At 53.7% G+C, this 139,414-nt stretch overlaps 6 protein-coding genes and 1 long non-coding RNA gene across 15 annotated transcripts in view; 4 read left to right on the plus strand and 3 right to left on the minus strand.

The window, feature by feature from the left end:
• Positions 1-995: 995 nt before the first annotated feature.
• Positions 996-18,816, plus strand: TMEM72 (transmembrane protein 72). 3 transcript variants are annotated; one of them, XM_073353088.2, is made up of 5 exons: positions 996-1,274; positions 13,980-14,046; positions 14,348-14,419; positions 15,263-15,402; positions 15,708-18,816. In XM_073353088.2, exons 1-5 carry the CDS (start codon positions 1,205-1,207, stop codon positions 16,184-16,186), a joined length of 828 nt encoding a protein of 275 aa, XP_073209189.1. In that variant the 5' UTR covers positions 996-1,204; the 3' UTR covers positions 16,187-18,816. The 3 variants fall into 3 exon arrangements, with proteins under 3 accessions (XP_073209189.1, XP_073209188.1, XP_073209190.1); XM_073353087.2 differs by lacking the exons at positions 13,980-14,046; positions 14,348-14,419; positions 15,263-15,402; positions 15,708-18,816 and adding an exon at positions 2,177-10,520 and having other exon boundaries at positions 1,196-1,274; XM_073353089.2 differs by lacking the exons at positions 996-1,274; positions 13,980-14,046; positions 15,263-15,402.
• A 39,552-nt stretch (positions 18,817-58,368) lies between these two features.
• DEPP1 (DEPP autophagy regulator 1) lies at positions 58,369-64,308 on the minus strand. 3 transcript variants are annotated; one of them, XM_073353095.2, is made up of 2 exons: positions 64,058-64,308; positions 58,369-59,085 (listed from the first exon to the last, which is right to left on the minus strand). In XM_073353095.2, the coding sequence occupies exons 1-2, from the start codon at positions 64,135-64,137 to the stop codon at positions 58,401-58,403; spliced, it is 765 nt and encodes a 254-aa protein (XP_073209196.1). In that variant the 5' UTR covers positions 64,138-64,308; the 3' UTR covers positions 58,369-58,400. The 3 variants fall into 3 exon arrangements, with proteins under 3 accessions (XP_073209196.1, XP_073209198.1, XP_073209197.1); XM_073353097.2 differs by lacking the exon at positions 64,058-64,308 and adding an exon at positions 59,217-60,779; XM_073353096.2 differs by lacking the exon at positions 64,058-64,308 and adding an exon at positions 60,551-60,770.
• Positions 64,309-66,072: 1,764 nt separating this feature from the next.
• Positions 66,073-94,174, plus strand: PAOX (polyamine oxidase). Of its 4 annotated transcripts, none has more exons than XM_073353093.2 (8): positions 66,073-66,170; positions 72,885-73,450; positions 82,361-82,850; positions 84,057-84,256; positions 90,619-90,874; positions 91,960-92,072; positions 92,821-92,978; positions 93,933-94,174. In XM_073353093.2, the coding sequence occupies exons 3-8, from the start codon at positions 82,378-82,380 to the stop codon at positions 94,080-94,082; spliced, it is 1,350 nt and encodes a 449-aa protein (XP_073209194.1). In that variant the 5' UTR covers positions 66,073-66,170; positions 72,885-73,450; positions 82,361-82,377; the 3' UTR covers positions 94,083-94,174. The 4 variants fall into 4 exon arrangements, with proteins under 4 accessions (XP_073209194.1, XP_073209195.1, XP_073209192.1 ...); XM_073353094.1 differs by having other exon boundaries at positions 73,371-73,450; XM_073353091.1 differs by lacking the exons at positions 66,073-66,170; positions 72,885-73,450 and adding an exon at positions 81,021-81,039.
• Positions 94,175-98,112: 3,938 nt separating this feature from the next.
• On the minus strand, positions 98,113-100,106 carry LOC140914668 (uncharacterized). The gene is made up of 2 exons (XR_012159935.2): positions 98,863-100,106; positions 98,113-98,626 (listed from the first exon to the last, which is right to left on the minus strand). It is a non-coding gene; the product is annotated as an uncharacterized LOC140914668 (long non-coding RNA).
• Positions 98,994-111,210, plus strand: MTG1 (mitochondrial ribosome associated GTPase 1). Its single transcript, XM_073353098.1, has 11 exons — positions 98,994-99,391; positions 99,970-100,034; positions 101,256-101,360; positions 103,068-103,148; positions 104,190-104,246; positions 104,970-105,060; positions 105,666-105,727; positions 106,768-106,864; positions 107,591-107,672; positions 109,565-109,677; positions 110,314-111,210. Exons 1-11 carry the CDS (start codon positions 99,091-99,093, stop codon positions 110,409-110,411), a joined length of 1,152 nt encoding a protein of 383 aa, XP_073209199.1. The 5' UTR covers positions 98,994-99,090; the 3' UTR covers positions 110,412-111,210.
• A 3,705-nt stretch (positions 111,211-114,915) lies between these two features.
• On the minus strand, positions 114,916-120,428 carry SPRN (shadow of prion protein). The gene is made up of 2 exons (XM_073353099.2): positions 120,235-120,428; positions 114,916-116,034 (listed from the first exon to the last, which is right to left on the minus strand). The coding sequence occupies exon 2, from the start codon at positions 116,012-116,014 to the stop codon at positions 115,595-115,597; it is 420 nt and encodes a 139-aa protein (XP_073209200.1). The 5' UTR covers positions 116,015-116,034; positions 120,235-120,428; the 3' UTR covers positions 114,916-115,594.
• A 5,048-nt stretch (positions 120,429-125,476) lies between these two features.
• The window catches only part of ECHS1 (enoyl-CoA hydratase, short chain 1), a 15,154-nt gene continuing 1,216 nt past the window's right edge, over positions 125,477-139,414 (plus strand). The window contains exons 1-6 of one of the 2 annotated variants that reach the window (XM_073353101.1): positions 125,477-125,601; positions 132,889-133,148; positions 134,667-134,867; positions 135,517-135,616; positions 136,796-136,900; positions 138,834-138,953. In XM_073353101.1, the coding sequence (XP_073209202.1) occupies positions 125,514-125,601; positions 132,889-133,148; positions 134,667-134,867; positions 135,517-135,616; positions 136,796-136,900; positions 138,834-138,953 (874 nt within the window). In that variant the 5' untranslated portion in view covers positions 125,477-125,513. The remainder of the gene's footprint in view (positions 125,602-132,888; positions 133,149-134,666; positions 134,868-135,516; positions 135,617-136,795; positions 136,901-138,833; positions 138,954-139,414) is intronic. The other variant, XM_073353102.1, reaches the window with a different exon arrangement.

Here is a 139,414-nt window from a genome sequence, read left to right on the forward strand (position 1 = left end):
TGCCCCTTCAGACAGGCCTGTCTCTCCTGGAGTGTGTGCAGCGCCGGGTGCAGCAGGGCCCTGAGCTCAGCAGAAGCCTCTAGGTGCTGCGGCAATGCATGACCCTAGCTCATACAGTCTGTGCCCAATGAGCCCCGTGCTTTCCTCCCACACAGCACTTGGTGGGGAACCAACGGGCTGGCTGACAGGAGCGGGAACATGCCCAGCATGCTGCTTCTGCGGTGGCCTTTGCGCTTGGCCTGTTGGCAGCAGAGACGTGAAATGCCCCTGGAATAGACGCGTTGCTCCAGACATCAAACCACAGAGCCGCCTCTTGGGTGACATCCAGCCTCCCTGTGCAGATGCCAGAGGTGACAAGGTGGCCCCCAGGGCATGGTGTAAATGCTGGCGGGGGACTCTGCTCCCAAGAAAGGAACTGGGAGCTCCATGTTTGTTTCTTGGTGAAACCAGAGCCATAGGGCTGTCCTCAGTGCCAGCCTGGCACATGTGCCCTGTACGCTCCATTTCCCTGCCCCGTGGCCAGGCTGGCTCTGCAGGGCCAACACAATCCAAATAAATTTGAGTACCCGCCCTGACCCTGTGTGTGCTTCTCCACCCTGAGTGGTGCTGGGTGCTCCCCCGGGTGTTCCAAGCTGGGTGCTTGGTGCCCAGAGAAATCCTCAGCCAGCAGCCTGACAGCACGGATCAGGTGGGGTTTGGGTCTGCGGGATGCCCTCAATCCTTGAGGAACTGCCAGCAACAGGCTGCTGTCAAGCGGAGACCAAATCCCCACATTCCCCCTCCTCCCAAGTGGTTAATCTGAGCTGCCAGAGCTGTGGTGCAGTAAGGCCTTTCTGTGACATTTAATCAGATTGCTCTGCCCCAGCCGGGAGCAGGAGGAAAGGCCCCGTGCCCCCTGCTGCCTGTCCCACCGGCTCCAGGGCCGCTCCTCTGGGCAATCATTAATCGCAGCCCTCCAAACAATGCAGGAAACAAACAAACAGCCAGGAGAAGGCCAGCACTTCCCAGCCCCTCGGGGAGCTGGAGCAGGCAGTGCCGACCGGTTCCCTGTGGTGGCAGCTTGTTCCACTGCCAGCACCTGACCCAGGCGGGGCCTTTGCCTTGGGAAGGTTGGGTGGGGCGGCAGAAGGAGCTGGCCAGGGAGGCATGTAGGCTGGGGAAGGAATTCCAGCCGGTGGCTCAAAGGCTTTCATCTCCTGGAGCCATGAAGCACCGGGCCTTTTGGACTGCACTGGAATACACCTGCCGACTGCTGGGCATCTCCACGGCAGCAGGTAAGAGGCAGCGTCGCCCTTTGTGCTCGAGGGAGTCGACAGCTGGTGCAAAGTAATAGGTGGTGCATGGGCATCCGGACACCTGGGTTCTATTCCTGGCTGTGACTGTGCCACCCTCCCTTCCTCCATCTGCCCATTGGGGATGATGAGCCTTGGGGCCTAGAAAGCGAAACGTGAGATGTTGTTACTCCCCATTGCTAAGTGTCAATGGGTGCGTCCTCTGGCAGGTGGGGCTGTTGGATGGGGCTCAGCAATGCCTGGAAGCTGGAGGCCACAGGGACTGCTGCTGGGAAGGAAGGTTAGTTTCCCATGGTATGGGCTGGGGCAGCAGAGTAACCTGGATCCATGGAGGGAAGGTCCTCATGCTCAGTGGAAGGGGCTGCTCCAAACTCTGAGCAAAGCCAGGGGAAAAGCTTGGGAAAAGCTGTCTTGTCCCAAGCGGGATGAAGAGAAGAGCCCCAGCGCTGGTGAACATGCTGCTGCAGCATTGCTCCTCTGCCTTCCTACTAAGCTGTCAGAGAGCAGATTCAGGGAGCTGTTTGCTCTTTCCTTGCAATGCAAACATCATAGACTCCCCCACCTGTTTACATGGCTCCCTCTGCCAAATGACCAAGGCTGAAGGACCAAATTTTGGTTGGAGGAGGTTGCCTTTGGCTGTGGGTGACATACCAGGTGAGAGCTGAAAAGGGAATATTTGAGCTGGCATCTCCATGGCTGAATGTGCAGAAGATCTCCCCCTGCAAACCACAATGGTGTAGAATAGCCATCGGAGGTAAAAATTGCTGCATTGAAGGGGAGAGTCAAGTGCAGAGGGCGGGGACGGGAGCAACAAATTCTATTCATGGCACTGGCACCAATTTGCTGGGGCCTTGGGCAAGCCACTTAATCACTTTGTGCCTCAGTGTCCCCATCTATAAAGCAGGGACAATGACACCTACCCCTGGGAGCTGAAGGTGATTGCTTCTGTAATTCTTGGCTGGGTGATGTAGCTGTGCAGAATCTCATTCGAGCCGGCAAGTGGGTCCTGTTGGCAGATCCTGCTTCATTCCAGATGCTAGTTTGCCGGAGTAGGGCATTGCAAACCCACGTCTCTCAGCATTTCCCAGGTGAGCAGCAGCAGGCTCTGGGAGACACCTCACACTGCCATGGGGCAACAGGGGGCAAGAGACAAAGAGGTCAGCTCAACTAAGCTGACCCCGAGCACAATCCTGGGGCTGAACACATGGACAGACGGCACACAGCTAGAGCGCTGGCTGCTGGCTCTGGAATGTACTCCCTGCAGCTAACTGCACTGGCCAGGCACCGATAGAAAGGGCAATGCTGCAGGGCAAACAGACTGGAGAGATTCTCCCCTCTGGGGCTCTTACAGACTGGCACATAGGAGCACAGCGGGGTGAGCCTGTGCATGAGACAAGCTGGATCACAGCTATGCAGACCTCGATCACACACACATACAGAGTAAGGCTCACACTCTCCCCTAAGGCTCCAGTGATAATAGTGGATGCTTGCCCAGGAGACAGCCCGACCCCAGTGCCATGTGCCAACAGAGGATAAAGAGCTGAAATCATAAGTAGGTTACAATGTTGAGACGTCTTCCTGGAGTGTAATCTCTCTCTCTCTCTCTCTCTCTCTCATGGCGATGGTGTTTACATTGCAGTATCTTGTGCTGTCTTCCCTAGCTCCTCTGGAAATTAGCAAAAGTCAGCACCCCTGCAATGTGGACACTGCCTTGGACGGCGCTACAGAGCCCTGTACTTTTCCATCTCTCCACTCTGGGCTCTGCACAGTGTCACCTGCCTTCCCCAAAAGACCCCAGCGAGGGGTCTCCATGTTTCATATCTCCCTATGTTGTCTGAGGCTGTCGCTGGAGGGAGGGAGCAGCCAGCTCAGTATGGTGTTCGCTGCCCAATGAGGTACAGGTGGTTTTGCATCCATTATTTTAATGCTAAAAGGGTTAGGAAATGGAGACCACAGGGAAAAGAGTCCCCAGAGCTCAGAGCCATCCGAACAGACTTGCCAAAGGAAGAGGCTAATGGATCAGCCTCGCTCATAGATTCTGGATGGTGTTGGGGGATTCCATAGATTGGCCCTCCATAGAGTCAGTTGGAGAGGCAAAAAATATCCCCCTCCCCACCACCCCAAGCTCTGAGCGCGCTGACTCCCCATGATTGGTGGAGCCATATTAGTCACTGATCAGGCAGCCCCGTGACTGGTGAAACCATGTTGTTAGTTGATCGTCAGTGATCAGGCAGCCCCGAGATTGGTGCATCCATGTTGTTCGTTGCTGGTTAGTGATCAGGCAGCCCCGTCATTGGTGGAGCCATGTGGTTTGTTGATGGTCAGTGATCAGGCAGCCCCGTGATTGGTGAAGTTGTGTTGTTTGTTGATGGTCAGTGATCAGGCAGCCCCATGGTTGGTGGAGCCATGTGGTTTGTTGATGGTCAGTAATTGTGATTGGTGGGAATGGTTGGGAAACCCGAAAGTTTCACAGAGTTTAGCACAGATGACTCTTCTGCTGAAAATCCGTACTGGGAGGAGGATTGTTAGTTGTTCCAAATTCTCCTGTTTAAACTGTTTAATTCATAATTTTGTGCCTGTGCCTTAGGCATGGCTCAGACCACAGACAGCAAATAGCCCAAGCAAACAGGCCACCAGGCTGATGATCCTTGGTCCAAACTGTTCAGGCCACACTTCTGAATCATCAGGAGAGGAGCAGAAATCAGGAGGCAATCCTGCACCATTCACTTGCTGGAAGAAAGATTGAATAAAGAAGAAGATGACCAGTCCTGCTCCCAAGCATGGCCTGCTGGCTGGCTTTGAATTCCCCCACACTCAATTCTGTCTGCGTTTGTAGTGATGATCATCCAGGGGCCTGCACAGCCCCAGGGCAGCAAACCCCTGCGCTTTGTGCTCAGATTCCCAGAGCATGTCAGCATTGGTGCAAGGGGCCGGAGAACAGCACAGAGACAGAAGTCTTGTACGCATTCACAGAGCCAGCAGGGCAGCCCCCCAGCTCCGAGCTGGAGAGACCAACTCTAAGGAGCACGACAGGAGTTCACTCCTTGACAGTTCAGCTGGGGCAGCTGATCAGCAGGCCAGCTCATGCCAGTTATGATACAGTGTCCCCAGGAACTGGCCTAGGACCCGACACATTGTACAAAGGCATCAGAATAGCCAATGGCGCTCCTGACCTGCTCTGGAGTCAAGCCAGTGTCTTCAGTTCCCATGGTGATGGTCTATGGTGGGCACATTAGCCGTCGGGAGGCAGTTCTCCTGTACCCAGAGCTAATGACTCGGAGCTGAGATGAAATGGGTGCAACAGATGTGCCTGAGTCCATAGGGACGGAAACCACAGATGATACCAGGCATTGCCAAAGATCCCCAAGCAAAGAGCCCATTTGCATTGCATGCCCTTCTGTGCTCCCACCAGCAGGGGTCACTGTAAACCCACGCCTGTGAACCAGCACTTGGTGGGAGGGACACACACCCAGCTGTGTCTTGGTGGCTGTGACCATAGGGATAGCTGTGCTTACTCATGCCAGATTTTGTGAATGTTGCCACGTCAGCCATCTTGATTACTCCCTTTCCCACTGAGTCAGTCCCTGGGAGTTTTGCCGTGGGGTCAGGAGTTCACCCTGTGCCTCCATGAATCCCCCCACAGGCAAGTCCCAGAGGGTGAGTTACTGACCAGTGACACCCCGGGACAGTCAGCCCAAAGAGGCGCAGGATGCTACTGGAAGCAGCTCTTCCAGGCTCAAAGCCTCCCGCTCAAGCCACCGAGCATCCTGCCCCATGCAGTCACCAGACAGATCCTCTGCATTGGTTTCTCGGGCATGGTCATCCTCCATCTTGGCGCCATGTAGACCCACACAGGTGCACTCACAAAGTAAGCTCTGGCTCCACTAGTATGTGGGCCGATCAGGGCCTGGGGGGCACCAGGAAACCCTCCCGAACACCCTGCTGTGCCAGGATCCACCTGTCGATTTATACAGTGAAAGGGCTTCGCTGTGAAACTCCAGCCTCATCCCCTGTCCACCCTTGTGGTGTGAGTGTGGCACCCCTGAGATCCCAAGTAAAGCCCCGGTCTGGCAGAGCAGATGTGAACCCACAGGACCTTGTAGGTACTTACAGACTGCAATTAACTCACCCCTTAGCCTTCTCTTTGTTAAGCTAAATAGACTCAGATCGCTCAGTCTATCACTATAAAGCAGGTTTTCTAAGCCTTTAATCATTCTCGTGGTTCGTCTCTAAACCCTCTCCAATTTATCAACATCCTTTTTGAACCATGGGCATCAGAACTGGACACAGTATTCCAGCAGTGGTGACACCAGTGCCAAATACTTGAGAATCCCCTATTTATGGAGCTGAGGATCATATTAGCCCTTTTGGCCACAGCATCACACTGGGAGCTCATGTTCAGCTGATTATCTACCATGGCTCCCAGATCTTTTTCAGAGTCACTGCTTCCCAGGATAGAGCCCCCCAGCCTGTAAGTAAGGCCTACGTTCTTTGTTCCCATGTGGTCATGTTTACATTCAGCTGTATTAAAACAAATATTGTTGCTTCCACCCAATTTACCAAGCTACCCAGATTGCTAGGTGATGTGTCCTCTTGATTATTTGCCACGCCCCCAATTTTGAGATATCTGCAAACTTTGTCAGTGATGATTTTGTTTTCTTCCAAGTCACTGATAAAAATTTTAAATAACAAAGGGCCAAGAACTGATCTCTGTGGGATCCCAATGGAAACACACCCACTCCATGATTCCCTGTTTATGATCACATTTTGAGACCTATCAGTTAGCCAGTTTTTAATCCATGTAATGTGTTCCCTGTTAATTTTATATTGTTCTAGTTTTTTAATCAAAATGTCATGTGGTACCAAGTCAAATGCCTTTCTGAAGTCTATGTATATTATGTCAACACTATTACCTTTATTACCCAAACTTGTAATTTCACCAAAAAAAGATATCCAGTTAGTTTGACAGGATCTATTTTTCATAAACCTGTGTTGATTGGCATTAATTACATTACCCTCCTTTAATTCTTTATTGAGTGCCATATCAGCCACTCCATTATCTTGCCTGGGATCGATGTCTCCTGGAACTTCCCCAGGATATGTCTACACTACGAAATTAGGTCGAATTTATAGAAGTCGGTTTTTTAGAAATCATTTTTAAATAGTCGATTGTGTGTGTCCCCACACAAAATGCCCTAAGGGCATTAAGTGCATTAACTCGGCGGAGTGCTTCCACAGTACTGAGGCTAGTGTCGACTTCCGGAGTGCTGCACTGTGGGTAGCTATCCCACAGTTCCCGCAGTCTCCACTGCCCATTGGAATTCTGTGTTGAGATCCCAATGCCTGATGGGGCTAAAAACATTGTTGCGGGTGGTTCTGGGTACATGTCATCAGGCCCTCCTTCCCTCCCTCCCTCCCTCTGTGAAAGCAATGTCAGACAATCTTTTCGCGCCTTTTTTCCTCAGTTACCTGTACAGACGCCATACCACGGCAAGCATGGAGCCCGCTCAGATCACTTTGGCAATTAGGAGCACATTAAACACCACACGCATTATCCAGCAGTATATGCAGCACCAGAACCTGGCAAAGTGAAATCGGGCGAGTAGGCGACGTCAGCACGGTGACAAGAATGATGAGGACAGGGACACAAATTTCTCTCAAAGCACGGGCCCTGGCAATGTGGGCATCATGGTGCTAATGGGGCAGGTTCATGCCATGGAACGCCAATTCTGAGCTCGGGAAACAAGCACAGACTAGTGGGACCACACAGTGTTGCAGGTCTGAGACAATTCCCAGTGGCTGTGAAACTTTCGCATGCGTAAGGGCACTTTCATGGAACTTTGTGACTTGCTGTCCCCTGCCCTGAAGCACATGAATACCAAGATGAGAGCAGCCCTCACAGTTGAGAAGCGAGTGGCAATAGCCCTGTGGAAGCTTGCAACGCCAGATAGCTACCAGTCAGTCGGGAATCAATTTGGAGTGGGCAAATCTACTGTGGGGGCTGCTGTGATGCAAGTAGCCAACGCAATCAAAGATCTGCTGATATCAAGGGTAGTGACCCTGGGAAATGTGCAGGTCATAGTGGATGGCTTTGCTGCAATGGGATTCCCTAACTGTGGTGGGGCCATAGACAGAACCCATATCCCTATCTTGGCACCGGAGCAGCAAGCCAGCGAGTACATAAACCGCAAGGGGTACTTTTCAATAGTGCTGCAAGCACTGGTGGATCACAAGGGACATTTCACCAATATCAACGTGGGATGGCCGGGAAAGGTACATGACGCTCACATCTTCAGGAACTCTGGTCTGTTTCAAAAGCTGCAAGAAGGGACTTTATTCCCAGACCAGAAAATAACCATTGGGGATGATGAAATGCCTATAGTTATCCTTGGGGACCCAGCCTACCCCTTAATGCCATGGCTCATGAAGCCGTACACAGGCAGCCTGGACAATAGTCAGGAGCTGTTCAACTACAGGCTGAGCAAGTGCAGAATGGTGGTAGAATGTGCATTTGGATGTTTAAAAGAGCGCTGGCGCAGTTTACTGACTTGGTTAGAGCTCAGCGAAACCAATATTCCCAGTGTTATTACTGCTTGCTGTGAGCTCCATAATATCTGTGAGAGTAAGGGGGAGACGTTTATGGCGGGGTGGAAGGTTGAGGCAAATCGCCTGGCCGCTGGTTACGCACAGCCTGACACCAGGGCGGTTAGAAGAGCACAGGAGGGCATGCTGCGCATCAGAGAAGCTTTTAAGACAAGTTTCATGACTGGACAGGCTACGGTGTGAAAGGTCTGTTTGTTTTTCCATGATGAACCCCCCCCCCGCCCCTTGGTTCACTCTGTTTCACTGTAAGCTAAGCACCCTCCCCTCCTCCCTTCGATCACCACTTGCAGAGGCAATAAAGTCATTGTTGCTTCACATTCATGCATTCTTTATTCATTCATCACACAAATAGGGGGATAACTGCCAACGTAGCCTGGGAGGGGTGGTGGAGTAGAGAAGCACTGGGAGGGGTGGTGGAGGAGGGAAGGACAAGGACACACAGTACTTTAAAAGTTTAAAACTTATTGAATGCCAGCCTTTTGTTGCTTGGGCAATCCTCTGCGGTGGAGTTGCTGGGTGGCTGGAGGCCCCCCCACCACGTTCTTGGGCATCTGGGTGTGGAGGCTATGGAACTTGGGGAGGAGGGTGGTTGGTTACACAGGGGCTGTAGCGGCGGTCTGTGCTCCTGCTGCCTTTCCTGCAGCTCAACCATACGCTGGAGCGCATTAGTTTGATCCTCCAGCAGCCTCAGCATTGAATCCTGCCTCCTCTCATCATGCTGCCACCACCTTTCAGCTTCAGCCCTCTCTTCAGCCCACCACCTCTCCTCCCGGTCATTTTGTGCTTTCCTGCACTCTGACATTGTCTGTCTCCATGCAGTCATCTGTGCTCTGTCAGTGTGGGAGGACAGCATGAGCTCAGAGAACATTTTATCACGAATGCGTTTTTTTCGCCTTCTAATCTTCACTAGCCTCTGGGAAGGAGAAGATCCTGTGATCCTTGAAACACATGCAGCTGGTGAAGAAAAAAAAAGGGACAGCGGTATTTAAAAAGACACATTTTATAGAACAATGGGTACACTCTTTCATGATAAACCTTGCTGTTAACATTACATACACAGCACATGTGCTTTCATTCCAAGGTCGCATTTTGCCTCCCCCCACCACGTGGCTAGCCCCTCACCCCTCCCCGTCGCTAACAGCGGGGAACATTTCTGTTCAGCCACAGGCAAATAGCCCAGCAGGAACGGGCACCTCTGCATGTCCCCTTAAGAAAAGCACCCTATTTCAACCAGGTGACCATGAATGATATCACTCTCCTGAGGATAACACAGAGAGATAAAGAACGGATGTTGTTTGAATGCCAGCAAACATACACTGCAATGCTTTGTTCTACAATGATTCCCGAGTATGTGCTACTGGCCTGGTGTGGTAAAGTGTCCTACCATGGTGGACGGAATAAGGCTGCCCTCCCCAGAAACCTTTTGCAAAGGCTTTGGGAGTACATCCAGGAGAGCCGCAAATGCCAGGGCAAATTAATCATTAAACATGCTTGCTTTTAAACCATGTATAGTATTTTAAACGGTACACTCACCAGAGGTCCCTTATCCACCTGGCGGGTCTGGAAGGCAGCCTTGGGTGGGTTCGGGGGGTACTGGCTCCAGGTCCAGGGTGAGAAACAGTTCCTGGCTGTCGGGAAAACTGGTTTCTCCACTTGCTTGCTGTGACCTATCTACAACTTCATCATCATCATCTTCCTCGTCCCCAAAACCTGCCTCTGTGTTGCCTCCATCTCCATTGAAGGAGTCAAAAAACACAGCTGGGGCACTGGTGGCTGAACCCCCTAAAATGGCATGCAGCTCATCATAGAAGCGGCATGTTTGGGGCTCTGACCCGGAGTGGCCGTTTGCCTCTCTGGTTTTCTGGTAGGCTTGCCTCAGCTCCTTAAGTTTCATGCGGCACTGCTTCTGGTCCCTGTTATGGCCTCTGTCCTTCATTCCCTGGGAGATTTTGACAAAAATTTTGGCATTTCGAAAACTGGAAGGAGTTCTGATAGCACATATTCCTCTCCCCATACAGCGATCAGATCCTGTACCTCCTGTTCAGTCCATGCTGGAGCTCTTTTGCGATTCTGGGACTCCATCATGGTCACCTCTGCTGATGAGCTCTGGCCAGCGTGGCAAGCTGCAGGTGACCATGCAAACAGGAAATTGAAATTCAAAAGTTTGCAGGCCTTTTCCTGTCTACCTGGCCAGTGTATCTGAGTTGAGAGTGCTGTCCAGAGCGGTCACAATAGAGCACTCTGGGATAGCTCCCAGAGGCCAATACCGTCTAATTACGTCCCCAGTCAAGGCCGATTTAAGCGCTAATCCCCTTGTCGGGGTAGGAGTAAGGAAATCGATTTTAAGAACCCTTTAAGTTAAAAAAAAGGGCTTCATCGTGTGGACGGGTGCAGGGTTAAATCAATTTAACGCCACTAAATTTGACCTCAACTCCTAGTGTAGACCAGGGCCCAGTGCTCCAAGACTTATTGAAAATCAACATTAACAGTCCAGCAATCTCCTGAGCCCGCTCTTTTAAAACTCTTGGATGCAAGTTATCTGGACTTGCTGATTTAAAATATCTAACTTCAGTAGTTTCTGTTTAACATCCTCCAGAAATACTAGTGAAATGGAAAGATGGTTATCCTCACCATATGATAAGACAGTTTCAACTGTTTTTTCTCCAAATACAGAAGAGAAATATTTATTGAATACTTCTGCTTTTTCTGAATTATTATTGAAAATTCTAGGATTTCCATCTAGCAGTGGATCGACACCATTGTCAATATTATTTTTGTTCCTAATATATATTTAAAACTTCTTATTGTCCTTAACTGTGCTGGCCATTTATGTCTTCTTGTGTCCCTTTGCTGCCCATATCAGTTTTCTACAATTCCTAACTTCTGATTTATATTCATTATTAACGATTTCCCCTTTCTTCCATTTAGAAGTATAACAGGCTTGTGTGCACTGCTCCCCACTGCAGGAAGGAACCCAGAACTGAACACCTGTGTGTCTTACTCACTGTTGACAGTGATTCTCCTTTAGCCGGAGTGGAAGGGATGTCTGATTTTGGAGCAGGAGGATTTAGGTTCTAGCCACGTTTGTATCTGGAACCTAGCTGTGCTCTCAGCACAAAGCTCATTGACTTAGCTGGGACCCACACAGTGTGCGGTTGTGTTGTGCGTTACACACCTAGGGAGTTATGCCACAGGCTTGGGAGACACTTCTGTTTTCACATCACACATCAGCCTTTGTGAGGATCAGAGCCCCCTGCAGCCCCTTCCCCCCATTCGCCATCCCAGGAGCACACTCATCCTGCCCTTCCCTTCAGGGGTTAACGAGGCAGGCTGGAGCTTTCCTGGGAGTTCAGCTCCCGGGCCCCAGTTGCAAGCCAAGGAAGGGTCTCAATGCGCTCAGGCCCTTAATCCACCTTAGTGCATAATCCCCTGCCTGGCTGTGTGGGCCGAGAGGCCGCACCGTGTAGCACGGAGCGACAGCTCATTCCAGGCTGCTAAGCCGCCTGCCCATCTTTGTGCTTTCTGTTGTTTAGTAAGTGGCATTATCGCCATGGCTACAGCCACTATTAACATAGCTGGCATGGTTGGCATGCTTTCTCCTGCCGCTACTGATCCTCCGCCCCAAGGTAGCCAGGGCTGGGCTTGTTAGGGACAGGAGGCCGAGGCCAGTGAGATAGGCCCTTCCAGTAAGGACAAGCACTGAACAGCAGGGGAGGAGGCCAAGAAGGCTGGCTAGGTGGTTAGGACCAGGAAGGCGAGGAGGCTAAAAGGAGCTGGATAGACTGAGGTGGGATCTTCTGAGGCTGTCAGTGTTGACCTGGTGGGAACAAAGTCAATGGGTCTTGGCTTGACCCCCTGCCCCCACGAATGGAAAATGTTTATCCCTTTCTATCCTTGTGTGCAGAGGGAGGGAGAGACCTCCTGGCACAGCTCTGTGACAATGTCTTGGCAGGCACAATGGGAAGGCAAACAAACCGCTCTGCCTCCCGTGCAGCCACAGCACAGGCCACTGACAAGCCAGCATCCGGGGACCTGCGAGCCAGCCCCTCCCCTGGCCTGAAGCACCGCAGTGCCCGGCTTCGCCCTCCACTCCTGGGCAGCAGAGCAGCCTCAGGGAAGGGCTTGTCCCTGGGGAGCCTGCTCCCTCTGTGAGTCCCCCAAAGGCCAGGGCTGGCCAGGATCAGAGCCAGACACCGATATTTAATGCCTCTTTGGTTGAGCTGTGAAGGAGGCTGCTAACCTAGCTGTGTGGACAGGGGCCAAGCACTGTCACACCCAGGACAGGTCATTTCAAATGGCTAGTGTGCACTATAGCAATGTCTGGAGATACCAGCCAGGGATCGGCTGCCCACCATGCCCGGCACTGCACACACACCACCAAGGAAAGCACTGGTCCTGCCTCACACAGCCAGTGCCCTCGGCACTGCCTCCTGCAATGATTTGCAAACGTGTGTTAGGTGGTTATGTCTGGCTGCTCCCGCTTTAAACACAGTCAGACAGAGAGATCTCACTAATGTAGTACCCCAAGGCCAAGGTGGCTACTTAGGCCTGCTCCCTGCTCTGGCCAGGTGTTGTAGGCTGAGCGGTGCGTGGGACTGGGCTGCTGGCTAGGCCGGGCAGCTTGTCCCCAGGCTGCCCAGCAGAGACAGGCCCAGCTGCAAACTCCAGCTCTTGCTCCAGAGCCACACTTCAGGCCTGGCCCTGCTGGTGCCTGGGACTCAAGGCACATGAAGGGCCCGAGGAGGGTCAACTCACTCACAAGCCTCATGGCCAACCCACAGCAGCCAAAACCTCCCTTGGCCCTGCCCCGCCCCCAAGGCGCACCCTCAGGATAGGGTTGCCATGTGTCCGGTTTTCAACTGGGACACCCTGTCAAACAGGGACTCTGGCGGCTCTGGTCAGCACCGCTGACTGGGCCATTAAAAGTCCAGTCAGCAGCACAGCAGGGCTAAGGAAGGCTCCCTGTGGCTCCCAGAAGCAGCAGCATGTTCCCACTCCGGCTTCTATGTGTAGGGGCAGCTGGGGGCTCCGCACGCTGCCCCCGCACCAAGCATCGGCTCTGCAGCTCCCCTGACCCCCTACTGCACCCCAACCTCCTGCCCCAGCCTTGATCCCCCTCCCATCCTCCAAACCCCTTGATCCCAGCCCAGAGCACCCTCCTCCACCCCAAACCCCTCATCCCGAGCCCCACCCCAGAGCCCGCACCCTCTGCTGGAGCCCTCACACACACCCCTGTGCCCCAACCTCCTGCCTCAGCCAAGAGCCCCCTCCTGCCCCCCAAATCCCTCATCCCTGTTCCACACCAAAGCCCACACCCCCAGCCGGAGCCCTCACCCACCCTCAGCCCAACCCCCTGCCCCAGCCCGGAGGCCCCTTCTGCACCCTGAACCTTTCACTTCTGGCCCCACATCAGAGCCCTCACCCCCTCACTCCCTCCCACACCCCCAACCTCCTGCCTCAGCCTGGAGCCCCCTCCCATACTCTGAACCTCTCGGCTCCATCCCCCAGCCTGGAGCCCCCTCCTGCACCCCAAACCCCTATCCCTGGCCCCACCCCAGAGCCCATACCCTCAGCCGGAACCCTCAACCCCTCCCGCAACCGCCTGGACCACTTGGAGCAGGGGATAGTAGCCCCAGCCAGGGTGACAATCCCCCCCCCATGCAGGTACCCACTATGCCGTGGGGTGCATGCACACAGCTGGGAAAGGGCCAACAGTGAGACCGCGTTTCTGGGGCTGGTGATCCTTTGCCATGATGCACGTGAGGCCGTTCCCAGTGAACGGTGCCACAGAGACTCCAATGCTCATTGAGCACCAGGGAGTCCCAATGCCCTATGCAAAGTGGGGGGAGCAGCAGCACTACCCCATTAGGGAAACTGAGGCATAGAGTGGTTCAGTGATTAGCCTAAGGTCTGCGGCAGAGCCAAGGACAGACCCCAGCCCTCTTGTCTCCAACCCTCTGCTCCAACCACTGGACACTCTGCTTTCGCTCCCCACTCCCACCCACCCAAGGGCCATGTGAAGAGCAGGCAGGACGGTGCTGGGGTGGGCATTGCCATGACTCCAGTGCTGCCTTCTCTCTGCAGTGCTGGTTGGAGTGGGAGCGGAGACCCTGCAGCGCGGGCAGTTCCAGAGCCTGGCTGTCTACCTGCTGTGAGTATCGCTGCGGTTACCATGGGGAGTGGCCCTCTCCTGGCTTCACCGTGTAGGAGTCTGGGACCCTGTGAGACATGGGGCAGCTCAGCCCTGCAAGCTCAACGCAGCGCTGCCTGCCCCCGTGGAGCTGGCCAGGGGCCGCAACACGCCGTGACCTCCCCTGTGCAACGGCTGAGCAAGGGGAGCTGAGGCTCTGGAGCCCAGCTGGCCAGCACTAGGTAGAGCCCCCGAGCCCCACGCTGGCCCCACCACCCCCATGGCTGTGGCCAGGCCCGGTCCTCATGGTCCCCCACTTCAGTTTCTCAGGGGCAGCGGTTTCCATCTGCGAAGTCTCCTTCTTCGTCAGCCTGCTCCTGGGCATGTGTATCAGGTGAGTACTCCCTGCCCATGCCCCGTGTGTCCTGCCCATGCCCACACCCTGTGTGCCTGCCCACACCCCTATACACTCCGCCCACCCCACACCCCTTGCACCCTGTCCGTGCCCTCTGCTCACCCTATACCCAATCCCCATGTGCCTTGCCCATGCCCCCTGTGCACCCTGCCCACCCCACACCTACACCCTCGTGTGCCCCGCCCATGCCCCCCAACCATATCCCCTGTGGACTCCACCCACCTCACATCCCCACCTCCGGGTGTCCTGCCCATGCCCTCTGGGTACCCCACACCCATACACCCCTTATGAGCTGTGCCCACACAGCCCTCATGCACCCTCCCATATATCCCACCCACACTTCCATGCATCCTGCCCACACCCCTCCCCCTCCTTGCCCTTGTCCCTCACCCACACTCAGCTGAGGGCACAGGGCTGACCAGGTGGGGCTGCAGACCCACCTCCAAGGGAGCCTGCCCCCTGCTGCCCCCTGCTGGCAGCACCAAACCCTGCTTGCTAGCTATGCTGCTGCCCCCAGGGCCTGCATGTGTCACTCACACTTCCTGGCCTCTGCCTCAGGGACTGGGCACCCATGGTTGTGTCCCCGGGCTTGGGGAAGGGGTGAGAATGCTCGGAGCTCAGGCCTGTGCCCCCTGCACTCCATGGACTCTATGGACCACTCAAGCCTTAGCCAGCCCCATGTCCAGGCCTGGCCTGGTGCTCTGAGTTCTGGGGCCGGTGGGCACCAGAGGGGCATTCAGACCCAACCCTGGCAGCCATGTGGCTCTGGTGCTGGTGACCAGCTCTCCCTGCCCAAGCCCACGCCTGCCCCTCTCTCCCCAGCTACCAGCCGGGCTCCCTGGCACACACCTTCTGGAAGCGAACCACACAGCCAGCAAGCTTCCAGAAATTCCTGGGCTATGTGCTGCTCTCGGTAGCCTGCTTCCTGCATCCCGTCCTGGTCTGGCACGTCACCATCCCTGGTGAGGAGCGCGCTGGGGCCATGTACAGCATGGGGGGCAGGGGAATGGGGTAAGCAGGTGGTTGCCAGGCTGGGGTGGAATGGCCCAGCTCTCATGGGACAGGATGCCAGGCTGGAAGCCATGGCCCGGCTGTGATGGGACCGGGGTGCCAGGCAGGGGGGGCCATGGCCTGGCTGTGATGCGACTGGGATGCCAGAGAGGGGACCATGGCCCAGCTGTGATGTAAGGGAGGGGCCATGGCCCAGTTTTCCTGGTGAACCCTCCCCCGCTCTTTGCCATGTCTCGTCTCCGGTGCCTTTTCCCAGGCTCCATGCTGGTGCTGACTGGCTTAGCCTACTTCCTGCTGAGCAAGCGGAAGAAGAGCCCGGTGCTCCGGGAGGCGCGGGGGCCACTGGAGCAGTATGTGGACCCCTGTGCCACGGCTGCAACCTCCACAGGCTGTGGTGACACTGAGCAGACCTTCACCTTTCCCGGGGGGCGCCGAGAGCAGCGTGCCTCCCTGCTCGGCCAAATGAAGAGCATCCTGAAGGGCAGTGAGGACAAGAGTGCGGGCTGGCTGGCTGAGCCTGCCCCGACCCCGCCCACCCCTGCTCCGCCCACCCCGGCCCCGGGCAAGCAGGTGCACTTCCAGGAGAAGCTGGTGAGGATCATCCCCTCTGTCAGCGAGAGCCCGGATGAAGCGGAGAGTGAGGCTGAGGAGACCACGTCCGACACAGCCCCAATCCTCGGGCCCATAGAGACCCCGCTCCTTGTCACGCCCCTCAGTGCCACAGGTCTGTTCTGAGCGCTCACCCACCTTGTCCGCAGCCTGGGGTGAGTGGCAGCAGCCTGGAGCTCCCCACCTGCTGGCCCAGGGCCTGGCCTTAGGGCTCAGACATGATCCCCCTGCAGCCTAGGTGCCACGGGCAGAGCTGACCCATCTGGAGCAGGGCAGCCCCCGCCAGGTGGGGTCCTGGTGCCCGAGAGCCCAGCCAACCCCCCACAACCAACACTTGCTGCTGCTGACTGGAAGGCGGGGCTGGCGGGTGCTGTGCCAGCTCCTGGGGCTGGCTGCAGCACTGGCATTCAGGGAGCTGTCCTGGCTACTCACCTGCTGGGGCTGGACCAACCTCTGGGCAAAGCCCTTCGGTTCCCATCTTTATCTGGTAGAACGGTTCCTGGGACTTTATCAATGTGTGTTCCAAACCCTGCAAACAGGGCAAACAAATCCACTTCCTAGTTTTCTGGGTAAATATCAGGGTTAATTCTGCGGTGGGAGCGGGGGATGGAGAAAGAGCACAAAATCAAGCCCAGTTAGAGTGGTGAAGTGACAGCCCTTCCATGCTGTGGTTTAGGTCGTGAGCTGTACATCAGCTGTGTCTGTCTGTCTGTCTTTCACTCCATTGCCTTCCTTTAACAGACAGCCTCACATTCACACTGCTCTTAACTTACTATCAACAGAGAGGCGTCTGCTAGTGGGATGGGTTGGATTTTCTTAACCTAATCACTATTTTCATGTACTTGAGCGGTCCAAAATTCAGATGAAAATCAGTTAAAACCAAATAATAGCTTTGGTGAAACCCTGGGCACCCCCCCCACCCCCCGCCACACACACACACGCATACTCGCCATGGGATCCTGGCAGGCTCTGGCCATGTGTCAGTACCCCCTGGGCACCTGCCAGCCCCGCTCCGGCCCCACCCCCGTGGGATCCATGCAGGCTCTGCCCCCATAGACTGAACCAGGCTCTGCTCAGCGTATTTCCAGGACAGCGAAGCCTTCGCTCTCAGACATTTTCCAGCCGCTACATGGACATCTGCTCAGTGCTAGGCAGTCGGTACCAGCAGAGTGTCAGCATCCGCCCTGGCCCCCCACCCTGCTGCTGTGTGACTAGCCCTGGGCCATGCTCCCCAGCCAGCTGGATCTAACCCCCAGCCCCATGGGCCTTTGGCTTTCTCACAGCAGCATCGCTGGTAAGCCACAGGGAATGGAGCCAACCTAGGGCCATCAGATGCCATCTCCCACTGCTCCCCCCAGGGGCAGCTGTGGGGTCATGCGGGAACAAGGGACACAGCACTCCCACCAGCCTGCTGTTTGTAGGAGAGAGCTGGTTGCCTTAGTCCCTGCAGCCATCCCCCCTCCTCCTGTGTCCTAGAGCATGGCCCTGGGACAGAGTGGGGTGGGTCCATCTTCCAGCGCCAAGGTCTGCCCTGCCCTGCACAGCCCAGGGGAGCAGCACCTCCAGGGATAGGAACTGGGGACTGACGACCAGGGTCCAGCCTGGGTTTGGTCACAGAGATCCCCTTGGGACTGTCACCTGATGTGCTGAAATTACCTCTGAGCCCATTTTCCCTGCCAGCTTGGGACTCCAGAACCCTGCCTTGTTGAGCCAAACATGCAAGCCTGCTGCAACATGGACCCAGGATCTGGGCCATGCCCCCAAAGCTGAAAACTTTAACTAAAAACAGTTCAGCAGGTTATTTGTTTCCAGCACCCAGACACCCAGCTCCCAATGGGATCCAAACCCCAAATAGATCCATTTTACTCTGTATAAAGTTTATACAGAGTAAATTCGTAAATTGTCTGCCCTCTATAGCACTGATAGAGAGAGGTGCACAGCTATTTGCTCCCCCAGATATTAATCACTTACTCTGGGTTTATTAATAAACAAAAGTGATTTTACTAAGTATAAAAAGTAGGATTTAAGTGGTTTCAAGTAATAACAGCCAAAACAAAGTAAGTCACAAAGCAAAATAAAACAAAACATGCAAGTCTAAGCCTAATACATTAAGAAACTGAATACAGGTAAACCTCACCCTCTGAGTTGTTCCAATAAGCTTCTTTCACAGACTAGACTGATTCCTAGTCTGGGCCCAAGCCTTTCCCCTGGTACAGTCTTTGTTAGATCCAGCAGACATCTCAGGTGGTAAGCAGGGGTTTTCTCATGACTGACAGTCGCTTACTGGTGGGCTGCTTTAAAGTCGATGCCCAAATGCGGGGAAGTGCAGGCGGCTGTCGACCTCTCTCCAGTGAACTGGAGCAGTGCAGAGTCAAAGCAATGAAAGCCCGTATCCATATGAATGTGCAGAGGATGGAAGAGCCATGGGTCGGCTTGCCTCTGGGATGGAACAGCGAAGTTTGGGAAATACAAGAAGAAGCAAAAAGCATCCAGCGCCAAGGGATCACAGGGTGCACCACCCTGCGAGCCTGTGAAGGTCAGGTCCCCTTGTCCCCAGGGCTGGAGATGCCAGTACCTTGATGTGAGTAAGAAAACAGCTTCATCAAAGAGTGTAACTGGCTCCAATGATGTTTTTGTCACCAGAAAGTGGGTGGAGTTTGGTTTGGTGGTGACCAGCCCTGGCGCGTCTCCCAGCTTGGTATCACTCACATCTCTGCTCTTTGTGAATAAACTTTGCCTTGGTTTCCCTCCCACCAGCCCAGTGCAGTTACATTGGAGTACTTGGGAGTCCTTCAGCTAACCCGCTAGGCTGGGGTATTCATGCACCATCTATCCCAGCGTGTCAGCTATGTTCCCTGAGGGAAAGCTCCTCGCTGCCCCGCCCCTCAGGCGGTCGCTGACACCAGATGGTGGGTGTGGGAGGCTGCCTTGGGACTGGCACGAAGGGGCTGGAGAGCAGAGGGGCCTGGCCCCCCAGACTGGGGGTCCTGGATCTGAGCCCCTCCCGACCAGGGCATGGCTGTGCCAGGCTGACCCCTTCGCTGGCTCCTGCAGGGATGCTGTGGGGGGCTGGAACAGTGGATCACAGACCAGCTTGGGGGATGGGCTCCATGGGCTCCACCTTCTCTGCAGAACTGGTCCATTTGAGAGGGATGTATGGCCCTCAGCTATTGTTTTATCCTTCCTGCCTGGTTCTGCCACAGCCCTCTTGTGGTGGGGCTGGAGCCATTTGGGCAGGCGAGGAGACAGCTGGTACACAGAAGAAATACTGACGGAGAGAGAAGGTTTAATGGACCTTTATTATCTGGTGGGGGGGGAGGAGGAACAAGCTGTCACCCGTGGCTGGCCAGGGTGGCAGTCACTTGCTCACCTCGCACTGCCAGCAGCTGGTTTCTCTTCCCTGGCAGCCGGGTGATTTGGGGCCAGGGTAAGTGAGTGACACAGGGAGCTCCTTATTCTGCCAAGAGAGCCCTCTTACATGCCTCCAGCCTCATGCTGAGCGAGCCCAGACCAGGGCTTCCCTCCGACCCCCAACCCGACGCCAGCCCAGAGCACAGGAAGGACACCCAAGGGAAAGGCTAGCTGGGCCAGATAAAGGGAACCAGCCATGTGGAGAGACAGCTTCCCACCCGCAGCCCTTAGGAGAAGGGGTAGTTACACCTAATGGCTCCAGAAACGGCCTGGCTACAGGAATACAGAAAGGTGGGGATGCAAAGCACTGGAAACAAGCCAGATGCTGGGAGCTACAGAAGGAAGGTCCCTGAGCAGCCTGTGTGCAAAGCCATGAAAATGCGAGCAGAGGGTGCCCCATCACACTCATTCTGGCTGGGCTTGGTCTCCATATAAATGCCCAATCTGGCTTTGACTCATGCTATGTTTTTGGCCACAACAAAATCCTGTGGCAGTGAGTCCCACAGGCTAACTACCCACTGTGTGAAGAACCGTTAGTTCAGAATTTCCCACCTTTCAGAGCCTTTAAGTATCCCCTTGTTCTGGTGTGAAGAGATAGTGAGAACAGACACCCTGATCTCCCTTCTGGGTCCCACCGATTATTTGATACGCTTTTATCACATCCTTCTCCTTGGACTCCTTTCTTGGGTAACAATCCCAGTCTTTCAATCTGGCTCCACAGGGGGGTTTTCCAGGCCCTGATCATCCTCGCTGCCCTTCCCTGGTCCCTCCCAGCCCCGTCCACCAAGTTCCAGAGGAGGTTGAACCACTGCATTAATCAGGAGTTTCCCAAGCAAGGGGGCTTGGATCCTGTGTGCTGTGCAGTGGCATGGCAAGGCCACAAGGTGGCACAGTGTCTCTTGCATTGTGGGTTTGCAGGGTAGTTGCTGCAAACGGGAAATTTCAGTCCAATTCATCCCCCTCCCTGGCTGTGGCCAGCAATGGAACCGGTGTCTGCTAAGTTCTCCACTGTGTATCTCGGGGGTGTGGTCCAAGCCAGGAGACTGCAATCCCCGAACGCTCTCACCCAGCCATGGCTCCACTTCTCTGTAAGGTGGATTCCTGCCACCCAGCTGCTCGCCCACTGGCTCTCCAGGTGCCAACTCCTGGGGCACCACCCATAACCCCGAGCAGCTCCAGGTAGGCATGGACCCTACCTGCCTGCTCCCCCAGGGGCCTGCACTCAGGAAGTTTGCAGTGATGACAGACTCCAAAACCCAGTGTGATTTATTTGCCCAAATGGTGAACAGAGCTTAGAGAGGTAGGTTTAAAAACAACAGAGACCCATTCGTCTAGTGTCTTCCCTGTGCTGGGCACTCCCCTCCAGCCCTGTTCTCTCTGGGCACCAAGTTACCCCTGCAGTGCCTGGCTCTCCATCCATCAGTCTCTGGGTCAGTCTCGCTGCCCCCGGACTCTGTGTCTGTCAGCTCCCAGCTGAGCCAACCAGTGCCCCCTCCGTCTGCCATTAACAGCTCTCTCTCCTCAGCGCTGGCCGCACAGCCCTGGCGCCGGCTCAAGGCAGCAGGACCCCTGTGGGCAGGGATGTTTCCCACTGAGAATCAAGCAGCTTCATCAATGTTGTCCTTGGCAGAGGTTTCAAACCACCCAGCCAAACCACCTTCTCTGCAGAACTGGTCCATTTGAGAGGGATGTATGGCCCTCAGCTATTGTTTTATCCTTCCTGCCTGGTTCTGCCGCAGCCCTCTTGTGGTGGGGCTGGAGCCATTTGGGCAGGCGCGGAGACAGCTGGTACACAGAAGAAATACTGACGGAGAGAGAAGGTTTAATGGACCTTTATTATCTGGTGGGGGGGGAGGAGGAACAAGCTGTCAAGCTTCACAGAGCTCTCTCCTCACGTCTGGGGAAGGAAACCAAGGTGGGACAGACTGTGCCTCATAAGGGCTTTACATTGTAAGACACCACTCTCCACACCTGGAGAAGAGCTGAGTGTAGCTAAAAAGCTTGTCTCTCTCATGCTTCATCTTGTGTGGCCACAGCTAGTCCCCGTGCAGGGGGAGCCGTGGGAGGCCTGCCCCTGGAGCCCAGAGCCTGGCCTTGCCTGTGCATCGTGCTCACTGCTTTGGCCTGGTCCTGCGTCGCTGCCCTCTTGTCATGCAGTGGTGCTGCTTCCTGTGGTCCTTCAAGTTTCTGTAAGAGAAGGAGGCTCCTTCAGAGCAGGACCGAGGGCCTCTCAGCCACTGGGACCCAGAGGGACAAGCCAAAAGAGCCAGGCTCTGCTCTCTGTACACTGGCGGCAGCTTGCAGTGACCCCCCCGGGGCGGCTGTGAAGCCAGCATCGCAATATGGCCCAGTGCTGCCGCTGCACACAGCAAAGGGCCAGTCTGAGGAGCAGGTGCTGGCAGTTGCCAGCTGGGGTCAGGGCCCACTGCTCCGAGCACTGACCTCTTCCAGCAGTGCAGCAGATTCTTCCCTTGCCTCTTGGATGAGTCGAGGCACGTTTCTCTCTGGGCTCCCCAGAGCCTCACAGTTAATCTGGAAGACAAGCAGATACGTTTGGTCCCCTGCAGTGCCCGGTACCCTGGCGGTGCCCCCGGGGCCTGTGCTGGAGCTGGGGTCTTGCTGTCAGGCAGACGAGTATCATGGGCCTGATTCTGATCTGGAGAGTCACTCCAGATTTACACTGGGTAAACAAGAACACGTTTTAAGACAAAGTTCAGTGCCTGTCCCTGCAACAGCCAAGGCGTGAATGAAACGAGCCAAGAGAGTGGCAATGTAAATAGCTTGGCTAGTGGAGAGAAGGAGGGGTTTTCCCCTGGGCCTGTAGTACAAAGGAAAAGCTGTTTACCTTCCTGTCTACAGTGTTGGCCTTTTCTAAAGAAGTGCTTGGAGTGGCTTTTGCCCTATGAATGACAGAGTAGGGAGTATTAACCTGGTAATGTTGCATGGGAGTTTTACTAGTTTACTGTCTTTGGCTAACACGGGTCATGCCTTAGTTTCCCTTGGGTACTACACCAGTACAATCAGATACGTGACTGGGAGTGGGGCAGAGGAAGCCCCACTCCCGCCCCCCCCCCCCAGCCTCCACATGGATATGTTAGTCACACCCGTCCAGGTGAAACTTCCCTGAAGCCTGGTGCTGAGACCCAGGGAGCCTACTCACAGTCTCCCCTCCCTGGGAAAGCAGAGGGGCTGGGCCCTGTGATAGCTGGGTGTGGGGCGACATAGGCAGGGAAGGAGGACGGCCAGATGCTTTTGCCCTGGGCGGGGGGTGTAGAGGCCCCAGAGAAGGGTAAAGCAGCTGGAAGGCTGCTGCTGGTAACAGAGGGTGGCCATGGCTATGGCGGGTTCTCTCAACCAAGGGAGCCTGAATCACAGCCCACCAGGGGCAGGGAGGGGGTAAGTGAGGACTCTGGCTGGCATAGCAGCCAGACGCTACTCACATGATCTCATGGCGGTGGCAGTGGGCTCCCTTCTCAATGATCTGGAAATCCCTTATGATTCTGGTCAACCTTCTCTTGGAACTTCAAGCACGTGCACCTCGTAGGCACATGGACTGCCTGGGCCTGCCGGGCTGCATGGGAAAAGATACAGCTAAGAGTCCACGGGTGAACGCCCGCTGCAGTCCCGCACACAGGGAGCCGGCATGGCTTCTGCTGCTTACCTGTTCGGTGCCCAGGGCACAGGCAGAAGAGGAGCATGCCTACGAAGGCGGCCTGGGGGATGGAGGACATGCTAGCTCTGGGGAGTGCCACAAGCAGTAGCACGCCAGGAGCCAGGCTCTATAAAGGCAGCGGCAGTTAGGGGGCGTTCCCGTGCCCAACCCAGCAGCAACGGGTTAGTATCAGCTGCTTCCCTGCAGGGTTCTGCTTTCCAGGGAAATGAGGGCGAGGTGCTGCAAAGCCAGAATGACTGGGCAGCTCCCCCTTGTCCTCTGACTTGCAGTTTGAACGGAGCCCTAACCAAGCAGTTTAGTGCCCAGGGAGAGCAAGAATATTTGCGCCCCCCTGGAGGTGGAATGTGGAGGGGCACATGGAGTCATGTCCACACCCCCCGCACACCCCTGATTTCTGTGGCACACACTTCCCTAGGGGACACGCCCCACAGTTTAAAAATCATCACCCTCTACCAGGAGCCGGCGGACCGGAAGCTGCGGGGAGCCACCAGGCCCACTCCTGGCTCTTCACGCTGTGGAAACTGGGGCGCTGGCTGGCTGGCTGCCTGGCAGCCCTCCCTGTCCTGCTCCCAGAGCCAGGCTGACTCTGCAGTGCCAGGCACACCCCAGGCAGGGTGGGCAGCACAACTCCAAGCTATGCCCCTGACACACTCTTACCTCTGCCTCGAAGGAGCCCAGCGCCGGCTGCCACTGCCCCCTGGAGCTGGCCCCTGCTGCGGAGCTCGGCTGCCCTGACATGCGCCCCGAGGTGTTCCCAGCAATACTCAACCCCTTAGGCATGTGCCTCTCAGCAGCCTCGTCACACCTCTCACACTGCCCAGGAACCTCCCAACACTCCCTGTATACAGCGGAACGACCCCTTGCACCCGTTGACTGCCCTGCCCCAGGCTGCCGTGAGTACAGTGCCCAGCCCAGATGCTGGGAGCAGGCGGCTGCTGCTGGCAGGGCACTCTGAGTGACCCCTAGGGTTACCATATGTCAAGTTCCCACATAGAGGACACTGCCCGGGGAGGGGGTGCTGGGGGGGTACAGTTGGAGGGTGCTGACGGGGCTATTTGGGGAGCGCTGGATGGGGTATTGGGGGGTGCTGGATGGAGTGTGTGTGTGTTCTGGGAGGGGTATCTGGGGGTGCTGGCAGAGGTATTTGGGGGATGCTGGTGGGAGTATTTGGGTGGTGTTGGAGAAAGTATTGGGGTGCTGGAGGGGGTATTTGGGGGCACTATAGGGGGGTGTGTGTACTGGGAGGGGGCATTTGGGGGTGCTAGAGGGGTGTGTGTGTACTGAGGGGATATTTGGGGGGCACTGGAGGGGGGTGTACTGGGAGGGGCTACCTGGGGGAGTTGGTGGAGGTATTTGGGGGGTGCTGGCAGGATTATTTCGGTGGCACTGGAGGAGGTATTGCGGGGTTCTGGAGCGGGTACCTGCAGCCTCACACTGGAGAGGGGGCAGTGTCACTCCCTGTCAGGGGTGAGCGTGATGCTGGGTGGGATGGGATGCCTAGCCTGTCGGCGTGGCTGGCAGTGTGAGGCAGGGTTGCTGACAGGCTGGGGTGAGGGGTGTCTCTGGGGATGTCTCCCAGTGGCTTTGCTCCACCAAGGCTCTCCAGCAGAGCAGGGGCCCCTCCACCAAAGAGTCCGACTCCTGATTCACTGCCTGGCTGATGCCAGCTCCACTCTCCCTATGATGCTTTCCTGGGGGAAAGGATCCACTGCTGTGCCTCAGATCTTTCTGTACGATATGGCATGAATGCCACTGGCCTAGCTCCCTTCTCCTCCATGGCATGAGGCCCAATCTGTTCAGTAAACAATGCCAGCGCCCCTTCAGTCTACCAAAAGCACATTCTGTACCTGTTGAGCCAGTAGTTGAATTGTTCCTTGGTGCTGTCAGGCTGGCCGGTGTACAGCTTCATGGGCCTGGGGAGCAGGGAGCAGGCTGGGTCCCCCAGGATCACTACTTACATTTCAGTATCACCAGGGGTAATGTGCTGGTCAGGAAAGTACATCCCTGCTTGCAGCTTTCTGAACAGGCCTGTGTTCTTAAAGATGTGAGCGGCATGCACCTTCCCTGACCAGCCCACATTGATGGCAGTGAAGCATCCCTAGTGATCCACCAATGCTTGTATAAGCACAGAAAAGTAGTCCTTTCTGCTGAGGTACTCTGTGGCAGGGTGGGCTAGTGCCAAAATGCATGCCAGCTATCACCCCGTTGCAGTAATGGGGTCTACAAACCTCATACTGAGTAGATGCAGAAGTGGGAGGGGAGGCTGATCACACCCCTGTGCAGCTGCCACAACTGCCAGTCATGGAGGCAGGCACCCACAGCTCCAGCCAATAAGGGAAACAAGGCCTGCTATAAAAGGAGAGGGCTCAGAGGAGGAAAGGGGGCAGAAAGGCCTGGGACAGTGAAAGGGCAACCTCTCTGCACCAGGCTGCCTCCAGAAACAAGGCCCAAAGGGACCAAAGCAGACTCCAGGGCCTAATTAGAGGCCAGGGGGCTAAGAACTGTCCTGATCGGGGGCTAAGCAAAGAAAGCCAGATAGGGAACAGTAGAGACCCCATGTGAGACTACATCAGAGACTGCTGACAGAAGCCCATTGCTGCAAATCCATCCACTATGTCCTGCACGTTGCTGAGAGACACAGTCCTGCATAGCTGGAGATGATTAATCGCCCCACCCACTTCTATCACAATGGCCCCTGCAGTGGATTTCCCGACTCCAAATGGATTCCCGCTCACTGTTTCCACAGCGCAAGTTTCCACAGTGCGATTGCCGCTCGCTTCTCCACTGTCAGCGCAGCTCTAATTCTGGGAGATACCTGGAGGAGCAGCCAGGGCAACACACAGACCCCTGTACCTCCCCCTCCTGCAGGTCCCGGCCACTTTCCGGAGCGGTGGCAGGGCAGGCAGGCAGGGAGCCTGCCCTGCTCCCGGTGCGTGCCGGTCCGGACCTGCCCTCCAAACCCCTCCTGCAGCCCAACCTCCTGCCCTGAGCCCCCTGACAAACCTCACACCCCTTCTGCACCCTGACCCCCTGCCCTGAGCCCCCTGATGCACCCTGCACCCCTCCTGCACACCAACCCCATGCCCTGAGTCCACTGATGCACCCTGCACCACTCCTGCACCCCCTGGGGGCAGGGAGGGGGCGGAGTTGGGGTGGGGATTTCAGGGAAGGGGTTGGAATGGGGGCAGGGAAGGGGTGGGAAGAGGCAGGGCAGGGACAGGGCCTCACGGAAGGGGTGGAGTGGAGGTGGGGACGGGGCAGCGGTGAGGGAGGTCAGTGGTGCGGCCCTCAGTACTAGCCCTCATGTGGCCCTTGTGGCCAATGGCCGATGCATCTATACACAATTCAAACAGTTTGTCAAAATCAGGTCTAGGTAGAACAGGCTTTTTTGACAAGATTTTCTTTACCTTATCAAATCCTTCCTGGCATGCTTTCATCCAAATGACTTTCTTTGGCTGGGTCTTTTTACATAAATCTGTGATTGCAGATACAGTGTCACTGAACCCACACACACAAACCTTCTATAATAGATTTCCAGACCTAGGAATGATTGGCCCTGTTTTTTGGTTTGGGATACAGGCCAATTTACAGTGTCTTCAACTTCCAAAGGATCCGGGGTTATTTGATCTCCCCCTACACAGTATCCCAAATAAGGAACTCTGGTTGCTCCATTATTACACTAAGGGTATGTCTACATTACAAAATTAGGTCGATTTTATAGAAGTTGATCTTTAGAAATTGATTTTTTACAGTCCATTGTGCATGTCCGCATTAAGCACATTAAGTTGACGGAGTGCATCCTCAATACTGTGCCTAGCATCAACTCACAGAGCAGTGCAATGTGGGTAGCACTCCCACAGTCTCCGCTGCCCATTGGAATTCTGGGTTAAGCTCCCAACGCCTGATGGGGCAAAAACATTGTTGCGAGTGGTTTTGGGTACATGTCGTCAGTCGCCCCTCCCTCCATGAAAGCAACAGCAGAAAATTGTTTCGCACCTTTTTTCCTGGGTTACCCATGCAGACGCCATACCATGGCAAGCATGGAGCCCGCTCAGCTCACCGCTGCTGTTGTGACCATTGTAAACACCTCGCGCATTATCCTGGTGTATGTGCAGAACTGGGGTAAGAGACGCCAGCAGAAGGACGATTGTGAGGAGGACGTGGACACAGATGTTCCTGAAAGCATGGGATGTGGCAATTGGTACATCACGGTGGCAGTGGGACTGGTTGATACAGTGGAATGCCGATTCTGGGCCAGGCAAACAAGCACAGACTGGTGGGACTGCATAGTGTTGCAGGTATGGGATGATTGACAGTGGCTGCGAAACTTTCGCATGCGTAAGGCCACTTTCCTGGAACTCTGTGAGCTGCTTCCCCCCGCCCTGAAGCGCAGGAATACCAAGATGAGAGTTTTCCTGACAGTTGAGAAGCAAGTGGCAATAGCCCTACGGAAGCTTGCAATGCCTGACTGCTACCGGTCAGTCGGGAATCAATTTGGAGTGGGCAAATCTACTGTGGGGACTGCTGTGATACAAGAAGCCAATGCAATCAGTGACGTTCTGTTTTCAAGGGTAGTGACTCTGGGAAATGTGCAGGTCATACTGGATGGCTTTGCTGCAATGGGGTTCCCTAACAGTGGTTGAGCAATAGACAGAACACATATCCCTATCTTGGCACCAGACCTCCTTGCCAGCCAGTACGTAAACTGCAAGAGGTACTTCTCAATGGTGCTGCAAGTACTGGTGGATCACAAGGGACGTTTCACCAACATTAACGTGTGATGGCCAGGAAAGGTGCATGGCGCTCGCATCTTTAGGAACTCTGGGCTGTTCAAGCAGCTGCAAGAAGGGACTTACTTCCCAGAACAGAAAATTACCATTGAGGAAGTTGAAATGCCAATAGTTATTCTTGGGGACCCCTTGCTACCATGGCTCATGAAGCCGCACACAGGCAGCCTGGACAGTAGTAAGGAGCAGTTCAACTATAGGCTGAGCAAGTGCAGAATGGTGGTAGAATGTGCCTTTGGATGTTTAAAAGCTCGCTGGTGGTGTTTGCTGACTAGGTTAGACCTCAGTGCAACCAACATTCATATTCTTATTGCTGCTTGCTGTGTGCTCCATAATATCTGTGAGAGTAAGCAGGAGACATTTATGGTGTGGTGGGAGGTTGAGGCAAATCGCCTGGTGGCTGATTTTGAGCAGCCAGACACCAGGGTGATTAGAAGAGCACAGCTAGGCACGCTGCACATCAGAGAGGCTTTGAAAACCAGTTTCATGACTGGCCAGGCTACGGTGTGACAGTTCTGTGTGGGGTGTGGTGGGGTGTGGAAGGAGGGAAGGACAGCCAAACTACAAATCAAAACTGTTTGAATGCCAGCCTTCTGTTGCTTGGGCCATCCTCTGGAGTGGTGTGGCTGGGTGCCCGGAGCCTCCTCCTCCCCCCCCCCCAGCGTTCTTGGGCATCTGGGTGAGGAGGATATGGAACTTGGGGAGGAGGGCAGGCGGTTATACAGTGGATGCAGCGAGGGGCTGTGCTCTTGTTGGCCTTTAAATCCGCTCTGCTACCCTAGGGCTTTAGCACCAGGGCTCCGGCGGGGATTTATAGGGCTGGGGCAGTAGTGGTGGCTGGAGCTCTGGGGCCCTTTAAATCCCCACCGGAGCCCCACCACAGCTACCCCAGGGCTTTAAATTGCAGTCTGGGAAAGCCGGTCCTGGTACGGCGCACCGGCTCTTGCCGGTACGCCGTACTGAGGCATACTGGCTTACTTTCACCTCTTGGCAGGGGATACACACCTGGTACCATGACAGCACTGAGTTTTCTATAATCAACACAAAACCTTGCAGTGTTGTCTTTCTTAGAGATCAAGCCCACAGGTGATGCCCAAGAGCTGTCCGACTCATTCATCGCTCCGAGGTCTAATATGTTTTGTGTTTCTGTATGAATGTGTTTCTGCCTCTTGCCAATGGCCCTGTAGGGTCTACTTGGAGGTGGCTGTGGTTCTCCTGTGATGATCTTATGAGTTAGCAAGTATGTCTTCCCTGGCTTCTTAGAAAACACTTCTTTATATTTCTGCAACACTGACAACACCTCCGCCCTTTCAGCAGATGTTAACTCACTGCAGATATTGATGCTTTCCAGAGATGAGTCATTTTGGCATTCAGCCATTAATAATGAGGTGGCATGCCTCAGTTTCCATTGCTACACAGCAGGTCACGTTTACCATGGCTTCCCTGCTAAGATAGATTTTAAGTCTGTTCACATGTACTAGCTGTGGAACAGCAACACCATGAACTTTTTTTAACATGATCTGTATCTTCATTCACCACTTCAGTTACCTCATGGGGCCCTTCCCAAGAACTTTGCATTTTGTACTTTTTCACGGGGCTTAATAGCAACACCAAATCACCTATTAAGAAACAGAGTTTACAAGTATTCTTGTCATAACATGCCTTTTGTTTGAATTGACTGTCTTTGAGGTTACTCATGTCTTTTAACTCCTTTCTGAAACTTTAAACATATTCAGTTACTGGCTCTTCCTTTACCTCTGTGTCCCCTTCCAAGGAGTCTCTGATGAGATCTAGGGGTCCCCTCACTTTCCTTCCATACAGGGGACCAAATGGAGAAAACCTAGTTGATTCTTGGGGTACTTCCCTATAAGCAAACAGCAAAAACAGTAATAATTTGTCCCAATTTTGAACCGCCTTTATTTGCATACATCCCCAGCATGGATTTTAGGATCCCATTGAATCTTTCCACCAAACCATTGGTTTCTGGGTGATATGAGGCAGTTTTTAGCTGCTTCACCCCCACATAACTTCCATAGCTCACTGAATAGCTGAGACATGAAATTTGACCCACGGTCAGATAAAATCTCTTTAGTGAAACCCACTCTGCTAAAGACAGTGAGAAGGGCTCTTGACACAGATTCAGGCTCTATGCCCTGGTCTACACTAGGAGTTTAGGTCGAATTTAGCAGCGTTAAACCTGCACCCATCCACATGATGAAGCCTGCACCCATCCACATGATGAAGCCCTTTTTTTCGACTTAAAGGGCTCTTAAAATTGATTTCCTTAATCCACCTCTGACAAGTGGACTAGCACTTAAATCAGCCTTGCCGGGTCAAATTTGGGGTACTGTGGACGCAATTAGATGGCATTGGCCTCCGGGAGCTATCCCAGACTGCTCTATTGTGACCGCTCTGGACAGCACTCTCAACTCAGATGCACTGGCCAGGTAGACAGGAAAAGGCCCGCGAACTTTTGAATTTCAATTTCCTGTTTGCATGGTCACCTGCAGCTTACCACGCTGGCCAGAGCTCATCAGCAGAGGTGACCATGATGGAGTCCCAGAATCGCAAAAGAGCTCCAGCATGGACCGAACAGGAGGTACAGGATCTGATCGCTGCTTGGGGAGAGGAATCCGTGCTATCAGAACTCTGTTTCAGTTTTCAAAATGCCAAAACCTTTGTCAAAATCTCCCAGGGCATGAAGGACAGAGGCCATAAAAGGGACCCGAAGCAGTGCCGCGTGAAACTTAAGAAGCTAAGGCAAGCCTACCAGAAAACCAGCGAGGCAAATGGCCGCTCCAGGTCAGAGCCCCAAACATGCCGCTTCTATGATGAGCTGCATGCCATTTTAGGGGGTTCAGCCACCACTACCCCAGCCGTGTTGTTTGACTCCTTCAATGGAGATGGAGGCAACACAGAGGCAGGTTTTGGGGATGAGGAAGATGAGGATGATGAAGTTGTAGATAGCTCACAGCAAGCAAGCGGAGAAACCGGTTTTCCTGACAGCCAGGAACTGTTTCTCACCCTGGACCTGGAGGCAGTCCCCTCCGGACCCACCCAAGGCTGCCTCCCGTACCAACCAGGCGGAGAAGGGACCTCTGGTGAGTGTACCTTTTAAAATACTATACGTGGTTTAAAAGCAAGCACGTGGTGGGGGGAGGCAAAATGCGACCTTGGAAGAAAGCACATGTGCTGTGTATATAATCTTAACAGCAAGGTTTATCATGAAAGAGTGTACCCATTGTTCTAGAAAATGTGTCTTCTTAAATACCACTTCCTCTTTTTTTTTTCTCCACCAGCTGCATGTGTTTCAAGGATCACAGGATCTTCTCCTTCCCAGAGGCTAGTGAAGATTAGAAGGTGAAAAAAATGCACTCGTGATGGAATGTTCTCTGAGCTCATGGTGTCCTCCCACACTGACATAGCACAGACAACTGCGTGGAGGCAGACAATGTCAGAGTGCAGGAAAGCACAATATGACCGGGAGAAGAGGTGGCGGGCTGAAGAGAGTAAGTGGCGGGCTGAAGACAGGGCTGAAGCTCAAATGTGGCGGCAGCGTAATGAGAGGAGGCAGGATTCAATGCTGAGGCTGCTGGAGGATCAAACCAATATGCTCCAGCATATGGTTGAGCTGCAGGAAAGGCAGCAGGAGCACAGACTGCCACTACAGCCCCTGTGTAACCAACCGCCCTCCTCCCCAAGTTCCATAGCCTCCACACCCAGACGCCCAAGAACGTGGTGCGGGGGCCTCCGGCCACTCCACCCCCGAGGATTGCCCAAGCAAGAAAAGGCTGGCATTCAATAAGTTTTAAAGTTTTAAACTTTTAAAGTGCTGTGTGGCCTTGTCCTTCCCTCCTCCACCACCCATTCTGGGCTACCTTGGTAGTTATCCCCCTATTTGTGTGATGAATGAATAAAGAATGCATGAATGTGAAGCAACAATGACTTTATTGCCTCTGACAGCAGTGATCGAAGGGAGGTGGGGAGGGTGCTTAGCTTACAGGGAAATAGAGTGAACCAAGGGGCGGGGGGGTTTCATCATTGAAAAACAAACAGAACTTTCACACCGTAGCCTGTCCAGTCATGCAACTGGTTTTCAAAGCTTCTCTGATGCGTACTGTGCCCTCCTGTGCTCTTCTAACCGCCCTGGTGTCTGGCTGTGCGAAACCAGCAGCCAGGCGATTTGCCTCAACCTTCCACCCCACCATAAACGTCTCCCCCTTACTCTCACAGATATTGTGGAGCGCACAGCAAGCAGTAATAACAGTGGGGACATTGGTTTCGCTGAGGTCTAACCAAGTCAGTAAACTGCACCAGTGGGCTTTTAAATGTCCAAATGCACATTCGACCACCATTCTGCACTTGCTCAGCCTGTAGTTGAACAGCTCCTGACTACTGTCCAGGCTGCCTGTGTACGGCTTCATGAGCCATGGCATTAAGGGGTAGGCTGGGTCCCCAAGGATAACTATAGGCATTTCAACGTCCCCAACGGTTATTTTCTGGTCTTGGAATAAAGTCCCTTCATGCAGCTTTTGAAACAGACCAGAGTTCCTGAAAATGCGAACGTCATGTACCTTTCCCGGCCATCCCACGTTGATGTTGGTGAAACGTCCCTTGTAATCTACCAGAGCTTGCAGCACTATTGAAAAGTACCCCTTGCGGTTTATGTACTCGCTGGCTTGGTGCTCTGGTGCCAAGATAGGGATATGGGTTCTGTCTATGGCCCCCACCACAGTTAGGGAATCCCATTGCAGCAAAGCCATCCACTATGACCTGCACATTTCCCAGGGTCACTACCCTTGATATCAGCAGATCTTTGATTGCGTTGGCTACTTGCATCACAGCAGCCCCCACAGTAGATTTGCCCACTCCAAATTGATTCCCGACTGACTGGTAGCTGTCTGGCGTTGCAAGCTTCCACAGGGCTATTGCCACTTGCTTCTCAACTATGAAGGCTGCTCTCATCTTGGTATTCTTGCACCTCAGGGCAGGGGACAGCAAGTCAAAAAGTTCCATGAAAGTGCCCTTACGCATGCAAAAGCTTCGCAACCACTGGGAATCATCCCAGAGCTGCAACACTATGCAGTCCCACCAGTCTGTGCTTGTTTCCCAAGCCCAGAATCGGCATTCCACTGCATGAACCTGGCCCATTAGCACCATGATGCCCACAGTGCCAGGGCCCCTGCTTTGAGAGAAGTTTGTGTCCATGTCCTCATCACTCACGTTACTGCCCTGACGTTGCCTACTTGCCCAGTATTGCTTTGCCAGGTTCCAGTGCTGCATATACAGCTGGATAATGCGCGTGGTGTTTAATGTGCTCCTAATTGCCAAAGTGATCTGAGCGGGCTCCATGCTTGCCGTGGTATGGCATCTGCACAGATAAAAGGCGCGGAATGATTGTCTGCCGTTGCCCTGACGGAGGGAGGGGCGACTGAGGACATGGCTTACAGGGTTGGCTTACAGGGAATTAAAATCAACAAAGGGGGTGACTTTGCGAAAAACTGAATGGCCCCCTGTAGGATAGAACTCAAAACCGCAAGGATAGAACTCAAAACTGGGTTTGGCAGGCCGTTGATTTCACAGAGGGAAGGAGGAGAAAATGAATACAAAACAAATCTGGTCTATTTCTTGTTTTGAGCCACTTCATCTATCTTTATACATCTTGCTGGCAGCAGACTGTGCAGTACGACCGCTAGCCATCATCATCTCCTGGGTGCTCGGCAGAAGACAGTGCAGTATGACTGCTGGCCATCGTCTTCTGCTGACTGCAGATTAAAAGACAGTGCACTGCCAGTAGGACTGAATCACCATGAGACGAAACTTAAAAGGGAAATGACCTGGCTGAGTCACTCCTATGTTTGCCCAGGCGCCCCTGACCTCATCAAGGTCGGTTAAAAGAGCACCCTGGATGACGTTGACGACGGCTACCATACTGCACTGTCTGCTGCCAAAAGGCGATAAACTGCGGCTGTGTAGCAATGCATTACCATGTCTGCCAGCACCCAGGAGACATACGGTGACGGTTAGCTAAGCTGGCTCCTTGCTTGCCGTGGTATGGCGTCTGCACAGGTAACTCAAGAAAAAAGGCGCGAAACGATTGTCTGCCCTTGCTTTCATGGAGGGAGGGAGGGAACGGGGGCCTGACGATATGTACCCAGAACCACCCGCGACAATGTTTTAGCCCCATCAGGCACTGGGATTTCTACCCAGAATTCAGATGGGTGGCGGAGACTGCGGGAACTGTGGGATAGCCACCCACAGTGCAATGCTCCGGAAGTCAACGGTTGCCTCAGTACTGTGGACACACTCCGCTGACTACATGCACTTAGAGCACTTGTGTGGGGACACACACAATCGACTGTATAAAAATGCTTTCTACAAAACCGACTTCTATAAATTTGACCTAATTTCATAGTGTAGACATACCCTATGTTAGGCAGAGCTCCTGCTTCAGGATATCTAGCGGCAAAATCCACTACCACCAAGTTCCTTGGTAGGTAGGATGTGGCACAGGGCCTACAGTATCCACTGCTACCCTTAGAAATGCTTCTTGTATCACAGGCAAGGGGGAGAGAGGAACTTTCTGGGGTCCTGCAGGTCTTTTCCTTTTTTGACATAATTCAAAGGACCTGCAATAATTCCTCGCATCATTCTGTATTCCTGGCAAGTAGAAATTTTCCTTCAACTTGTCATAGGTTCTCTGTGCCTCCACATGACCAGCAAAAGTACAGTCATGTGCCAACAACATTAATTCCCCTCAGTGCTGGGTTGGCACACCCAACTGCTTATAAGGCTGCCCTGGAGTGGCCACTTAACTAGGTGATTGTCCATTTGATTTTATCGACACCTGGCAGAGGCATCAGCTTTCCTTTTGTCTCTGGGGAACTGGTTTGTGGCTGGTCCCTAGGCTTGGAATATGTTTTAGTAATCCCATACAGTAGAATCTTATAACTTTACATGCAATGTTTTCACATATATTTTATGTGGACAATAATGGTCAGCAAATTCTGAGTTTTCAAATGATACCTCACAAGGCATACTTTGTACAAAATTTAGCCTTGTAAAAAAGGTGAACACAGGGATACAGATCATCACAGGTGGTAATAGCCAAACAACAAAGTCGTTTGTCCTTTTTAACGTCCCACTTTTTCTTGTTGGGCAGGATATAACATCTTTTATTGGAGATCAGCACTTCACACTAGTTAATGTCTCTCTCCATCTTCTTCCTTCATATGGCTTCAGAACAGCAACACCCATGTCCGAGTCTAGGTTGGCAATCTCACTGATTGCCATCCATTCCACATCACCTGACACAGAGATACCACCAGGATATGATCATTTGGGGCCATTGGTTGACAAGATGTTCCATAGTTTGAAGTCCATTTCTGCAGTCACATATAAGATTGTGTCTCAGTCCCCATTTATGGAGGAGGTAGGCATATCTGCCATGTGATGTGTGGATGTATGGACCATATTTCCCATAGGGCTGAAAAGCCACTGGGTTCTTCAGTTGCATCCCTGATGAGGTATTTGCTCAGGATGTTGGTGTCCTTCCACCTTGCTTGCCATTGATCTTCAGGGGGAAACCCTGAGTATTTAACCTCTTGTGCTGCAAACCAGAAAGTTATTCTGGATTGGAATTGGAATCTCAGTATGTTGTTTAGATCTCCATATACTAGAAGATCTTTGTTCCCTCAAATAAGTTGGTACTCTTAACTCGTGTCATGGCTAATTTGGGGTGGGTGGATGTGCACCAGTACAGGAAGCCATGGTTGTGGTGTTGATTTGGCTGTGCCCATAATGATCCCATAATCCGGGGTGCCCAAACTGTGGCTCCGGAGCCACATGCAGCTCTACAGAAGTTAATGTGCGGCTCCTTGTATAGGCACCGACTCCGGGGCTGGAGCTACAAGCGCCAACTTTCCAATGGGCCAGGGGGTGCTCGCTGCTCAACCTCTGGCTCTGCCACAGGCCCTGCCGCCACTCCACCTCTTCCCACCCCTTCCCCTGAGCCTGCCATGCCCTCGCTTCTCCCCCTACCCCCCAGAGCCTCCTGCATGCCACAAAACAGCTGATTGGGAGGTGCGGAGAGGGAGGGGGAGGCGCTGATCGGTGGGGCTGCTGGTGGGCGAGAGGCACTGGGAGCGGGGGTAGGGAACTGATGGGGGGCTGCTGACGTATTACTGTGGCTCTTTGGCAACATACATTGGTAAATTCTGGCTCCTTCTCAGGCTCAGGTTGGCCACCCCTGAATCAGAGGGATGTCAGATGCTTGAACCCGGGTTAGTGCAAACTGAGGCATTAACCCTGTCCCAGGCACCAGTGAAGCAGAAATGGGGGTCTAGTCTGGTGTCCCTGCTAGGAATCATGGGTGCTGTTTGGAACAACAGCAGGGGAAATGTTTGCAGGCAGACGGGTGGTTCGAATGTCTACAAAGCAAAATCTTCTCCCCCGTGGCCATCATAATACTATGCAGGTATTGTACTCCTCCAGAGCACCCCAGCATGGCCAGTGAACATGGGGCATGACCCATATTTTGTTTTCGGGGGGGGGGGAGGTGAAAGTCCCGAGATTGTTGCTTCCTCCTATTGTGATATTGTTGCAGCAAAACAGTCCCATTTCTCTTCCTCAAAATGACGTTTGGTTTCAGGCCTGTTTATATTATTATTTGGTGCTGGGATTGGAGCTCTGCTACCACACAAAACAGATGAAAAAAGCCAAGGTCAAAAGGCAACATTTCCATCAACTCAAAGCAGAAAAGTTTGGGGGGGGGGGATTTTCCTTTGCGCCAAACTTTGCAATGTTTGCACCCCTGGGAGGCTCCAGCCTTTGTCGTCGCACAGCCCTGGGTAGGGTGACTACCTGGCTGGTATTTGACTGGTCTGGCTGGTGTGTTTATGGATTTGTCAGTTTCCAGAAAAATAATTCAATCTGCAGAGGTTTTGCATCAGCTCCCCAGGTCATACCTGCCAGTTTTTAGATGAGACTTACATGCATCTTTATTTTGTTGTGGATATTGTGCAGGTGTTGGTGGTCTGTGAGGCTCCCATGGTACACTAGGGCAGAAAGTCCATGTGCCATTGGGCTGTAGTGCTCACTAGGTCTAGCGGCTTGGGCCCTGCAGGAGCAGTTGTGGGCTGGTTTTGGACTGGAGGACATGCCTATCAGGCACCCTGCCTTACACCCCATCTCTGCTTGGCTGGGTTAAGTGGGGTTCCTCATTATGAGTAGTTTGAGCCACACTGCCCCACCCACAGGATTCCCAGCTGAATCTGGGGCTCGGGCCCATCGCTACATCTTGAGACCTAGGTTAACCCTAGTGGCTGTATGAGTGTTTTGCTCAGCTCCTGTGTAACCCCCTCAGACACTGGACACCCTGTGGGGAGGACGAGGACGCATTGTGCTTGGCCCTGTTTGTCCGTGTTCAGTGCAGATGGTCTGGCAGTGCGGGCTTTGAATGGAGACACAGCTTGCGCTAACTAGTCAGGATTTCAGTGGTGTGTCTCACTCACAGCCTCCCCCAGGGCTCCTGGAACCCAGGGAATCCAGAATGAAAGGCTCCTGGCACTCCTGACAAACAGGGCAGGGATACGGCTGGCCCCTCACTGCTGCTCCACTGAACCCCGTCGCCACGGAGGGAAACAAATGCCACATTGGTTGCCATCCAGTGGCACACAGGTCAACAGGCACTTGGCAATCCAATTGCTAGTGCATCCCTGCCACGTGGCTGGCATATGCCCCAGCGCCCTGCCTGACCCATGGGGCGTGGGATACAGGAATGTGAGCCAAGTCATCGCCTCTCTCTGAGCACCAGCCGGCTGGCACGCAGCCTGTGGACGTACAGACCCAGCCAGGAGTTCACAACGTGCTAAGCGAGCTGCTGTTTTGTTCCTTCCCAGCTGCATCCTTGTTGACACAGGGCCTCGCATAGCAGCAGGACCAGCCCAGCCTGCTTGACCTAAAATAGCCCATGCCACATGCAGAGGAAACTGACCGGCCGCTGCATCGGCCTCCCTTTGTTCGCCCAAGGGTGACTGGCATCGCAGCTCAGCACCCTTGGGACAGGTAGCCAACCATCAAATGGCCCATAGTTGCCAACAACCCCTCTGAGAGGACTTTGAAACAGCCAGCAGACTTCCCAAACCTCCCCTGCCCCAGATCTAGCAGGTCCCTGCAAATGGAACCTGCTCCAGATTTGACAGAGCCCAGCTGCCCCGACTGAATAATGGTTTCCCCGTCACTCATGGGGTGTACCAGAGGGATATCAGCAGCTCAAACCCGGGTTAGTGCAAACCGAGGCATTAACCCTGTCCCAGGCACCAGCGGAGCAGAAATGGGGGTCTAGTCTGGTGTCCCTGCTAGGGATCATGGGTGTTGTTTGGAACAACAGCAGGGGAAATGTTTGCAGGCAGACAAATGTCTACAAAGCAAAATCTTCTCCCCTGTGGCCATAATAATACTATGCATAAGGGACATTTCAGCGACATCAACGTGTGATGGCCGGGGGTGGGGTGGGGGGGAATGGGGTGAAAGTCCCAAGATTGTCGCCTCCTCCTGTTGTGACATTGTCACAACAAAACGGTCCCATTTCTCCCCTTCAAAAAGACGTTTGGTTTCAAGCCTGTTTATTATTATTATTTGGTGCTGGGATTGGAGCTCTGTTACCACATAAAACAGGTGAAAAAAGCCAAGGTCAAAAGGAAACATTTTGATCAACTCAAAGCAGAAAAATGGGGATGGGGGGAGATTTTCCTTTGCGCTGAACTTTGCAATGTTCCACTCTGCTCCAGCTCCGCACAAACCCAACTGCTGAAATCTTAAACCCTCCACAAAAGGGAATTTCCATCCCCTGGGAGGCTCCAGCCTTTGTCTTCACACAGCCCTGGGTATTTGAGCAATTTGGCTGGTTTGTTTATGGATTTGCCAGTTGCCAGAAAATAATTTAATCTTTAGGGTTTTTTTTATGTGGGTCTAAAGATTTGCATTATGATCACAATATACTGGGGTATCGAGTGTTAAAAGTATCTGTGTCCAGCTAAAGATGCTGTAGCGTTCCCACTATCCCAATTTAAGCGATAACACATCAAAACAGTTGAAAATACAGCCGCTGTCTGCCCACCCCGTGCATGCGTGAGAGGGTTTGAGTCACACGAGAGTGAGGAGATGGGCCATGTTATCCATCTTATCTCTGTGGGTTCTCTCTCTAGATATTCTACGTACTGGCGTGCAGGGTGGGAGCAGGTCTAAGGGCTGGGTCTCCCCCCATCAAACTAGCACAATGCCAGCTCTGCAGTGTCTGGAAACAGCAGGCTCTGCCTCAGGCAGCTGGCCCTGAGCTTGTCCCTCATTGCCCCATGGTGCTTGGCAAGGAGAAGCTGTTTGGGCTGCTAGGCCAGCAGCCATTGCACGAGCTGGCTCAGTGTGCGTGAGGGAGCAGTAGCGCCCGGGGGGAGGGGGCTTTTCTAATGACAGTGTCCACCATCTGCAGGCCTCTCCCTTCCGGGCCCCCTGTGGGGTGTATGCCCGCCCGCGTGAACACTACAGGGTCCTTCTTAGCCCCCGCCCTCCCCTGCCTGCAGGAGTAGGGGATGCTTGGTCAGTGCACGGTCTGAGCCGGAGCAGCCGGGGAGAGGGCTTCGGGGTTGTACTGGCGCTCCCTGCCAGGGGGGAGGGGGCACTGGCAGCAGGCAGGCAATGCACAGGAGGGAAGGAGAGTGTTTCACTGCACCTGGGCGGCCGGCAGCTGCCCTCACTCGAGGCCGGTTCACTGCATCGTAACTCTCCCACCCCACCCCGGTGTTGGCACAAGGGGCTACTACCCCTGAATGGATCTTTAATGCTCCCAGTGGAGCTGCTTGTTGTCATACCAGAGAAAAAGGTCAACAGTAATTAACTTGCATACACTGCAGTTTATTTGAGAAGGAATTATACAAGTGGTAAAGGGTTACATTAAGCACAGAACTCCTATGTTAGACATTAAAGAACAATACAGTAAGAGCTATACATTCCTCACAAACATACACAAATAGGCCCTGCGCTAGCCTCACACAGTTCCTGCTTGGCAAACAGAGAAGGTAGTTACCAATTCTATGGACGACTTCTTCTCTCCAGGTCTGGTCTCTTCAGCCCTCTGCTCTGTCTCGGATTCCCTCGAGGCCAGGCCTTGGCTGCCTGGAAACCCCTCTGGCTCACAGTCCTTCTCGAGCCCATGGAGCGGAGTTTTGGCTACTCTGTCTAGCAGCGTTGCTTCTTCAAGCGTTAATTAAGGAATCCCCCAACAGTAATTTAATTTGCTGGATTTTTATACTTTTTTTCCTCAAAGGAGTCACGTGTCTTGCAAGCATGCCCAGTGGGCGTGTGGCTACTCATTTTGACCTAATTAATACTTTAGGAGGGGACTGCAGAGTGGTACCAGCTGAACATTACCCTACATTCACTCCCTTATCAATCATTCACGCCAGCCCCCTGCGGGATGTCCTTCAACAGGGTCTCTGCACAAGGATCCCAACACCCGGCTCGTCCGACAACTTCTGGGAAGCCTCGGCATGACCTTGGCCCCGCGAGTCAGCAGGCATCCCCCCGAGGGAGGGGCCGCTGGCTGCAGTGGGCCTGGGTCCCTGTGACACAAGGCTCAGCACATGCCATTGGTCCGGCCCAGGGGGTGCTGCCACCTCTGGGCTCAGGCCCAGCCATATTAACCAGGTGGCTTCGCTGGACAAAGCTAGGCCCTACACAAAGCCACGAGCATTCAGAGGGGGCTGGGAAGGAGTATTTGAACAAATGTGAGACAGACGGGTGTGAATTTATAGCAGAAAAGCTTAAAATAGTGACTGTACTTAGAAATATGCAAGAGGAGAGAGACAAGGCCAACAGGAATGCAGAACAGTATAGGAAAGCGTTAACACACACAACAATTTGGTTAGAAGAAGAGAGAGTAGCAACTTGCTTCCTTGTAGATGAGAATAAGGCAGCCAAGGCAGCATCAGGCCATCAGAAGTGTGAGGCAGATATTAGTAAATTGCATGCCAAACTTAGTACCGATAAGGGGGTGATAGCGGCTGTAAGGTTGAGAGAGGATTGCGATTTGGAGCCCCCTAGGAAAATAGAGACCCCCCCTGATGCTGACCCCAAAAACCCATTCAACCCTGATTGGCCACACACGCATAATGTTGCCTCTGTTTCCACAAGGGAGGTTAAACACATAGTTGCAGGAGTCAATCTTCCCACAATGGAGCAAGGACATAGCAAGGTGGTCTCCTAGTCAGGCCAAGGCTATTGCCGAGAGACTGGGGCCACTGAACTGTGACACTGCTGTGGCATGGCTGGCTCACATTTGGCAAATGTGCCCCTCTGCTGACGCCATGGACTTAACCCAATTGGCTCAGTTATGCGCCTCTCCTTGTGATGCAGATGCTCTGGACATAGGCATAGGTTCTTGGGAGCGGACTGCCACTGGACCCCAGGAATGCATGATAAGTGCCCTCAAAATATTACTGCCTGCTTCTTCCCTCAAGAAAATATGTATAATGGAAGAGCAGAAACCAGGAGAGGCCCCCACAGCTTATCTTATTCGAAAAAAGATGCTGGCAGCTCTCACTGATTCATTACTCCAGACAGAAGAGAATGGGATTATCACTTCCCATTATCAGGGACCCGAATTAGTACACAGCGTTTATGCAGGACTAAATTATCAGACAAAAATGACCATGGGGGCTGTGGATATAGAACACCTAACCTGGAATGAACTAGTGGCAAAAATCAAACAGGCAGGGGATTTGCTGCAAGAGACTGGCGTCTTAAAAAGACAAATCAGCAAAAAGACTACCTCAGAGGCAGTACAGGCTATCACATTTGTGAATAAAGGTCCTCACTCTGCCAGTTGCTTTCCCAATTCTAATCCCCCTATCTCCCACAACCCTGGGCAGCACGGACCCAAGGAGACCCTTAGGAACATGATTTGGATGGAGCTGGTGAAGTTAGGCGAGGATATGGGAAAATATGATCGTCAGCCCCTCAGCATCCTGATTAATGCTTTGTCTCAGGTCATGAGGAGAACAGGGTTAATGCAGGCAGCCCCCCCTCGGCCCACTGCCCCAATACGGAGTGTGTCCCCCATGCCCACTCCCTATCAAAACCAGATCCCTGCCCTCTCTTCTGAGTGGAGGTTCTCGAGGGAGTCGGATGATCAGTAGGGGTGTCCGGTTTCCCGCAGGCCTCCCCAGCTGATCGCAAGACTTCAGTGCGACATATAGGGGAGACCCACTGTGGGGAACCCAGGGATATTAGCCCAATTGCTAGTGGACACCGGAGCATCAGTAAACATTCTAAGTCCCTGGTGGATCTCTGGAGGGAGACCCACTGATAAACAGGTTATCAAGGAAAAAACTGGAGACACCTGGGTGACTCATATAAAGGCACATCAGGAAAATCACTCAGAAGAAGCACCCTGAGCAACAGAGCTGATGCCTTAGCCAAAGCTGCTGCTACTACACTAGTAACCACACTAGAGACACAGACCAGGTAGAACAAATAGAAGCAGTTACTACCCGAGGAAAAACTTCAGGCAAAGGAATAGATAACTTGGGCTTAAGTACCCTTAAAGATGGGGACACAGAAATCCAGTCCTTAGCCAAGACAGGGAAAGATCTCACAGGAAAATACAGGATTGAGCAGGTTGGAAATGTCTGGTGGGCAGTGGAGGCAAATTGTCAAAGACACTGGATAGTCCCAAGCCAGCTGCGGGGGGGGGGGACCTGATTCAGTTTGTGCATGAGCAAGGGCATAAAGAAAAACAGGATACTTTAAATAGGGTTAAAGATACAGGGGGGTTGCCAGGCATGAAAGTGGATATAGATCAGTGGTGTGATAATTGTCTGCAGTGCACCAAGGTCAATGCTGATCGCTGTCCCTGGTCCCGGATTCAGATTGATTACATAGGCCCTTTACCCACCACCAGTAGAGGGAATAAATACTGCCTGGTAATAGTAGATCCCTTCTCCAAATGGGTGGAAGCCATCCCTACTAAAACCAACACTGCCTTAGTCACTGCTAAGCTGCTCTTTAACATAGTTTTCTCAGGAATGGGAATTCCCAGAGTAATTGTTTCAGATTTGGGATTCCATTTTGTGGGAGATGTTATGCAAGGCTTTAGGCATTAAGCGACATTTCCACATAGCTGGACACCCTGAGTCCTCTAGACAGGTTGAACAAACCAATCGCACACTAAAGGAAGCTTTGAAAAACAAGTAAAGAGCTCAGGGCGGGTTGGGATGAAAAGCTACCAACTATCTTAATGGCTCTAAGAGGCTCTAAGGTGATACATGGGTACACTCCCTTTGAAGTTATGACTGGAAGGCAAATGCACATGCCTGAAAGTTGGAGGTTGGGAGTGGAACTTCCTAGTGCCTGGGAAGGGAAGGTGGCAACAGATGAATGGGTAAAAATCTTAGTAGAGACGATAACTGCTTTACACAAGTGAGCGGCAGCACAGCTGGGCATAGTACAACAAAACATGGACAAAAATCTAGGCTGGGGGGAACCTCCGTTTCTATGGGAATTGGGCCAACCAGTAATGTACTGGATGTTTTCAGCAAAGGAGCACTCTTTGACACACACCTGGGATGGCCCCTGCTTTACTGTGAATCAGGCCAGCCCCGGTGTTTATCAGGTAGAAATCCTGAATGGGAAAAATGGGAAACCCTGGTGGAAATGGTTTCATTCCTCACAGCTCAAAGAGCAGAAGAGTAAAACCACCTGACCCTCAAGGAATAGGATAACTGCCTTCTCTATCCTGTCAGCCACCCTTCTCGGCTAGCAAGAAGGAACCTCTTGGAGCCGTTGGAAAATACACATCGGGAGGGTTTCTCAGTGCCTACCCCAATGTTGAGGTAGGAAAAGGTCAGAGAAGTCCTCAACTTATTATGGCCACCCTCACGTAGGTCACTGCTTTATGTTCACCCTACAGTATTGGTCCCAGACTCTCCCAGTATATACGGGGGGGAGGGGGAGTTTGTTCTCTCTTCTCTGCCCCTTCACAGGTCCCAAACATGAGCCATGACATCCCACCGTTGCACCAGCACCCTGCTGTTCATAAGTGTCTGGAGTCTGATGCCGTCCAGGCTCTATGCTGAACCTGTGACCCCTCTGAACCTCTGGAGGTGCTTGTCAGCTGGAGCCCAGGAAGTAAAATTGCTGTGCCTCATGCATGGATTCTATGGGAATGGGAGCAACCCCCGGCCCTGCTGAGTTGCTGTCAGTTCTACGCTGTCGGCAACTCCTCGGGTTGCCCCAGGAAAGGTTTGCCAATTGCACGCAGCGTGCCACAGGGGAGTCACTCGAGTTTTGTTATGAAACTGAGACCACACCAGACTCCATCCCATTCTTCTGTAAGCCGTCGTGGTCTCAAAAGGGACGTACACCATCGAACACCTCTCAGGTGGCGGAAGGTGCAGGATAGTCCTGGTTTCCTCCACTGTTTGGAGACCAACCATGCCCCTATGTGTCATCATTGTCGTTGGAACCCAGACGCCACCATTACCTGAAGATGAACTGCAGCTATCTCTGATCACGCCAGCAAGCAGGGATATCACACGGTTCCTCATAAACTGGGAACTGCTGAACTGGACATGACCTGATTCAGCAAGGTCCTCCAGACTGGGTAATTCCATTAAAGGGCACACACTGTGACAAGCTCATGCCAACAATTTGGTTTAAATTCTATTGGCACATTGCCATTTCGGAGGGATTCCATGAGCCCAGATTGTACAGAATGGAATTGGGCCAACAACAAAAAGCAGTTTTAAATTTTGACCCTCTGATCACAAACCTCGATCCCCTCTGACGTTTCAGAACCCCAGTTTCTGGACCCAATTTGTTGAAATTGGATCAACAAGAACGTTTGGTTCTTGAACCTCAGACTTCTCTGAAGGAGGTGCAAATCCACTTAGAAGGTATGAATAACTCTCACATTGCACCTGTATGAGCTCCCTTGATTGGAACTAGCCATAAGGGTTGGGATGAATGGGTAAGTATGTGGCAAGGAGCCGACCGTGTAAATAGAGTAAAAAGGGAATTAAGTGATTGGATTGCAGCTGTAGGAACAAGAATCTCTTTAGTTGATGCCACAAACATAGAAGTTCTAATAAACTATCATATGCCACCAAAAATATAGGAAAGATGGGAACCCCATTAACTGCATCTTTGAAATAGTTAAGTGAGGAACAGCAGTTAATAAGTAAGGTATTTCCTGGGTGGGAAGGACTCCTAGAAAAAGATGAAGAGTTAAGGATGTCTGGTGTACAGTCCCTCCAGAATAATGTGTCATTGACCTCAGCATGTGAGCAAACTCACGTTCTCAGCCAGAACGTAATCATGGGAATGATTCGGCAAGCCATAGCAGGACAAAGTCCCATGGAGGCAATCAACTTGATTTGGCCCCATATAATGGAGGAAGAATTAGTCCTCCGGCCCTGGTGGAGACTAGTTAATGCTTCATACAATCACCACCAGCAAAGCTCGCAGTTATTCCTGATAACTGTGGCAGGCAAAGAAATTCAAGTAATCCACCCAGTAATCCCACTGGGATTACAGATTAATGATAACTCAGTAATGTAATCCAGAGATCCTAACGCTTGGGCCTGGCAGAAAGATAATGTGTGGAACACAGTAAATATAAAGGGGTGTAGGAGAAAAGAAGGTTTGGGCTAGCTCTGTGAGGCATTGGAGGAACATGATGAATGCTTCTTCCCGCAATCTGGGAATAAATCTCACTGTTCCTTCAATGTTATCCAGGAAGAGGGGTCTTTTATTGTTTATGTTGGTAAAGCATGTGTGTTTTTAAGAACAAGATGTAATATTGTATTGATTAATGGACATTGGATTCAACCCATGGTGCCTCACGTTAATCGCTGTTTCTGTAATGTGACCACTACTGTTAGTTGTGATATTAAGTGTACAGTGCCTATATAGACTGTGCAACATTTGAAAGCCTACCCTGAGCTCTACAAGAAGGTTTCCCCATCTCACTGGGCATGGGTCTCACTGCAATTAAGGGACTACTAACTCATCCCTCCTCACAGACTGAGCTGCAGAAGCTCCGCACTTTTTGGGGGAGAATGGCAAACTCGAGATTCAGCACCACACCCAGGAGCTCTCTAGCCTAGCAGCTACAGTTAAAAACACAGGCCATCACTCCTGGTGGGAGACTTTGCTTGGGTGGAGCCCCAGTGCAACAGGTCTTCTGAATATCATGCTTCACCCCTTTGTGGTGATCATTGGTTTCCAAATTATACTAGCAATTGGTCTGGTTCTACTGATTTGCTGGATCCAGCGACTGATGCGGTGGCTGCAATGGACTGAAGATCAGTCCCAGTACCACAGAGTAAGGATTTGATGGGGACACTAGCTCAGCACAAGTGCCCCATCAACAGAGAGACTTGTCACCTATCAGCTTTGTGTTCTTGGGGAAATAGGGCACAGTACCCAGCCTGTCTAACTCATGAATGACCTTCCCCACTCCACCCCCCAGCCTCTGTTTAAACCAAAACCAATCAGAAGAAAGACTTACAAAAAGCAATGAAAAGGCAATGGGAGACACACCTTAACCCAGGGGTGAGCAAACTTTTTGGCCCGAGGGCCACATCTGGGTGGGGAAATTGCATGCAGGGCCATGAATGTAGGGCTGGGGCAGGGGGTTTGGATGTGGAAGGGGGTGCGGTGTGCAGGAAGAGGTTGCGATGTGCAGGAAGGGTCTCAGGGCAAGGGGTTGGGGCTCAGGAGGAGTGCGGGGTATATGAGGGGGCTAAGGGCAGGGGGTTGGGGGCAGGGGGTTGGGGTGCAGGGATAGGGTGTAGAGTGCAGGACAGGGCTCAGAGCAGGGGGCTGGGGAATCAAGGCAGGGGGTTGGGGTTCAGAAATAAGGGTAAAGGGTGCAGCAGGGGGCTCAGGGCAGGGGTTTGGGCTGCAGGTTCCAGCCCGGCACTGCTTACCTTGAGTGGCTCCGGGGTGGCAGCAGTGTGCAGCGGGTCTAAGGCAGGCTCCCTGCCTGCCCTAGCCCCATGCCACTCCCAGAAGCAGCTGGAATCATGCCCCTGCGGCCCCTGGGGGTGGGGGTGCAGAGGGCTCCACGTGCTGCCTTCACCTGCGGGTACCTCCCCCAAAGCTCCCATTGGCCACAGTTCCCCATTCCCAGCCAATGGGAGGTGCAGGGGGCGATGCCTGCAGGCGAGGGCGGTGCGCTGAGCCCTCTGCTTCCCGGGGCTGCAGGGATGTGGTGCTGGCCACTTCTGGGAGCAGTGCGGGGCCAGGGCAGGCAGGCAGCCTACCTTAGCCTTGCGGCGCCACAGGGGTGGCAATCCCTGTAGTCCACAGGATTATTTTGCTATTATATCCTACTAATCCAGCCAGCAGTATCAATTAATATGTTTCTTTTCTTAAATTAATCCATTTTATTCTTATATTTTATCAGTATGAATTCCTTGGAATTTAGGATGTGTTGAGGCATGTGTTTCCTAATAATAAATTTTGCTGAAATGCTGAAATGGAAGAAGCCTACTGGCCTGTAAGATCCGGTAAGATCTGCTATATAGCAAAAAGTATAATCAGTTATAACTATGTCAGCATAAAATGTGGCAGCCTTTGGCACAGATAAGAATGGTCCCTGAACTTTGGGGAACCAAAGGGAGGAACTTTTATCCACATCACATCACAGGTTTATCTGACTTCTGCAACCGGTTGGTAACTGCAGAGTACACCACAACTTGGAGGTCATCAAGAGAGCCGAGGTTGGCAGTTTTGGAATGAGATAATCCTTATTAATATATTTAGAAAGTAAATGTCATAATCCACTAACCTATAGAAGAAGGGTACCCATAAATTTCTTAGGGTACAGAAATAAGATTTGGGTATAGTAGGTTGGGCCTGAATTACATAGGTCAGGATCCTATAAAATACCCTGTAAGAGCGATTCAATAGTCAGTCTTTAGGGTTAGCTTTAGGGATAAATTTTACCCTTCTAAGTTCTAAGCTCTATCTATCTATTCTATCTTCTATCAGCTCAGCTTATGCAGTATAGTATAACTACTCAACATTCCTAATCATTGGGGAAGCCAGCACCATTGCGTAATCGGGCATGCCAGGAGTGAGGCTCGTCCTTCATCTCCTATTACCGGGTCCTCAGGAAGGGTGTGAGTATGTTAGGTTAAGGTACTTATAACAGAGATGGTACCACCAGGAGTTTTGGAATTCTTTTTCTGTTTTGCAGTTATAAGTTTCATTGCATTTCTTATTTTTATGTTAATTTCAATAAAGGTTTTATCAATTTGGTATTGTCCTCAGAGTACGTGTTCTTGCCAAACACCCCAAGAATCCTCTCCCGATATAGAACTCTCTGAGTTCTTAAACTTTGTAGTCTGAATTGGATAAGAACCTATAAATCTTCTGGTTCGATGCAATCAGTGGCGAGCCATAACAACTAACCCATCAAATTCAGGTCAACATCCCACAGGCCGGATCCAAAGCCCTGATGGGCTGGATCTGGCCCGCGTGCTGTAGTTTGCCCATCCCTGCCTTAACCCCTGGGACAAGGGTGACAGGATTAAGGAAACTCCCCTAGCCTCATTTGCATCGAAGATGGAACAAGGAGGCATCTTCATTAGCATACAGAATGGAGAATGGAGATTCCAAGACAAGAACCGCACGGAACTCTGGGACCAGAAAAGCGGGGAAGCACTGCATGATGGGGGAATCTCTGCTCCAGATGTTAATAAACCCATGCCTGCACACACCCAGCTCAGAAGTTATCAGACCAATTCTAGTAATAAATCCTTTATTGGTATCCAAAATAGTGAAGCTCCCAAATTGCATTGTGAGCTCCCTCCAAGGAACACCACCCATAGCCAGAAATGATCAGTTCCTATTGTCTACAAAACAACTTTGGTATACTCCCTTGAGCCATCAGTTTACACATAAACAAATCTAGTGTTCTCCCTTGAGCCATTATTCTTTCCCTACAAAACCCCCTGTCCATGCTCAAGTAAGGGTATGTCTACACTATGAAATTAGGTCGAATTTATAGAAATCAGTTTTTTAGAAATCGTTTTTATATATTCGAGTGTGTGTGTCCCCACCGAAAATGCTCTAAGTGCATTAAGTGCATTAACTCGGCAGAGTGCTTCCACAGTACTGAGGCAAGCGTCGACTTCCGGAGTGTTGCACTGTGGGTAGCTATCCCACAGTTCCTGCAGTCTCCGCTGCCCATTGGAATTCTGGGTTGAGATCCCAATGCCTGATGGGACTAAAACATTGTCACGGGTGGTTCTGGGTACATATCATCAGGCCCCCGTTCCCTCCCTCCCTCCGTGAAAGCAGCAGCAGACAATCATTTCGTGCCTTTTTTCTTAAGTTACCTGTGCAGACGCCATACCACGGCAAGCATGGAGCCCGCTCAGCTCATTGTCACCGTATGTCTCCTGGATGCTGGTAGACGTGGTACTGCATTGCTACACAGCAGCAGCAACCCATTGCCTTGTGGCAGCAGACAGTACAGTAGGACTGGTAGCCATCATCGTCATGTCCGAGGTGCTCCTGGTCATGTCGGCCAGGAGCGCCTGGGCAGACATGGGTGCAGGGACTACATTAGAAGTGACTTGACCAGGTCATTCTCTTTAGTCTTGCAGTCAGTCCTATTGAACCATCTTATGGTAAGCAGGCAGGCGATATGGATTGCGAGCAGTCCTATTGTACCATCTTCTGCTGGGCAGGCAAGAGATGAGGATGGCTAGCAGTCCTATTGTACCATCTTCTGCCAAGCAGCCATGAGATGTGGATGGCTTGCAGTCCTTCTGCACAGTCTGCTGCCAGCCAAAGATGTAAAAGATAGATGGAGTGGATCAAAACAAGAAATAGACCAGATTTGTTTTGTACTCATTTGCTTCCCCCCGCCCCCCATCTAGGGGACTCATTCCTCTAGGTCACACTGCAGTCGCTCAAAAGAAGGTGCAGTGAGGTAAATCTAGCCATGAATCAATCAGAGGCCAGACCAACCTGCTTGTTCCAATAAGAACAATTACTTAGGTGCACGAATGCTTATTGGAACCCTCCGTGAAGTCCTGCCTGAAATACTCCTTGATATAAAGCCACCCCCTTTGTTGATTTTAATTCCCTGTAAGCCAACCCTGTAAGCCATGTCATCAGTCACCCCTCCCTCAGTCAGAGCAACGACAGACAATCGTTCCGAGCCTTTTTTCTGTGCGGACGCCATATCAAGGCAATCATGGAGGCCACTCAGCTCACTTTGGCAATTAGGAGCACAATAAACACCACACGCATTATCCAGAAGTATATGCAGCACCAGAACCTGGCAGAGCGATACCGGACGAGGAGGCAACGTCAGCGCGGTCACGTGAGTGATCAGGACATGGACACAGATTTCTCTCAAACCATGGGCCCTGCCAATGCATGCATCATGGTGCTAATGGGGCAAGTTCATGGGGTGGAACGCCGACTCTGGGCTCGGGAAACAAGCACAGACTGGTGGGACCACATAGTGTTGCAGGTCTGGGACGATTCCCAGTGGCTGCGAAACTTTCGCATGCGTAAGGGCACTTTCATGGAACTTTGTGACTTGCTTTCCCCTGCCCTGAAGCACATGAATACCAAGATAAGAGCAGCCCTCACAGTTGAGAAGTGAGTGGCAATAGCCCTGTGGAAGCTTGCAACACCAGACAGCTACCAGTCAGTCGGGAATCAATTTGGAGTGGGCAAATCTACTGTGGGGGCTGCTGTGATGCAAGTAGCCAACGCAATCAAAGATCTGCTGATATCAAGGGTAGTGACCCTGGGAAATGTGCAGGTCATAGTGGATGGCTTTGCTGCAATGGGATTCCCTAACTGTGGTGTGGCCATAGATTGAACCCATATCCCTATCTTGGCACCAGAGCACCAAGCCGGCGAGTACATAAACCGCAAGGGGTACTTTTCAACAGTGCTGCAAGCTCTGGTGGATCACAAGGGACATTTCACCAACATCAACGTGGGATGGCCGGGAAAGGTACATGACGCTCACATCTTCAGGAACTCTGGTCTGTTTCAAAAGCTGCAGGAAGGGACTTTATTCCCAGACCAGAAAATAACCACTGGGGATGTTGAAATGCCTATAGTTATCTTTGGGGACCCAGCCTACCCCTTAATGCCATGGCTCATGAAGCCATACACAGGCAGCCTGGACAGTAGTCAGGAGCTGTTCAACTACAGGCTGAGCAAGTGCAGAATGGTGGTCGAATGTGCATTTGGACGTTTAAAGGTGCGCTGGCGCAGTTTATTGACTCACTTAGACCTCAGCGAAACCAATATTCCCAGTGTTATTACTGCTTGCTGTGCGCTCCACAATATCTGTGAGAGTAAGGGGAAGATGTTTATGGAGGGGTGGAAGGTTGAGGCAAATCGCCTGGCTGCTGGTTACGTGCAGCCAGACACAGTTAGAAGAGCACAGGAGGGCACAGTACGCATCAGAGAAGCTTTGAAAACCAGTTTCATGACTGGACAGGCTACGGTGTGAAAGTTCTGTTTGTTTCTCCTTAATGAAACCACCCGCCCCTTGGTTCACTCTACTTCCCTGTAAGCCAACCACCCTCCCCTCCTCCCTGCAATCACCGCTTGCAGAGGCAATAAAGTCATTGTTGCTTCACATTCATGCATTCTTTATTCATTCATCACATAAATAGGGGGATGACTACCAAGGTAGCCTAGGAGGGGTGGTGGAGGAGGGAAGGACAAGGCCACACAGCACTTTAAAATTTTACAACTTTAAAATTTATTGAATGCCAGCCTTCTGTTTTTTGGGCACTCCTCTGTGGTGGAGTGGCTGGTTGGCCGGAGGCCCCACAACGGCGTTCTTGGGCAACTGGGTGAGGAGGCTATGGAACTTGGGGAGGAGGGTGGTTGGTTACACAGGGGCTGTAGCGGCAGTCTGTGCTCCAGCTGCCTTTGCTGCAGCTCAACCATACACTGGAGCATATTGGTTTGATCCTCCAGCAGCCTCAGCATTGAATCCTGCCTCCTCTAATCACGCTGCTGCCACATTTGAGCTTCAGCCCTCTCTTCAGCCCGCCACTTACTCTCTTCAGCCCGCCACCTCTCCTCCCGGTCATTTTGTGCTTTCCTGCACTCTGACATTATTTGCCTCCATGCATTTGTCTGTGCTCTGTCAGTGTGGGAGGACAGCATGAGCTCAGAGAACATTTCATCATGAGTGCGTTTTTTTTTCTTTCTAATCTTCACTAGCCTCTGGGAAGGAGAAGATCCTGTGATCATTGAAACACATGCAGCTGGTGGAGAAAAAAAAAGGGACAGCGGTATTTTAAAAGACACATTTTATAAAACAATGGCTACACTCTTTCAGGGTAAACCTTGCTGTTAACATTACATACATAGCACATGTGCTTTCGTTACAAGGTCGCATTTTGCCTCCCCCCACCGCATGGCTACCCCCTCAAACCTTCCCTCTCCCCATGGCTAACAGCGGGGAACATTTCTGTTCAGCCACAGGCAAACAGCCCAGCAGGAACGGGCACCTCTGAGTGTCCCCTGAAGAAAAGCACCCTATTTCAACCAGGTGACCATGAATGATATCTCACTCTCCTGAGGATAACACAGAGAGATAAAGAACGGATGTTGTTTGAACGCCAGCAAACATACACTGCAATGCTTTGTTCTACAGTGATTCCCAAGTACGTGCTACTGGCCTGGAGTGGTAAAGTGTCCTACCATGGAGGATGCAATAAGGCTGCCCTCCCCAGAAACCTTTTGCAAAGGCTCTGGGAGTACATCCAGGAGAGCCGCGAATGCCAGGGCAAATTAATCCTTTCACATGCTTGCTTTTAAACCATGTATAGTATTTTAAAAGGTACACTCACCGGAGGTCCCTTCTCCGCCTGCCGGGTCCAGGAGGCAGCCTTGGGTGGGTTCGGGGGGTACTGGCTCCAGGTCCAGGGTGTGAAACAGTTCCTGGCTGTTGGGAAAACCGGTTTCTCCGCTTGCTTGCTGTGAGCTATCTACAACCTCATCATCATCATCATCTTCTTCGTCCTCAAAACCTGCTTCCGTGTTGCCTCCATCTCCATTGAAGGAGTCAAACAACACGGCTGGGGTAGTGGTGGCTGAACCTCCTAAAATGGCATGTAGCTCATCATAGAAGCGGCATGTTTGGGGCTCTGACCCGGAGCGGCCGTTCGCCTCTCTGGTTTTCTGGTAGGCTTGCCTCAGCTTCTTAAGTTTCATGCGGCACTGCTTCGGGTCCCTGTTATGGCCTCTGTCCTTCATGCCCTGGGAGATTTTGACGAAGGTTTTGGCATTTCAAAAACTGAAACAGAGTTCTGATAGCACGGATTCCTCTCCCCAAGCAGCGATCAGATCCTGTACCTCCCGTTCGGTCCATGCTGGAGCTCTTTTGCGATTCTGGGACTCCATCATGGTCACCTCTGCTGATGAGCTCTGGATGGTCACCTGAGCTTGCCACGCTGGCCAAACAGGAAATGAGATTCAAAAGTTCACGGTTCTTTTCCTGTCTACCTGGCCAGTGCATCTGAGTTGAGAGTGCTGTCCAGAGAGGTCACAATGGAGCACTCTCGGATAGCTCCCAGAGGCCAATACCATCGAATTGTGTCCACAGTACCCCAAATTCAACCCGGCAAGGCCACTTTAAGTGCTAATCCACTTGTCAGGGGTGGAGTAAGGAAATCGATTTTAAGAGCCCTTTAAGTTGAAATAAAGGGCTTCATTGTGTGGATGGGTGCAGGTTTACATCGATTTAACACTGCTAAATTCAACCTAAAGTCCTAGTGTAAACCAGGGCTTAGTGTTCTGATGCCTGGATCCAAAATCTGCATAATTTCCACTGGGACTTGATCTTCTCCTGACTGATCGTGCTCTGCCTGTCTCCAGCACTCTGGACTCTCAGCTACCACCACCACCTGGGACCCCCGATTGGTTCAAGCTTCACGGAGTGGTGAGAACCCAGCTCTCTCTCTAGGTATAGCCTTCTGGCCCTGACTTACGTGATCAGTTATAGTTTTCTAAACCTGACTTTTATAATCAAATTTAAGTTAGATTTAATATTATAACTCTTTTGTTTGTTTGGCTCCCCTATGGTTACTACCTGGCAGTAAATAACTGTCATGATTAAGCTGGTTGCTTCTCCCTCTCTCTCTCTTCCCTCCCCTCGCTTCCCCCCCATGGGTGTTTTTTGGCTTCCCCATTCGCTCTGCAGCAACCCGCCTTGTATCTAAGCTAAAGATCCCTGTGGGGTTTGCTCATCAAGTGGGTTACTACCAGAACAATTGTAAGGTGAAAGTGGGGATAGGGACGTGCTGAACCTGGGACATACGAGGGTGGCAGATTGAAAGTGCTGCTCGACCCAGCCTGCTCAGGTTGTTGGATCATATTAAAGAAGTTCTGTATTAAAATCACAAATGAGTTTGATTCCCCAGAGTTTAGATTCCAGGGTATTACTAATTAAGAGGTCTCTTGGTTTTTGGTACTGTTTCTCTCCCTCTATGTGTGAAACTTGCAAGCTGCTAATTGTGTTAGTGCATTCTAAGACAGAGTCTGTTCTCAAAGCAATTCACAGAGAGAGAGAGACTCAAAGCAATACTCTAACAACAGAAACAGCACCCAGAGACTCCCCGCCCTTTTGTTGTATTAACAATTGTGATCCTGCCTTGGGAGGGTATTGGCTCCAGGGTGATGAAAACGTCCTGGCTGCTGAGGAGAATGGATTCACTGATTGCCTGCTACGCATACTCCTCCTCCTCCTCCTCCTCTTCCTCATCCACAAAATCCTCCTCCCCGTTGCGTGAGACTCCCCGCTTGCAGGTGTCCATGGACAGTGGTGGGGTAGTGGCAGGGTCCTCCCCCCAGAATGCCATGCAGCTGATCATAGAAGCAGCATGTATGGGGCTCTGACTCAGAGTGACCATTTGCCTCCTTTATCTTTTGGTAGGCTTGCCTGAGCTCCTTGACTTTCATGCGGCACTGCTGTGTGTCCCTGTTGTAGCCTCTCTCCACCATGCCCTGTGTGATTTTGGCATATATATTAGCATTTCTTCTTTTTGATCAGAGTTCGGCCTGCACAGATTCTTCTCCCCATACAGCAATCAGATCCAGTGTCTCCCTTTCGGACCATGCTGGAGCTCGTTTGCGATTCTGCAATTCAGCATGGTCATCTGTGCTGCTGAGCTCGCCACGCTGACCAAACAGGAAACAAAATTCAAAATTTCTCCGGGGCTTTTCCTGTGTACCTGGCTAGTGCATCAGAATTGAAAGTGCTGTCCAGAGCGGTCACATTGGAGCAATCTGGGATAGCTCCCGGAGGCCAATACCATTGAATTGTGTCTGCACTATCCCAAATTCGACCCAGCAAGGTCAATTTTAGTGCTACTCTCCTTGCCATGGAGGAGTACAGAAGTCAATTTTAAGAGCCCTTTAGGTCGATGGAACGGGGTTGTTCGTGTAGACGCATTCATTTTAAAATCGACCTAACGCGGCTACATTCGACCTAACCACATAGTGTAGACCAGTGCTATGAGTAAAGGGTAGTAGAACTGTACTTAGCCTGTGCTGATTGAGGGCACCAAGAGAGAGGGTGGGGACAGGTGTTTTGCTTAATGGTCTGCCTGAGTGATTGCTTAATGGTCTGCCTATTTGTCCTGCCCCTCTCCACTGTTTAAAGACAGAGCTGATTAGGCTCCATAGATAGTCTTTTGTTTTGTTAAGTGACCACTACAGCTGAAATCACTGATAATTAGGTCTTCCTGCTTAGACGTGCTGAGGGACAGTGTTTCTGTGGAAGAGACAGCCGAATCTGCATGAGCAGTGAGGTTTCCGCACTGAGAGCTCAGCTGAAATCACTGAGAGCTGGGTGGAACCTCAAGAGACCAACTTGCAGAGGTTACACTGGCAGGTGGCAGCAGAAGGTGATGGTGCAGGGCCATGGGCAACAGAGTGATGGAGTGAACAGTGGCACAACAAACAACAGTGGCCAGAGTGAACAGTGAGTAGCTGGAGGAATGACCAAGGTGCCTTCTTGCGCCCCACCTGGGAGGTGAACTCATGTGAAAGCACCTCTGAACTCTGAGTCTCCATTGAGCATCTGACAAGGCCCTGCTCCCTCCTCATGTCCAGGCCACCTGGCCAGTGGCTTGGCATGAGCAACTCTAAGGCTGGTAACTATGATAACAACCTTGCAGAACCTGTGTGTGTGTGTATGTTTGTATGAATGAATGTGTGAATAAATATGAGATTGAATGGAATGTTATAACTATAACTAACTGCTTACTATGATTCTTTCTGTATTCACAGTAAATGTGGTATTTTGCCTTTTTCCCTTTAATAAGTTCCTGCTGGTTTTTATTTTATTGGTATAACAAGGTGTACTCTGTTCCAGTGCGGTGCCCATGGCGTATGAGGGTGACACCTTGGAGGTGCTGCAAGACCCCAGCCCTGGGGAACCTAGGTCCTGCAGGATAGCTCCATTGAGAGGGAACTTGCAGCAGGGAGAAGTAGAGCTCCGTATGAGAACACAAGTGACACAGGCAGTAGATTGACAGAATTACAGAACCCGCCCCAGAAGAGTAACCCTAATAAATGAGCGTACCCCAAAGTAACGGGCAAATCTGGTAACAGTTGCTCCGAAAGCAGGCATCCCACACCCTGCCCACTTTGTGTTTGTTTCTCTGCAGCATCTCATCCTGCTCTCGTCACTGCAGGGCCCAGGTGCAGTGGCCAGGTGCTCTCACCCCGGAGGTGCCTGCAAACCCTGGGCACCTTGTGGTCATACATTACTGACCTCAGGTCTGGGGTGGGGGGTCTCTCTTGCCCCTCCCCAGTGGAGCAGTGTCTGGGGCTGGATTAGTGTCCCCAGCACTCTGGGTTTGTATCCAGGGGCTGGTCGCAGCAGTGGGCCTGGTTCCAGGACGGGGGCAGTTTGGGACGGGCCTTAGTCCCCACGGCAAGTGCTGAGCAGGAGCTGAGGCAGTTCTGGCATCTGCCCAGACAAGCTTTACCTTAGTGAGCAGAGTTTCCCCTCTGGCCGGGCCACTCGCCGCCCAAGGCCACCTCTGGCGGAGTGGGAGCATGCCTGCGCTGCTAATGTGCAACACGTTACCAACATGACATGCGTGCGCACCCCATGTGATGATGCATGCTGCAGACACAGCTGGCCGGAAGGGAGTCGCTCATTCCCCAGCCCAGCTCGCCCACTTCTGCTCTCAAGTCAGGCTCTGGCCATTGGAGCTCTGGCAGCACTGTCCTCTCCCCTCCGTGGGGCCAGCCATAGCCGGTAACGTGACCTCACATACGTGTGTGCATGCAGGACTCCAGTGCACTAGAGCAGAGGGTCTGGTTGCCGGGTTGCCCCATCATCCCCGTCCCTGTCCCCCGCCGGGAAGCAGGACCCCATGGGGACAGCAGATCACTAACCTCACCAGCAGGGGGGATTGCAATCTACATGTCACCTGCCAGCATGGGGCAGAGAGGGTGCGAGGGGGGCCAAGGTGGCAGTGCAGTTTCAGAGCAGAGAGGGCGCCAGGGCGCTGGTGTCATGTCGGGGCAGAGAGGGTGCTTGTGGGGGGTCGGTGCAGTATCAGGGCAAAGGGAGGCTGGGGGGACTGAAGGCAACAGCACAGTGTCAGGGCAGAGGGGAGGCAGTGCAATGTCAGGGTGGGGCGGGGGGGATGGTGCAGTGTCAGGGCAGAAGGACGCTGGGGGGACACAAGGCAGTAGTGCAGTGTCAGGGCAGGGGGGGAAGTGGTGCAGTGGGAGGCCGGGGGGACCCAGGGTGGCAGTTCAGTGTTAGGGCGGGGGGGGGGGCTGAGGGGCAGGGGGGCAGTTCAGTGTTATAGCAGAGGGGGGAGATGAGGGGCCGCAGGAGGCAGTGCAGTGTCAGGGCAGAGGGGGGGCTGAGGGGCTGCAGGGGGCAGTGCAGTGTCAGGGCAGGGGAGGGGGGGGCAGGGGGTCAGGACAGTGGTGCAGTGTCAGGACAGAGATGCACAGTGGTAGTTGCTGAGCGCTGCACTCCACTTTCTCCCTTTGTTGAGCCGGGAAGAGTGAGATCCCCCAGCACAAAGCTGGACTGAGCCAAGATAATGCCTGTGCCCAGGGCTCCGGCTGGCCTGTGTGCCCGTCACTCAGGGCAACATCCTTCTATCTGACTGGAAAAGCACTGGCTGCCCTGTGCCCTGCCCTAGGAGTGCCCCTTGGCTGTGAGGAGACCCCTGGCAGAGCCTGGCTGCTGGGCAGGCCTGGGCCCCTGGCCAGAGGGGTGTGGGGCTGGTAAGAGGTATGGGGCACCGTTCGCTGAGTGATGTGTGCCTATATAATCCAGGCAGGCCCTTGGGCTGCGCACCCAGGCAGTGACCCCCACCCTAGAGTACAGCCACATGGAGCACCGTTGACAAGTGAGTTTTACTAGAGTCCATCACAATTCATAAATGACAGGTAGGCGGGCGCTCTGGGCCCGGCTGGGCCTGCCCCTCACCACACAGCTGGGAAGAGCTGGCCGTCTGCGTGTTCGCTGCCAGCGGCATCTCCGTTCCAGAGGCAGAGCTGGGCCGCTCAGTTTCCGGGCTGCGCTGCTGGGATCGCTGGTGGCACTGAGGTTCCCCTGGGCTGTCTGCTGGGGGGCTGCTGGGCAGCCTGCGTCGGTGGCCGTCTGGGAGGAGTGGGAAGAAGGACTTGCCCGTTTCCGCAGGCCCGGACTCTGCTCCTTTGCTTCTGAGAATCCGAAGAGCCAGGCTAGCGGGTCAGCGCTGCCGGTGAGCCCCTGGAGGTTGTGCTGCTGGTTGAACTGGGCTGTGATGTCCTGCAGTGACGCTGCATTGCCCTGCACCTTCTCAGGGCTGGGGAGTGCGACCCCGCTCTGGGCCACTTTCCCCTGTGCCCTCTGGAGCTTGTGAGGCTTGTTCTGGCTGCCCTGGCAAGGACATGGGAGCCCGCTGGACAGCGAGGATGGCTGGGCCAGCTGGCTAATGGACTGGACATACTCATCCAGCCCAGCCAGGGGCTCCTCGGCCTGCGCGTGGCTCCCTCCCACAAACAGCATCTCTCCTGTCTCACTGATTGTAGGCAGGTGGGTCACGGAGATCAGCCGCCTGGATCTCATGCTGCAAAGACAGAGAGAGAGAATGAGGCACCGGGCTGGCCACTGTCAGAATACCCCAGCCCCACCCCTTCTGTCACATCTGTTAATCTTTCCTCACTTCCCCCAGTGTAAATGCAGAATCTTTCCACTTACTCCGGATTTACCCTGCTGCCCTGAGAGCAGGGTCAGACCCAGTGACTGTGCATACCATGATCTGAAAAGACTCTTACATCCAGGAGATCCAGAGATTCCCAAGGCCAGAAGGGACCCTTGCGATGATCTAGTCTGACCTCCTGTGGAACACATGCTGGAGGCCTGCCCCCCAATAATCCCTAGAGCAGAGTTTGTATGTAGAGAAACGTCCAGTCCTGATTTAAAAATTTTCAGAGATGGAGAATCCCCAATGTAGCTGGCTTACCCAGCTGCGCCAATGAACAGACAGCCCCGCAGCTGGTCTTGCGTGCGTCTGGATCCCAAAGTGCCAGCTGCCAGGTTGGCGCGCACCATCATGAAATGCTCTGGTAATCCTAGATCCAGGCAACACACTGTCCCATCTAGTGACTGGGACACAGAGACTCAATGAACCTGCTGCAGCCATGGATAGTGGATCTGGGAATTTCAGCTCAGCCAGCAGAGGCTTCTGCTTTCAGACTCAGGATGCCACTTTCAATGAGCTACCCAGGAGGCTGCCACCCCCGTGGGGGCAGAGGAAACTAGCTGCGTGAAAAACAACTAAGGCAATAAATTCTCCGCCACAGTTGGAGCCAGATGCCTGTTCGCGCAGCCAGGTTTGTACAAACACACAGCACAGCCAGAAGCAGCTCAGCATCCAGGACAAGGCTGGAGCAGGTGAGCAAACAATTTACTTTTCAGTCTGATGCGCAGTAGTGAAGTTGTTTGAATGCAAAGCGCCCATTCACCCAGACTGACAGGGAAGGGTTAACTCGGGGCCTGCCTTCCCTGTCCAGCTAATCTGGTTCTTTTCCCCATTCCGCAAAGGTGATACTCCTGCCACTCAGCCACCTTTACACAAAGCACAGGGAGCAAAGAATCCTTAGCCCTGTCAAACTGGGGGAGTCCTTCTGTAACCCAGCTGGAGCCCAAGACAGCTTTGCCTCCTCAGTTGCGGCTGACAAAGGCGAGGGCGGGACCCAAAGCAATCTAGGCTTTGGCAAAGCTGATGCCCTTTCAGACTGGACGGTCCGGATCCCTGACTGTCCAGGCCAGTTAGCACTGAAGTAGACGGGCTTGTTCCCATGCCGCAAAATGGTGTTGGTTTGCCTATAGATTTGCACCTGGAGCCAGACAGGCTAGGTGGCTATTGTCTTTTTGATTCAAACTCCACAATGCCTGGGTTTTCAATCCGGCCTGGCTCGACGCAGCTTGGCCTTTACTCCTCAGCCGGCTGAGCTGTTAGGATACAAAGCAGTACAGTACTGAACACTAATCCCTCATTTTGCTACCACTGAGAAACCGCATCGTGTTACCTTGTGCGTGTGAGAAGTTGCTGTTTTCCTACGAAATGAGATCACAGTCTTTTAGCTGTGGAATGAAGTCCTTGAAACTGCCTCTGTTTGCTGTGAGGGACTGAGAGCTTTCTTTCCAACCCTGTGTTTGCTCGCACCCCACTATATAGCCTGGAGTAGTGTTTTAAATCACGGCCAGGATGTTGCTCAACAGCCCTGCTCCCTGTGCTTGAATTTATACCTTCCTGCCAGGGGCTATAACTCACTGCCAGCAAGTGCCTAAAATAGAAGCCGCAGTGAACAAGGCGAACTCAGGAAGGCAGAGGGGCATGGTGTCCTCATAGGAAAAACACAGGCTAGCAGAAGGAGGGGCCTGGGTAACTTCTGTGACCTTTCAGCAAATGTTTATCTTTCAGATTAATGTCCCAGCAGATTCAATTATTGTTGATTGAAGGAGTCTTCACTTTGCGCTATTCTGTGGGGAGAGCTCCGGCAGTTTACTGCTCTTGGGCACAGCCAGTCCTGAGGCTTTGAGGTTTTTTAAGTGCGCTATGGAAAAACCCCAGCTCCCACTGGTTATCTGTTTTTGCAGGGACCCAAGAGGTGACTAAAATAATCATGGCAGCATTGAAAGGACTCTGCCCCAGAGCATGTTGGGGGGTTGAAATCTGCCCAGTTGTTGGAAAAAGATCCCCAAATCTCTCAAGGTTTAAGGGAATGGGCCAATGAACAAAATGAAATCCTGACAGCTGGGAACGCAGGAATGACCTGCCGTTGTGCAGTGCTGTCACAGGACCAGGCTCCGTACACCAGTCAGCTCTGGGGCGGGCGAGGGGAGGTGAAGCTCCAGGGAAGGCGAATGGCATCAAGTTTCGGAGCCTTTCTGCAGTTTCAGAGTTACAAACACAAACAGGAAAATCTCCTTTTTAATGTAAAGGTGATGTCAAATCCCCAGCTGGCGTCAATCAGTCGTAGTCAAAAAGACAGATCCCCAGTTGGTGTGAATGGGCATCGCTCCTTTGGAGTCCATGGGCCGGATCCCCAGCTGGAGTAAATGGGCATCGCTCCATTGGAGTCAATGGTCTGGATCCCCACTAGTGTCAATGGGCAACGCTCCGATGGGGATGTCACAGGGCTGCATAGCCAGCCCAGCGCTCACAGCCCCACTGTCCCCGTGCTTCATCAACAATAAACCTGGCTGGGTGCCTTCATCCCTTCACGGATCTTGTCGTCATTGGGCAGTTTGTTCAAGGTCTGCCGTGCCAGCTGGCTGGGCTGGGCTGGGGCGACACACAGAGGGAACACACACATGCAGCCAAACATCTATCAACGTCTAACCACAATAGCCAAGCAGGGGCAGGTTCCCAGATGAGGCAGCCTTTCCCCAGAATAGGGCCACAGGAGGCAGCATGTGCCTGGCGCAGAGCCTGGCTCAGGGATCCATTCCAAGCTCTGTGACTGCCCTGCTGAGCAGCCTTGGGCCAGTCACTGGCAGTGCCATGCCTGCGCTTCGCCCTTTATAGGAAGGGGCTAATGGAGCCTGAGGGATCAGAACTGGAGCTGCCAAAATCCTTGCCCAAGGAGAGTGCTAGAGCCCCGCCTGCTCCAGGCCCCCCTCCTCAGGCATGGGCCCAGCTCAGGCCTGCGAGGCAGTGGAGCAGTACAGGAGGGGGGAGCTCCAGAGCAGCCTGGGGCTAGATGCATGTCTCCTTGGAGTGGCATCTCCAGCAGGGACGGGAGCCTGCCAGCTGCTCTCAGCTCAGTGCAGCACTGGGGCTGGCTGGCGCTGGATGCCATGGGGCCCATCCCACTTGGATCTGGGTGTGGCCGTGAGTGTGCTGCACCAGGAGCCGAGTGCAGAATTGTCAGAGGTAGCAAAGGAGGCTGCATCTGGCAGTGCAATCGGCGTAGCATTGAGCAGGTGGCCGGAGGAGTTCCTGATCCGCTGGGCCTGGTGAAGGCAGCTGGGGCTCCTGTGACCTGCTTGCACCAGGGCCGCGTGCACTCTGGGCCCTAGGGCATAGCCAGGTTGGGATGCAGACAGGGAACTGGGAGGCTCCTGGCTTCTCCCTACAGATCACTCCCTGTGTGCCGCCAGTCAGCCCAGCTATACGTGACTTTAGCTGCGTGGAGCTGTTCTCCGGGCGGACCTTGCCCCTGGTCATGCCGCTCCATCCCAGCCAAGCACATGAGGAGCTGCAGGTGGAGCGGTGGGGGGATCCCTTCCTCTGCGGAGCCACTGCCATGCTGCACAGCACGTAGGGAGGTGTGAGCAGCTGGCCGGCCCTCCCGCTTCCCCTCTGCGAGGCTATTCTTGTCTCCTCTGGCAGTACCCTAGGGAGAGGGCAAGCTGCTCATTGAGGGGTTGCTAAATATATCCTGGGGCCTGTGCCGGCCTGTCCTCCTGCAGATGGAGGGTGAGAATGAGAGAATCTGCCTCCCCTGCCCCAAGCCCTGGGAGGTGGAAGTGGCTGCTGGTGCATATGGGTGAATGCCATGGCCAGGGGAGCGGGGCATACTCGGGCACGGATGAGCAGGAACTGTGCTTCCAGAGTGCAGGCTGCCACTGCCTGAGCACCGATCCTGCCATGCCCATCGGGCACAGAGCATGGAGCCCAAGTCTGCTCTCATGCATGCAGGGCCCAGCTCTGTTCTCTCCCCACTGAACCCGCTTCTTCTCTAGCTCCCAACAGCGCCCACTCCACTGGCAATCCAGGGAGTTACCCAGGCTCCTGGCCACGTAACTGTGACCCAGCTCAGCCCTTGTGAGCCTGCGTATCCAGGGCCCTGCGCTATGGGCAGCCCTGGGCACGAGCATAGCATGAAATTCTCCTGCCTCATGCCCGTCTACCCTGCTGTCAATGGTGTGCAAGGCATAGGGCAATGGAGACCTCCTGACTCTCCCTGGACGCATACAGCCCCAGGCAATTGCTGAGCAGGGTTGGGCCTTGGATGGGAGACTCCTACAGGAAAGGCCCCAACGCAGCAGGGAGACTCCACGAGGGTTAGTGCCCAGCACACTGCTTCTGGGTGCTGTGCTGAGGGAGGGGCTGCGCTTCCCAAAGATAGGAGCTGGTGATGAGCACCTGTGGTCATCAAAGCTCTCCCGGCAGTCGGCAGGGGCATTACCCCCCATGCCCCAACTCCATTCCAACACAGCCCCTGACTGAAATTCCCACTGCAGTTTCAACTGGGTATGTTATTCTTCACTTCTTGCCCTAAACTATGTTCCACCCCAGAGGTGGCTGCATCCCACTCCCTGCCTTGTGCATCTGTATAAGGGCTGCCTGGGCCACACAGGGAGTTCTTCAGGAATGGCTGTTCTGAATAGCTCCACCTGTCGATAAGCCCTTGGGTCCTGTGGGAGCAGGGCGCTCCCCTGGAGGGGGAGATAGCACATCCGAGGGTCAGGGCTGCAAAGAAGAGGCCTGTGGAGAAGGGAGGCCCCTGCAGCCGAGTTCTCGCTGAGTCAGTTGGGCAGCGGGGTGGGAACGTCATGGGGTGAACCCTTCTAACCCGCCCACTCACTGTTCTGTCGTCTGTTCCAGGTGCGGATCTGCAACGTGAGGAGCTGAAAGGACCTGGAAGAGGTGGGACGATGAGGCCATGGACTGAGCCTGACAGCAGTAAGCAATGCCCGAGGCTGGGGGCCCTGCCTGGCAGCTCCAGACAGTGCCCAGGGCCCGCTGGATGAGGGGGCTAGGCTAGCGCTGACCCAGAGACCCTGGCTGCATGGGCTGGCCCATATTCCTGCTTCTGTGTAACTCCTCTGAATGATCTGGAGAGAGGACAAGGCTCTCCACAGCCCCGCTCAGCCTGGGCAGTCCTGGGCAGGACGTGCTTGGCTGATCACACTCCTGCTGTCCCTGAGCACAGGATGGGTGTGGCTGCCCTTGGGAGGCAGCTAAGGCTGGGGCCCATTGTCACTTGGCTGCGTGCCAAGGAGCAGTCAGGGCCATGGGAGTTGCAGCTGGTGTGGACAGGGTGACGCACTGCCCAGCACCACGGGCTGCCTGTGAGCTGGTGCTGGCTGCCAAGGTAACAGTGGGTAGGGCCCAGAGCTGTGAGGAAGGAACTGCCCATCCCAGGTGGCAGCCCGTAATCACAGGCCCCAACGAAACGTGGTCATGTCCCCCCTCTTCTGTGAGCAGCTCTGTAGTGCCCGGTGGGACAGTCGCCCATGTGAGGCCCCCTGCACGGAGACGTATGAACTGGGATGTGGGGCCAGCTGGGGCTGTTGATGGGAGCGTGTGTGGGGCTGGTGAGATGTCCCCGGCATGTGGAGGCTCCGAGGCTGTCTCTTGGCTGTGCCCCCTGCAGCGCGGTCTCGCTGACACACAGCCCAGCCTGGCTAGCGCTAGCTCACGCTGATGCTGGCAGGAAGTGTGGACACTGCCCTCTGCCAGCCGATGAGCCCGGCCAATGAGCCCAATGGTGCACATTCAGGCCGCGTGGTGGTTAGATTATTCTTTGTCCAATTAACTGTGATGTGTAGCGTTGTTATTATGGGTGCCACGTGTGCCTTAATGGGTGGTTGTTTTTTAAGTAAATGTGGGTAGGGTCTTTCCATGATTGGAGGACCATTTAACTGTAACACTGTTATGTTGCCCACTAAAATCGGTCTGTTCACCCATACTTTAATCGTGAGCACCTCTAATGGTCCTGGTGTGAATGGTGTGTGAACCAGGTTCACAAAAAGGATTAAAATCCACATTTGGCTCCATAGGGGTTGTTACCTTAATCATGCAGTTACAATCCTCATTGGTTATATTAACCCAGGCTTGTATTGTAGTTTGTGCGAAGGGCCCATACGAGGTATTGTTACGCATTGCTTTTTCGGTTAAACTATTGTAGCTCCCCCGTGCATGTGTTGTCCCTGAACCCCAAAAAGTGTATAAATATCCCCCAAAGCAACATCTTGCCCTTAGCAGGTTCCTGGCAGGACTCCCTTAGGATCAGGTCGTGTACGAGGAATCTTTACCGGGGTGCAACATGATTATTGGCAGGTATATACTCCTAGTTCATGTTTAATACCTGTAATAATTAAACAGATTAAGAAAACAATTTTATCTGTGACACATGAACCCATCTGAGTTTGCTGTTGGTTTGTTTTTTTTTTAATACGGTGAGCTAAGACAGTCAATGATGGAATAAAGACCTCTCCACTTAAAATCCAGGGCATGAGCCTTTTCCCCTCGCTTTAAATACATTACCTGGTCACCAACTTTCCATAGCTCAGAGTCAGTGGCTTTTTGCTTATACAGTTTGTATTCTTTTCCTCAATGGCTTGGTTTACCCGTATGGAGTGGAAATCTATCAACTTCATGAAAAAACTCGTAAGTCTCTAAGGTGCCACAAATACTCCTTTTCTTCCTGTATTGTAAGGTAGTTTTGTTTTCTTGCAATTGTTTGAGCCACTGGAAGTAGTTATGCTGTTTCACAGTAGGTTATTCCTCAGAATCTCTAGTTAGGCATTCAGGATCAATTATTAACCACACTGACTGCCAAAACAAAATTTGTTATGACTGTATTTTTCTTTCCAGCCTGTCACCGCTGCAGAAGGCAGCCAGGATCAAGGGCAGCTTATCAGGCCAGTTTTTAACCGGTGTGGTCTACCACTTTTCTCAATGTCTCTTTAATGGTACGATTTTTTTTTTCACCTGTCCTGACGGTTGGGGTCAGTATGGGATATGAAACTTTTGTTTAATTCCCAGAGCATGCATTATTCTGGTAAAGATTTCCCCCACAAATGCAACCCCATTGTCTACATCTATAACCTTGGGGGTCCCCAAACCTGCAGACCAGTTCTGTATCCTTTTCAGCAGCTGCTTTCCACCCATTTCTTTGCCAGTCATACATCCAATTCTGTATTCCTTTCACAGAAAATCACTATCAGCATAGATATACACAGGTCCGGGGGGAGCCTTCATACTGTTTTAAAACTTGGTATATAGTGTGAAGTTCAGCATGCTGAGTTGATCCGCAGGCCAAATGTCCCTGAATAACCTCCTTTTCTAGGTTAATAGCAGCATTTTAATCCATCTCGTCCCTTCAGTTACCATTGAACTCCCATTAGTAAACCAATTGTTTTTCCTGGCCTACAGTATCCAATTCCTCAAGAGGTGGTGCTTACACTAAAGCAATCCCCTGTTTCAGAGTGATTTCTGGGCACTCATGTTTATTTCCTTTTTCAATTAAAACATGCGTCCGCATAACTGGTTTGGACATGGTTTCAGTAGTGACCTCTCTGTTAACTAGAATGAGGGTCCACTGGGTATTAGAAACCTTACCTTCCATCATTTTGCCTGATAAAATGTATTTAAGGGGAGTGTGTGTCCTTTGAATAGTAATGGGTGCTGTGCCTGTGAGTGGTTCAAAGGATTGTACTGCCCAGACAGCTGCTAGGCATTCGTGTTCACAGGGATTAAAATTTAATTCTGTGCCTTGCAGTTTCCTTGATTCATAGGCTACTGATACGTGTTTTCTTCCTTCATTATTTTGCAGTAGAGTAGCTGCTAGTACTGAGGTCATAAGCAGCCAGACAGATTACACTTTCCCGATGAGTCAAGGCCATTTGTTAAACTGGAGCTGTGACTGGTTTTTGCTTTAAAGTACTTAAGGTAGAATCCTGTGTTGGCCCCCATTCCCACTGAGTCTTTTTCTTTAACAGTTTTCATAAAGGAAGCATAATCTCAGCATACTTGTAAATTTGTGGCCACAGGAAATTGAATCCACCCAACAAGACTTGTAAGGAGAGTACATCTGTGGGGGCTGGCATTTCTAGCAGTGCCTTTTCGCTGATCTACTTGTCTGGCCTCTCTCCTGATTACTAGACCTGGGTACACTTAGCTGGGCTTGGAGGCTTGAAGTAGATTAAGATTTGCCAATTACAGATTTATTTATTTTAGTAACCAAAGTTTTTACATACTGTTTTTTCCCTTGTTAATTTTATTTTGTGCTTAAAATTCATGTTCATTTTTTCCCTAACGCTATATGCTTTTTAATATATAAACACACAAACAATACACAACAATGCTGGCAACAAGACAAACAAAATTTTTGTCGCGACAGTAGATCCATAGTATTCTGAGTTGCTCCTCAGATGGTACCATTTTTTTCTGAAGTTCTGAAAGACAAGAAAAACATTTTTCTACCTCCTTGTGGTAGGGGGATTATAGCTTAAAATACTTTTTTTTTTTTTTTTTTTTACAAATTTCCTTGCTGATTGCAGGCAAAACAGAGGAATTACCCCCATACTTTCCTGTGGTTTTGTTCTATCGGTAGACCATGTTTCAATGGCTTCTACCTTTTAAGGGGTTAGGGTGAATTATTCCACTGTGCAGTTATGAAGTGATATACCTCAGTTTTCCTTTTTATACAAAAAGAAAAGGAGTACTTGTGGCACCTTGGAGACTAACCAATTTATTTGAGCATGAGCTTTCGTGAGCTACAGCTTACTTCATTTGGATGAGCTATTACCAGCAGGATAGTGAGTTTGTGTGTGTGGTTTTTGGGAGGGGGGTGAGGGGGTGAGAGAACCTGGATTTGTGCAGGAAATGGCCCAACTTTATTATCATGCACATTGTGTAAAGACAGGTTTCAGAGTAACAGCCGTGTTAGTCTGTATTCGCAAAAAGAAAAGGAGTACTTGTGGCACCTTAGAGACTAACCAATTTATTAGAGTATAAGCTTTCGTGAGCTACAGCTCACTTCCTCAGATGCATATCGTGGAAACTGCAGCAGACTTTATATATACACAGAGAATATGAAACAATACCTCCTCCCACCCCACTGTCCTGCTGGTAATAGCTTATCTAAAGTGATCATCAGGTGGGCCATTTCCAGCACAAATCCAGGTTTTCTCACCCTCCACCCCCCCACACAAATTCACTCTCCTGCTGGTGATAGCCCATCCAAAGTGACAACTCTTTACACAATGTGCATGACAATCAAGTTGGGCTATTTCCTGCACAAATCCAGGTTTTCTCACATCCCTCCCACCCCCATACACACACAAATTCACTCTCCTGCTGGTAATAGCTCATCCAAACTGACCACTCTTCAAGTTTAAATCCAAGTTAAACCAGAACATCTGGGAGGGAGGGTAGGAAAAAACAAGAGGAAACAGGCTACCTTGCATAATGACTTAGCCACTCCCAGTCTCTATTTAAGCCTAAATTAATAGTATCCAATTTGCAAATGAATTCCAATTCAGCAGTTTCTCGCTGGAGTCTGGATTTGAAGTTTTTTTGTTTTAAGATAGCGACCTTCATGTCTGTGATTGCGTGACCAGAGAGATTGAAGTGTTCTCCGACTGGTTTATGAATGTTATAATTCTTGACATCTGATTTGTGTCCATTTATTCTTTTACGTAGAGACTGTCCAGTTTGACCAATGTATATGGCAGAGGGGCATTGCTGGCACATGATGGCATATATCACATTGGTGGATGTGCAGGTGAACGAGCCTCTGATAGTGTGGCTGATGTTATTAGGCCCTGTGATGGTGTCCCCTGAATAGATATGTGGGCACAATTGGCAACGGGCTTTGTTGCAAGGATAAGTTCCTGGGTTAGTGGTTCTGTTGTGTGGTATGTGGTTGTTGGTGAGTATTTGCTTCAGGTTGCGGGGCTGTCTGTAGGCAAGGACTGGCCTGTCTCCCAAGATTTGTGAGAGTGTTGGGTCATCCTTTAGGATAGGTTGTAGATCCTTAATAATGCGTTGGAGGGGTTTTAGTTGGGGGCTGAAGGTGACGGCTAGCGGCGTTCTGTTATTTTCTTTGTTAGGCCTGTCCTGTAGTAGGTAACTTCTGGGAACTCTTCTGGCTCTATCAATCTGTTTCTTTACTTCTGCAGGTGGGTATTGTAGTTGGATTTAAACTTGAAGAGTGGTCAGTTTGGATGAGCTATTACCAGCAGGAGAGTGAATTTGTGTGTGTATGGGGGTGGGGGGGATGTGAGAAAACCTGGATTTGTGCAGGAAATAGCCCAACTTGATTACACAATGTGCATGACAAAGAGTTGTCACTTTGGATGGGCTATCACCAGCAGGAGAGTGAATTTGTGTTGGGGGGTGGAGGGTGAGAAAACCTGGATTTGTGCTGGAAATGGCCCACCTGATGATCACTTTAGATAAGCTATTACCAGCAGGACAGTGGGGTGGGAGGAGGTATTTTTTCATATTCTCTGTGCATAAATAAAGTCTGCTGCAGTTTCCACGGCATGCATCCGATGAAGTGAGCTGTAGCTCACGAAAGCTCATGCTCAAATAAATTGGTTAGTCTCTAAGGTGCCACAAGTACTCCCTTTCTTTTTGCGAATACAGACTAACACGGCTGTTATTCTGAAACCTTTTTATACAGCAGACCAGGTTTGTAATAGTTTTTCTGCTGTGCTAAGCTTTAAGTTTATTTACACGTAATAGCTGAGAAGCATTATCACTATATGCCTTTTTTTGGTGCTCAGAGTTTATGTATTTTTATTAAAGTGACAATGACAGTCTGATTACTTAGAGCCACCTTAAGGCTCAGTGTTTCTAATCTTGATTCTTTGTGCACCTTACCCCTGCTGTTGCTCCAGAGGGCACTCACTATCTTTTTCCCTTTTTTTTTTTTTTAATTTTTACTGCAGCTCTTGGCTGTCCCTTATTACAATCATGACTTTGGTCCTTATTTAAAAACATATTAAAAACTTCATAAAGCATTCAGTGGAAAATACAGTGGGGAGATTTATATACACACAGAACATGAAACAATGGGCGTTACCATACACACTGTAAGGAGAGTGATCAGGTAAGGTGAGCTATTACCAGCAGGAGAGCGAGGGGGGGGGGGGGGGGCACCTTTTGTAGTGATAATCAAGGTGGGCCATTTCCAACACAAATCCAGAATACAGACTAACACGGCTGTTACTCTGAAACCAGCACAAATCCAGGTTTTCTGTCCCCCCACCCCACTCTCCTGCTGGTAATAGCTTATGTAATAAGATAAGGGTGTGCCTTGCACCTGGAAAAGAATAGGAGTACTTGTGGCACCTTAGAGACTAACCAATTTATTTGAGCATAAGCTTTCGCTGTAGCTCACGAAAGCTTATGCTCAAATAAATTGGTTAGTCTCTAAGGTGCCACAAGTCCTCCTGTTCTTTTTGCGAATACAGACTAACACGGATGTTACTCTGAAACCTGGAAAAGAATGTGAACCAGTCACTCCTCGATCTGCACAAGCTGGCAACTGACAAGAATGACCCTCATTTGTGTGAGTTCATTGAAGATAAGGCACACCCTTATCTTATTAGATAAGCTATTACCAGCAGGAGAGTGGGGTAGGGGAGAGAAAACCTTTTGAAGTGATAAACATCCATTTTTTCATGGTCTGTGTGTATAAAAACATCCTTACTGCATTTTCCACTTTTATGCATCCAATGAAGTGAGCTGTAGCTCACAAAAGCTTATGCTCAAATAAACTGGTTAGTCTCTAAGGTGCCACAAGTACTCCTTTTCTTTTTGCAAATACAGACTAACACGGCTGCTACTCTGAAACGTGTGAGGAACAGTAAGGGGGGAGAGGGGAATAAAGATGGGGAAATAGTTTTACTTTGTGTAATGACACATCAACTCCCAGTCTTTATTCAAGCCTAATGTAATGGTGTCCAATTTGCAAATTAATTCCAATTCAGCAGTCTCTCCTTGGAGTCTGTTTTTGAAGGTTTTTTTGTTGAAGAATTGCCACTTTTAGGTCTGTAATCGAGAGACCAAAGAGATTGAAGTGTTCTCCTACTGGTTTTTGAATGTTATAATTCTTGACATCCGATTTGTGTCCATTTATTCTTTTACGTAGAGACTGTCCAGTCTGGCCAATGTATAAAGCATTGTGGTACCTTAAGGGTTAAATGCTAAATACCAAAGCCAAACGCTAATTATTTGTGTCTGGCAAAAAGTGTCTGTCAGTTTTGCCACTTTGAATGAAAGATTCAAATGGATTTTTAGTGGCATTATTTAAAAACAAAACAAAACCAATTCATGTTAAACTACAAAATAGGGTTTTACAAACCAGGAGTGTTTGTTTAGGTTCTTAATTTTTTTTAACATTCACTGCACGGCTTTAATTATTTTACACAGCTGTACATAGATTACATTCCCTTTTATACATTTGGGCTCAGTTAAATTCCAGTAGAAAACCCTTATGTTCTTTAAGAAATTTGATTAAATTGTTCATAGTCAACTGATTTAAATCAGATTGTTTCTTTGCCTCTAACATTTTTAGAACATTCAACTGTTTAATTCCCTCCAGCCTCTGCAGAGTTAACTTTTTTCCCCCTTAAATCACTTACTTATCTTGCAAAATGACACCTTCCTCAGCTCAGATGTCACCATTTCAAGTATTGTCCCAGAGATTTGAATTGTGTTGTGTCTCCAGCATTCTTAACAGACTCATTAACACTCACTGGTGTTGTCTTTGGTCAATGGAGACTCAGAGTTCAGAGGTGCTTTCACATGAGTTCACCTCCCAGGTGGGGCGCAAGAAGGCACCTTGGTCGTTCCTCCAGCTACTCACTGTTCACTCTGGCCACTGTTGTTTGTTGTGCCACTGTTCACTCCATCACTCTGTTGCCCATGGCCCTGCACCATCACCTTCTGCTGCCACCTGCCAGTGTAACCTCTGCAAGTTGGTCTCTTGAGGTTCCACCCAGCTCTCAGTGATTTCAGCTGAGCTCTCAGTGCGGAAACCTCACTGCTCATGCAGATTTGGCTGTCTCTTCCACAGAAACACTGTCCCTCAGCACGTCTAAGCAGGAAGACCTGATTATCAGTGATTTCAGCTGTAGTGGTCACTTAACAAAACAAAAGACTATCTATGGAGCCTAATCAGCTCTGTCTTTAAACAGTGGAGAGGGGCAGGACAAATAGGCAGACCATTAAGCAATCACTCAGGCAGACCATTAAGCAAAACACCTGTCCCCACCCTCTCTCTTGGTGCCCTCAATCAGCACAGGCTAAGTACAGTTCTACTACCCTTTACTCATAGCACTGGTCTACACTATGTGGTTAGGTCGAATGTAGCTGCGTTAGGTCGATTTTAAAATGAATGCATCTACACGACCAACCCCGTTCCATCGACCTAAAGGGCTCTTAAAATTGACTTCTGTACTCCTCCATGGCAAGGAGAGTAGCACTAAAATTGACCTTGCTGGGTCGAATTTGGGATAGTGCAGACACAATTCAATGGTATTGGCCTCCGGGAGCTATCCCAGATTGCTCCAATGTGACCGCTCTGGACAGCACTTTCAATTCTGATGCACTAGCCAGGTACACAGGAAAAGCCCCGGAGAAATTTTGAATTTTGTTTCCTGTTTGGTCAGCGTGGCGAGCTCAGCAGCACAGATGACCATGCTGAATTGCAGAATCGCAAACGAGCTCCAGCATGGTCCGAAAGGGAGACACTGGATCTGATTGCTGTATGGGGAGAAGAATCTGTGCAGGCCAAACTCTGATCAAAAAGAAGAAATGCTAATATATATGCCAAAATCACACAGGGCATGGTGGAGAGAGGCTACAACAGGGACACACAGCAGTGCCGCATGAAAGTCAAGGAGCTCAGGCAAGCCTACCAAAAGATAAAGGAGGCAAATGGTCACTCTGAGTCAGAGCCCCATACATGCTGCTTCTATGATCAGCTGCATGGCATTCTGGGGGGAGGACCCTGCCACTACCCCACCACTGTCCATGGACACCTGCAAGCGGGGAGTCTCACGCAACTGGGAGGAGGATTTTGTGGATGAGGAAGAGGAGGAGGAGGAGGAGGAGTATGCGTAGCAGGCAATCAGTGAATCCATTCTCCTCAGCAGCCAGGACGTTTTCATCACCCTGGAGCCAATACCCTCCCAAGGCGGGATCACCGACCCTGAAGCCAGAGAAGGCAGCTCTGGTGAGTGCACATTTGTAACTACAGTACAGGGTTTTAAAGCAATAGTGTTTAATGTTTGATTTGCCCTGAAGAATTGGGATGCATTCGTGGCCAGTACAGCTACTGGAAATGTCTGTTAACATGTCTGGGAATGGAGCGGGAATCCTCCAGGGACATCTCCATGAAGATCTCCTGGAGGTACTATGAAAGTCTTTGCAGAAGGTTTCTGGTGAGGGTTGCCTTATTTCATCCTTTACCACGCCAAGCCAGTAGCAAGTAGTCTGGAATCATTGCAGCACAAAGCATGTCAGCGAATGGTCCTGGGTTTTGGTCACATTCAAGCAACATTCGGTCTGTATCTTTCTGTGTTACCCTCAAGAGAGTGATATCATTCATGGTCACCTGGTTGAAATAAGGGAATTTTTGTAAGGGAACAGTAAAAGGACCCCGTTCATGCTGGGTTGTTTGTGCTTGGCTAAAAGGGATCATCCCGGAGAATAGCCACGTGGCAGGGGGAGGGATGAAGGGATCATCCCAGAGAATAGCCACATGTTGGGGTAGGGGGAGGTGTGTGCTGCACATCCACTTGAAAACCACAGCCCCTCCTTTTAAATGTGAAACCCAACCGGCATTGCTTACTATGGGAAAGATGGCGCTGCAGTTTGAAACCATTCCCACATGTTATGAAAGCGTAAGAAGCCAACCCCATGTACCAAAAGGCTTACCATAATCCAACTAATGCCTAAAACTAAGGTTTTCTGGGTTCCTGGGGCAGGTGATGGGGTTGGAAGGGGAGGGTCTGCATGCTCCCGGGCAGGGGTCTGGGTGGACCACCTTAGCAATGCCAGGGCCCTTTGGGAAGAACAGACACTTGCCCTCTCCCTCTGAAGGATGGGCCCTTAGTGGAAGAGCAGCTCAGTCCTGGGCCCTGGCTGCTTTGCGCTGCTGGGCTGCCCTGACAAGGCAGCTCTGGACTGCCCTGTCACAGGGGTGCCAGGGAGCACAGGGCTCAGCAAGGGGGCCTGTGATGGGTGGGGCAGCAGGTGGCAGGGCAGGACAAGGTCACAGAACGGCATAACTGAGAGCAGCCTTGAGGGTGAGGCTGCTCTCAGTTATGCTGGGCTAGTTTCGCCTTGCAGCGGGCCCAGGATCAGGGAGCAGAAGGGAGGCACGGAGTCAGCTATAGAGTGATCCCGAGAGTCTAAGAGGAGGGGCTGGTGTCATGCAGGTGGAGGAGGCTGGCTCCCCTCAGACATGCATGGCCCCTGTGCTGACAGTTGGGCTCCCCCCGGGCCTTGCCCACCAGATGAGGCTGCTGGTGCAGGGAGCACATGCTGGCTGGAGACGTGCAAGGGTCCAACCTAGGGGGGCCTTGGCTGCCCCCATCCCTGCTATCCCCCACAGGGCTGGGCCTCAGGCGGAGGCCACAGCTGCACAGGCGAGCAATCCCCAGGGACAGCAGCAGCGCTGGCCAGGTGCAGTCAGACGCGCTGGGCACCAGGCCATGGCTCTCCCCCGCCGTACTCCTGCTGCAGCCAGTGGAGAGTCCAGGCCGCTGGACCACTCCCCGCACAGAAACAGGCCTTGCCCGTCACCGCTAGGTTCCCACGAGGAGCTGAGCTAGGCAGACGGATTACACATGACGTCTTCACCTGCCGCCAAGTCCCAGGAGGGGTTTAGTGGCTTCATGGGAGAGATCTTTGCTCTGGAGGGAACAAATGCAGAAGTCATGATTGTTCCATTGTGTCATGAACAGGCAGAGCCGCAGGAAGGATCCAACTGCCAAGGGAGGACAGGTCCCTGTTGTACCAATAAAATAAAAACCAGCAGGATCTTATTAAAGGGAAAAAGGCAAAATACCACATTTATTGTGAATACAGAAAGAATCATAGTAAGCAGTTAGTTATGGCTATAACATTCCATTCAATCTCATATTTATTCACACATTCATTCATACAAACACACACACACACACATACACACCCACACACACACGTTCTGCAAGGTTGTTATCATAGTTACCAGCCTTAGAGTTGCTCATGCCAAGCCACTGGCCAGGTGGCCTGGACATGAGGAGGGAGCAGGGCCTTGTCAGATGCTCATCTGATGCTCCTGGAAGTTGGTTTGCAGAATCAGACCCCAAAGTTCTCACTTTTTAGAGTCTATTTTTATAGGAATTTCTTCCTATGCCAGTCTATGGGAATTGCTTCATCATGCTGTTGCTGAATCAATCAGCAGATAGCACATTCCTGACGGCTCCAAGATGTTATCTTGTTCTTTGGTTCTCCCATTCTTGAGGCTGTTGGGTGGATTCCAGTCTGCCCTCCGGGGGTGGGGGGGGAGTCCTCTGGTTATTTCCACTTGACGCCTTCTTCAGCCGATGGACACTGGATTCTTAGGCTGGCACCTCCCTGATCATTCAGTTATTTTTATCCACACCAAGCATCCATCCACATACATCCTCTATCTCTATTTTAATCACAATTGTTAATACAACAAAAGGGCGGGGAGTCTCTGGGTGCTGTTTCTGTTGTTAGAGTATTGCTTTGAGTCTCTCTCTCTGTGAATTGCTTTGAGAACAGACTCTGTCTTAGAATGCACTAACACAATTAGCAGCTTGCAAGTTTCACACACAGAGGGAGAGAAACAGTACCAAAAACCAAGAGACCTCTTAATTAGTAATACCCTGGAATTTAAACTCTGGGGAATCAAACTCATTTGTGATTTTAATACAGAACTTCTTTAATATGATCCAACATCCCCTGACAAGAAAGCTGCAGCCTGTCCCCTTTAGTTACAGAGAAAAGCTGAGCTCTGTTTAAACGCACTAACAGGTCTGCCTGTGCTGCCCAGGGACACAAGTGCCAGCTCAGTGGCACACGTGGGGAACACGCATGCATGCTGATCCAGATAGACATACGCACATACACGGCAAGGGATAGGTGTGCAAACCACACCGAGGGAGCACACACTCACACGTACACAGAGAGTACATGCATATACACACATGCGCACACACACAGAGTACACATGCGTATACACGCACATAGGAGCACCGCACGCACACACACACAGAGTACTGCATGCTCACGCACACACACAGCGGAGTACCACACACACGTGTGCGCGCACACACACACAGAATCATAGAATCATAGAATATCAGGGTTGGAAGGGACCCCAGAAGGTCATCTAGTCCAACCCCCTGCTCGAAGCAGGACCAATTCCCAGTGAAATCATCCCAGCCAGGGCTTTGTCAAGCCTGACCTGAAAAACCTCTAAGGAAGGAGATTCCACCACCTCCCTAGGTAACGCATTCCAGTGTTTCACCACCCTCTTAGTGAAAAAGTTTTTCCTAATATCCAATCTAAACCTCCCCCACTGCAACTTGAGACCATTACTCCTTGTTCTGTCATCTGCTACCATTGAGAACAGTCTAGAGCCATCCTCTCTGGAACCCCCTTTCAGGTAGTTGAAAGCAGCTATCAAATCCCCCCTCATTCTTCTCTTCCGCAGACTAAACAATCCCAGCTCCCTCAGCCTCTCCTCATAAGTCATGTGTTCTAGACCCCTAATCGTTTTTGTTGCCCTTCGCTGGACTCTCTCCAATTTATCCACATCCTTCTTGTAGTGCGGGGCCCAAAACTGGACACAGTACTCCAGATGAGGCCTCACCAATGTCGAATAGAGGGGAACGATCACGTCCCTCGAGCTGCTCGCTATGCCCCTACTTATACATCCCAAAATGCCATTGGCCTTCTTGGCAACAAGGGCACACTGCTGACTCATATCCAGCTTCTCGTCCACAGAGGGAGTACACATGCATACAGACAGACACAGAGGGAGTACACCTGTACACACACACGCAGAGGATTACCGGGCACACACACACACATGCACACGCAGAAGAGTAAGCCCCATGCACACGCACCCCCCCCCCCACAGAGTACTGCACAAATGCACACACACAGAGAGAGGAATACCACACGAGTACACACACACACAGGAGTACCACACATGCGTGCGCACACACACACACACACACACACACAGAGGAGTGCCGCACATGTACATGTGGGAACTAGGAGTGCGGGGGGTGCTACAGTACCCCCAGGTTTTACGGGGGACTCTCCTTCTGGCCCCCAATGCAGGGTCCTGGCTGTTGGCCCCGTACCTGGGGCTCCGCTCCCGGCCCCATGCCCGGGATCCCAGCTGCTGCCCCACGCCCCCGAGATCCCAGCTGCTGGCCCCGCCTCCACCCCCAGACTTGGCCCCCTTACCCCTGTCCAGGACCCGCCCTCCCCTAGACACGGCCCTTCTCCAGGGGGTGGGGGGTAGGGAGAGCGGACAGAGGTAAGAAGGCTGGCTTTCAGCACCCCCATTAGTAAAAGTGTTCCAACGCCACTGTTTGAAACGTAACCCTGCCCTCCCCCTGGCCCGGGGCTCCCAGCTGCTGCTACAACAGCCCTAGCCCCGGGCCTTTAAAGTTAAAGGGGCCTGGGGATTTAAAGGCTCCGCCTCTTCCAGTAGAGGCCACGCCTCTTCCGGTTGAGGCCCTTCCCCCTCCTCAGGACTCCCTAGTACTGTTAAATCCTTTAAGTTACTTTCACCCCTGCCTTAGCCATCTCTTTTCCAAGCTGAAAAGTCCCAGTCTCGTCATACGGAAGCCGTTCCATCCCCCTAATAATTTTTGTTGCCCTTTTCTGAACCTTTTCCCATTCCAATATATCTTTTTTGAGATGGGACGTCCACATCTGCACGCAGTATTCAAGGTGTGGGCGTACCATGGATTTATATAGAGGCAACATGATATTTTCTGTCCTATTACCTACCCCTTTCTTAATTAGTCCCAGCATTGTGTTTGCTTTTTTGACTGCTGCTGCACGTTGAGCAGACATTTTCAGAGAACTATCCACAATGACTCCAAGATCTCTTTCTTGAGTGGTAACAGCTAATTTAGACCCCATCATTTTATATGTATAGTTGGGATTATGTTTTTCAATGTGCATTACTTTGGATTTATCAACATTAAATTTCATCTGCCATTTTGTTGCCCAGTCGCCCAGTTTTGAGAGATCCTTTTGTAGCTCTTCACAGACTGCCGGGTCTTAACTATCTTTAGTAATTTTGTATCATCTGCAAATTTTGCCACCTCACTGTTTACCCCTTTTTCCAGATCATTTATGAATATGTCGAATAGGACTGGTCCCAGAACAGACCCCTGAGAGACACAACTATTTACCGCTCTCCATTCTGCAAACTGACCATTTATACCTATCCATTGTTTCCTATCTTTTAACCAGTTACCAATCCATAAGATCACCTTCCCTCTTATCCCATGGCAGCTTACTTTGCGTAAGAGCCTCTGGTGAGGGACCTTGTGAAAGGTTTTACTGAAAATCTAAGTACATTATGTCCACTGGATCCCCTTGGTCCACATGCTTGTTGACCCCCTCAAAGAATTCTAGTAAATTGGTAAGGCATGATTTCCCTTTATTAACACCATGTTGACTCTTCCTCAACAAATTATGTTCATCTATACGTCTGACAATATTGTTTTTTATTATAGTTTCAGCCAATTTGTCCGGTACTGAAGTCAGGCTTACAGGCCTGTAATTGCCGGGATCACCTCTGGACAGGGCTGGATAAACTTTTTGTGGGCTCAGCGCCAAACATATTTGTGGGCCTTCATGGGGCAAGGTGCAGGGGGGCGGGATGGTCAGTCTCCAGAGTGAGGGCAGGCTGTGGGCAATGAGGCATGGCACGGCAGGAGCTGCCCCGCTCTGCACAGCCCAGCAGGAGGGCACTGTTTACGAACCTGTAGCTGCCAGACGCACACTGGCCTGCCCAGCCCTGTGCTGCCAGCATCCCCCATCCCCTTCAGGGAGGGCCCGCACCACACTGGCCCCTTGCCCAGTGCCCCACCCTTATGCCCAGCGCCCCCTCGCCCAGAGACCTCCACCACAGATCTCTATGCCCAGCCCCCACCCCATCCCACACCCCTTCCCGCTGGCCTCCCGCCACAACTGCACAGCACCCTGCACACCACACCGCCCGCCCATTGCCCCCCACCCATAGACCTGCCCACCACCTTCCTCACAGTCCCATCATCACAGCTGCACAGTACCCCATATTCCTGAGGGAATTCTGCACCAAAAATTAAAATTCTGCCCACAGTATTTTAAAATTCTGCAAATTTTATTTGTCAATAAATAGATGTGGAGGCTCCAACATGGAAGTGGGGAGCACAGGCCACTGGCTGCATGGAGGTGGGAGATTACCCTGCAACCTCCCCCCACCCCACCCTGGGACAGGGATTCGGCAGTGAGGCTGCACCTGACCCTGACAGTGCAAGGGCCAGGCCTGCCCCAGAAACACCCTGGGGCCCTGCCCCCCGTGCCAGGCGCACCAGGTGTGGGTGAGCAGGCTCAGCCCGGCAGCAGGATCCAAGTGTGGAGGGACTTAGTGTGGGGGGATCCAGGTGGGGGTAAGAGAGTTCTCTGTGGGGCAGTCTGGGTGCGGGTGGCTCAGTGGGGGATCTGGATGCACAGAAGCTCATTGCGGGGTTCCAGGTGCAGGGGCAATGGGACTCTGTAGGGGATCCAGGTGAAGCTGTTTGGGACTCAGTGGCAGGGTCTAGGTGCAGGGGAGGTGGGGCTCATTTGGGTGGGGGTCCAGGTGCAGGTGGTTGGGGCTCAGTGGGGAGGGTATCTGGGGAGGCTCATTGGGGTGGTACAGATGCCGTGGAGGTGGGGCTGGTCAGGGTGAGGGTTCGATAGGCCTGCTTAACAGAGGAGCCCCAGCTTTTGCCAAGGGGATGCCGCATGCTGGGCTCCCGCTTCCCTCATTCTCTTCTCTTCCCCATCCCTTCCCTTCCCCACCATTCCATCTCACCCCCTTCCTTCCCCCCGCCTCTTCCCCCGCTTCCCTCATCCCTTTCTCTTCCCCATCCCACGCCCCCTCCCCACCGCTCCATCTCCTCCCCAGGCTGGGGCAGAACGGAGTGGGAAGAGATGGGGTGGGGCGGAGTAGGGGTGGGGGCAGCTTTTCTGGCACGCTTAGCCAGCTGGGGGATCAGGCTGGCCGGGGCCCCTTCTGACTCTGGGCCCAGTCCCATAGTGCCAGTGGCACTATGGTAAACCCGGTACTGCCTCTGGAGCCCTTTTTAAAAATTGGCATCACATCAGCTATCCTCCAGTCATCTGACACACAAGCTGATTTAAACAATAGGTTACAGACTTCCGTTAGGTTTCAGAGTAGCAGCCCTGTTAGTCTGTATTCGCAAAAAGAAAAGGAGGACTTGTGGCACCTTAGAGACTAACCAATTTATCTGAGCATAAGCTTTCCTGAGCTACAGCTTATGCTCAAATAAATTGGTTCGTCTCTCAAATAAATTGGTTAGTCTCTAAGGCGCCACAGGTCCTCCTTTTCTTTTTGAGACTTCCGTTAGTGGCTCTGCAATTTCACATTTGAGTGTCTTCAGAACTCTTGGGTGACTGCGATCTGGCCCTGGTGACTTATTGCTCTTTAACTGTTTGCGCATTGCAGAGCCCGGGCCCACTCTGGGCAGGCACGCACTCTGTGCTCTCCCTTAGACGGACATGACATGGGTTGGTCTGAGCTAAAGTCTGGTCCCACTAAAGGGCTGTGGCTGCTGCTGTGTGTGGAATCACACGCCCTGGGGAGCAGGCTGCGGGCGCTGGGCCTGACACCGCCAGGACACCATGCGTGCCCCAGCTGAGTTCCCGCTGGTCGGTGCTGGGTGAGGGGAAAGGCTCTGCCCCCGCCCCGGGCTGCCCCTCTCTCAGTCCCACGCATCACATGGGACGGAGGATTGGGGCGGGGCAGGAGGCGGCGAAGGGCCGGGCCGGAGGCGGCGGCTCCCGGAGGCGGCGGGCGCTGCTGAGTTCCGCGGGATGGAGGCGGCTGGCGGGGCCCGACCCCGGGTGCTGGTGGTGGGCGCGGGGCTGGCGGGGCTCGGCGCTGCGCAGCGGCTCTCCAGCTCCCGAGCCTTCCCCCACCTGCGCCTGCTGGAGTCCACGGGCCGGGCCGGGGGCCGCGTCTGCTCCCAGCCATTCGGTACCCGCCGGGCGCCGCGGGGAGCTGGGCCCCGACCCACCCGGCGGCTGTGCCGGGGTGTGGCTTCCTGGGGCAGGGCACTGGCTAGCTGGGCCAGACGCGGGGACAGCAGGCTGGTGTGGCAGGCTCTGGGACAGCGCCCCTCTGCGTCCAGCTGCCTCTTGCTCTGCGGCCCAGCATGTGTCAGTGGGTGGGTGAGGGGATTCCCCCGGGGCTCTGACACAGAAACCTGGCTCTGCCTTTGAGTGGCCTGTGGGTGAACGATCCCCTCCTGGAAACGTGCACCCTGATCATGACTAGTGAGAACAACCACTCTGGGTGCTTCTTAACCCTCCCCCTCCCTGTTAGAGACCAGGATGAGACCTCTTGTGGGGGCAGTGTCCCTGCGCCTGGCTGTGTGTGTGTGTGCCAGGCTCTGGGGCAGCATCTCTGGGGTACAGGGTTGGGGTTCTCTGCTGGCGGGGGGGAGTAGCAGGCTGGGTGTGTCTGTGCCAGGCTGGGGGGTGGCATCCCTGGGACAGGGAGTTGGGGAGCTGTGCCAGGCTGGGGGGCAGCAGGCTGGGTGAGTCTGTGCCAGGCTGGGGGGTGGCATCCCTGGGACAGGGAGTTGGGGAGCTGTGCCAGGCTGGGGGGCAGCAGGCTGGGTGAGTCTGTGCCAGGCTGGGGGGTGGCATCCCTGGGACAGGGAGTTGGGGAGCTGTGCCAGGCGGGGGGGCAGCAGGCTGGGTGAGTCTGTGCCAGGCTGGGGGGTGGCATCCCTGGGACAGGGAGTTGGGGAGCTGTGCCAGGCGGGGGGGCAGCAGGCTGGGTGAGTCTGTGCCAGTGCTGTGTAATGTTTCCCCTGCCTCCTAGGGAGTGAAGTGGTGGAGATGGGCGCACACTGGATCCATGGACCCTCCAAGGAGAACCCTGTCTTCAAGCTGGCGTCCGACTACGGGCTGCTGGACGAGGAAGCCATGTCCGAAGAGAACCAGCAGATTGAGGTGGGGGGCCACCCCTTCCTGCCCACGGTTTTCTACTCCAACGCGGGACGAGTCCTGACCCCAGAGCTGGGGGAGGGGGTGAGGAACCTGTTCTCCACCCTGCTGGACCAGACGCGTGAGTTCCTGCACGTGCCGCAGGTCTCCGTGCCCAGTGTGGGCGAGTATCTGCGGAAGGAGATCGCCCAGCAGGTGAAGGAGTGGTCGGACGATGATGAAACCAAGTGGCTGAAGCTGGCCGTCCTTAACACGTACTTCAAGCTGGAGTGCTGCGTGTGTGGGACCGACAGCATGGATCACGTGGCGCTGGGGCCCTTTGGGGAGTATGCCATGCTCCCCGGCCTGGACTGCACCTTCCCTGGGTGAGTAGGGCAAGCTGGGGCTGGTTGCGCTTTCTCAGTGCTTGCAGGGTTTGAGAGTGACCTGGCGCAGCGTCCGCCCATCATAAGTAGAGTCCCGTGGAGTGGGAAAATCCAGCTCCCCCTTCCAGGCTCTGCAAACAACCCAGCCTCTGCTTTTAAAAATGGCCCTTCAGAGCAAAGAACTGGCTCCTAGCCCGCAGTGCAGGGAGCCTGCACAGTCCCAGCTGGCCCCGCCTGAGCCTGGAGCTGGAAAGGTGAAGGTGGGTGGGGCTTTCTCCCATGGAAGGCAGTGGGAAAGGCTCTTGCAGGTGTTGCATTGGGCCCAGCATAACAGGAGCTGTGTCCCTTGTTTAGGAGGAGCTGAGAGCTCTTTTCCGAGCCCTTAAAATGGGGAATGCAGGCAGGGGAGTGTTTCCACAGTGCTGTGTTTGCAGACAGCTGGGAGCAAGGCCCTGGCTGCTCAAGAAGCAGTGACCTTGTTGCAGTGTTGTTTGTGTCGTTGTCCCAGAGGGCAGCGCGGGGTGCGGTTTGCTGAGCCGAGGGCTTAGTGCCGCTCAGCAGGTACGGGTGACCTCTCGCTTGTCCAGGGTGGGCTCGTGTTATCCTGCATTGCCAGATGCTTAGCTTGTCCCCTATGTCTGTGCAAAGTGATAATAACACTACCAGCTCACTGGGCGGCAGGGTGCAGAGCCCCAGGTGCCCGCAGCCCTTGTGGTGGTGCCGTTTTGGGGCACACTGCCCGTAAAAAGAGAGACCCCCCACCCTCCACCTTCCTAGGAAGTTGAGTCTCCTGCTGGCGTGCGTGTGCCCATCTGTGTGTGTGTCTCCCTCACCCCTCTCCAGGTATTTCTCTGGTCTGCCCTGCACAGAGGGAGCCCAGCAGTCATACAGTCGCCCATGTGCTGGGGCACCCCAGTAGTCCAGGGCAACTCCAGCAGCAAGGGAGGCAGTGAGGGGGTGTCAGGCTCCCCAAGGGGAGCCAGGCCCGTGGCAGAGAGGGGGTGAATTAAAGCCCACTCTGCTGCCCCTCTCTCCTAAGCCTGGTCTGGGGCACTGGGGCTGCTCTGGGCCTTTCCCTGTGGGGAGGCAGCTGAACTTGCGTGTGGGTCTGTCTGAGCTTGGGGAGGAGGCCAGTGGCCCCCCAGCGAGGCCCAGGCTGATGCGCTGATGCTGATGCGCTGATGCTGGGCACTTCCTCTCCCGCAGCGGCTATGGAGGCCTGCCAGACTGCATGCTGACCTCGCTGCCCAAGGAGAGCGTGGTGTTCCACAAGCCAGTGACAGCAGTTCGCTGGGGTGGCTCCTACCGGGAGGAGAGCCAAGAGGGGCGGACGTTCCCAGTCCAGGTGGAGTGCGAGGACGGCGAGAGGTTCCTGGCAGATCACGTCATCGTCACAGTGCCTCTAGGTGAACCGCCTTGCGCCCCCGCCCTTGCTCCCGAGCGCCTCACTCCCAGCTGTTCCCACCGTGGCCCCTCTCTGGTGAATCAGACACTGCCCCGTGGGCTGGCTTGGCCGAGCCCTGCCCTGCCAGGACTCGCTGGCCTGTCTGCTGCCCGCGGGAAGGGCAGCTCCCAGCTGTCTGACACCCCAGCTGTGGCATTGTCCGTCCTCCCAGACCGAGCCCTGGTGAAACCCTATTGTGGGGTGTTATGCCGGGGAGGAAGGAGCTCTGGTAATAACCCAGCCTCCCCTCCCCCACCAAGGGGTTCTGTGCAAGAGAAACCAAATTTCAGTGCATTGTAAAACAAGAGCACGAGCCGGCTTTGATCAGTCCGACAGACCCCATTCCCCTCGCTCACCTGTCCCCTGGGATGCGCTTTGCTAGATCTCCTGGCCCCAGGGAGTCTTCAGGGCAGAGAAGACCCAAACCTTCAGTGTCAAAACCCAGGAGGAGAAAGACCCTTGGGTAGCATCTCTGTACCTCCTGAAGAAGCTGAGGGGCCCATGCCCAGCTGCGCAGAGAGTACAAGCTGGGCAGTACGGCATTCCAGCACCCACGCCCGGAGGGGGTAGCAGGATAAATGGGGGCAGCCCTTGTGCACCCTGTGGGACTGAAGGAAAGGCCTTCCAGCTGGTCAGACTTGGGAGGCTTCCCATGGGGAGGGCTCGCCAGGAAGGGCACCCAGATCTCTGCCCTGATGCTGGGCGAACCCAATCGGTAATGCAGCAGCTGGTTCCCGCAGGGGGCGGATGTGGGAGCTCCACTGCATCCCCCAGTTCAGAGAACCAGTGTGCAGGGCCCCTGAGGACAGAGACGCGGCTGCACATCTCACCAAGGGCTCTGGAGACAGCCTCACCTTTGGAGGCCCCTTGATGGATTGTCCATCTTGGCCCAGTGGTTCCTACCATCCAGGCCTGCCCTTTCCCAGATGATCGCAGACACCAGCACTGAGTCGCAGTGGCCACAGCAAGGGCTTGTGCCCTGGACAATGAGGTGCCTGCAGATTCAGCGCCTGGGCACGTGTTGTGTCTGCTGCTTCAGCACCAGGGTGGATTTGATTTAAATCAAATTGATTTAAATCATGATTTAAATCACTAGTTAGGAAGACTCGGATTTAATCATGGATTTCTACATAAAAGTGCATTCTTGTTGGTTGTTACCAACCTGAAGATCCTGCATGTTCAGACATCTTCCTTTCATCATCTTCAGCGCAGCTTCTCCTGAGAACGAACACTTCTCGTGATGTTTCATTGGGGAACCAGGCCTTGCATTTCTTTGTTTGCATTTTGCACACATGCCTGTTTTACCCACAGGTAGAGGAACTTCATTAAAATATTCCCAAACTGGGTCTCTTTTACGGCCTGCTGCCAGTATAGGTTTTCCCTTCTAGTGGGAGAATGGTATGGTAGATCTCAAATCAATGAAGGCTACACTCAGAAAGACCTCGAGACTTCTGGAATATACTGCTCAAACAGTTTCACTTTTGTTTCTGTTGCCTGTCCCTCCCTTCTCACATTTATCTCCAGACTTCATCTCCTTGTCCAGATCTATTCTGCCCCCAACACTTCATTGAACTTTTAGAAACTTTGCACTTTTAGAGAGAGGTAAGGGATTGGCTCTGTGTACACAAATTTGCAGAGGAACAATAGGGTTGCGGTCTGTTATTTCTCACCTCTATTTATTTATTTAAAAATATTTTTGCTGTTAACAAGCATGTTATCTCTGGAGAGACAAATCCAGTTTGAGAACTGCAAAACTAAGCATCTCTGATGGTATCTTCTAGACTGAACCCTGAGTCCCATTGGATAGATAGAAAGATTAACCTAAATAATCTATACAGAAGCCCCTGGAACCCCATAAGATTGGATCCCTAATCCATGAACTATTGAAACTCATTTACAAAATTTTTCTTAATCATTACATGAATATATTGTCTCATACTATAGAATTAGAATTTATAATCCTTATTCCATGACGAGATGTCTTTGAGCTATAATGTATCTTAATTAAAACTATTTTTAGATAGTTTTTTTCCCTCAAAAAGCATTTTATCAAAAAAATCCAATTTAAATAAAATCCATTAAAAAATCGATTTTTTTTTTAAAAAAAAATCACTGATTTTTATCCACCCTGTTCAGCACCCACCAAAAATGTGGCTCTGGGCTTTGCCAGCCACGCCCACCCTCGCCAGCTCTGTCCTGCTGCAGCAGGGGCATTGAGAGCCCCGCAGGAGCAGCTGAGCAGCGCAGGGATGGAGTTCTCCCAGCCAACGGCCCAGGACCAGAACTGACCCCCAGGAGCAATTGGATGGGTGTGGAGCTCGGCCAGGTCCCTCTGCCCTGACCTGGTCTCCTTGCAGCAACCGTACGCTCAGGCTGTGGATGAGGCCGAGACCTTGGTGCCGGGTGGCATCCATGCTGTGCTCAGTTATACAGAGGCCTGGGTGGTTAATGACGAAGGACCCTGGGCTATCGCAGCCATGTATCCAGAGCAGAGAAGTGGCCATGGCCGCTTCAAACAATGCTTGTGGCTTTTATAAAGAGCCAAGACTTAGAGCGTGCTGGGATGGCTGGTAAGGCTGCCAGGAGGAGTGTATGGGTCAATCTGCTCTCTGTAGCAGAGACCAAGGGAGAGGGGCCAGCTCCCCTTTTGCAGTCTGTCTCAGTGTGCCGGTGCCCAGGTGAGGTGGAGCCCATCCAACAAGGGGCTTGGAGGCAGCTCTGCGAAGGGCACCATGAGGGGCAGGATCGCTGGCTGTGGCTGCTGCAGCAGTGCCAGGGACAGCAGCAGATTAACTTTCTCAGACCAAGCCCAGGAATTGACCCCACTGCCAAGCTGGGTGTGATCTGAGTGAGGACAGATGGCTGTCAACCAGGATGTGCCAGTTCACCACATACTAGGGGAACTGAAACCCCGGTGGGCTTGGGAAGGTCAGGGGGTGGAGCACATGCTGCTCAGCGAGGGAGAGAGACAATGAGATGTCAGCCGTGCTGAGTGGCCCTTGGCAAGGGTGTGGAGCAGCTGCGTGAGAGCTGAGGGGACCTGCCGAGGAAGAGCAAGGGTGGTGGCCATGTTTGCTGCTCTGGGAGGAGTGCAGGAGGCTGGGATGTTTGGGTCCTGCCCACCCTGGCAGGGCCTCCAGGCAGTGCCTGCTGGCTGGTTAAGGGGAAAGCCTTGGTACTCGAAGCTGTTTAAAAGTGCTGTTTGTCGCCCGTTTCAGCCCAGCACTATAGAAGGAAGCTCTCCACACCCCAGCTGAGTGTGTGAAGGGCTGAGAATGCCCCATCCACATCTCAGCTAGCCAAGGAGTGCTCCCCCAAACCGAACACCCCTGCTATCTCTGCAGCAAAGAACCCCTTCCCTTAAAACTCTTTCTGCCTCTACCTGTCCTACAGGAGCAAAACATGGCCCAAGCCCATTGTCTCCCCGCTGGCAGGGCCCCGGATTGATGGCTTCCTGCCCCGCCCCCAGCCAAGCAGGGGCAGGACTAACTGCAGTCAGTCTGGGGATTAAATCTAGCCTGTCTGGCGTGGTCCTGCTCTCTCCCCTGGGTCAGATCCCTTCTCCAGCATTCAGGAGGCAGCAAACACTTTTTGTCATTGTTCGGTTCTTGAAAAGAAGTCATCCAGGAGACTTGCAATGTCCAGTTCAGAGGTAGAGTTCTTATGAATGTGCAGAAATGCCAAGTGATTTAGACATTCTTGGCCCATTGTTGTTCGCAAATAATTTTTCAGTCTGCACGGGAAACTGAATGATCGCTCAGCGGTGCAGGTTGTAGTTGGAATTGCGTAGCACAATTTCAGGAGAGTTGTAACTTTTGACATGTCACTCAAGCCTTCATTTTGTTTCAGAAATTGCTTCACTTTGCTCACCGAATTAAGCTGGTAATTTCTCGATCTGCAAATATCACTCAACATTTCTAAATGAAGAGAGAGCCTTTCCGTGTTAATGTCACCATGGAAAGCTTCACTTATTGGGACACTGTCCCATTTCAAGCCATTTACTGCATCAGTTATATGCTTCTCCAATTTTACTGGGAATGTAAAGCTTTCCATTGAAAACCCCTGTTCAATGACAGCTTTGCGAGCATAAATGATCCTGACATATATTTAATGAAAATACTGTTTGGGGTCACTGAAAGTGTGAGGAAGGCTTCCTTGGTCAAGCCATCTTGGTGGCTTGTGTTTTCTCGGGAATGTGGGATCATCTAAATAAAGATTTCTTGCCTTCTCTCTTGTTGTTTCCCAGAAGTGACTGTATGATGAGTTGGTGCTCATCCCACTTGCACCTCTTGCAACAGGCCAACTTTCTTCATAACGCTTGCCAATGACATGTTTAGGTTTTGAATTTTTGCATTAACGTTTTCTACAGAACCCATGCATTTCACAAGAACTGTTAGTGTGAGGTGCGTTGAAAAAGATTGAAGTTGCTTCAAGAATCCACTGCATTTTGAGCCAAATTCATCTGAAGAATGACTAAATTCATCCAGGCAGTTGATCATGGCCTCGTAGTTGTTGAACAGTGATTTAACGCTGCTGATCATTAGTGTCCATCTTATTGGGCACAATGGTCGTAAAGAAGGCTCCTCTTCTCTCTGAATGCTGCGATATGCTTTGGTGACTCCCTGAAGGCATTGATGAGATCTTTCACCATTGAAAACATATCACGACATTCTGGATGCAGGGCATCCGGCGTAGCAGGGTTAAGGGAATGTGCAGCACAGTGCACAAATTCCGCTCTTGATCCTTCACTGTGGCTTGGACCCCAGTAAATTTGCCAGACACATTACTGGCTCCATGGTAACACTGCCCCCGGTAATTGGAAAAGGGCAAATCACACCTGAGAAGCATATCTTCCACAATTTTGAAAAGAGAAGCAGCATCCATTGCGTCGGTTTGGTAAAACCCAAAAAACACCTCATAAATCTCCCAGTCTTCGCTAGAAAAGAACCTTAAAGAAGAACTTACTCGTTCTTTTCTTGACGACTCAGCAGTCTCATCCATTACAATGGCATAAACTTAAAAGCCTTTATCTTTTGCACAGTTTCTCTTAACACCATCATTGCCATCATTTTGCTTATTTCGTTAATAACCTCATGTGACAGTCACTTGTATTTTGTGTGACTAGGCCACTGTCCCAGTTCCTCTGAATCTGTGCTGTGAAGCAACAAGGGCTGCATCAAATTTGAACCACTCTCATTAGGTCCACATAATGCTATGCCTTGTTGAGGTAGGTACTGAATACTGTAAACAAATTTGTAGTTTATTCCTAGCTGCTTGTGATTCTTTTCTGTAACTGCTGACATTAGTGCAGAAACATTTACCTGTGATTACAGAGCAGCCTGCTTCATTACTGCTTCCTTGTGACAGGAGGATTTTTTGTGTGCTGTAAAACCAATCTTGAAAATAAACGTTGGTTCAGCCTTCAGACACAATATTAAGATCTTCTTTTCAGAACCTTTTTTTCTCTGTCTAATTTTTTATTGTACTCCAAGCACGTAAATCTTGATAGCCAAGATTGCTGAAAACTCCTGTTCTTATCTTGTCGTTTTGCCGTCACTTGATGAATGACCCTTTTTTTCTTTTTCTCTGGGTAACTTTTATTAAGAATTTATCCATTGTTGATCATTATTACTGGTCTTACAAATCGAGAATTTGTTGCAGGCATAAGATGAAGCTACACACGCCGGGGCCACAAGATTGCGAGGGCCAATTAAAAGTGGAAAGTCAGCAGCAGCACTCGCCTGCTTCAATATGTTATATTTTGTGGTACACTTACACAACCACTTATATACTTTATTTTAAGGAGTATAAAATAATCAAGGATTGTGCTAAACACTATCATCCCCCAAGACCGCCGAAGTTGCCTGTTTTTTCCCTCAGGCACCCAAACAGTATCCGGACGCCTTTCAAATGAAGCCGGATCAGGGCCTTATTTGTAAGAGATGCAACAGTGCGGAGTGGGTGAATTCACGACACAGACTTTCAACCTTCTGCTTAGACAATGACGAAAATGACACCAGTCTGCATCACAGTCCCACGTCATTGTCATCTTTGTGTTTGCAGACTGTTTGAAGCCTGCACGTTGCAAAAGCACCTTGATAATTTAGCCTGCTTTCACGACGCAGGGTTGCGCTACCTTAAGAAATAAGGTTAAGCGTGCCCTTCAAGTTGATGCTCAGTGGACAACTGTGAACAGAGATATTGTTCACGTCAAAATGTATGTAAAATATAAGCCCAAACATTGTTGGAGCTGGGCCCACATTCTTGAATAGTGGTGGAGCGCAGGCACCATGGGCCCATATAACTCACCGCCTATGTTCGTAGGATTCCTTAAAGAGCATCATGAGACCTTTATCGACCCTCCGCTGCCACCCCGGAAAGCAGACGCCATTAGAAAGCTGGGCTTCGGGACGAACAACAAGATCTTCCTGGAGTTTGAGCAGCCGTTCTGGCCACCGGACTGCCAACTGATCAAGGTTGTCTGGGAGGACGAGTCTCCTCTGATAGAGGCTGGGACTGACCTGCAGGCCGGCTGGTTCAGAAAACTTCCCTGCTTCGTAGTCCTCCAGCCACCGGAACAGTATGTGGGGGCCTGGGTTGGGGCATGGTAACTGGCGTCTGGGGGTGCTCTGGGTTAGAACAGATGGTACATTTCAGCTTATAAGAATGCCACACACCAGCCCCACACTTCCCTGTCATTCAGGGGACTGGTTCATGGCAGCATTGTGGCCTTTTCTCACTGGAGCCATCCAGCAAAGTCTACCCACTCAGCCCCTTGAGAACTGTCAGTACCCAGCTAAGTGGGCAGGATGCCAGGGGCCAAATACTGGGCAATGAATGTTACTGACCGGGCCTTGTAGAATTGATTCATCCATTCCAGTTTATGTAAAACCCTTGGTTCTTGCCCTTGTAGCAGCACAGAGAATTTTCTGAGTGTGGCCCAAGTGTAACTGTTGCAGTGTTGCTTTCCTAAGTCTGCCGACAGGCAGCTCCAGTGCTGCTCAGAGCTCTGCCAAGCAGCAGAGTGCATCTGTAACCCTAAGAGCCCCTAACGCCCACTGGCATAGGTTACACTGTCTCCCATCAGACCTTCCAACTCACTCCACCCACCCCTCCGTTATCACAGTATTAATTCAAAGGGTTCTGTCACCCCTAAAAGCGTGAAAGCAGCTCTCTTGCCACCCTGAGTGTGCCCTGCTCCCAACAGAGTTCTGGCTCACAGCCATCCTTAAGTGTGCCAGTCTCTCTTCACTCAGCATATTTCCCCTGCTCCCAGCAGAGTCCAGGCCCACAGCTATTTCTTACCTGTACCAGTGACTCACCGCACCTGGGAGTTTTGGGCCACAGCACCTGCCAGCGGTGCCTCAGTTTCCCTGCTGGTTGAAGCGCTGGCCTGCAACTTTCCCACCATTCCCAGCAGTCGTCTTTGCTCTCAGCGGAGTTGTGTCCCCCAGCTATTTACCTAGCTGTACCAGTGTCCCCCCCATGCCTAGAAGATCCTCGCTCTGGAATCATAGAATCATAGAATATCAGGGTTGGAAGGGACCCCAGAAGGTCATCTAGTCCAACCCCCTGCTCAAAGCAGGACCAATTCCCAGTTAAATCATCAATTCCCAGTTAAATCATCATACTGTTGAATGAAGCTGCTCACCTGTCTTTTCTTAGGTATGGGCACGTCCTCTGTGGCTTTATTGCTGGGAAGGAATCTGAGTACATGGAGACCCTCAGTGACGCTGAAGTTCTTACGGCCTTAACAGATGTAATCCGTAGACTAGCAGGTAACCCCCCTACTGGCCCACATGTGAACTCTTCGGTCCATTGGCCTGAGCTTTCAAAGGGACTAGTGATGTTGGGGCCTTGCTGCCTGGGGCCTCAGTTTGACTTGCCTTAAAGGGACCTGCTTTTCAGCAAGTGCTGGGCACCCTCCCTCTGGAAATCAGGCCTCTCCCTGGTGCCTCCAGCTGAGGCCCCCCAAAGCACTAGCCTCTTTTGAAAATGGAGGCCATGAACCAGAAGCCGAGCGCTCCACGCGACCAGAGCCCCACCGTAGGAAGCGAGCCACCCACCATGTGGAGGAAGAGGTTGCCTGGGGCGATGGCGGCCGTTGAGATTCCAGCTTTGCTGCGTTAGTTGAAGTGTGAGGCCCCGCGTTGGTTCGCAGAGCTGACTGCGGAGGTAGGTGCCTGTAGGGTGTGGAACAGTGAGCTAGGCTCTTCAGCCATGTCCCGGTTTGTAAATGATGCGTAAGCAGATGGCATTATCCCCCTCCTCATCTGCTAGCACACTCTGGGTGGGATCCCAAATGACCCCTTCCTGCATGGCCCCTTGTTGTTCACTCTGAAGCCCTGTTATAATCCTGAACTGGAGCTGAACAGGTGACTCACCTGGTCTGGTTGCTAGGGTGAGTTGCAGATCAGCTCTGCATGTCTGTGCAGGGTCCTAGCACCTGATGCTCTATGAATGCAGCTTGTGCTCTGAGATACAGGCCCCCTTGCCGGGTGTTCAGCTGCTGTGTTTGTGGTGCAGGGAACCCTCACCTCGCCCCACCGAAGAAGGTGCTGCGATCTCAGTGGCACAGCGCTCCATATACCAGAGGCTCCTACAGTTACGTGGCCGTCGGCAGTTCAGGAAACGACATTGACGCACTGGCTCAACCCCTTCCCGAGGATGCAGCTGACCCCTGGGTAATGGGTTTGTTTTCATACCTGAGTACAGTAGCGAAGGAGTGCCGTGTTCCTTCTGCACGGCCTGTGGGGTGAACAACTGCAGTTGCCGTGTGGGGCTGGAGATGGGAATTAGCTGTCTTTGTTTGATTGTGACCGTCCTTTCTGATGTTTTCCCCCACCGTCTCTTGCTGCTCCCTCTGTTCTGACTGGTCAGGGCCCAGCTGCTGCATTGTATCCCTCTGCTGCGGTTTGGAGCATTTCTCCCTGGTTGGCTGGCATAGCATGGGGCATTGCAACAGGCTTTGCCGCCCTGGGGAAATCTCCCCCCTTGCACTAGTGCAGCCGGAGCTCTGGTAGGGCTAATGTGGGGATGGATGACACACCAGATGCTGGCATTTGTCAACTGTGAGCAGGGCTAGATGTGCTGATTGGGCAAAAATGCCCAATCCCTGCTGCAGCACAGCACGAGAATAATGGCTGCAGCATTGGCGCATGTGCCAAGGAAAATGGGAAGGGCAGCTTGGCATTGAAATACCCAGGGAATCCACTGCTTAACAAAGCCCCATTCATCAAGAGCTAAACTAGGAGGTTGGCTCTGGGCCTCCCCCAGCCATAATGAACCTACAGGGCATGGGTATATTGCAGCAAAGCCCGTGTGGATGGTTCAACAAAATGCCATAGGCACCATGACCCTGGGCAGGTCACTGGGACATTTGCTGTACCCAGCGTGGGAAGTGCCATGGGAGGTGTGGTATATGTAGTGCTGTGCACGTACAAAGCTGTGGCTGCAGTGGGGATCACCCCGGTAGTCCCCCTCCCTGGTTCTGTGTGCGTGACGCATCCTGTGGGAAGCTGGATGATGATCCCTGAAAGGGGCACGCAGCCACCTTTCCGCGTGAGTCTAAGAACACCGTGATTAACCTTGCGAGTGCTGTTCTGTGCTCACGCCTGCTTCTGCCCTTCCCATTGCAGCCGCTGCAGGTTCTCTTTGCCGGAGAAGCCACGCACCGGACTTTCTACTCCACCACGCATGGGGCCCTTTTGTCGGGCTGGCGGGAGGCCGACCGTCTGCTCAGCCTGTATGACACGTCTGAATCCCACCAGCACAAGCCTCAGCTCTGATGCCGCTCGCTTCTCCCTGCTGCCGGGATGCAGAGGTCTCTGGTTTCCAGCTCATTCCTCAACCTCCAATTTCTTCTGTCCCCTGCTGTTGCCAAGGGAAAGGGGTTAGTTTGTGTCTAGCTGGCATGCCCGCTCTTTGTGGCTTGTCTCTCTGATCTCCCTGCGATCAGACTAAAGGCTGGGTGGCTGTAGGCTTGAACCCAGCGCTGGGAGCTGCAGCACCCCCACGGATGAGGGTGACTAGGGAACTGAAATGCCACCTAACTATGCAATGGAGTGCTGTCAGTAGAAACAAGTAAATCTCTATCGTTAGGGCTTTGCGGTTGCAGCTTGTCTTCTTTGTCTGCTCCTGAGAGCAGCATGGTAGCCAGGATGCTCCTGAGACAGGTGGCGTAAATGTGTGACTCACATGCCAGGCCACAAACCCCGGTCGCTCCTGAAACAGGTGGTGTAAACGTGTGACCCAAGCCCCGAACACTCCTGAGACAGCCGCTGTAAAGTTGTGACCCACAAGCCAGGTCACAAACCCCGAACACTCCTGAGACAGGCGGTGTAAATGTGTGACGCACAAGCCCCGGTGAAAGCAATGGGCAGAGTTCCGTTCTCTCCAGCGAGCCTTGACTTCAGCTCTGACCACATGCGACATTCTCACCGCTAGGGTGGGAGTCAGCCCATGGAAAAGGCCTGGTGGCCCCATATCCAGTATGGGCCTGTGCCCAAGGTGTGGGGAAGATAGAACTGGGTGCTGTGCCCCTCAGCCTGCTCCATGGACACCAGCAGCAAGTCCAGGTAATACAGTCTGAGGGAAACCTAGGGGCAGCCACCTCTCTTGGGCCATAGCATGAGTTCTCCATTGTCTAGGACAGGGGTGGCCAACCTGAGCCTGAGAAGGAGCCAGAATTTACCAATGAACATTACCAAAGAGCCACAGTAATACATCAGCAGCCCCCCATCCACTACCCCGCTTTAGCCCCCAGCACCTCCCACCCACTGGCAGCCCCACCAATCAACACCTCCCCCTCCCTCCCCACTCCTTCCGCCCACCACAATCAGCTGTTTCACAGTGTGCAGGAGGCTCTGGTGGGGAGGAGCGAGGGCATGGCGGTCTCAGGGAAAGGGGTGGAGTGGTGGTAGGACCCGGGGCAGAGCAGGGGGTTGAGCATCGAGCACCCCACAGCACATTGGAAAGTTAGCATCTGTAGCGCCAGCCTCAGAGTCGGCGTCTTTGCAAGGAGCCGCATATTAACCTCTGAAGAGCCGCATGCGGCTCTGCAGCCACAGGTTGGCCACCCCCGGTCTAGGAGTTCGTTCACCCCGTTCCTGTGACTGTGCAGACAGGAGGGAGAGGAGCACTGGGCTCTCGTTGCTGGTGCCCAAAGGCCTGGAACATGCTGCTCCTGTTCAAAGCAGAGCAGTTCCTGGGGCCGAGCATCCCCTCCCTTTGCCAGCAGGAGATACCCCACGAATCTTACACACGTCCTGGAGTGTGAAAGCATAATTTGGCCTGGGCTTATCTTCTCCCTGGAAAAGGTTAGTGCCAGGTTAAACTTCCTCCAAACTCAGCTGCCCAGATTTAAGCCATGTACAAGGCAGAAGCCATGGAGATGAGCTGCGGGAGCCAGGACAACAGCAGCTGAGGCTGTGGTGTACTCAGGCAGTGCTGCAGGGGTGGGAACAGCAGGGCCAATGATGATGCTAAGGTTATGGCGTGGAGTGAAGGGTGGAGTTAGTAGGGGCAGACATGCAGCTGTGGGTGGAGACTCTTCTCACCCAGGAGAGCTGGTGTCCAGTGGCTTCAGTTTCCTTATCAGAAGAGGCATGGAAAGGGCAGTTTCTGCTTGTAGCCATCGGGACCCCCACAGCAACATGACTGTGCAACGGGGGACTAGGAACACAAACACACACCCAGCACTCTGCTGAGCTAGGGAGTGAGCCCAGCCCTGGGAAGAGACAGGTGGATTTAGTAGCACCAAAGCCCAAGGAGTTGTTGACAAGAATGGCAACGTAGGAGGCATAGGTGGTGGGGGCAGAACTGAACTACAGGAGGGGGTAGGGGCTCATTTTCTATCCTCCCAGGCTGCTGGCCTGAAGATCCTAGAGCACTGAGAGATAGCAGGGAAAGGAGGAGATTGTAGGCGTGAGGAGCGGGGAAGAGAATCCATTGGGACAATCTAGGACAAAAGGAGGGAGGCCCGCCCTGGACACTTGGCAAAAGGAAGGAGGGAGGATCTGAAATCAGCATGGGGTGGTGGTAAGGAAAGGAGCAGCCAGCCTTGATGTGGGGTACTGTCCTGTCTACAGTGACACTGGGAACAATTCCATTTCACAGCCATCACCCTGCTCTTGAGCCAGAAACCCTAGTGCCCTTCTGTCCCCCTCCCAAAGCACCATCTGCTGGTCACACTGAACTGCCAGCTGCTGTGCAACGTCCCAAGCAGGACAGACTTGTTGGAGGATTTGCTACAAGAAGCTGCCCAGGCAGTAAATCACTGCAGAGGAGTGTCCCATCTACCGTGCTATCAGGACCAAGGTTCAGCCTGCTGCGAAGACAGCCTCTGCGGCCAGCAGCCAAGCTGCTGTGAAGTGAGACTGCATCTGTTGGGGCTGGAACACAACAGACCCAGTGGGGCTGTCGCCTGTAACTTAGAAATGAGCTCAAGCAATGCCCGCCACACTCAGAGATAAAGGAGGGGGGAATGAGGTGTCAACAGCACCCCTTAGCCTTCTCCCAGCAGCCTTGGCACCACACAGAGTTGCATGTTTCAGGCAAGTACTCTGAGCCCCAGCCCTTATTCTTAGAAAACTAATACATTGCCATTCTGTCAGTTGAATAAAGCGCCACCCTCCCCTCCTTCTGCCCAACGGGAAGATAGAGACTTCTTAGACCAGAGGTTCTCACCCTGCGGGTGCAGAGTGTATTCTGGGGAGCACAAGAAGCTTTAGGGGAAAAAACCCACACTTTACACATTCAGAGCTGGGCAGTCACAGAGCGGTGGCTGCTATGCGGCACTCAGAGTTGGGGGCTGTAAACTAGTACGGACACAAAGAAGGGAGGTGTGACCAAATAAGTTTGAGAACCATTTACACCGCTAATTTCAGACCTATAGCACAAGTTCAGATCTGACATGCACTTAAACCCCCATAGACCAAGTCTGGTTAGATCTGAACACATGAAGCCCAGTGCTGTTCCCTGCTAAGTGAGTGCAAACTCTAAGAAACCTACTGTAATGAAGTGGTGAGTCACGTTTCGACCCTGTGGCAATTCCCCGTCATGTGAGAGTCTATGTATTTTTTCTGGCTGGAGGAATCTTACCACATACCTCTGTACGTTCCCCTGCGTACATGGCATTGGCCACATTGAAGGAGGTCTGCATGCTGGTTATTTCATTCTTTTCACACTTCTAGCAAAAGGACAAATGTTGCCTAAAGGCAGTTATTTTACTCAGCATTTCAGGAAGTGAGCAGCAAAAATGATGATAGAGGCAGCCCCAACTTCTCCAACTAAGGCTATACAATGGTTTCTGTTTCACACCGCTTCCAGTCACTCACGGGTCTGCAAACCTCATGCAGTTTGGGCTCCTGCTATTCACACTTGCTTTCTGGCAGAAGACAGTATTAAAAAAGGTTTCAGCTGCCTTGAAGTATTAGAGCCGTGGGAGAGGGAATACACTCACCATTATTAAAAATACCTGGCCTAATGTGTTCAACAACTCTGTAGCTCAACTGGGTAGGGTGGTGGGTTGGAAGGTGAATTGATATCTTCTGTGGGGGAGAAGCACCAATCCAGCAAAAAGTGGATTTGATTCTGCGTGCTCTGTTAGCGTACAAAGCACAAGAAGGCAGGACACGTGTGCATGGGGGAGAGAGGGGATATGGCCCCTTGGGAAGGAAAGTTTCTGTGGGTGAGGGGAGAGAGTAAAGCCCCATGGTTACGGCCAGGGTCGCTGTCCTGGTGATTTGGGGATATCAGCGTGAAGGCTGGTAGAACTGGGAGCTTAGTAGCAGGAGAGAAGAGCAGGAACTCAGCAGCTTTGACCCTGGCTCTTTATTCAAAGCATCAGATGCAGCAGTATGCCATCTTCAAGGGGGACAGTGACACAGGTGCTCCTGGGGACGACATGGAGCCCATCTGTATCCCTGGGTGCCTGGCACACCGGGGTCTGGGACTTGCCCTCCAGATGCTGTGGCGCTGGACAGCTCTAGTACCAGTTGGTGCATGCGATCTGGTATCGCACGTCATCCAGCAGCACGGGCGTTTCCTCAGCCGGCTTGGGGGATATTGTTTCAGACGGAGTGGGGGGAGCGGCCCTGGGAGGGGGGCTTGGGCCTGGCCCAGGTGGTGATGCCATGGCAGGGGGCGCCACGGGGGGAGCGGCCCTGGGAGGGGGGCTTAGGCCTGGCCCAGGGGGCGCTACCCCGGCGAGGGGAGCTGCAGGGGCTGCTGTCCCAGCGGGGGGGGATGTCCCCGGCAGGCCAGGGGCCGAGTCCGTGCTCCTTGTGCCACACCCGGGCTGCCTCTCACGCTGCGGCTCTGCCATCGCTGCCTGGGGAGAGAGACAGAGAGAGTGTGCGCGGGAGCAGCGGTCCGGACCCTGCCTTGCCCCGCTACCACCCCCGGCCCCAGCCCACCCGCAGTACTGGCCCCGGTTCCAGCCCGCCCGGCCCTGGCCGCCGGAACCGGCTGCCCTCGCCGTGCCCACCGGAAACAGCCCGTCCCCCGGTACCAGCCCGCCCGGCCCCTCCAGGTCACGGAACTGCAGCGCCCGCGCCGCCGTCTCACCTTCGGCCGCTTCCGGCAACACACGCGCAGCCACCATTGGCCCGCCCCCGACAAAGCCCCGCCCTAATAGCGTATGCGCGCCAACCCCTCCCACACACATACAAAGCCCCGCCCCTAACATCTGCGTCACATAGCCGGGCCCCCAATGGGGTCACACCACAGCGCGGGCCCGCAGCGTTCGGGCAGGGGCGGGGCCAGATGCGCCTATGACGGCCTTGTTGCTGGGCGATGAGGGATCCCCGCTGGTGGAAGGGTTATCGGGGCGCTGATCTGGTCGTGACGTCTTGGCTCCTCCCGTTACTCCCGGCTCGGCTGAGCGGTCTGGGGGCGGGCTCTGTGAGCGGCCGGAACCGGAAGCTGGCTGGAGGGGGGGGTTGCGGGTTGCGCGCTCCGGGTCGCTCCCAGTGGCGGCTGGTGGGTTCCGGCGGCGGGATGCGGCTGGCGGCGGGCGCGCTGCGGGCCTGGCGGGAGCGCTTCGATTTCGGCGGCCGGGACGTGGCCGCCTGGTTCCCCGGGCACATGGCCAAAGGTGCGGGGCTGGGCTCCGGCGCTCTGCCCCGGGGGGCCCCGGGCCGGCTCAGGGATTTGCCACAGGAACCGTGTCATCTGCCGGCTTATTGTGACGTGGGGCTCGCTTGTTCTCCCATCGCCCGGCGGGGGGGGGGGGGAGCCGCCTCTGTGCCCGCTGCGGAGCCTGCCGCGCCCCCCTCCGCAGCGTACGCGGGAGCCCGCCCCAGCCCCGAGCAGCGGGTTTGAGTCCGGGGGGGGGACCCGATGTGATCGGTCCGCGGGGGGGTCTCGTCGCTCTCCAGGGACTAAGCGTGCCCGGGGGGCGGGGCGGGGCTTGCCGGGCTGCGGGGGGACCGGACTTGCCGCATTTCAAAGGCGGTAGCCGTGGCCTCACCGGCTCTCGCGATATTTGGGGTCCCGCTGGAAGTCCCGGCTCCTGCAGGTGCCTTATTATGGCCAGGCAGGCTCAGGCCAGGCCTGCGGGGCATCTGCCCGGGGCCTGGCCCGAGCTGCGGGCAGCACTGGCGGGGCTGAGCCAGTCCCTTCCCCTGGCGGCCAGGCTTGGTGGGCACAGCTGACCTGGCTCCACTTCGGCAGGCCTGCGGCGGATGAAGGAGAGGCTGCGCAAGGTGGACTGCCTTATCGAGGTGCACGATGCCCGAATATCCTTCAGTGGCTGGAGCAGGTGGCCTGGCTGCAGCCCTGCCCCCCTGTGCAGCACCTTGTGTAGCCCCTGGGCTGCAATGTCCTCCCAAAGCCGGTCCCCATTGCACTGCACTGCAATGTCCTCACTTCAGTCCCCACTGCCTCCCTCCCTGAAATATTTGTTCAATATCTTCATTAATGACCTGGAGGATGGCATGGACTGCACCCTCAGCAAGTTTGCAGATGACACTAAACTGGGAGGAGTAGTAGATATGCTGGAAGGTAGGGATAGGGTACAGAGGGACCTAGACAGATTAGAGGATTGCGCCAAAAGAAATCTGATGCAGTTCAACAAGGACAAGTGCAGAGTCCTGCACTTAGGACGGGAGAATCCCGTGCACCCATGCTGGGACTGAACAGCTCGGCAGCAGTTCTGCAGAAAAGGACCTAAGGGTTACAGTGGACAAGAAGTTGCCAAGAAGGCTAATGGCATTTTGGGCTGTATAAGTAGGAGTATTGCCAGCAGATCAAGGGATGTGATCATTCCCCTCTATTCAGCATTGGTGAGGCCTCATCTGGAGTACTGTGTCCAGTTTTGGGCCCCACACAAGAAGGATGTGGAAAAATTGGAAAGAGTCCAGCGGAGAGCAACAAAAATGATTAGGGGGCTGGAGCACATGACTTATGAGGAGAGGCTGAGGGAACTGGGATTGTTTAGTCTGCAGAAGAGAAGAATGAGGGGGGGATTTGATAGCTGCTTCTAACTACCTGAAAGGGGGTTCCAAAGAGGATGGATCTAGACTTCTCTGTCATACCAGATGACAGAATGAGGCATAATGGTCTCAAGTTGCAGTGGGGGAGATTCAGGTTGGATATTAGGAAAAACTTTTTCACTAGGAGGGTGGCGAAGCACTGGAATGGGTTACCTAGGGAGGTGGTGGAATCTCCTTCCTGTGAGGTTTTTCAGGTCAGGCTTGACAAAGCCCTGGCTGGGATGATTTGGTTGGGGCTTGGTCCTGCTTTGAGCAGGGGTTTGGACTAGATGACCTCCTGAGGTCCCTTCCAACCCTGATAGTCTATGATTCTTGCAGTGGCACGGTGTGCTGACAGGGCTGCAGGAGCCTGCCTTGTGAGTTTGAGAGGTGAGAGTTTGTTTCCGATGGGGCAGAGTTCTGCAGGCTGGGCCCTTTCCCGTCACTGTGGGTATCTCAGTTGTTTGGCTTTCTTAACGGTGGCACATCCCATTCTCGGGCCGGAACCCGGCCTTCCAGGAAGCCCTGGGAATCAGACCTCATCTGCTTGTACTGAACAAAATGGACCTGGCTGATCTGACTCACAAAGCAGTAAGAACCGAGTTTAAAGTCTTTCTCCTCCCACTCTTCACAACCATCCTCCCGTTTAATTCACTGATGCAATTTCTTGTAATCTAAAGTAAATGTTTGGGCTGAGGCCAGGTCTACATTGCAATCGTACAGTGGTATAACTATGTGGCTCAGGCATGAAAAATCCACACCCTGAGCAACACAGTCATACAGACCTAACCCCCTTTGCACACAGCTCTATGTCGATAGGAGGGCTTCTCCCGTTGGTTTAGCTAGTGCGCCTCACAGCGGTGGGTTAGTTATGCCGGTGGGAGAAGCTCCCCTGTTTGCATAGTAGCGTCTTCACTAAAGCGCTGCAGCGTTTTAAGTATAGACCTGCCCTGATGGTACTAACCACATGGCACCTCCGAGCAGGGCAGCAGGTTTTCTGGAGTTATCATAGGCAATGCCCATCAGTTACAAGGAGCCTTGTGCAGTTGTATTTCCTGTTATCACAGGAGAATTGGGGTTTCTATTGAGAGCGTGGTCCGGTCAAGCTGCTGGCAGGGGAGGCCCTGGCACCAGTCCACGGGTCCATTGATCCGTTGTATAAATGCAGATAGATCTATAGGCCAAATGTGTTAACAGAACCCAACGTTAAACAGTGTTAAACAAGGTTCAGAGTTTGGTATACAGAGGCCTCAGCTTAGTGCCATGGCAAATACACCATGAAACATTCTTTTAATAAAGATCCAGAAGAAAAGAAAAAATAGTTGAAGTGTTTGAAATGGGGAGGTATTAAGTATGGCTTTCAGTTCATCAACATCCCTTGTTCCCTCTTCCTTTAGTCCTCCATCTCCCAGCGCTAGGCTGCGGATGCAGGATGCGGCCAGCATTCCATCAAGATGGCGCTAAGGAGATCCAACACCCCCGACTGTCAAACAGGCCACGTCTTTACAGGGCCTGAGCCAGCTGCAGCTCTTTACAGAGACCGTCCAGCTAGGGGCCCCCAGCCACACAGTGGGTGCAGTGGGGGAGAGAGGTTCCCCATGGGCGTCTCCTTCACCCAGCTGGCAGTAATCCCCACTGGTGGTACCTGGCTGTTCAGTGACCTGTGTGGGGCACCCTTGCTGCTGGCTTGATCTGCCACTAGCTCCGTGTTTGAACCATCCCTTTGCACACTGTCTTCTCGGCAGTCTAGCAGTGAGGCTAAGGCCAGAGAGCTGCCCTCCGGGCCAGGGTAGAGGCACCATGGGGCTGGGGTCCTTGTGTGGCAGAGGCAGTGGAATTGTCATTGTTGTCATATACCCCTTGTCCTCGCTTGGCTGAACGATCCTGGATTCAGCCTGCAGTCTCCATTGTAGATAGCATGGCCATGTAACGCTCCCTGGTCCTCACCGCATCCCTGTGAGCTATGGTGTGTTGGCTGAGTGTTGTCATCCCCATTCTACTGATAGGGAAAGGGAGGCATAGAGCAGGGGGGGCACCCACAGGAGCCTGTCTGCTTTTCTGAGCTGGCCAGCATTCATGGTTTCCAGACAGGTAGTGGGGAGCTGAACAGATGTTTGTGTTTTAGCATTGTGTCTTCTCTGCAAATGGTAACTCAGAGCAGATGGCTACAGCACACTTCACCCCAGTTAGCTCCAGCCTGAGCAACCTCACCGTCATTTTGCCCTGTGTGACTGGGGCAAGGGGTCACCGTGGGCCACTGCATTCTCTAACATGGAAATCTCTCTCATTTCTTGCTAGAGAATTCTGACGCGCTTGGAGCAGGAAGGGCTCAAAAACACCCTCTTCACAAACTGCGTGAAAGATGAAAATGTCAAGAAGGTAACAGCCCCTGTCTCTTCTAACAGCAGTTCCTTTCGGTGTGTGTCCGCTCTACAATGTGACTGCTTGGAGCTGAGGGCAAGCTGCGCTGCGCTCAGCTGTTCAGCGCCCCGGGCGCCTCAGTGAGATCAGGTCCCATTAGTGACTGCCCTACGTTTTTACTACAGGATTCCGCTTTAGCTGATGCCACCTCGGAATTGTTGACTTCAGATCTAAGAGCCCAGCTTGAATCTCTCAGCCCAGGGGAGTTTGTGGTGCTGGCAATTAGAAAGAGCATCTCTTTACTCGTACATTGAGTGCACCTTCCCCTAGGCTTGCTGAGAGACCACTAGGCAGCACTGCCTGCTGGCATCGGTACAGCGTGCTTTTCTGAGCAGTGCCCTAGTGGTGGGCATGGCCGTTGCAGTACATGCAGAAGTAGGATCTGAGCACTCGTGCCAGGGACATCGGGGTCAAGGTTTGATTCTTTTAAATGTTGTTAAAATGACACTAATGCTCATGCAGCCACATCTGTGGCCAAACGCTTCTCTCAGACCTGCAGGGGAGTCCTCAGCTCCCATATTCTGCCCTGCCAGTGGAAGATCTGTGCATGCAGAAGGAGCTCGGTATCAGTTGGCATCCACCCTTTGGAGGGCAGAGGAGAGTCTGCCTTTTATGTGGAACAAAACCACCCCAGTGTGAACATCCCCTGCTTTGCATGCATTAAAGCTGTGCATTAGTTGTTCTCTGAACACACCTGGAAGTGAAAGCTGGCTAGGAAGGGCTCACCCCACTGTGTCTCTGTCCATCCTGTTAGCACCTTCATTTGGAAGCAGTTGCCACTTAAATTTGTGTTAAAGTACAGGCTAGCTGCAGAGAAGTCCCTGGATTTCCCACTAGCTGGTGAGTTGCAGCAGGAGACACGCCTGTCCTGCCAGTGAATTCTGCCTGGCTTCTCATATCAGCACTGTGCTAGCCAGGGAATCTAACGGCAGGTTACTACCCTCTCAGGACAAAGCCACCAGTGCTTTGCTTAACATCTGTCTTTGTATTGCCTTGCAGGTCATCCCTCTCATCACGGATCTGGTCAGCAGCAGCCAGCGCTACCAGAGAGCTGAGGTCAGCTAACGGGCCAGAGTGAGAATGGGGCAAGTGTGTGAGTGAGACCCCCACACTGCTGCCCAGTTCCCCACATGGGCAAAGGGCTTGTCCAGCTGGACACACTGATTGGGAACCTGCACACACATTAGACGTGTAGATGGCACCTGAAGAGGTCCTGGTTCTCAGTGCTGAGCGCCCTCTGTCCCCACGGGAGCCAGCGGGAGTTACAGTGCTCTGATGGCTGCAGGGCCCCCAGCATGCACTCAGCTCCTGGGGCTCAGTCTTGCTCCTAGTTACGCGAGAGTCAGTGCTGAGCAGCTGACTCCAGTGGAGTGAATCTGGTTTTCCACGGTCTGAGTGGGAGAAGAGTCTGGCTTCTCTCTTCAGATGGAAACATTCCACTGGTGGCCTGGGCTTCCAGCTGGTCTCTCCGAGGCTGCGCTGAAGCCAGGAGTGTAATGAACTGTGCGAGCCTCCATTCCCTGGCATGTCTGGTTTATGACTTTCGTGGTTTCCATGCAGATCCAAATTAATCTGCCTTGACACTTCCACACTCCTGTTGTTAGCTCTGCCCTGCCTGGTGTGTGGAGGGGGCCGGCTGAACGGGACGGGGAGCCTGGTGTGGTGCCAGCTGGCAGATCTGGGGCCTGGCTGGGTGGGAAGGGGAGCCTGGCGCGGTGCTGCCTGGCATTGCTGCCGAGGGAGGGGGCATCTCATCCATCTCCCTTTCTGTTGTTCCAGAACGTGGAGTACTGCATCATGGTGATTGGGGTGCCCAATGTGGGGAAATCCTCCCTTATCAACTCCATGCGGAGGCTGCATCTCAAAAAGGGTACTTCCTTGTGTGCCTTTCCATTGCGCCCCTCGGTTCGGGGGGAGAGCACCCCCTGCCTGTGGGTCACAAATCCCTGGAGGGCTGGGGGCTTTGAGGTGGCCGTAGGGCGGGTTCATCAGACCTCCTAGTGGTTCAACCCTCTCCTGCAGGGAACTGGCTCTCCCAACTGCTGAACTGGCCCTGCATGCTGCATCTTTTCCCTGGCTGTTCAGTGACCCAAGCTGAGCAGGGCTGGGCTTAGCCAGTGTTTAGCTGGGAGGCCCCGGAGGCAGCAGGGGGAGCTGGGCCCTTGTTCCCCTCTCTGCAGCTGCTCTGCCGTTGCTGTGAAGTTCGATGAGGGATGCAGAGGGGCTGGCAGAGCTCCCTTAGGAGCAGCAAGAGAGAAACCAGGGAGTTCTCTGGGGAACAGGTGCTGGCTGAACGGGGCCTCAGTCCCATGAGGCACACCAGTCAGGGGGATGGCTGGGAGACCTCTTGGGTATGCACAGGGCCCACCCCTGCACCGTGAGGCCAGTGGCAAAGCTCTGTCACTGCCCTGGGAGCAGGCCAGGCCAGAGTGAGCCTTCCTTCTCCAGCTGACTGGGCCTCTCCTTTTCCTGAAGGGAAAGCGTCCCCCGTGGGTGGCGAGCCGGGGATCACCAAGGCCGTGCTTACCCGAATCCAGGTACTATCCTTGGGAGCTGTGCCCCTGAGCATGGCCGGCCGGGGCGCTGTACTGGCCATGGGCAGAGGTGTGTGCGCTTGCATTGTGTAGCTAGTGTGTGCACAGTGCGAGGGGCTGCGTGAGGCCAGTAGCCATTCAATTGAAATGGTCAGAAGGTGGCTGGGTTAAGAGACCCCTGGGACAACACAACATTGGTAGCTTTCAAAGTAACCGTGGGGCACTGCCTGGTTGTGTTCTCCGGGCAAGGCCTCCCAGTCGCTCCATAGTGCTAGAGTATGGGGCTGGGTCCCAGGGACTGTTTGGCCAGGTCCCCAGGGCTGTAATGAAGTGCATGCCAGGATCTGTAGTCTCTGCAAACTGCACTGCTGGTAAAGGTCACCTTTAAAGGAAGTGACCCTAGGTTCGGGCCCCCTCTTAACTGGCTCTAGAAGACCTGCTGGCATCAGGAGGGAGGCGATGTTTATGCAGACTGTCTGACGATTGGGGCCCCTCCAGCAGCCCCAGGGGTGTTGGGGGAGAGCTCTCTAAGGATTCAGCATCCCACCCATTTGGATAAGGGCTGGGAGCTCCGAACCCACCTCCATTCATCCCCCCCAGCAGAGCCAAAGTGCCAGGACCCCACACCTGGTGCGGAACCTTCCTGGGCCTCTTTGCCTGCCAGGACAGGTCCTGGACAGCGCCAGCCCAGTTGGTTCTTTGCGGGTGACCCGGGTAGGAGGGGGCTGGGCTCTGCCCTGCTTTGTGCTTTGCTTTGGCCCTTGGGCTGCTGGCAGGTTACTGGAGGGACCCTCTGGGGCGGAGCTGGGGTGCCTGGTTGTAATGGGCCATTTCCAGTGCCAGTGTTTGTGCTCCACAGAGTCTCTTCCCTGGGCTGGTGGAGCACAGAGTCGTCGTGCCGTTCCCAAGCCAGCTGGTGGGGGGGGGTCGGTTCGGAAGTGCCAGCGTCCCCTCCGTTCGTGCCGGTGCTGTTCAGAGTGCTGCTTTGGACTCTGCTCTCCGACCCGTACGGCCTCATAACAAGCCTGCTTCCGCCTGTCTAGGTCTCTGAGAGGCCCCTTATGTACCTGCTGGACACGCCTGGAGTGCTGGCTCCGAGAATAGAGAGCGTGGAGACGGGCATGAAGCTGGCCCTGTGCGGTGAGAAGGGCTTTGGAGCTGCAGCTGCTTCTGGCCAGGGCCTGTCCTTACTCGGCTGGGGCTGAGAGAGGAATCCCCGGAACTCATGATCGCGGGCAGGGTGTGGGGGAGGGAGGCACGCTCCACCCAGGCAGCAGGGAGTTGTGGAGGCAGCGTGGGTCCTGCCTTGAGACTTGTTGTTGTTGTTGTTGGGTGCTTGGGCCAGAGCCACTGCCTGTCCCCTACCCTGAGGAGCCCAGCTCGGGACAGGCTACTGCTCCCAGCTGTCTGGAGGAGGGAGCATCACCCAGCGCATGTGCTCCAGCCCAGCTGTCTGCCCTGGCCCTCTCCCCCGCCTGGCCATACTGACTGTGAGCTGCAGCTGGTGAACATCCAGATCAGCTGCTGGGGCTCTCGCCTGGGGCTTGAGGGGGGCACTGTGGGCTCTAGAGCTCAGTAGGAATGGCCCATCTCCCCACCCTGGGGAGTTCTTACTAGGCCAGTGGCTGCCTCCATACTGTGCCTGGCGCTGTGGGCTGGAGCCTGGCTGTGCCCAGGGTGGCCCCGCGGGAGCAGCGCCTTGGAGGTGCCCTGTGCACACAGTCTCAGGTTGGCCAAGCCGGCCCCTGAGCCCTGGAGCCCTGTGGGAGAGGGGTCGAGGCACAGCTCCCAGGCCAGTGCAGAGGGGCTGTCTCTTGGCCTCTGCCCTGCATGGATGGCACTCAGGCTTTGCTCTGTCTCTTATAGGGGCCATCCGGGACCACCTGGTGGGCGAGGACGTCATGGCCGACTACCTGCTGTACACCCTGAACAAGCAGCAGCAGTTCAGGTGAGCACTTCCTGAGCACCTGGCTGCTGTGGGGTCATGGGGTGGAGCTGGCTGGGCTCATGCATTGAGACCCCAGGGTCTTCCCTGGTTGTGGGGGCTGGCTCCTGCCCATGTCTCCCCAGTGCCACCTCTCAGCTCTTGCTTGGAGTCTGCTCTTGTGCACACCATTGGCAGGGAAGCTCCTGCAGCGGGGGCACTCCTTGCCAGAGCGGAGGGTCTGTCCGCTCCTGATGTGAGCCTGGCTGGCGGTGCCCCCGCACTGAGCTGCCAGGAGGGGCTGTAGGAGATGGAGTGGTGCCCAGAACGTGTCATATGCAGAGTGTCACGCTGCATGACTTTGAGGGCCAACCTCAGGGCAGACTGTCAAAAGCAGGGCGACACCCCAGGCTGGTAATATGGTCTCTAATTAGATTGCACCAACCCAGTAACAAGTGTGAACTGAAGAACTAGAACAACCTTACTGTGGAGTCACAGACAGTCCCCTTGGGCTCTCCGATCTGTCTTGCCACCCAGGCAAGCTGGACTTCATGAAGGCTGGTTGCTCTACATCAAATATCACACAAGATTTGGGTTGCTGCTAGTCCCGTTTGTACCTCAGATCTCATGCCAAAGACAACACTTGTAGCCAAGCCTATGGTAAACTAATGAATGATGCATTAATTAGGAAAAGAAATGCTAGAGCTCTTAGAAGGTTAAAGCAGGCAACCGTATAGACACACATGATGTGTGCCTATGGTTTTTAAAGGTGACAGAGCTGTAGTGATCTGTCAGCACAGAATGTTTAACCCAGGTTGACCCTGCGGATCTCTGCTTCTGTTTTGTGGCTCCAGTCCTGGGAGAGTCAAATGAGATGCACGTTTTTCTCGTTCGCTATTTTTATTTCCTTTGTGGCCTCTTTATGGGTGTGGAAGGGACAATCAACAAAGTCTTTGTATTGTGATGTTCCACAATGGCTCATTTAGTTTTGATAGCCCTGCCTTCTGGGCAGGAGACATCCCTCCTGCAAGGCTCACCATTCCAGAGCGCAAACAGTTTACGGTTACAAAGCAAAAGCTTATTTATCTTAGATCATGTAATAAAGATATTACAAGTGTGATTGATGTGAGCAGCAACTTTCAGACATTTCATAAAAGTCTAAGTTCAGTACCCACCTTGGCCGTACTGACGCACAGGGGAAACAGACCTCGTTTCCAGCAGTGAATTTGTCTGTGCTTGGCTGAGGCCTAAAGCCTCGGCAAGAGCTGGTACCTGTTGAACAAAATGCAGCTCTTGTCCCAGAATCAGCTGAAGCTCTGCTGTACTTTGCTGGTGCCTTCAGTGCTCTCTTCTGGCCGCTGGGAGGCCCAGCGCTCATGGCTTGAAAGGGACAGCCAGCCTCCTTGACAGCGGGTCTGCAGGGGCTTCTGGGTGGCTTTGCCAGTGAAAGCTCCTGCCTAGAAAGGGCAGGTATCAGCCCTGCTGCCCCACGCCAGAGCAGCAAGGTGTTCACTGCCTGAGGCCCCGTAGCCAGCCAGCACTGGCAGCCGCCCTTGTAGAGTGGCAGCTGGGGACACCGCACAGGTAGGAATGTGCAGAAATCCCTGCGGTCTCTAGGAGGTGGTGGTAGAGCTGCTCGGGTGACTGATGGGGCCGAAAGGAGCCCGGAGGGCCATGGGGCCTGTCTTCTATGCGGCTGGCTGGTCAGCCGGGGCATGGAGGGTGCTGGCCGTACCCCAGAGCAGGCACTGCATGCATTGCAGCCACACCATCCCTCTGCACGCTCCAGAGCACCCTGAGCGCTGCGGCCCCTGGGTGAGGTGCTCTGCACAAGGAAAGCTGCCCTTTGCCCTGACCTGGCTGGTGCTTCTGCCCCTGCCCTTTGGTGCTAACCCGCTCTCGCTGCCCTGGCACAGCTACGTGGAGCGCTATGGGCTGGGAGAGCCCAGTGATGACATCGAGAGCGTGCTCAAGCGGGTGGCACTGAATCTGGGCAAGAAGCACAAAGTGAAGGTGCTCACAGGGACAGGTGAGTGCCCCTGCAGGCCTGGGACCCCGTGGGGGGACGGGTGAGAGCCAGCTGGGGGTGGGGTGGCCCCCCCATACTGGGCAGAGAACCTGGCGGGAGGTGGCTAAGTGCTGTGCCCATGCCACCTGGAGATTCCAAGGGGGGAGGGGAGGACAAGGGAGCCCCCTAGCTGGGTGGGTGGGGGAGAGAAGAGGAATGCCCCACCCACTGCTGGCTGGAGGTGCTGGGGGAGTGCCCCAGCCTGAAGGTGCGCGGGGTGGGGTAGGAGGGCCCCAGCTGCTGCCGACTCAGACCCTCTGTTCAGCGTGATCGCCTCAAGAGGTGTGGCCAGGGCGTGGGACTGGCACGAGGACGGGCAGTGGGGGCTGGCAGGAGTTGCCCGTTGGGGCGATGGAGGCTGGTGACTGTGGGTGGGGGGAGGGAGGATCTCTGAGCCCTGGTGTGTTGTGGGGGAGCCTCTTGTGCCCTTTGCATGGAGCCAGGGCCGTGCAGCGCCCAGGGACCAGCCAGAGCTAGCTCCTTTCCCTCCCCTCCCTCTTGGCCTGCTTTTGGGGCAGTGTCTGTACAGTCTGGAACCCATCGAGGGGCTGGGCCATGAGCTCCCCCCTCACTTACAGCCTTTGCCTTCTCTTGTAGGGGACGTGAACGTGATTGCGCCCGACTATCCTGCAGCCGCCTATGAGCTCCTGCGCACCTTCCGCAAGGGGGAGCTGGGCCAGGTGCTGTTGGACTGAGCCCTGCCCAGCCCCCACGCCTGGCTCGGGCTCAGCGGGAGGATGGACCCACCTGCCAGTGCAGGGCACTCGGAGACCTGCCAGTGGGTTCAGCCATTGCCTTGTCCCCTTAGTGCTGCCCACCGAGGGCTGAGAGTGCCTGGCCTCAGGGCGAGCCGCCATCCTCTTGGCCAGGTTGATCATGGCATGGAGGTGGCTCACAGGCAAAGCAGGATGTGGCCGTGCCCAGGCTGTTTCCCTCCTCCTGCCCCATGCACATGCAGCTCTGGGGTTGGTGTGACCAGGGGAGCAGCCCTCATGTGGGTCTGTGTTTGGCTTCCCAGCCAGGGCCCCTGTCATTGCTTGGGTGGGCTCTGCCTGCCCGTCATCCCCAGAGATGACGTGCTATGAACAGACCCTAGCCCAGGGACTCCCCCATCCTCTGTCGGGGGCAGGGAGGTCTTGGGGCAGTTCAGGGCCCTGCCTTTCGCCGGCATAGGTTCATGTTCCTTTGGACTGTTGCCCCCGTGGGCAGAGCCAGCCTCTGTGTTTCCTGGAAGAACAGATCACCAGGGACCCTTTAAAGAGACATGCTCCTGCTGTGTCCAGGCAAACCCTCGTCTGCTCTGTCACTGCCACAGTGCTGGCAGCCCACTGCTCTCCAGTGCCAGCAAGCCCCAGTTGCTGGGCCTGGACCCTGAGGGCAGGTACAGCGTGTGGTGGCAGCTTAGTTTAAAATAAAAACTGGGGCACATGTAATGAAATCCAAGCCCTCTGCTGCTGGGATTTATTGGCCATTAAATTCAGTTCCACCTTGTCACCACATTGGTATTTATTAACACACCACTGCGTCGCTGGCATTCTCAGAGGCTGGCACTGGGGGCAAGCGTGTGAGCTGGATGTTTGTGCTGCAGTGATCTGTGTGGGGAGCTAAGTGTTGTGATGTGATGTAAATTGTCTTCAAGTTTCAGATACAACCCGAGGGGCAGCAGCAGCTCCCCCCTCTCAAAGCGAGGTGCTAAGGCTCTCTGCACACTCAGGCAGTGTCGCTGTGTCGGTCACACTCAGGGCAGCTCTCCCCTCAGAGCGAGGCGCTCAGGCTCTCTGCACACTCAGGCAGCATTGCCGTATCGGTCATACTCTGGGCAGCTTCTTCCCCCCCCCCCCCCCCCGCAGAGCAATGGGCTCAGGCTGTGTCTTACATTCAGGTCACACTTCCATGGTTCCTTTTGCAGGCCCCAGTGGGAGTGATGGAAGCTGAGATTGTGAACATGGTTCTGATGTAAGTGGTGGATCTTGCAATGGCAGGGCTCGTACCTCCCTGCAGACATAGGACAGCTGTTCTCTGGCAGAGGCAGAGAGTGAGTTCCCTGCAGAGCCCCTGAGGGCCCTGCTGTAGTGGGCAGTGGTCTGTCCAAGAGTAGTGTCATTTGCCCCTGTATTTGGGTGGGCAAAGCAAGGACTGAGGGGACAGTGCAGCACCTCTCATGCTGCCCCACAGGAGCTGGCTGCTTTCCCTGTGCAGTTGCCACTAGGCCCCTTGGGGAGTGAAGTAGCTGGGCCCAGCTGAGCTGCCTCCATGTGGGGCTGAGTCTGCCAGGGCAGGGTATCACACAGGCGTCCTCCTTGCAGACCAGACTCTGCTTGATCACCGTGTCTGTCAACCTCCCTGAGGTAGGGATCCCTACCAGGAGAGAGCTCCTAAATCCAACAGCTACCCTAGTTCCAAGGGCTGGAAGCAGTGACTGGACAAACTCCGGCTGGAAATAAGGTACACACTTTTAACAGTGAGGCCAATTAACACCTGGAATAGCTGACCAGGCACTTGGGGGATTTTCCATCACATGAGGTCTTCCCACCAGCAGACTCTCCTCCTAGACTTTATTTCCACGTCACTGTGAACACACGTATAAAACCATTACAAACACGGAACATTAAAAACAGGTGAGTGCAAGTACACGGGGCCTCCTGCTTGCTGGGCGAGCTGGCATCAGGCCTGGGAAAGGGGCTGGGGCAGGGCTCTGCATGAGGAGGAGGGGGTGTCATAACTACCCTGTTCACATGCACATACAGCGAGCAGGGGCCTGTCTACACACACTGCCCAAAGCCCAGCCTGCCACACAGGGTGTGGAGGGATCCCCACCAGTCCTAGGGCACTGAGGAACAGCTCAATGCCAATCTACCACCTGCACCCTGCCTCTGGCTGCTGGTGGGTTAAGTGGGAGTGGGGGGAGTTTGGTCCAAAATGTAGAGGGCATTTTTTTTAATAAAAGCTCAGAACCCCTGTGCGCCCAAGTGCAGTGATTCCATGAACAGCCCCCTCCCTGTGCTCTTCAGGGGCCAGAGCCTGTGCGTCTGGGCCAGTGTCAGGCAGCAAACCCCACTGCTTGTGGGGAGGCCAAGCTGTTTGATGGACGGCTGCTAGTGAGCCTGGTGGGTGGAAAGCATGGAGCCTCCTCCCACAGCCTGTGTAGAGCAGGGGGATCTGCACCCCTCCAGGCCGGAGCCCCCTGGATGTTGGGAAGAGCACTCTCCCCCCACCGCCTGTGGAAAAGCTGCAAGGACTGAGACTATATTAACTCCTGGCTGTGTTGGGAAAGGCCCCCTGGCTGCTAGCTAAGGCTGGAGCCAGAGCAGGGCCGGTGACTGGAACTGGCTTCCAACCAATCTGGATCCCCACATAGAATCATAGAATATCAGGATTGGAAGGGACCTCAGGAGGTCATCTAGTCCAACCCCCTGCTCAAAGCAGGACCAATCCCCAATTTATGTCACAAATCCCTAAATGGCCCCCTCAGGGATTGAACTCACAACCCTGGGTTTAGCAGGCCAATGCTCAAACCACTGAGCTATCCCTCCCCCCTCAAACATGGATCTGCCTGTTTCCTCCCCTCCCATTTGCACTTCCCCCGGTCACCTGAGCCCAGTTTCTCCCTCAGCCAGTGCCCAGAGCTCCCTGGCAAACTTGCTGCTGGTACCAGAGGAGTTTCCTGCTGCAGCAGCTTCCCAAACCTACCAGTGGGACAGCAGGCAGCACAGCCGCTGGCCAAGGCCCATGAGCCTCACCCCTGACCCGCCACCGTGGGACACGTGACTGCACTGAGGGCTCTGCCATTTATAGCGCAGAACAGGCTGGGAACCATGGTTGCTGCAGCAGCCAGTAGGGTTGAGCTCTGGCCTGTTGGAGACCTACCACCCAGGTCTGCTGGTGCCACCGGCTTTCCTGTGGGGACTGGCCACTCGAGGAGGAAATGGACACTTGACCAGTGGCTAGACAGCGTGGGAATACGGGACACAGGACTTCTGGTCCTGCTCCTGCTCTTGGAGGGGAGTGTCATCTCATGGTGAGGGACAGGTTAGCCAAAATGCCTATATTTGGCACAGTCACTCTGCCAGGCAGCGTGGCTGAGTTTGGATTGGCCATGCCAGAGGGTGGAGTGTTAGTCCCACCTTGCTTGAAGTGACCTTGTGCAACCTTCCCATAGTAAGAGGAGGTAGGGTTAATACCTGACTGCCCCTTGGGCCTGGAGTGCAAGGTAGTGGGGGGGAGGGGGCTAGGAGCTGGGGAGTGCAGGCAGTGACTGCAGGCAGGAGAAAGGAGCACTGAGCTTGTGGGCTCCCCCTCCCCCCGCCTGATTGCTCTGCCACCCGCCTTCTGGGCTTCCAACACTGTGTTGTTCTCAAGCTCGAGGGGCCTGCAAAATCAGGGCATTTAGAGCGGGAACTCGTTCTGGGGCCAGTTTCTGACCGATCAGCAGTTCAAACGCCAACGGACCGATTTTCCCGGAACGCCACTGACATGCCAGTGCTGCGCTGTGATTAGGTGCGGAGGATTTGGGGCTGAGGCACTGTGGTCGTCACGCAAAACCAAGAGACTGACCACCTGGTGTAGGTGCGAACCTGAGCCCACCCTTCCCCATGCTGGCCCTGTGCTGTAACGGGCACCCGCTCCACGGCCCTAGCCAAAGCAGCCGGAATGTTTGCTGGCTGGGACGTGGCACGGCTGGGTCGGGAACACAGCACGGCTCTGTGTGGCTGTGCAGCCCGGTCAGGGCAACCCTGCAGGCTGAGCGGCTCCCACGGCAGGGCGATGGCCGGTAGTGCTGTTCGGGCCTTCCCCCCGAGCAGCCTGGCTTGACGGGCCTTGTTTGGGCAGAGTTCACGGAAGCCAGTCCGTCCTGCGGGGGTGGGGCGTTGCTGAGGTCCGTGGTGGTCAGACCCCCTCAGCCAATGTCCGGCAGTCTGGGGGGATCCTGTGAGTGGCGAGGAGACGGCAGCTGGGCAAGGAGGGTCCTTGGGTGTGAAGGAGCCAGGGCACTCGTCTCTGGTTTGGGAGCGGCTGGCTCTAATCGTTGCCTCCAGCTGTGGAATCAATGGGCACCATCCTCACCAGCCTGAGCCAGTGCCAGCAGCTGGGGTTCAAAGCAGGGGGAGGTTGGATCCCGCTTCACACCCAGCTCCGGCCCCCCACATGCTCGGACAGGCTGGCCCAGAGTCCCAGATCCCCCCCCCCCCCCCCCCCACCCAGGAGATCCTGCTCCACATTGGTACCGGCATAGGAGTGGAGCTGCTTCCCTCACCACGCAGCTTCACCCCAGCCGGCCTTCACCGCAGCCCCCACGGGACACACAAGGCCGCTCCGGCCTCCCTTCCATGTCTCGGCAGGACAGCGGGGCCCCGAGGCAGGGGGCTGGCAGCAGCTCCTTGGGGCTGGGACACATGGCCCTACCCCGGTTTGTGGGCCCAGGCTCTGCCCCTCATGCTCTGCCTTAGCCTGTGGGCCCAAGCCCCGCCCTTCGTGGCACAGGCTAGCAGGGCCGGTGCTTTGGGAAATGTCCATGTCGATCAGCCTGAGTAGGGCCGTCACAAGCAGCAGCGATGGCAGTGCCTGGCAACCTCACGCCACCCACAGCTGCTGCTCTAGGTTCCCCTGCTGCACCACCCGCCCTCACCACAGCCAAGGGCAAAGCCGCAGCGGGATCAGGCCTGGGGCACTGCCCCAGCCGTCTCACTGGCAGCTGCTCCGGCTCCAGCCCGCTGGGCAGCGCAGGCTGCTCCGGCCCCGCAGCAGGCGGGAGAGCCGCTTGGCCTGCAGGAGGCTGGGGCAGATGCAGCTGGACGGGGCTGGTGCTGCCGAGCCCCAGCAGGGTGGTGCCGCTCTGCAGGCTCCGACACGGGGAGGGTCGGTCGGGCGCCACAGGCCCTTACAGGGGAAGGAGCTGGAAGAAGCCAGTCGCCAGACAGAAGGAGATGGCAAGGTGCGCCGTGTCCTGGGCCCCGGCAGCCGAGGTCCACGAGCGGTAGCTGTACACGCCGCTGCCCGTCCTGTTGCCTTCCTGGAACTCGGAGCCATCATCTGGACCAAGCTCCCCAGAGATCCTCATCCTCCTGTGGGCCGCTCCTGCTGCCGCGCCCGCCGCCGCGCCCGCCGCCGCCGCTGCCGCCACCCGCAGCCCCGCTCCCGAGGAGCCGTAGCGAGGGGCAGCCTTGGCCCGGCTGCGGGCCATGCCCCTGCCACGGGCCGCCCCCCGGGCCCCGCCCCGCCCGCCCTTGCAGGTGACGCTGTCGCAAAAGGCGGCGGCCAGCAGGAGGAGCGTCCAGCAGGTGGCGGTGCGTCTTTTCATCCCAGCGCTACCCCCAGCACCTGGAACAAGAGGGACCAAAAGGCACGTCAGCGCCAGGCTCCGGGCGGGGCCGTCAGCACGAGCGGTGCCGTCCCCCGGGGCGGGGAGGGCCAGGTGTGGTGCCAGCGGTCAGGCTGGGCTGCAGGGGACCCATGCCCCTGCCTCGGCCCCTGACTGGAGCTGGGTGCTAATGGCAGAGCCCCGCCTCTACTGGTGCGGCCGGGCCAAATCTGAGCGCAGCTGCGCCCCTGTGCACCAGGTCTCAATGCCACTCAAATTTGGAGCGGCCGGGCAGGTAACCCAGGGCCCTGCCTTAGCAACAGTCTGGCCGTGCCCGGCGTGCTGCCCTGAGTGTTACCCTCCCAGCAGGGATCGGCTGCTGGGCTCTGCCTGGGGCTGGCTGACGTGGGGGGCCCACGGGGACTGGATCCCAGGCAAGCACAGGAACGGCTGCCCCTGAAAGCCAGCCCGGCCAGCCCCAAACTGAACTCTGATTCTGAAATCCCTCCCCCTGCCCCCTGCTCCTCCTGGCCATGATCTACTGCCTCCCACCACCAAGGGAGTGCAGGGGGATGTGGGCAGGCTCCAGGGAATGAGTGGGGTACAGGGGCTGGAGTGGGGTTGGGGGCCTCAGGGAATGTGGAGGGTGCCGGGGCCTGGAGTGGGATTGGGGGGCTCAGGGAATGTGGGGGTGCAAGGGACTGGAGTGGAGTTGGGGGGCTCAGTAACATGGGGGGCTGAGGGCTGCAGGGGTTTGGAGGGCAGGAGAAAACAGTAACCATCACACACTGTTTCACTCAGCCCGGCCAGTCCATCTCCCTGTGCCAGAGGGCCCATTTCCCATGTTCCCCTCCTAGGCACAGCACCCTCAGGGGCTGGGCTGGGGGAGCAGCAGGCAGGGCCTTGCCCTTTGGCTTTGCGAGAGCTCAGGTTTGCCGTGTGTGGCTGGGCTGCGAGGCCCTGACAGGGATCCAGTGCAGAAGAGGCCAGGGCCTGGCTGGGAAGCCAGCCGTGGGTACATGGTGCCCAATCCTCAGGCTGGCAGCAGAGAAGCATGAAGGCAGCGATTTGTCAGACCCTCTGCTGCCGAAGGAGCCGATCCAGAGAGATGGGCACCACCTTGTGCCCCGAGCGCCTATGGCCCAGTCCTGCCAGGCACAGGGCTCCCTCTGTAGAAGCTAATGGGTATGCTCCTGGTAGTATATGTGTGGGGCTCCATTCTGTGTCCTGGCCACCCACGCTCCCACCTGGCCCTTCACATGGGCACTCAGAGCTGCTGGCCCTGCCAGCGGGTTGGCCCCAGGACTCTAGACACAAATCAGTGGTTGTACAAGGCCAGGAATGAAAGGAGGACACCATCAGCTCTTAGCACCCCAAACCCCTGGGAGCCACACTGCTGAAGAATACGAGGCAGCCGGGCTTGGGTGCCATGGGGGCCCCCGGGTACAGCTGGGCTGGGAGCTGCAGGGCAGGGAATGGATGCCCAGGCCTGTAGCCCTGCATATGTGGGCCAAGCTGCACCGTGGCCCTTCATGGAGCCCCCCAGCAGAGGCAGTTTGGAGCTGGCTGCCGAACATTGGCAATAGAGTGAGGGGTGGGGGAGGGGGGAACTGTGCCAAAGAGAAGCCCCTTGAGGACGAGGGGAAAGGGTTGCCTGCCAGGAAGGGGGAGTCAGGCTCAGAAGGGCTTCTGGAAGGGGTAAGAGATGGAATAGCAGCATCCCCCACGGCCAGGCTGGGAGTCAGCAATGCCCCGCAGCTGCTGCTCCCCCCTCCCCTGTATCCATGCCAGGCAGCAGAGCTGTGCCCATGCTGATCCCAGCCGCGCCCTCCGCTGAGCGTCAGGCTGCACACAGCACAGGCATTAGCATGCTCGTTTCTAAGCAACGAGAAATAGATTCAGCTCCAGCAGAGCAGCAAACCCCTCCCTCATAGCTAAGGCCTTGGCTTCCCTTGGCACCAGCCCCCCAGGCCGGGCAGGTGAGAGGCCAGGATGCCCATCCAGGTTTCCTGAGGGCTGCAAAACCCCCACCCCATCAGCCAGAGACCCCAGCGCCTCTGTGCAGCTGCTCCGAGGGGGAAATCTGCTCTGTGGCCCTGAGCACCTCAACTCCTGCCTTGTCCCCGCTGGCTCCAGGTGGCCAGCCTGCACAGCCCGCATGGGGCCAGGCCTCTGCCAGATGGTCCCGTTAACGCTGCACGCACCACGCTAGTCTTGGCACTACAGTGCCCCCTTCCCTGCTGGTCCCCCCAGGCCAGCAAGCTGTGGGCATCCCTGTAAGCTCTGCAGCCAGGGCAGAGTCCTCTGCTGGGGCGGGACTGTTCCTTCAGTGCCCCATGCTGGACGCAGCAGCACCTGGCTGGGGCAGGTTGTTCCTCTTGGTTTGGTTTTGCCCGGATGAGAAGAGTCAGTCCCAGTAAGTGGTTACAGTAGCCTCCTAGCCTGAGCCATGCAGGGCCAGCATGCCCACGTCCGCCCCCACACCCCGAGCACGCAGGAGCCCCCTACACCAAGGGGATCCCATCAGCAGTGAGAGCATTAATGGCTCAGGTTGACTTCGAATAGCCCCCCTCGCCCCAGGATGGGCCAGGGTCTTGCTGGTGACCCCACAGCTCACCCAGCTGCCTCCAAACGTGCCAAGCTGCCACTGTTTATAGGCAGGGAGCCATGAATAGGGGCGGGGAGGGGGCAGGGTTGTGAGGCGGGGAGGGGACAGGGGGTTGAGTGAGGAGCTGGGAGCAAGGGCAGGGTTGTGGGGAGGGGGCTCGGGGGCAGGGTTGTGGGGCAGGGAAGGGACTCGGGGGCAGGGTAGTGGGGCGGGCAGGAGGCTGGGAGCAGGGAGAGGACGGGGCAAAGACAGGGTTGAGGTGGGGAGGGGATGGGGGCAGGGAGGCCCTGGGAGGCAGGGACAGGGTTGCGGGGCTGGCAGGCCCTGGGAGGCAGGGACAGGGTTGTGGGGCTGGCGCTCTGCAGAGGGGATGGGCCCGGGCCCGGACACCTCACCGCCCGCTGGCCGCAGGGGGTCAGGTCGCCCCAGAGCCACCTGAGCGGAGTCAATCTGCACTCGCTGCCTGCTCCCGCAGCACAGGTAGCCCAGGGCATGGCCCCACTGCACCCGCAGCCACCAGCATCGTGGCAGGGCCAGCCCCGCTCCCCCACTGCATGACCAAGAGGGATACGGACCCTGCCATCCTCTGCAAACACACACACACACACACGCACCCTGCCATGCTTGGCACACACCCCCACACCACCTTCCTCTGCACAAACACACACACACACACTCCACCGTCCTCTGCACACCCACACACCCTGCCATCCTCTGCACACACCCACACAGACACACACTGCTTCCTCTGCACACACACCCCACCATCCTCTGCCCACACACTGCACCATCCTCTGCCCACACACACACACACTCCACCATCCTCTATGCGCACATCCACATGCATGCCACCATCCTCTGCACCCACACCCCCACACCCTGCCATCCTCTGCACACACACCACTATCCTCTGCGTGCACACACACCACCGTCCTCCGTGCATGTGCCATTCTCTGTGCACACCCAAAAACACCCACACAAACTGCCATCCTCTGCACGCACACCCCACACAGACACACCCCCACCATCCTCTAGACATACACACGCTCCCCACCATCCTCTGTGCGCACACACACATCACCATCCTCTGCGCACACACATAGAGAACCCACCATCCTCTGCACACACACACACAACCTGCCTTCCTCTCTCTTGCACACATACCATCCTCTCTGCACAAACATACAAGCACACACATACAACCATCTGCACACACACACCCCACCATCCTGTCTCACACACACACACAGAACCCGCCATCCTCTGCACACACACACACACATCAGCATCCTCTGCACGCACACAGAGAACCTGCCATCCTCTGCACACCCCGGTGCCCACCCCCACCTTCCTCTGCGCGCACACACACCCACCATCCTCTCCGCACAAACACACAAACACAGCACACACAGCACACACACACACCATCCTCTCCGCACAAACACACAAACACAGCACACACAGCACACACACACCCTATCCTCTCCGCACAAACACACAAACAGCACACACACACACACACACCCCATCCTCTCCGCACAAACACAGCACACACACACACACAAAGACAGGCAGACACACACACACACAGCTATTGTCCCACGCTGCCTACCGGGCAGGGAGGGGCCAGCCCCGCGGCCGAGGCTCCAGATCCCCCTGGGCTCCGCGCTGCCGATGGGCGCTGCGGGCACGAGGGACCCCCCTGTCCTGGGCTCGGCTCCCGGGTCCCCGGTGCAGAGGCGGCGGCGCGGGCAGCTCCGGTCTCTCCTGCTCCGCCCAGGACTCCTCCCCGCCCAGCGCTACGGGCGGAGCAGGGCGGACGGAGAGCCGTGTGGTTGGCTGTGGGCGGGGGTTGTGGTGTTCAACGGTGCTGTGTTGGGGGGGGGGGGGGTTGCAGTGTGGCACCGGTGCTCTGTTTACGGGGATGCGGTGTGGCATGAGCGCTCTGTGTGGGAGGGGTCGTGGTGTGGCACGGGTGCTCTGTGGGGTGGGTTGTAGTGTGGCACGGGTGCTCAGGGGGATTGTGGTGTGGCACAGGTGGTCGGGGGACTGTGGTGTGGCACGAAGGCTCTGTGTGGGGGGTTGCGGTGTGGCACGGGTGCTCTATGTGGGGGGGGGGCTGCGGTGTGGCACGGGTGCTCTGGGGATGTTTGACACGGGTGCTCTGGGGGGAATTGTGGTGTGGCACGGGTGCTTTGTGTGTTGGGGTGCGGTGTGGCACAGTTGCTCTGTGGGGAGGGGTTGCGGTGTGGCATGGGTGCTCTATGTGGGGGGGCTGCGGTGTGGCATGGGTGCTCTATGTGGGGGGGCTGCGGTGTGGCATGGGTGCTCTGTGTGTTGGTTTGCAGTGTGGCACGGCTGCTCTGTGCAGCGGGGATTGTGGTGTGGCACAGGTGATCTGTGTGGGGCGGTTGCAGTGCGGCATGGTTGCTCTGTGTGGGGGGTTGCGGTGTGGCACAGTTGCTCTATATGGGAGTTGTAGTGTCGCATGGGTGCTGTGTGTGTGTGTGTTGGTGCGGTGGGTTCTTATTTTTAGTGACACCCTCATCGTTCCCACAGGATCTTTTTGCCAAGTCCCCACCCACCCCTCCCCCTCTCAGTGCCGCAGACAATGATGAAGATTGGCATCTATATCTGGGGCACGGCTGGATTATACCGCACTATGTGATGGTGGGACTCAGTGTATTTTCAGGGCAATGTATGTGAAGCGGTTGGGATTAGAGGGGGCAGAGAGCTGGGGGGCCCTTTTGGGGGGGAGGAACGGATGGGGGGAGGGGCAGGGGTGAGTGGGGATAGGGCCAGGGAGGGGACATGCAGGCAGGTTGGCAGGGGATTGGTGGGGAGACAGGGCATGCTTCTTTGTCTTCCTCGTGCTACTGCTGGGAGTCCCCCTCCCCCACTATGTTGATGGGGGGCTAGAGGGGGGCTCAGGAATGGTGCAAAGGGGGTTGCAGCTGGGACCTGGCATGTCCTGTGTGCCCAGGCTGGGCTCTTGTGTCTGCTCTGAGACTGGGGCTTGCAGTAGCACTGCTATCTTAGAGGGACAGCCAGCACACCATGAGAGAGACCCAGAGCACGATCTCTTGGGCCTGCGGGGAGGAATTTGCTCTCTTTATTCTTGTGTGCATGGGTGCTTGTGTGTGTGGGTGCACCCATGCATGTGCACAAATGTGTGTGGGTGCTTGCGTGCAGGGGTGGGTGGGTACACCTACGTGTGTGTGCAGGTGTGGGAGGGTACCCATATGTAGGTGTGGGGGGAGTGCATGTGTGCACATATATGCATGCCTGTGTTTGGGGACACGTATGCCGGGCTGTGCATATGTCTGCACAGAGGGGGTGGAGATGTTATTTATAGAATCACAGAAGAGATGGAACATTCCTCCACCCAGCCGCAGGGGTTAGCACAGATTGTTCCAGTGACAGATGCATTCTCCAGCGCTTTGTCCACCCCCGAGGAATGGGCTTCCACCACTCCTGTTGTCTCTCATCCGCTCACTCCTAGGAATTATCTCCAGCTGTTTGCAGAGGGCTTGGTTATGTGGCTGCCTTGCCTTTGTTTTCTAGGTACTGCAGGGTTATGCCTGTAAGGACTCTGCTGCCTGTAATGCTGTGGGCAGCATCTCATGAGCGTGAGTACCAACCTCAGGGCAGACTGTTAGGAAGTAGGGCACACCCCCAAACTGGTTGTGAGTTCTATACTTAGATTTCACCAACCAGCTATCAAACGTAAACTGCTCAAATGCTATAACAGCCTAACCATGGAGTCACAGACAGTCCCCTCACTGCTCCAATTTGTCTTGCCAACCAGATGAGCCTGCCTTTGATAGATGGTCCCTTACATGAAGAATCACAGCAATATTCAGGTTACTTCCAGTCCCAAGGGACCAGCTATTTACCCCAGGTCAGTTGCACCTTAGATCTCACACAAAAGGCAACGCTTGTAGCCAATCCCATGAGTCACTCCTGTGCTAGGTTCCAGCCAATCCACAAGCCAGGAACTGTGATTTCCGGGGCAGGTATATAAGCCCCACAGAAGCAACAGCAATTCAGTCTGCTCAGTGAGAGTTCAGGGCTTGGAACTCTCTGCTGCCTGATGGTGGCAAGACTCCCCAGGCCTCAGCTTGCCCTAGCCTTGCTCTTGTTGCTGCCCTGCTCACAGTCTTCCAGCCTCACGCTGACCATCATGGACTCCTAATTCCAGCTCTGACCGCTAGGCCTGGCCATCTCCATCCCAGTTTCTGACACACATCTCTGTACAAGGCAGGCTACTGGCCCAACATTTGTAGGCTTGTGGGCATCTGATCTTTGCACATGAGCATTTGATTAGCTGAAGGATTGATTCAGGAGCACATGGTACTTCACACATGTAACTCTAGTGCACTCGTGGCCAAGATGGAGTCCGCTCTGCCGGCAGTTCCGGCCAAGAAAAGACGCCCACGGGAATGCAGCAGAGAAACTCCCTTCCACCCCGTCCAGGGCACCAGTTCCAAGCCCCCTGGAGTAAACACACACACACACACACACACTGCCTGGAATAGTACAATGAATATAGGAAAGGGAAATATTTACAGAGGAATGAATGGATAAAAATGGGGGGAAAGATAGGGGGAGTGGTAAAACAGCATTACACCCAACAAGAGGACCCGCCCGTGCAGTGCTACCACAATACGGAGCGGTAGTCACTGAGCAGAGCATCTACACTCAGAGTTCAGGAATCCTGGGCAGAGTTCCAGTTTGGCAGAGTCTTGGCTGCTCCTGGTTGTCTTTGGCATCAGTAAACTTTCCCCAGCAAACCCCTCTGGTGCCCTCTTCTGCCACTCCCTGCAAACCCACACAGAGCAACAACTTCTTTGTTTACCTAGCTACAGCCTCCCTCCTTACTGTAACGCAAAGGCACAAGCCCCAGTACTCACGGCCCCAACAGCAATACTGGGTGTGACTCTGGAGCTGTGCTGCTGTACTGCTTCAGTGTAGACTCCATCTATGCCAACAGGAGGCGTTCTCCAATGACTGTAATTAATCCACCTCACCAAGAACCCGCCAGCTAGGTTGACAGAAGAATTCTTCCACGGACCTAACACTGTCTGCACCTGGGGTTAGGTAGGCTTAATTACACCCCTCAGGGGGTGTAGCTGGGTCAACCTATCTTTTTTAGTGTAGACCTCAGAAATGCCAAACACCAGAAATAAGATATGGGATGTTCATCGAATTCTTCAGATGCTTGTTCCGCAGACAAGATTTGCATGTGGAAGAGCTTCCCATTTTGCTGGTTGGCTCCAGGGAACCCCACAGGTTGACAAACAAAGAGTAGCATTTTGCTTTCTGCTGTAGAGTGGACCATTGACCAATTGTGTCCTGTGAATAAAGTAAGTGCCAGAGAGAGGGAGTCAAGAACTCTACATCAAATAAACTAGTTAAGGAATGGGAGGTAGTGTTTAAGGAATAGCTTCCCATGAGACCCAGAAACCTTCCAGAGGTCACACTTCCTGATACCTCAGCAAATCCAAACAAACTAGCTTTTACTTCAAATTCAGATCTATATATTGGTCCACTGTTGGGATCAGCTAGACCCCCTCTCTATATGTGATTGACCTGTCTTGTTCCTTCAGCAGAATGTCTCTTGTTCTGCTGCAAGCATTGAAAGATGAGCAATTAATGGTACTATATAATCAAAGAATGTACAGGCTATGTCCTTTTAATTTAGAAACGGTATGAAAGAGGTCTCCTTTTCAAATGACTATTGTATTATAGAAGTGATAAGAATTGCTATGGCACCAGAAGGAGAAAGAATATTGAAAGAGATAAGCACTTAATCAGTGTGTAAGCCTGGAATATTAAAAGAAATGGGTAAGTAGGGGGAAATTCCATCTAATAGTAGGGGTTAATAGAGAAAGATAATCCTTAAAATGAAGAAAACAAAAAACCTTGCAAGAAAAGGTGAGATGTGTGCTATCCAACAGTGCCATCTACCTGATACTGATGGAAGCATCAGAGAAACTGAGCTGAAATCTAAGAGCTCTGACAGCAAGGGTACAATAGAAAAAAAGAGAGTCACCACTCAACCCTGTAAACACCCCAAATATAAAAACTGAAGTCATGGGGTGGGAGCTCCCAGGTGATCCAACCCACAAATAAACTGCAGAACCTAAAAGTGGTACTGGACACTTGGCTTAGTAGGGAGGGACCACCAGTGCTACAATTGGGTTAAGACTAGAGCATCTGATCCTTCACTCCCTGGAAGCACGAGAACCTTTTAAGATACTGCATTCCTGGTGAGCTAATAAACAACTAAGTGTTGTGATGGCTGCTTCAAGACTTCTCTGGCCCCTGCTGGAGTCCTTGTAGAAAGCTGACATAAAAACGCAAACGAAGAGCATTGCCTGGAATAGAAGGGGAGGGGGTCTAGACCTCCCTGCACTGCCTAGGGACATCACTGATTGGGAGGCAGGACTCCTGGGTTCCATTGCTGGTTTTCCTATTGACCTGTTGTACTTTGGGCAAGTTGCTCCCCCTCTCTATCTGTGGAACCAACAAAACGTGGTCCTCCAGCAGTTAGAAGGGCCGGGAGGGGACAGTACCCATTCAGGACCCATCAGGTGAGATAAGAAGGCCTGCCCATGGCCGGCCACCCACCCCCTCTCCTGAGCCGACCTACACCCCTGATCCTCCCCTGAATTTACCCACAGCCCATCATCCCTGCTCTCCTGAACCCACCCACCCACAGCTCCTGCTTCTCCCCGGTCTCTGAACCCACCCAGGGGCAGGGGGCGGGGCTATGCGACGAAGGTCTTGGGGGGCGGGGCTGTGCTTATGAAGGCGCTGGGGGCGGGGGCGGGGCTATGCGATGTAGGCGCTGGGGGCGGGGTCCGGGTCCCGTGGCTCAGCTCCGCCATGGCTCTCTTGTTCCGCGCGCTGCTCTGTCCGGCCCGGGCCCCAGCTCGCCTGCTGCTGCGAGCCCCGGCTCGGCTCTGCTCGGCGGGTGAGCGGCGGCTGGTGTCCCGGGGCCGGGGGTACAGTGGGGGCCGGTTGTGGGCTGGGGTGTCCCGGGACTGAGGTGTCCTGGGTATAGTGGGGGGCTGGGGTGCAGGGGCTGGGGTGTCCCGGGGTATAGTGGGGGGCTGGGGTGCAGGGGCTGGTGTCCCGGGGTATAGTGGGGGGCTGGGGTGCAGGGGCTGGGGTGTCCCGGGGTATAGTGGGAGGCTGGGGGGCTGGGGTGTCCCGGGGTATAGTGGGGGGCTGGGGTGTCCCGGGGTATAGTGGGGGGCTGGGGTGTCCCGGGGTATAGTGGGGGGCTGGGGTGCAGGGGCTGGTGTCCCGGGGTATAGTGGGGGGCTGGGGTGCAGGGGCTGGGGTGTCCCGGGGTATAGTGGGGGGCTGGGGGGCTGGGGTGTCCCGGGGTATAGTGGGGGGCTGGGGTGCAGGGGCTGGGGTGTCCCGGGGTATAGTGGGGGGCTGGGGTGCAGGGGCTGGGGTGTCCCGGGGTATAGTGGGGGGCTGGGGTGTCCCGGGGTATAGTGGGGGGCTGGGGTGCAGGGGCTGGTGTCCCAGAGTATGGTGGGGGGCTGGGGCGCAGGGGCTGCGGGACAGGGGTGATTCAGTTCCCTGCAGGGTGCTCGGCACACCCGCTGTGGAGCCTGCTGCCCCTGCCCGGCTGGCTCCTCGGGCGGTCGCTCCCCTCTCTGGCTAGTATTGCTGGGCCTTGATGTGCTTTGTCTGTGTGTGCTCCCCCACCTCCTCAGGAGAGGGTTCTGCCCCATAGAGCTGGCTCCCTGCACTGCCCCGTCCCTCTCTGTCTGCCTGATCCTGCGGCCTGGGGATTCTGTAGGGCAGTGGGGAGGGTGCTGTCTGGAAGTTCATGCAGGGGCCTAAGGCCCAGCCAGCATGACCAGCTCTGGAGGAGGAGGAGTTGTTGCCCAAAAGCAGAGGGCAAAGTTCTCCTGAGTTGAGCTCTGCCTATCCAAACAAATACGGTTCCCCCAGCAGCTCCTGTCTCACTCTCTTGCTGCTTGCTGCCCACCCCTGGAGTTGCCGCCCAGGAGCTCAGGGCTGCATTGCACTGTGGGCGGCAGTAATGCCAGAGCTGTGCCCGGTGCCCTGTCTCCCGTTCAAGCTGGCTGGGGAGCCGTCAGTCCTGGTGACTTCCAAGGCACTCTTTGCACCCACCCTGCTTTGTGGGCATGGGGCACTCATGACAGCACCTCGCAGCAGTCAGTGCCTCAGCCTGGTTCTAGGGGCTTGCCTGAGGACTGGCTAGGGGCCACCTGGTCATACCCTCTTCCCTCGCCCTGTGCAGACAGTTCCTGCGGCTGACGTGGATGTGTCAAGAGCCATGCCAGCAGGGCTCAGGGTGACGGGAGCCCGTCTGCGAGACCTCCACATTCAGTTCTTTCTCAGTTAATTTGGGGCTTGTGAAAGGGACTGGATGTGCTGCCCTGGAGAAGGAAAACCTGTATCCAAGGTCAGGTTTAGAGTGGGCAGCAGCGCAAGCCTTCCCCATGCTGCCCCACAGTGTGCCTCAGGCCTGCTGAGAGGCAAGGTCAGTCTCCAGGCGTGCTGGTAAGGGGACATTGGGATGCTGCTGGTGCTAGGAGCTGGGTTGCCACTCGTGTGGGAAACTGAATGGCCGTTGGGAGCTACCCCCAGCTGGCTTCCTACTAGCCATTATTTTGTACCAGGTTCTTTTCTGACACCAGCCTTGTAAAATTTACCAGTGGGTCTAGGCCCAAATCTCTTCACCCATCATTGCTATGGTGAGGATGATGGAAAAATAAGGGTCTGTTTTAATTGCAGACCAGAAGACTGACCTCTCACAGGCTGGGTTCTGCCAGGCTGCTCTGACATAGTCGTGGGAATGTTAATTTCAGTTTTGCAGCACTAACTCTAGCTCAGTGTGGTCAGAGCCTTTTACAGATTCCTCCTGCTTGGTACTGTTGGTTCTCTGGGCATTAGTTGAATGCTCCGGAGAACAATTCGTGTTGCTTTTTTTAACACCTCTGAATGACACAAGTTTTATCTTTCACTTGCCAGTGTAGACAAAGCCTTAATGTCATATGTGAAATTATTCACTCTTCAGGAGGAGAAGTGAGGCTTCAGGAGAGATTTACACACAGCACAGGGAGTGGCTTGGCAGATTGGAATAAGGGCAGGGGGTGAGAAATGGAACTAAAATAGTTGTGGGAGGAACACACTGTGCATCCAAGTTGGCATTACTGACCAGGGGAGAGGGCTGATGCAATAGGAGCTGATACACAGGGCCTTGCATAAAAATATTGCTCGCATGGTCTCAGTGAACTTTTTTTTTTTAATGTTAAGAAAAGAAATTAGAGCCAAATTCACTTGATTGCAGGTCTGCTGAGGAGTGTTAGTGAGTGGGTTAGAGTGAAGAGACTTGCTATATTTAGCTTGTGTATATATATCTGGCAATTCTAGGTATTGTAGCTGCTGGATAATCTATTCACACAGCCTCTAGTATGCCTGGGTTGCTTTTCTTCACGTGTGTATGTGGAAAGTCCTGTGGATTGGTTGCCCCAAGGAGGAGGGAGAAAAATTATTGTTCTTAACCTCGGAGGGTAGGACAAGAAGCAATGGGCTTTAAATTGCAGCAAGGGAGGTTTAGGCTGGACATTAGGAAAAACTTCCTAACTGTCAGGGTGGTTAAGCACTGGAATAAATTGCCTAGAGAGGTTGTGGAATCTCCATCATTGGGGATTTTTAAGAACAGGTTAGACAAACACCTGTCAGGGCTGGTCTAGATCAGTGGTTCTCAAAGCAGATCCGCTGCTTGTTCAGGGACAGCCCCTGGCGGGCCAGACCGGTTTGTTGACCTGCCGTGTCCGCAGGTTTGGCCAATCGTGGCTCCAACAGGCCGTGGTTCGCTGCTCCAGGCCAATGGGGGCTGCGATCGGCCGAACCTGCGGATGCGGCAGGTAAACAAACCGGTCCGGCACGCCAGGGGCTTTCCCTGAACAAGCGGCGGACCGTCTTTGAAAACCACTGGTCTAGATAATACTTAGCGCTGTGGCTCCTTCCAGTCCTATGATTCTATGAATGAGTGTCTGAAGTGTGGGTGCATGTTTGATTGCCTCCCATACCTTTCATACAGGAAATGATTAATATGTGTTTTGTTTTTTTTTGTGTGTAACATTCTTTCAAATCCGACCAATGAAGCAGGATTCAGGCATTGTGCTTTCTCAGTGGAAGGTTCGTGCTAAGCACCATATTGGAGTTGATGCTCCTGGTGTATTTGAGGGGAGCTGTAGCCTGAGCTGGGTTGGAAGCTGGATCTGGTTATCCTAGAATATGAGGGTTGGAAGAGACCTCAGGAGGTCATCTAGTCCAACCCTCTGCTCAAAGCAGGACCAATCCCCAACTAAATCATTCTTTATTAAATTATGCTTTCCTTTAAACTTGGGGGTGGAATCCTTGTGATTTCTCCATGTATTCTTCTCCCCTTTTTTGGTTACTCAAGGTAGATGCTAGCCATCATAATGCTTTTGGGCAATAAAACTTATTTAGCCTAACTAAACCTTCCTTGGGACCTGGTGTGTAAACAGGATGTTTGTTCCTTTAAGCATCTGCCTGCTAATGTCCTCACTTAAGGTTCTGTTGGCTGCTGTGGAGGTGAGTGTGACCTCACCAGTGGAGGGTTATGTCATCAGGTGTGGAGTAAGTGACCAGAACAATTGCGGCTCCTGATCAGAAAAGCACATGGGTAATTATTTCCCCTCCATTCTGCCATTTGTAATGTGGGATGATGATCCTGATCTTCCTTTGACAAATGCTTTGAGAGCAGTGTATGAATTACACTTTGCACCAGTTAGGTGCAATACAGAAATACACACAGGAGAGACGTGTATGTAGAATGCTTTGATTCTGCTTACACAAGAGGAGATCTGCTGCTCTTGTATGAGACTTTCATACTGGTGGTGCATATATAGATCAGTTTACTCGATCAGTCCACTTCCATGCAGTTAATTCAGTGGTTTCAGGAATTTGACTTCAGAGGGCACCAACTTCCAGGTCAACTTGAAAATCAACCTTGCTGTTGTGCCATCTGTTGTTAAAGCTGTACGTAAGGCCCCGGTCCTCCCATATGATGCCAGACTCCTGAACAGAGCCCCTTGTCGGCACAACATTCCCGTAACTGAAGGATTGATCGAGGAAAAACTATTTTCCTCTTTTCAGTTGTGCATCATGCATGTGACAGCACCTTGCAAAGTCAGGGGTCTCCTGGCTAGTCGGAGAGGGGGAGACAGCTAATTGGAAAAAGATCCTTATAAAACTCAGCAGAGGAGTGGGAAACCTCTTGGATGCTTTAAAAATGGAATTTAAGAATAAAATCCGGATTTATGGTGCCCCTGCACAGAGCATCAGAAAATGGCTTTTCTTACAATTCCAACGTACAGTGCCCCTTTAATCAATGCCTGCAGCCAGGCTGATTGGTGGGTCTGTCATTGGTGATGCTGCCAAAGGGGTCACCGTGGCTAATATGATGTGAAGCAGGGTTTGGATAGAAAAATAGGTCCTGTAAGGCCAGCTATAGTGAGGACAGAGCTTGAACCCCATCATTGTCCAGGTTCACACAAGCCTGGGGAGGCAACTTTTGTGAGTTAAAAGCCTATGATATGGGCCTTGATTTCCATGCCTGGCTTCCTGTCATCCGTATTTAGGCTCCTATGTAAAAGCAGCCTGACTTGCAACATTATTGAGCACCTGCAGCTCGCACTGACTCCAGCAGTTCTGAGATCCAGGCCACTTCATTATGAGCCTACATATGGATTTTCAGGTACCCCAATTTGAAAATTTGATGGTTTCCCCCAATAATCCAAGGAGGCCAAAGAATGGGGCATCATTTCCCAGGCAGATCTGTCTCTTGCTAGATGCTGCAGCAAAGCCCCTAAACCAGTGCTTGGGACAGGGTTGCTATGGCAAAAAGTGCCACAAAATCCCCATTCTGAGGACATGGCAGGCTCAGGTTAAGAGGAGCAGATAGTCTGGGAGGAGCCTGTCGTACCTGCATACACACACAGGAATAAATATAACTAGAACAATTGAAGGGATTTCAATTAGAATTATAGAATATCAGGGTTGGAAGGGACCTCAGGAGGGCATCTAGTCCAACCCCCTGCTCAAAGCAGGACCGATCCCCAATTAAATCATCCCAGCCAGGGCTTTGTCAAGCCTGACCTTAAAAACTTCTAAGGAAGGAGATTCCACCACCTCCCTAGGTAACGCATTCCAGTGTTTCACCACCCTCCTAGTGAAAAAGTTTTTCCTAATATCCAACCTAAATCTCCTCCACTGCAACTTGAGACTATTACTCCTCATTCTGTCATCTGGTACCACTGAGAACAGTCTAGATCCATCCTCTTTGGACCCCCTTTCAGGTAGTTGAAAGCAGCTATCAAATCCCCCCTCATTCTTCTTTTCTGCAGACTAAGCAATCCCAGTTCCCTCAGCCTCTACTCATAAGTCATGTGTTCCAGGCCCCTAATCATTTTTGTTGCCCTCCGCTGGACTCTTTCCAATTTTTCCACATCCTTCTTGTAGTGTGGGGCCCAAAACTGGACACAGTACTCCAGATGAGGCCTCACCAGTGTCGAATAGAGGGGAACGATCACGTCCCTCGATCTGCTGGCAATGCCCCTACGTATACATCCCAAAATGCCATTGGCCTTCTTGGCAACAAGGGCACACTGTTGACTCATATTCAGCTTCTTGTCCACTGTCACCCCTAGGTTCTTTTCCGCAGAACTGCTGCCTAGCCATTCGTTCCCTAGTCTGTAGCGGTGCATTGGATTCTTCTGTCCTAAGTGCAGAACTCTGCACTTGTCCTTGTTGAACCTCATCAGATTTCTTTTGGCCCATTCTTTTGGAATGCATTTTATTGGAGGCTCCTGGTTGTGGAGGCTGCACCTTTTAACCCAGAAGTGCCTTGGATTATTGCTGCTTTTCTGCAGGCTGTCCTTGTTGGTGTACTGCTGCCATCTTCTGTAGTGTACTGCTACCATTGAGGTAGGTCCTGGGGGGCTTAGTAATGCCCACTACCAATGGAAGGGGATTAGGTTTACACCATCAGCTTCTGCAGAATTTACACTTTCATTTGTCACTTTTTGCTGGACTAGGATCCGGGACTCCTGGGTTCGGTGCAAAGTTCTGCCATTGACTTTTGGTGTGATCTTAGGGTAGTCCTTACCCCGCAAGGCCCATCTATAAAATGGGATAATGGTACAACCTGCCTTTGTAAAGTGCTTCTATCCTCTGCTGACAATTGGTAAGCAAGAGCTAGGTGTGAATTATTTTAAAGTAGGTTGCTGGCCTTAATGATTATGAACAAAACCTTCCAAATGGGATACCAGATGCAGCCCTATTTGCCTGAGATTGCAAACTCCCCAGTGCCTCTGCTGCTGCCCAGAACTTTCCAGAGCAGCAGTATAGTGAAATTATCAAGGTTGGTTTGAACCAGCCCCAGCTGTGAAATAGACAAGTCTCTGTCAGTGTCACTACTCCCTGGGAAAGCTCTAAAGGGAGACCAGCCTAGATAATCCATGGGGAGGGGGCCAATGTTGAAGGCTGAGAGAAGGGACAGAATAATAGAGGTCATCTCTCCCAACCCTCCCTACAACACATCGCTAAGAGGCTCTAGGAGAGGGTACAGTAAGGGAGAGAGTCCTGCAGCAGTCAGGTGGAGACGCACAGAATGCTTCTCCAGTCCAGCAGGTAGGGAGGGCTTTAAAGAGCTGTCAGCCAGAGGCTGAAATGAAATGTGGAGCCACCCAAGGTACAGGGTAGGAGTTCCAGCAGCCTGGGTGTGGGATAGCTGAGCTGCTCATTGGGCATTGCCCTGAAGGGCAGGCCCCTACAGTCTGCCCAGCTCTCACAGCCTCTGGCCAGGCTGTGCAGTCCCCAGCTAGCAGGGGCAAGCCCTGTGCATTGTAGGAAACGCCAGGGAAAGCAGCAGGCGGGTGCTGACTTTGTGCTCATAACCACAGGAAGCCAGCCCTGTCCTGAGTCGTTCTCAGTGCAGGACACTAGCCAGCAGAGCAGACTTGTGAAGCCCAGAGTCAGCAAGCCACAGAACTGCTCCACGCTGGTGCAGAGGCCTGGTAACTGGGGGCCCTGGCAGAAGTGCGACGGCTTTGGCAGAGGAGGGGCGGGTGCTTGCCCTTGCAGGATAGGAGGGGGATCCCAGTTCACCAGAAAGCAGGTCCATCCCGTGCAGTGCCGCCCACTGCTGTAACAATGTGCCGGTGTCCCTTCCTGGCAGGCACTCAGTTCCAGTACCTTGTGGTGGAGAAGAAGGGGGCGAAGCAGAATGTAGGAGTGATCCAGCTGAACCGCCCCAAGGCCTTGAATGCCCTCTGCGATGGCCTGATGAACGAGATGAACCAGGCCCTGGACTCCTTCGAGAAGGACCCACATGTGGGAGCCATTGTCATCACCGGCAGCGAGAAAGCCTTCGCAGGTATGCAGAGAGGGCACCCTGGGGCTCTCTGGGGCGGCTCACTCAGCACGTCCCATAGCAAGGTGAGTGGGCTGGAAGATGCTTTGCCTTAGCCACCCACTTGCCATTGGCAGGTGGTGGGCTTGCAGGGGCTGCAAAGGCCTCGGGGTGACTGCTTCGCTTTTAAATGTTTTGTCTCCTGGTGAAGAGGATGTGTGAGAACTACAGGAAAACTCTGAGCCCAACTGGGAGCTGCCTTCTGGATGCCCTCCCTTGTGGATGGCGATGCTAGGGAGCTCTGCTGTTCCTTACAGGAGCACTTTCAGAGGAAAACAGGGCTTGAGTTTAGGAAGGGGAATCGCTGACTCCTGTTGTGGGTCTGGTTTTGGATGGAAGAGCCTCATCCCCACTTCTCTTGGAAAGGGGAGAACCCAGCTGTGTGAGAGATTCAAGGCATTAAGCCGCTGAAAATTCTGGGGATCCCGAGTGGTTGGCTGCTCCCCCAGAATGTTCAGAGACTTGTGAGCATTAGAGATGGGAAAGGCCCCCCTCGTACCCAGGGGTTAGTGAAGGATGCTTCCCAGGGCTGGCCTGCAATCCAGAGCTAGGTGGGCTTAACTATATGGCTCAGGGCTGTGAAAATTGTCATCCCCTGTGTGATGTAATGAAGCTGACCTTCATCCCAGTGTAGACGCTGCCAGGTCGATGGGAGAATTCTTTCTTTGACCCAGCTGCTGCCTCGCAGAGGTGGATTTACTACAGTGATGGAAGAACCCCTTCTGCTACTGCAGGAAGCGTCTACGCTTCATCACTGCAGAGGCGCAGTCGCAGCGTTTCTAGGGTAGACGTACCCTCCGTGTTTGTCCAGTTGGATTTTAAATGTCCAAACACTAGAGGTTCCAGCCCTTCCCCTGGGTGAAAAAACAAATCGCACCTGGATCATGGCGAGGGTCTGGCTTTGCCACTGAGAACCCAGTGTGAAGCCCCCAAGGATGGGGGATTATTTTTAAGGCCAGATGCTTTATAACCATGTCTTTCTGGCATGCAATGTGACAGGTGCTTTTGTTAAAGAGACACTCAGCTTAAGCATCACGCCTCTCTCTGAGCATATGTTACCTACTGCTCTTCCTACAAGTAAGCCCTAAGATCCCTGTGTGGAAAGAGAGTAGAGAAAATAGTATTTCTCTCTCTTTCAGTGGGGGAGCTCTGAGTGTAGAGTCAGTTTCCCGGGTTCCCCAGCGCAGTCTGAGCGCCTTTCCCGCATCTATCAGTTTTTCACACAGTAACAGGAGGCAAGAAAACTTTTACAAAATAGGACGATTTCTGGGATTTTTTTTTTTTTTTTTGGCAAATCACAAATCTTATCAGGGCAACTTGGAGACAGGGGTTGGACCTGAAATTTTTTCAATAGGCCCCTGTAAGTTTTAGACAAACCAATCTAGTGCTGATCGCTTACTGATCAAAGGATGTTAGCGAGAAGGTGGGGGAGGCAATATCTTATATTGGACTAGCCTCTGTTGGTGGGACAGAGAAGCTGTCAAGCTTACACAGAGCTCTTCTTCCATTCTGCTGCATAACATCTAATATCCTGGGACCAACAGGGCTACAACACCACGTGGCCCAAGGATGGTCATTTCCCAGTTCAACCTGTCTACACAATATTCTCTCTCTCAGCTGGAGCAGATATAAAGGAGATGCAGAACAGAACCTTCCAGGAATGTTACGGGGGCAATTTCCTTGCACACTGGAACAGAGTCTCTCTGGTCCGGAAGCCGGTCATAGCAGCTGTGAATGGATATGCGGTGAGTTTGGGTTTTCCGTTCCTTAATCTACCCCACAGTCTAAAATGTTTCTTGGTAAATATTGTACCGTGGTTAACTTCTGTGTCATTGTCTCAGCCAGCTCCGGGCAGACCCAGATGCCAGTCTTAACTGGGAATTGTGGTAGTCTTAATATACTTTTTATGGAGAGGGCTGATGGGAAATTTTTCTGAGTCAAAGCAGCAGGATAAGGGAAGTGCATCCAAACACCACCTCCTTCCCTGCAGCTCTGGCTGTGGAGTTTTTTGCTCCTGCTTTGCCCAGGAAGCAGCTCTGCCTTCCTCCCTTGAGGAATGTCCCATCCCTCACCCCCTAGTCTCTTCTGGAAGAGAGGAGTGGAATGCTTTGTACTAAGCTGTTTCTCTTCGGGCTCCTCGAGTGAGTTCTATAGCCCTGTGCTGGTTAGGGCATCAGATGGGAACTTGGACGAAGGGGATTCAAGTCCTGGCTCAGCCATACGCTCCTTGGGTGACTGTGGGCAAGTGACTTTAGTTCCCCCCTCCTGCGTTGGATGAATACAGCGCAGACTGTGAGGCCTCTGATCCCATGGGACCTAGCTCGACTGCAAGAAACCCTTGTGTGCCGGGTGGTGCTATGCCAGTTCTAACCCGTGCCCCTCTCTCCCCTGAAGCTGGGCGGTGGTTGTGAGCTGGCCATGATGTGCGATATCATCTTTGCTGGTGAGAAGGCGCAGTTTGGGCAACCCGAAATCTTGCTGGGAACCATTCCAGGTAACCCATGTTGAGCACACTCCTGCCTGCGAGCGTCTAGGGTGGCCAAGCTCCTTCCCAGCTCTGGCACTGGCTGGTGGCATTAGGGAAATGAATGCTTTTAAAAGGACGTATTGAAAGGTACTGTGAGAGTCCCAGTGACACGTGGTACACGAAGCATTGAAACCGACCCTTTCTGGTTACTCAGATAAAGACATGAGTGCAATCAGTTCAGACCAAGGCATCTCTTATGGGCTTGGTTAGTTCGGAATCCCGAACTACCAGGCTTTCAAATGTTGACAGCCCTCTTGTGGTGTGCAGAGACAAATATCACTGTCTGACAACTTCCTGCTTCACAGTGAAAGCCCACTCAGATCTCTGGCATGTGTCTTCCTCCCGCTTTTTTTTTTTTAAATGACCACACCAATCTCTGGTCCCATTCCTCCTTCACTGTTCCTGCTGCCTTTCAATGCTCTGGGCTTGGCTGGTATCATTTTTTTCATGTATGTATCTAACATCAGGAATCTGTAGGTCTTCCACCTGCTAGATGTGTTGTCAGGATACTTTCTTGTCCATTAGACACACACCCCATTTCCTCCAAGGTCAGGTGATGCTGTTGTTGGGTCATCTGGAGCCTTGCGTTCAGTAATTAGCCTGATTTACCCTCTGATTTTTGATTGGTAGCTATTGATAGACCTGCGTCCGAGCACAGGGCAGCTGTCAATCATGTGGTCACTTTAAAGACCCATAAAAGGAATGGGATCCCTGAGCTCGCCCCGATCTCAGATCCCAGATGCTCAAGAAATGTACTTGTAGCGGGGTCCAGAACACTCCCTTTGCCTAGATCTGTGTCGAGAATAGTTCAAGTGGTTACATACAGAGTGAATGGCAGTCAAGGGTGCCCCATAATTCCACAGGGTGGGGGTATGGGATATGGTGACATCCTTAAGCTCCAGGACAAAGCTAGAGCCCTGTGATAAAACAGCCAGCAGGTAGAAATGCGCCTGTCTCTTACTGCGTGTTACATAAGGATCCAACAGCTTGTCTCCCTGCTCACCCTTCCTCTTCTCCTTGCCGTGCTGCCGCCCCCGTGTGCACAGACCTGACCCGTTGCAGGTGTGTGATCGGGGTGCGTTTATTTAGGAAATTCCTCTTGACTGACCCTTGCAAGCTCATTGCAGCCTTTCTAATTAACCACAGGAGCTGGCGGGACTCAGAGACTCACGAGAGCAGTGGGCAAGTCCCTGGCGATGGAAATGGTCCTCACCGGAGACAGGATCTCTGCTCAGGAAGCCAAAGAAGCAGGTATGGGCACAAGTGTATACGGCTTCCCACCAGGCCCCTCCTGCGGCACTAGGTGGGAAGGGAGGGGAGAGTGCTGAGGACAGGGCTGGTATCTGTACCCATGCTGTGGGTGAGAGGGCAATCCGTGAGAGCTGCTCACGCATCATTTCTGGTCCTTGATGAGCTGACTGAAGCTGGCAAGTCACTTCATGCCCTTCTCCAGAACTCATGGCTCCTGGGGAGGGCTCCCCATCTGTGGATCAATGGACGACTGAGATCCTCCTGGCTCCGTGCCTTGGGCATGTGTCAGGTAACTAAATGAGTCAGGGCAGAGAGTGCATTCTCTGCTGCCAGGCACAACGGGGCCTCAGAGCCCTGCCGGAGTACAAATCCATCACTGTCCCTTAAAGCCGGCTGTTCCCTGCTGCATGCGTGGCCCAGCCATCCCTGTAGCACGGAGCAGGAGGTGGCTTCCCCAGGCTGCAGACCAGCCAGCATGCGAAGTTGTTTCCTAGGAACATACCTGGTTGGAGGCTGCTAGGGGCACGTGGCTCTTCTGTCTTACGACTCGCTCTTCCACACTGATCCCGTCTCTGTCAGGCGTTTGCCCAGCCGCTCTCCCTGGCGCTCCTAGTGCAGAGGGTCTGCTGCCTCGCATTATTTCTCTTTTCAGTGTCCTGGGATAGATCATTCAGAGAGAAGGGGACGTTCCTGAGTAGGATTTCCTCCCCCAGGCATTCTCCCTTCACTATTACTCCCCAAATCCCGGCTGATCGTGATAAATCAGCTCAGGGGCTCTTCAGACCAACCCAGCAGGCGAGGGGTCCAGCCAGGAAGGCAGCTCTTTGCACACCATGGCCTTATGGAGGGTGTCCAGATCCCCAGCAGGAAGGGCTGCACTCAGCAGCTGATGCTGGGTGGAGGGGACCAAATTGCTGTCAACTGGAACAGCAGTTAGGTGTGCAATTGGCTGTGTAGACAGCAGCCCTCTGCCTCGTAGCTAGAATAGAAAGGGTAACAACCCTCCCCCATTCCATCTCCCGGGCAGAGTTTGGCCTTTGTCCCTGTAGCTGGGCACACGCTTATTGTCCGCTCTGGATCCTACAGTTTCATGTGGACTCGCTGCCAGGAGGTAAAACGGGGATTGGGAGCGAGGTGCCTCCCGCTGCTCAGTCTGAAGCATAGAGGGAGCTCGGCATGGGGTGGCTTTTGGCTGGTGGTATCCCATGGCCTCCACAGGCTTCACTCGGGCATTTCTCTCCTGCAGGGGAAGCTCCAAAGTGGGGTGACAGTGGGAGCTTTCTGTGGGCTCTGCAGTGGCATCCCGCGGCTCCGTGCTGGTGTCTCCCTCAGCTGTGCTCGGTTTAGAAGGAAGAGGGGTTTGCTAATGGGAAACACAGCCTGGGCTCTGGCCCCATCAGCAATAAAGAGCTGACTTGGGGCCAAGACTCCAGCTGCCTTTCACACAGCCCTGCAAAGCCCACACACCTGAGGGCGAGACGGCTGCGTGGCCAGGCCGAAGCTGCTGGGTTCGAATGCTGCTCCGTGCTCTGCTTCCAGTCCCTCCGCACTCTGGTGCTGGGCACTACGAACTATCCAGCTCAAGTGGTGGCAGCCGCAGCTCTGAGTACACATGGGAGTGGGTGTAGGGGATGGAAGGGGATGCTCGTGCACAGTCGCGCCTCGGGCCATGCCCACGATGTACTCCAGTTAGGCTTTGTGCCATGTGCAGAGCTTGCTAACTGACCCGAGGTTCACGCGCTGGGTCTGCTGACGGCAGCTGCTCTGCGTTACCGGTGTCAGACATTGGACCCCGGGCAAGACTGTCCGACGAGCACCGCTGCTCAGAAGCTGGGAGTTGTGAACATGTTCTCGGATGGTGGTGTGTGGGGAGGACACGGGAATGCTGAGCGCCAAGTGCTGACAGTCCAGTAACGTGCCCCCTCCTCCCTAGGCCTGGTCAGCAAAATCTACCCCGTGGAGAAGCTGCTGGAAGAAGCCATCAATTGTGGGGAGAAGATTGCAGGGAATTCTAAGCTCGTAACAGCAATGGCCAAGGAAGCTGTCAATGCAGGTGCAGGCAGTGCTGAGAGATGGCTGAACATGGGGGTGGGTTCACTGGGCTGAAGTGACCCCACCAGGACCCAATGGGAGGCTGAGGTGCTCTGGGTCCATGGCCGTAGAGGCCAGCCTTGCTGAGGAATGGTGTCCCGGAATAGGCACTTGCATGAAAAAAGTAATATCACGGTTTCAATGGCAACTACACCTTTTAGCCCCCCGCCATGGCCCACTCCAGGAACGCCCCTCGGGTCGGAGGTCTCTAGCCCGTCACCTGTCCCCCGCCCCTCCTATTCCTTGCCTGTGGCACACGGCAGTCTAGCCTCCTGCGGGCTGTAATGCTTCGGTCTCGTTTTGGTTGCTGGGTTTGCATGTGGGGAATGTGTGGGGTTGGTGGCTTGTGATAGACAGGAGGCCAGACGAGATGATCTGGGGGACCCTTCTGGCCTTCAGCTCTGTGACCCCTGTTCTGCAGGC

The sequence above is a fragment of the Lepidochelys kempii genome, chromosome 7, assembly GCF_965140285.1.
Source record: "Lepidochelys kempii isolate rLepKem1 chromosome 7, rLepKem1.hap1, whole genome shotgun sequence".
Lineage (NCBI taxonomy): Eukaryota > Metazoa > Chordata > Testudines > Cheloniidae > Lepidochelys > Lepidochelys kempii.

Excerpts from the sequence above, each read along its gene's own strand:
- TMEM72 (XM_073353087.2), top strand. The coding sequence starts at position 7,107 with ATGCGTAAGGGCACTTTCATGGAACTTTGTGACTTGCTGTCCCCTGCC.
- DEPP1 (XM_073353095.2), bottom strand. The coding sequence starts at position 64,137 with ATGGCCTCATCGTCCCACCTCTTCCAGGTCCTTTCAGCTCCTCACGTT. Across the intron at positions 59,086-64,057 it reads CTGGAACAGACGACAGAACA|CATGAGATCCAGGCGGCTGA; the intron begins GTGAGTGGGCGG and ends CTGTCTTTGCAG.
- PAOX (XM_073353090.2), top strand. The coding sequence starts at position 81,346 with ATGGAGGCGGCTGGCGGGGCCCGACCCCGGGTGCTGGTGGTGGGCGCG. Across the intron at positions 84,257-90,618 it reads CATCGTCACAGTGCCTCTAG|GATTCCTTAAAGAGCATCAT; the intron begins GTGAACCGCCTT and ends CTATGTTCGTAG. Across the intron at positions 90,875-91,959 it reads GTCCTCCAGCCACCGGAACA|GTATGGGCACGTCCTCTGTG; the intron begins GTATGTGGGGGC and ends GTCTTTTCTTAG.
- MTG1 (XM_073353098.1), top strand. The coding sequence starts at position 99,091 with ATGAGGGATCCCCGCTGGTGGAAGGGTTATCGGGGCGCTGATCTGGTC. Across the intron at positions 104,247-104,969 it reads AGCGCTACCAGAGAGCTGAG|AACGTGGAGTACTGCATCAT; the intron begins GTCAGCTAACGG and ends CTGTTGTTCCAG. Across the intron at positions 105,728-106,767 it reads CCGTGCTTACCCGAATCCAG|GTCTCTGAGAGGCCCCTTAT; the intron begins GTACTATCCTTG and ends CCGCCTGTCTAG.
- SPRN (XM_073353099.2), bottom strand. The coding sequence starts at position 116,014 with ATGAAAAGACGCACCGCCACCTGCTGGACGCTCCTCCTGCTGGCCGCC.